Genomic DNA, 144,179 nt, shown 5'->3' with positions numbered 1-144,179 from the left:
TGATTTACAACCGTTGTTTTTAAATGAAGATCTTACTTGCTTACCAAACTCACATGCTAAACAATTTTATCTTTTGAAAAATCTATTTTCGGCGATCCAGTTACAAGATCATGGTTACTCAGATAAGCATTAGATTTAAAGTTAAGGTGGTTCAACCTCTTATGCCACAACTAGTTTTTAGAAGATTTGAAAGCTATAAAAAACTGATGCATAAGGTTGATCAGTCCAACTTTGTATGTGTTCCCACAACAATTTCCAGTTAGGATGACCTCATCAGTTGAGTCTTTAACTGAGCAAGTGTGTTTGTCGAACTGAACTGAGAATTTATTGTCACATGCTAATCAAGTTATATTTCAAATTCTCAACTAGTAAAACATCTTTGATAGTAAAATTACCATGGATAAGATTATCATTATCCAGAGTTTTACCTTTGGAGTTGTCAAAAAACTGATGTTTGGACCAGTGTATTTGATCAGTTGAGATAGCAAATTTGCATCCCCTATCATATGACGCGAGCATCCACTGTCCAGATACCAGGTTGATTCTTTTTTGTACCTGTCACCTGCAATCACACACAATATATAATCTTGGTACCCACATCTATTCTAAACTTATTAGTCCTTTAGGAATCCAGACTTGGACCAGTCTAACTGACTTTCAAGTTGTTGTGTTCCAAATAGTTTTTCTCGGGTTGTGTGTTCTTGATGTGTAGTGTGCAGATGAAGCAATATGAGCTTTAGCCTTGTTCAACTGGTTGTTCAGCCGATATCTTTTCTGAACTGGCTTACTGTTATAGTAATTGGAGAAGCCATTTGAATAGTTCAGGTATTTATTGTTTAACCTTTTTGGTGACTGACTTTGTGGGTCAATTGAAATTTTTGGGCTATAACTAATACCATACCTTCTAGCCTTGTTCTTATTTTCAATAGACTGTACAACTGGTTTACTTGGATCAGGTTGTTCTTGTACCACAACTGATTTTACAAAGTGAATATATTTCCCTTTGTCCATGTTTAGTTTTGGCTAAGTATCACTCGTGAAAGTTTCATCTTGGTTGCTAAACCCTAAACCAGTTTTATCAGTAACTGATTTTTGCTAATCTTGTATTTCAGCTAGTGCAACAGATGATTTATTCCATGCTTTAATAAGCTCAGTTTGCTATGAATTCTCAAGCATTAAGCTCATTTTGCTGCCCATTTGGACTTGCTTTCCTCTGCTAGAGCACCTCATTTTCTTTCTGTATGATTTCTTATCATCCTTATTTCTTCTCTTGTGCTCGTTAGATTTCTTTCCCTTTTCAGTGGAGCCTCGAGTGTCCTTTTTTGGCTTAGGACAGTCAGCAATAAAGTGACCAGCTTTGCCACTGTTGTAGCAAGCATTCGTTTCTTCCTTGGAGTTATTTCTCTGATATTATCTTTGAAAGTTTACTTGATTTCTTCTCATAAATCTTCAAAACTTTTTGAAAAATAATTGCATAGCGTCATTACTTAACTGATCAGCAGATTTGTCAACTGAACTAGTTGGTTCCATTTTGAAGCAGTTAGGGCAGTTGTAGCAGCTGGTGTAGAAGGTTACCCTTCTCTAGTTTGCAACTCAAACTCGCAGGCTTTTAAATTAGCAAATAAATCATGAAGTTCGACCTTGTTCAAGTCCTTTGATTCTCGCATTGCCATTGTCTTAACATCTCATTCCTTGGGAAGAACTCTGACTACTTTCAGTGCGACCTCTTTATTTGAAAACATCTTTCCGTTCGTTTACTATGCTACTAATTCTTTCATCATATTCGTGCATGGATTCTCCAATCTTCATCTTGTTATTTTTGAATTTTTGAACAGCAACATATAGTTTATTCTCCTTGGTTTGCTCATTGCCTTCGCAGGGCTGAATCACATTCTCCCATATTTCCTTAGCAGTTTTGCAGTTATTTTGCTGAAAGTGACTTTATCTAGCGTTTTTTACAAGGTTTCTTTAGTCACGTTGTCCAAGTTGGTTTTTCTCTTTTATTCAGCTGTCCATTCATCTCGGGGTTTTTCAATGTGATGTGGTGCCCCATCAGTTATGGCAACAGCAGGATTTGCCTTCAATATTTTCATGGGTCCGTCTGTAATAATGTAACACATGTCATCTTCTTGTGCAGCTAGATGAGCATGCATTCTGATTTTCCAATCATAAAAATCCTCTCTGGAGAACATTGGAATTTTGTTGAATGAAGACATGGTAATCAGTTTGTGTATTAGAATATTCATGAACAAGATTCAACTGCTCTGATAGCACTTAATAGGATCGGGTAAAGGTGAAAGAGTGTTAAGAAGGGGGTTGAATAAACACTAACAATTTTCACAACCTTTTCTCTGTTTATGAATCAGTTTAGTGATAAACTGATACTCGGGAATCTTGTAAGTCGATATCAATCAGTTAACAATAAAAGTGCTGAAAAAAACTGACTGATAGATAGAATAAAACAGAAATAAGAAGACACAAAATTTTAAGGATGTATGAGATTTCAAACACTCCTACGTCACCCCTTCTATCACAAATATAGGATATTCACTAAAAGACTTTGATCAATACAACGAGTTGTTCAGACCAACTTCAGTTTTGGACTTAACATTGGCAAACTAAAACTCTTAGTTACGAACCAGTTTAAAGTACTCAATTGGACTGAAATAATTTAGCACAACTGATCTCTTCAAGTTCAAGTATTATAATAATAACAGTTTGTGCTTGTAAGCTCGAAGTATAGCCTTGAATGCTATGAATTATACAATAAGCGTGAGCTTTGAAATTTGCAAAGATTTTAGCAGAGTAACAGCTCAATTGATAGAATAGTATATCGATCTGGTTGATTCAGATATTTTCTCAGCTGCTCTTCTATGCTATTTATAGGTTTTGCCTCCAACGGTAATATTGAATACGATTTGAAACTTTCTATCCGTTGTTTGCCACGTCAACATTCTTCTGACAGTCGTACACTGCATCTTTTCTGAAATGCGGCGATCCCACTACTTGTTGTAGTCATCTTTTGTATAGTTGTCAGTTGAACGTACTTTTCCTATCAGCTGATAGGATGTAGCTGATAAGCTCACAACTGATTGTAGTAACTGATTAGTTCCAACTGATCAGTCAGTTGTCTGCGTAGTTCAGTTTGCTAGTCTAGTTGCCTTAGAAATTCTGCGTACTAATCTTCAGTTATGGGCAATTGATAGTTTGGGTATTTTAGATCAGTTTCTGTAAGTCTTCTTGATCAGTTAATTCAATCTATTAAACGCTCAGTTTGTCAAACTTTCGAAATTCAGTTTCCAACATATTGCATGCTTGATTTAAAGGAAAAAATGATTTATATATGCATGAATTTTTATAAGTGATGAAAATATTAAATGTTGAAGGAGGTGAAGTGATTGTGAATAATACGATTATTATGATGATACGAAGATATGTAAGGCCAAGGCTCAGTTGACAGGTGAGAGTGTCGCTGATGTCCCCGCCGCCCAGTACTGTTGTTACACGTAGATGGATCCATCGAACTTCAGCTGAAACGAAATCAGAATTAAATAAAAGAAAATGTATACGTGTATAATGAAAGAAAATATGATATGACATGATGAATGGAAATACGATATGATGTTTAATTTTATGCTTGATCAAGAAAAGCTATTTTAAGTAAAAATATTGTCATTGTTACATGTGATTGTATATGTATTACTTGTTATCCTGATTAAGGTTTACTGAGTCAATAAACTCACTAGGTGTGATCGATATAGGTGAACATGATGTTAATGTAAATGGAGGGCTTGATTGTTGAACTACCTGGGATGAAGGAGCACACAACTCGAGGAATGTCGGGAGTTTTCCGCTAATAAACCTATGTTTATGATTTATGATTACTTAAAGATTTTTTTATGACTCATGATGTTTTTGAGATGATGTTAGAGTTAAGTTTATTTTGTAACAATATTAGGCTAGATTGGTCGATGTTTTATGATTTTATGATTTGAATGACTTTTTTTTAGATTTTCAAATAATAATTTGTTGGTTAATTTTTAAACGGTGCAAAATATTCATATTTTAAATGCTTAGAGTTTCGACCAAATGAATTAAGAAAAAAATTAGAACATATAAAGAAAAACGAGTAGTGAACGTTTCAGTAATTTCGGACAAATTACTTTTGTAGACCAGTCTTTTTCATTTCTAATGAATCAATTTTTCTTGCTAAAGATGCATGTTTAGCTTCAATATTTATATCATCTTTAAGATTATAGATACCACCCCGATTTGTTGAATTATTGATTTTAGTTGTTGGTGGTTCTATTGTACCTATATATCTCAATTTTGAGCATTTTCTGCTAATGAATCCTAAGATTCCATAGCTTCATTTGGGTTTTTATCTTCAAAAATTTCATTACACATGAAATATATCATTTGCTTATCTTTAGGTATTAGACCTTAATAAAAATGAAAAACTATTCTCCATGTTTCAAAACCATGATGTGGACATGTATTAAGTTATTCTTTATACCTATCCCAATATTGAGGAAATATTTCTCCTTGTTTTTGGGAAAAAAAGTTATAATTAATTTGTCTTTTAAAGTAGTTTGTTCTATGGGAAATGAATTTTTTTTTTTTGAGAAATCGTTGTTGCATTTCTTCCCATTATCCTATTGAACTTGATCTTAAATTTTGTAGTCATGTTTTAGCTTTATCTTTTAAATAAGAAGGGAAAAGCTTTAATGGAACTATATCCATGCTACAATTTTGATAATTTTAAGTGTTACAAACTTCATCAAATTCTCTTAAATGTAAATATGGATTTTCAGAATCTAAGCCATTAAAATTTTGTAAAAGTTAAATAATTTGAGGTTTAAAGTAGAAATTAGATGCATCACGAGTAAAAACTAAACAAGATGGGGCACTAGTTCTAGTAGGGTTCATATGGTGCCTAAGTGTTCTTAATTGATCATGTTCTTTATTATTATTATTATTATTATTATTATTATTATTATTTGAATTATCATCCATATTTAAATTACTTTTAGATACTCGAATAAGTCTACAACTTTTTTTTACGACTCCAATTACTCATACAAATAAAAACAACACAATACTTATAAATAAAACGTAAATAAAAAATATAAACTTAATTTATACATTCCTGGCAACGATGCCAAAAACTTGCTACTACTTAAATTATAATTCACCCAAGTGTAGGTTGTCTGCAAGTAATATAATTTGTAAGTACGAAATCGATCCACAGAGAGTTTATTTTAAGTTTAAAATTATTAATTTACAAATTACCAAATGCAAGAATGAAGTTTACAAATTTTAAATTTTTTCAAGGTTTAAGGATTTATTATGTCATCCTTTTGATATTTGCACAATTTGATCATTTTAATGAATTTTTGAGGCATTCATGCCTTCTGAAAAGTTGTAGATACTTCCTCAAAGATTCCAAACATGTTTGAATCACCTCAATTTTAATTTCTTAGCTTAAGTTATCATTATTTTACCAACATGTAGAAACCTGAAAATAAAATATATTTAGTAAGACATTTAAATATAAACAACAAATAATAAAATAACATAATTTTATAATTTTAATGAAACTTAAATTTTAAATAAAGGTTTTAACATATAATAAATTATTAATTTTATGTTTCATCAACCCCCTCCCCCCCCCCCTCTCTCGGCCTCCCACCTCGAGAAAACACAGCAGCAGCTTTGTACATTTTTGCAAGGAAAAGTCAGTAGAAGCTTGTCCCGTCTCTTCGGTGCTCGTCCCTTGCTTCGTTGGTTGATTTCTTTAAGAGTTTTTATACTACAGCACGCCCGATTCCTTTAATTTCTCGTCTTTCATACCATAATACATGTTTTGGAGTTATTATGAATGATACATGTTGGATCGAATGATTCGGCTCGCTATTTACACGTTTTTCTTCATGTATATGATTTTTACATTCATGTGTATATCGTTTTTGACATGTCTTACAAGGGGCTGCCAGGATCGAGGGTTAGAGGACTCAAATCACGTTTGGTTGATGATGTTAAGCGCTAGGTTCAGAGGTGGATTGGGTTGGTATGAGGCCGATCGGAACTCCCGTTTTGTGGCTAGGTTTTGGAGAGTTTGGATGGTTCACGTGTATTTGTGTGCATAGGGCTGAGGGCCACTGATAGGGCAGTTCAGTATGGGACAGTGTTCGTCTAAGAAAGGCTGGTTCAAGCCTGGTCTGGGCCGGTTGTGCGTGGGGTAGAGTTTGGCCTCGAAGTTGATTTGGGGTTTTTGGTCGCAGAGGCTGGCACCGCGGCCCTGCTCACTTGGCGCCGCAGCTCTTGAGCTTCGACTCTTGTATGCATGGCGCCTAGGCGCTTACAAGCGCCGCAGTGCTACTCAGCCAGCGCCTAGGCGCCAGTCCTGCACTTGAGGGTAAATGATTTTGATGAGCATGGTTCGTTTTGGGTGTTATTATGTCAATGTGTCCGAAGTTATTAAGGGTTTAATTAGGTTACGAGGTTTGGTTAGGAGTCCTTGAACTATGTTTAATATTAAGGTTAAAACTGAGACTCCGGTTTAAGTTTTAATTAGATTATAGAAGTTAAAGTATGGGCTCTAGTTTACGTCTAATAATTGATTACAATTATGTTTTAAGGCTTTCGATAAGTGTGATTGGGAACTAGTCATTTTTGCAACCGAGTTATGTTAGCAGTCCTGGCAGTACCCTGACAACCATTTGTGCATATTTAAATTGTATATGTTTATTATTAACACGGATTTTTATGTTAATACTGGAAAACACGTTGTTTGCTTAGTTTTAAGAAAATGTATGTATATGCATGAAGTTACAAGAGATGAATATGATGACATGTTTTTTAAAGAGGTGAGTTGGTTGTGACTAATACGAACACGAACATGTAAGGCCAAGGCTCAATGAATGGGTAAAACTGTCGCTAATGTCCCCGCCATCGGGTACCGCGGTTATACGTAGATGGATCCATCGACTTAGAGCTGATACGAAAGTGACAACTAATGATCTGAATTCAATAAAGGAAAATGAACACATTTTGATGATATGATATGACACGATTTGATATGACTCGACATGTTTACATTCATGTTTACGATAATTAAGGATAACGAAATTTTTTTAATTAAATTACTTTTCATTGTTGCATGATATGTACTTGTTATTACAGTTCAGGTGTGTTGAGTTTTTAGACTCATTAGGTGTGATTGATGCAGGTGATCATGGGGATGTGGAGGCCGAAGGCGCTGAAGATTGAGTAGGCGAAGTTGAGGGCGCACTTGATAACCTGAGAACCTTTCATTTCTTCCGCATATTGTGATTATGAGCCATGGGTTTTAAATATTGGTTTCACATGGTCATCGTTTTTATGCTCTGGTGATTGTCAGAATTTTAGATATTCGATGTTGTTCATTTTTAAACAGTAACTCCTCAATGAAGTCACATTTTAAGATTTTGTGTAACTGAAGTTATTTATATTCATGTTTATGATTTTAAGGACAATGAAATTTAATTTAATTAAAGTACATTTCACTTTTGCATTATATATACTTGTTATTACAGTTCATGTGTGTTGAGTCTTTATACTCACTAGGTATGATTGATGCAGGTGATCATGAGGATGTGGAGACTGGAGACGCTGAAGACTGAGTAGGCGAAGTTGGGGGCGCACATAATAACCCGAGGACCTTGCATTTCTTCCTCATATATGATTATGAGTCAGGGGTTTTAAATAGTGGTTTCACATGTTCATGATTTTTTATGCTCTGGTGTTTGTCAGAATTTTGGATATTCGATGGTGTTCATTTTTAAACAGTAATTCCTCGATGAGGTCACATTTTAATATTTTGTGTAACTGAAGTTATTTTTATTCAGTGATTTGATGAATTTTAAAACGCATGATTAACTTATTTATATCTTTATGAGTGTGTGTATTTTAGGTCATAGCTTTTTAAAAAAATAAAAATATTTCAATAGTATTTTAAGAAGCAGAAGTTTCACTGGCAATCCTGATGCTCTAAAGAAAATTGGCCGAATGATGTCATTTAACAGCATTACAAAAGAACTACGACATATCAAGGGACATTAATAAACATACTCCTTTATTTTGTAGAGAAAATTATATGCCAACAATTATTAGAAGTACCACGAAGGTAGAAAAGAAAGATTTTTATATCTTATCCTTATCCCAGAAGTGGGAAAAATGCAAGTATTTGGAAACCAATTACAATATGGACCAGCCAAAAAAAATATCTTACCAATCTGGACAAAAAAGAGGGCCATCAAGATAAGGAGTTCATCTCAATCATCAAACTCATCTCAAAGTAAGAGACAAACACCAACAAGAAAAATTTTCACAATATCTCATACTAGAGCTAATCAATGTTTTAAATATTATAATTGTTGGACGTATGGACAAGATGTCTCATTTCGACCAATTGTAAAAAAAATTATAGAAAGAGAATAATGTGTTTCGAATGAACTCTGGATATTGAAGAAGCTGTTTATTACTAAGATCTAGTTAAAGTAAATCAGTTTGAGGATATTATTTCAAACGAGATCATGTATCAAGAAGAAGAAGTCTTAAGTCAAGAAGACTCTGATGGAATAGAGTCAAAATCTGATTGAAGATGAAGTGGTTTGACAAGATACATGTGAAGATTTGTCTTGTTTATTTACTCAGACAACCATATCTCATAACTTGCTCTAGAAGATCGTGAAATAAAAGCCTAGCCTACAGAGATATCAAAGATTTTCTTCAGAATAGGTAGAAAGTTTTTAGAAAATCTTAGCCTAAGAAACTTAAAGCATCATCTAATTTATAGTGTTTTCAGAAGGGAAGCGAAAATCCCTGTGCAACTTCATATAACCTATAAGGTTTTCATAAGGGAAACGAAAATCCCTGTGCAACTTCGAGGAAATAAGATAAAGACGCAATTAATTCCTTTTGAACGAATAAAAGAGGAATTATAGAAAGTAAAGCCATGAGTGCCATGAACCATGTCATGGATTCATATTGGAGCAATCTAGATCACGAAAAGAGATACTTTTATAGAACAAATAGATTCACCAGTTGATATTGCTATACACGATAAAACTAATGGGTAATATTCAAACTTCGATATAAGAAACCATCTCAGGAATCTCTATGCAAAACAAATTGTAGGAATAATTTAACCAATAGTTTCCTACAATCTGGAAGATCAATATTTTAGTTGAGCCATGATGTTTCATAAAAAAATCAAGGAAAAGATGCTGATAAAATAAAGTAATAGATAATTCCAGAAATATTCATAAAAGTTGTTCAGGCTGTTTATCAAGAAAAAATCGAGTTTCATTTAATATTGGAAATAAGTATCTAAATCTAAAACAAATCGATTCTACAAAGAAATCGAAATCTTAGATTGAAACCAAAATAACTATCTTTTCAAGGATATATGTTCAGTTGGGGAAAACACATGTCCAAAATATCCAACCGGTTACAAAAAACTTTTCAACAATAGGAAATCTTAGATGTCTGGAATGATAGAAGGAAATCGAAATATTATTTAATATATGTAGCTGAGCAACCTATTCCTGCAGTACCAATTCAATCAATTCCATCTGCAGCCAAACTGAAGAAAAACACTACAGCTAACTACCCCTCAACCATCATAACTGAATTTGGAGAGAAGTTGAAACTGATCGCGATTTTAGATCCTCTCACAACAGTCGTCCGCCCCACAATCCTACCGCCGGCAAGCCCAAAAGCAGTTATCATCAGAGAGGTGGTGGACACAACTGGTTTAGCTATGGATTTGCCTCATGCCCTAACTGATCCCAAGGGCAAGGCAAAGCTAAATGAAGAATCACGACCCAAAAATGACATTTAGACTCAAATTGACCTAATTATGTGATACGAATCCTTGTACGAATGAGAAGCAAACACGATTAATTAGAATCGCGCCCTCAATTCAATAACGAACAAGGATCGATTAGGTTGTCCCGATCTTTTGAAACAAGCAACGATTTGTGATATTCACCTCTAAGCGATTAACACTTAGCAACAAATATCAACGATAATAACAATCGAATTTCATACGAACCTTCAAAGAACTTGTTTTGACAATCCGTGCGAAAACAATTGACAAACGCCACAATGATGCAATCTTTGATAAGTTTGATTTGGTAATGAACAAAGCTTTAAAAGCCTTGAGAATTGAGAGAAAACCTCAAAATATTTCTTATCAATCTGAATTGCTTCGTTTTTGGTCTCATACAATCATTATATAATCAATAAAACATGAAAAAGTAGTGTAAAAAGTCATAAAGGAAGTTGTAAACAAATTCTACCGCGCGCGGCTGCGCAAGATCTCGCGCGGTGGCGCTGAGATTCTGCATTGTTTTATCGTGTATAGCAATATCAACTGGCGCGGGCGCGCATGCAGTTCTGCTGATCTGCGCTAGCGCGCTCTGCTGCTTCTGCACATCTGCGCTAGTGCATGCTGCTGCTTCTGCACATCTGCGCTAGCGCGCTCTGCTGCTTCTGCACATCTGCGCTAGTGCATGCTGCTGCTTCTGCACATCTGCGCTAGCGCGTGCTGCTGCACTGCTTCTCTCGGGCCATTTTTCACTCATATGCTTAGTTGTTCGGGATTCCTTCATTATATTATTTGTTGAACTCCACCACTTGCTTGGATATGCTTGATTCATCATTATTGAGCTTGAAGGTCCGAAACAACGACACTCTCTAAATCTCCTTCCAATCATTTTCTCGCCACGCTCGGTCAGATTCGTATCATACTCCCTTTCTTCAAAAAGATTTGTCCTCAAATCTTGTCAACCTACGCAAAAACGAAGCAAGTTAGTAATAACAAAATTTATAAGACCAACATGCTTACCTTCAGGTTCAAGTTTGTAGGTGCTATTGCCCACGTGCTCCTTCAATGCTTTAAGCCCTAACTCCATGGTTGCCTTCACTGTTAATATAACAACCTCAACATACACCAATTGACGAATGACACCAAATGATAAGATATCATTAACTATCACAAAGATCATATTTCTCCCCTTCTTAGACCTAGTTAACACACAAGTGAAATCCATACACGTGTACGACCATAGTCCACTAGGAATAAGATATAATTGATGCAACACATAAGAATCAAACTTAGATGCCCTTTCCCCATATCCAATGCACCCTTCACTACACCTCTTAACATACCTCTTCATATGCAACAAACACATATAATCATGCATTTTATCAAAGATAAAGACACCACTATATGCATCACCAGCGCGTAACTCATGCAATAAATTTAGAATAAACAATTTATCCTCCTTAAAATTGTATTCATTATGATCATAAAAATTCTTACGTGCAATGCATGTTTCACAATTCCACTCAATATACCTCCTCATATGCAACCATAATAAAAATTCATGCATCATATCTATGGCTCTAGTTACTTCATGGCTCTTAATTAAACACATGTCATGTGCCTCAATATCAAGCAACAACTCATGCAATGGGTGTAGGATGAAAAATTTATTCTCCTTAAACAGGTATTCATCATGAACAAAGAAACAATCATGTTCATCATTGCACCCCTCAAAACCATCATCAAACCAACATAAATCATGCAAATAGAACATATTAAATGTACTATCCATGTAATCTTTACAATCATCACTAATCAAATATAAATCATGGAAATAAGACACGTCACGTGTACTATCAATGCAATATCTTATCTCATCACAAAATTTAAGTCTAATTCATATAAACACTTGTAGCAAACAAAACCCACAAATTTAGTAACTTGTGAGAAATCAAAATTCATGATAGATACATGCAATTCATCCATGGTCTCAAATCCATAACAACCAAGGAATAAAGACAAACTGACACTCGGTCCCCTAACCACCAAACTTGCAACCCGTTCTATAAATTCTTGAAAACAAAGCAACACAACTTTAAATTAAGGAAGAAAGTCATACCTCATAGTTGTTGTGTTAGCAACTAAACTTACCTCATCGCGATGGTACTTGTATTCTCGAGGCTCGGACCCTTGGGTTCTCCCTTTAGTAAGACTCACTTGTCTCCTTGGCATGACAACCCCAAGAACCTGCAAATAAGAAATGGCAATGCTCGGGATTGAACCGGCTATATCATCACCATAACAATAAACCACTTTGTACAAAGGTACATGAAAGGGTTTATGCAAGAATAAACATCTCTCCATCTCACTCTTTTGGGCCATAAAGTTCTTTTTCTTTTTATTTTCTTTGGCCTCTTTTTCTTGTTCTTTTATCTCTTCTTTCTTTTCTATGGTCATCTCACTATTTTGTTCTCTCTTTCTTTCGGCCATTTTAATTTCTTTTTCGCTCAATTCAAGGAATTTCAATTGATTCTCAAGAACAACAATTGGATTTAATTGAACAAATGAAGTATTTCGTTGCTCAACGAATTTATGTATAATAACTTTTCCTTGCCTACTCTCCTCTCCCATAGTAGACAAAATAGAAACTTCTTCACCACTCAATGATTTACTGTCTCGTGTCAAGAACCAGCGTATTATTATCATCCTCAATCTCCCCAACCTCAACTTCATATTCAGGTTCAACAACATCATCAGATTCAGGCTCAACAGATGATTCTACTATGGCCACCTTATCATGTGGACATTGACTGATATCATGACCAATTTCTAAACACCAACAACAAATAATATCACAAGTACTAGAATTTGAGTTTTTACTTGTACCTTGATAATCATATTTGCTAGCTTCAACTCTCGACTCATTCTTTGGCCTAGCAATGAGTTTCTCTTCCAAGCTTGTCCGCCAATTAGGTGTCAATGACTCCCTACCCACATCACATTCACTTCTTCTGCCCACTATTCTATTCTCCTCACATCTCCTATCATCACCATGATCCACGTGCAAGGCTCTATCCCCACCAAATCTACTACCTCGTCTATTCCCATCATCTTTCCTATCATACCTCTCCTCTCCTTCACTCCGCCTATACCTCTCATGTAGAGGCTTAAACTCTTTCTCCCATATTCTATCCAACCCTCTCAACATTGTTTGAAATTGACGATCGTCAACCATTATACCTGCAAGAAAAGGTTAGTAGAAAATAATAAAGAATAAATTTTCTCACCACGAATCCTCACTGGTCACTCCAATGAAAATTCACTCGACTCTCCTTTTTTTTTTCCTGACTACAAAATACTCACTGGTCACTCCAAAGAAATAACGCTCGCACTCAAGTGTTTTCACTCGAATTTGATAGTTCTCTCTAAGATGTGCTCAAGCTTTGTACTTGTATATCAAACTAACAAGATTCAACTCGTGGACACTCGCAACTGTCTCACTTGGACTGCGCAAAACAAAGAACTCTAGAATAAAGCAGATCTTACAACAATACAAAGGATAACACAGATCTGAAAACAGAGTCGAAATTTTAGAAAGATCTTGAATAAAAACGAAAAGATAACACAGATTTGAGAACATAATGAAATTTTAAACAGATTTGAAAATAGCAACGAAAGAATAATACAGATCTGATAACAGAACAGATTTTTTTTTAATTTTTTTATTTGTAGATAGATCTGAAAATAGCAACGAAAGGATAACACAGATCTGAGAATAGAACGAAATTTTAAACAGATCTGAAAATAGCAATGATAACTTACTTGAATCAAAGAGAACCAAAAGCTCTGATACCAAATGATACGAATCCTCATATGAATGAGAAGCAAACACGATTAATTAGAATCGCGCCCTCAATTCAATAACGAACAAGGATCGATTAGGTTGTCCCGATCTTTTGAAACAAGCAACGATTTGTGATATTCACCTCTAAGCGATTAACACTTAGCAACAAATATCAACGATAATAACAATCGAATTTCATACGAACCTTCAAAGAACTTGTTTTGACAATCCGTGCGAAAACAATTGACAAACGCCACAATGATGCAATCTTTGATAAGTTTGATTTGGTAATGAACAAAGCTTTAAAAGCCTTGAGAATTGAGAGAAAACCTCAAAATACTTCTTATCAATCTGAATTGCTTCGTTTTTGGTCTCATACAATCATTATATAATCAATAAAACATGAAAAAGTAGTGTAAAATGTCATAAAAAAAGTTGTAAACAAATTCTACACAGAAGGTTGCGCGGCTGCGCAAGATCTCGCGCGGTGGTGCGCGAGATTCTGCATTGTTCCAGCCCCGGGCGCGCGGATGTGCATGTTTACGTGCGGTGGCGCACGCGGGCGCGGCAGTTCAGGCGCACATCACGCGCGCGGCTGCGCCGCTTTTGGCGCGGGCACGCGCGCAGTTCTGCTGATCTGCGCTAGCGCGCTCTGCTGCTTCTGCACATCTGCGCTAGTGCATGCTGCTGCTTCTGCACATCTGCGCTAGCGCGTGCTGCTGCACTGCTTCTCTCGGGCCATTTTTCACTCATATGCTTAGTTGTTTGGGATTCCTTCATTATATTATTTGTTGAACTCCACCACTTGCTTGGATATGCTTGATTCATCATTATTGATCTTGAAGGTCCGAAACAACGACACTCTCTAAATCTCCTTCCAATCATTTGCTCGCCACGCTCGGTCAGATTCATATCATTATGGAAGGCATTAATGAGCATACAGAGCTGAAGATAGAGCATTATGATGAGTGGATGGAATTTAGAACTGTCACTCTTGCTAAGAAACTGAAGAATAAAGAATTTCTGAAGCAATTTATCTCACTAGAATCAGCTATTTTGAAAGTTGTCAAAGCCACCACAATCGCCCAAGTCATGAAAAAAAGTCATACTTCTTTGATCTTATGAGAATCAAGAGGCTAGCTGAGGTGACAGCTGAATTAAGTAGGAATTATGATCCAGCTGGTCCTACTGCATATGAAGATAGAATAGTTTTTCAACAACTGGACTCTAATCTCATCTCTCTCCAGATGAAAGTTAAGAATTGTAAGATGGGATAACAACTACATGTTACACTACAGCCCAGCAGTTCTAAACCAGCAAAGGAGTTCGTTCCAACTGAAACAGCAGAGGAGCAGTTGACAGCTCCAATTCAATCAAAGTCAGTTTTCTTCCAACCAGTTGAACTGGTTCTAGAGGTCTCTCCTCCACTCTCGATCGATGATCATGCCTCCTCATCCGCAGCTTTGATTATCCTACCAGTTTCTGAATCAACAGTACAGCCGTCTGCATACACTGAAGAAGATCTGAAATTAGCAAATGTAGATGAAATACTGCAGTCAGTCGCTGAGGATATTCAAATGAAATATAAAGATGATTCAACTGCTGATGACGTTGTTAAACTATTGAAGATCAAGAAATGATATCAAACAACAGAAGCGGAAGTTCAAGCTGAAGTAGTTCTGTTACCAACTGAACAAATTGTCACTCCTTCAGTCTAAGAAACATCAGCTGCACCATAATTTCCATCATCAAACCTGATAATTCCTGAGACTTTCTTTCTGTCTGAAGCTGCTAAAAAACTGATTACCAAGAAGACTGCTGAGGCATCTAGCTCTGCAATTAATAATCACGATCAGCCTCTCAGTAAGTTAGTTAAAGAAGCAAATATAGATGAACTAGCAGTAGATATAGACCAAGATGTTTCCCCAGATTAGCTTGTTGTAGTAGAATTTTCTCAGAAGGGAAAGGGGAAGGAAAAAGCTCCTACTGAAGAATTCTCCCCTGAACTGTCACTAGCAGCAGATGTAATGCTGAACAGTATTATATATAACTGACCAATCTTGGTTATAATATCTCTCAAATCAAATCTACTCAGCTTTTGCATTCTTTAAGTCTGGACACATTGAAAGATCACACATTGAAAGACTTTAAGAAACTAACAAAGGATGGAGCAGCCCTCTTCGAAAAAGTCAACAAAATGAAATGAAAATCAGTTACAATTCCTACACTGCTCTCCTCCTAGGAACTACTCAGCAACCGAATTGATTTTGTTCATACAAGTCTATCTGAGAAGATTGACATAGTCTAGAGCCAGCTGTCTTAGGTATCTGCATAGGTCAATTCAGCATTCCTTCGGTTGGAAACTGAATTTTGGATGTTTGACAAACTGAGCATATGACTAGTTAAAAAGATGATAGAAACTGATCTAATATATGCAAATATCTGAAGGCAACTGAACCGGCAATTGAACTGAACCAAGCAGAAAAACTGACTGATTAGTAAAAGCTGATCAGTTACTACAAAAAGTTGTGAGTTTACGTCTACAATCAATCAGCTGATCCCTCAACTGTACATGTAATGTCCGAGATTTTGATTATTGTAATCTAAAATGATATGTTGATAAATTGATATGATTATAGACGGAACGGATCGAACCGGGGAAGACCGGAGAAAGAATGTTATGTGCGAGGACTGAGCACCTCGCGCATATGCGCGACCCAGCCGGGCACATATACGCGAGGGAGGCAGAGAACCTCGCGCATATGCGCGACATGGACCCGCGCATATGCGCGAGTATGGCAGAGAGTTGCAAAGAACCTCGCGCATATGTGCCGGGTGAGGGCGCGCATATGCGCGAGTTGCTGTGAAGATACGTGCCGAGACATAGTGTCTCACGCATATGCGCCGAAGGAGGTCGCGCATATGTGCGAGACGTGCAGTGTGGGGACCCAGGCTCTAACTCAATTCTTTCGAGATTAATCAGATTTTTATTCAAAATGTGGGTCAAAATTTTGCTTTTTAATTCAAATGTATATAAACAGCACAAGATAGTTCTTCATTTTATTTCAATAAACATAATTACCTTTCTTGTTCTAATACATTCATATAAACCAGTGTTTAATACAAACTACAACCACAAGTAGTACAAGTCTAGTAAGAAACAACTAGTAATCTTCTGCGCCCGAAGTCACCACGCTATCTCGAACTCATCTCTGTTGTGACCCAGATCCTGCCCCACCTGTTGTTATGCACACATACAGACATAACAATAGCCGAAAACTCCGGTGAGAACAAATCCCAGTATAAAACATGTATGCATGCTAATACATAATCATAAATCATGCATGAAAGCAATAAAAATGGGTTCCATAGTCTATGAAACCAATCTATATGAGCATGCAATTCAAATCAAATCATGTCTTGACTCGACTCGACTCTACTCTAGGGATCCCGGTGTGAATAAGACGTCATCATATCAAGGGATTAGAATATAAGTCCATAAACAAATCAAAATCATATCAAAAGATAGACAACAATTCTAGTATGTGATTTGGTTGAGAAACTCAAATTGAATCTCATTTGAGTTGTGTCTTCCCCAAACAAAACATGAATTATACTTTTCGTCGAACAATCTGTCGTAGTCGATGTCTCGCTATCAAAGTTGCCAATAGAATCTGAAATGGCATGATCAAAGTGCATTCTATCAATACATATAGGACTCAATCTTTAATCTGAATACAATTCGACGGCATAACGGCGGATTCTCGATATACCGATCAACTCATAAATCAACACAATATAATCAATATCAACCATTCATCATTCTCTTCATAATACACATTAACTCTGAAATCTGAACATGTTAAATCATACATATGCTGGAATTCATAACAATTACATACGGTACCATTTCTTCGATCCGGTTGCGAATAACCGTTGCTTATAATCATAAGAACATATATCTACAAGCATATCCAAGTTTCCCCAACATCAATATCTCAAATCATGCAGGAAATGAATGAAACTTACATCCTCTTGTAGCCTTTGAAGTGAGGAACAAGAATTTAAGCTTGGATTAACTTTTGGATAAGTAAATCTTACACAATCAAATAGTAAAGATGGAAGAAAGCTTGGAACCCTTTTCTCCTTCGTTTCTCAGCTGATGGAAGTGTTAAAAATGAAGACTCAGCACAATTCTATATATATATATTTATATGCCATGTGTCATCATAAGAAACGAAGGTGGCTTTCTCGCATGCTGCACCGCGGGTGCGCTCCATCTAGACCGCAGGTGCGCTCAAGCTTCGGCAGTCTATTCATTTTCCGAAATCAACGACCGCGGGTGCGCTACATATAAGACCGCTGGTGCGGTCATTTCTGTAAATAATTTCCAACTCTCTATCCATCAACCGCGGGTGCACTCTTTCTTGGACCGCGGGTGCGGTCTGCCCTTCATTCAAAATTCTAATTTTTCATGTCTCTCCTTCCCCCATCTCATTTATTGCTTTTCATTACATGTCATGCATTCTCATATCTTTGAATATCGCATCAATGAAGACTAATAAATCTCAGGCCTTACATGCAGCTTAAAGGGAGAGGCCACCTAGCCTTAGACATGCAAGATATAAGTTAATTTCCTTCATTTCCTCAGCAAGAAAACGAGAGGATCTTCAGAGAAGCTTCAAACTTTTAAAAGCTTAGGTTGTGAATTGCGCAAAATCCAGCCGTCCAAATTTCAATTCGACTTCAGTACTTTTATCCTCGTGTTAGCGGCTTCACTTGGACATAAGTTTTATTATGTTCTGATATGAGTTTAAAATATGATATGGAAGAAATCGGATATGATTCATATATGGTGTTCTTGACATAGTAAACATCGTAAAATCGAAATCGGATTGAGGAACAGATACTGTACGAAATTGTTATGATTTTCAGAATGGATTTGATTGAGATTTGATATCAGATTTGTATTGTTATTGATTATGAGTTGTGAAAATTGATATTTGTTGATTTGTATTGCTGGGTATATTGAGATTATGCAGTTATACCGTTGAAACAAAATTAGATTGAGTTCTGATTATATCCAGTATTGATTTGAGTGGTGTATTAATATTGTACTCCTCAATATTGTCATTGCCAGATTGAGTATTGACAGGCTTCGAATTCGAGACATCGACTTCGTCAGATCAATAGGAAGAAAGGTATAAATCAATGTTAACCGGGAGATCGACTCGAGTCAGATTGGACTTGAGTTTCCCAAAAACCATATACTTTATTTATTGCATTGATTTTTGCAATTCTTGATATTGATATGCTTAGTCTATTGAGTTATGGCAAAGCGTGTATTGAGTCGTGGGCGGAGATGCCTAGTTATTGGCGGATATGCCAAGTCTTTGGCGGATATGCCAAGACACTGGATGTTTAATTTATATCGATGTTGCAAAGGAGCAGATCGGCTTCTATTGCGGAGATTCGCTATATTGTAATATCCAGGAACCGGGATCCCTAGATTAGAGTTGAGTAGAGTCTGAGATGACGAGTCCAGAGTTTATTTAAAGCTTTATATCAATTCATGTCTTTCAGATTGTGATACATGTTATTGATATCTGTTTCATGCTTTTATATCTGTTATATGATTGCATGTACACATTGTTTATACTGGGAATGTATTTCTCACCGGAGTTATCTGGCTGTTGTTGTATTTGTATGTGTGCATGACAACAGGTGGAACACGATCAGGGTCAAGAAGAGGATGAGAGATTACAGTTAGCGTGGAGATCCGGCCCAGAAGTAGATTAGGATTCAGCACTTGATAAATAGTCGTTGAACCCTAGTTTGACATGAATGTATTTAGTACAAGACATGTACTTTTACTCTTGATATATATATCAGATTGATTTCATTATGTTTCCGCACTTGTATCTTAAAAAAAAAATTTAGACCCTGTTTATCTTAATTGATTCAATTATTACCAAAGATGATTAAGAAATGAATTAGCGTCCGGGTCCCCACAGCAGGTTGTATCAGAGCAGTATGATCTGTAGACTGAGATAGAAGCTAGTGAGCAGGGTAGAATGAGTTTTCTTCCTTGCTTTTGATTGCTATCATGTTTTACTGCTTTGAATTGCATGTTTACCTGATTATCTGATTTGATTGGAAACATGTGCTATTGAGAATAAATCAGAACCGATTCTTGATCAGCAGTAAGATGATCAGAGGAGGACTGAAACAGGTTTGTTGTATTTGGTTTCTAACCCTTTTGGTAATCAGATATGCCTACTCGAAGAGTACCAGAACAGGGTATTACTTCTGCAAATCCGATGGATGTGACAGCTACACCGATGGAAATGTTACTGAAGAGGTTTCAGTCGTTCAAACTGCCAACCCTGAAAGGAACAGAGACTTCTGTTGATTGTGAGGGTTGGTTAGATGATATTGAGATGCTGTTTGATTCCTTGGATTACACAGATGAGTGCCTGAGTCCGATTGATTGGGCACCAGTTACATGACGTTGCAAAGAACTAGTGGATCACGACAAGGAGAGCATTGGAGCATAGAGGTACAGTGATTACTTGGAATGTCTTTAAAACTGAGTTCTATCAAAGATTTTTCCCAGTGTCGTACAGAAAGGACAAGGGCGCAGAGTTCACAAATTTGAGACAGGGTCAGTTAAATATTGAAGAATATGTGGCCAAGTTCTCTACCTTGTTGCGTTTTGCTCCACATGTGGCCGAGAATGACGAAGCTGTTGCTGATCAGTTCATTAATAGGCTGAATCCTGAGATTTTTACATTGGTGAACACTGGGCGACCGAAAAATTTGTCTGATGCCCTGAATAGAGCCAAAGGAGCTGAAGCTGGTCTGATGAGACAGAAAAGAGCTTCTCAACGAGACCACAGCAACCCTCTCCCAGATTTGAGAGTGGCAGTAGCAATGGTGGAAAGAAAGATTATCTGAAAGCTAGAATAAAACAGTTTAAGAAGTCTGGCAGTAGTTTTTCTAGCTCCAGTGGTTCCCGACAGAGCCAGAGTTATACCGGGGCTTATTGCAGAACTTGCGGAGGGAGACATCCGACCGAGCAATGCCAGGGAGTGATTGGTAGTTGCCGTATTTGCAGACAACATGGACATTTTGCTAGAGTATGTCAACAGAGAGGTTCCCAGGGAGCAGAATCAGCTGGATCAGTGCCTAAGACTGATAGATGATCATCAGCTGTTCATTCTTTCCAGCCACCACCGATTTTTAGTCCGTCACAGCAGAGGCCAGGAAGAAACCAGACAGTTAGCCAGCCTCCTAGACAGCAGGCCAGAGTATTTGCTTTGACAGAGGAACAGGCCCAGGAAGCACCAGTTGATGTTGTTGCAGGTAACTGTTCTTTATGTGGTTACCCTGATTATGTATTGATAGATACGGGTGCTTCTCATACATTTATATCTGAACAATTTGCATTGATTCATGCATTGCTTGTGGAGTCTTTATCTGCTGTAGTGTCTGTCTCTTCTCCTTTGGGGACATGTTTGATATCAGTGAATTCTGTGAAACTATTGTGTGCTACAGTATGATGGTCATAAGATTGAGTTAGACTGCATTGTACTTGGGTTGTCTGATTTTGACTGTATTATCGGTATTGATATGCTGACGAAGTACAGAGCTATCGTTGATTGTTTCCATAATATTGTGAGATTCAGACCTGAGATGGCTGATGAGTGGAAATTTTATGCTAAGGGTTCTAGATCTAGAATTCCTTTGATATCTACTATGTCTATGACTCGATTATTACAGAAAGGAGCAGAGGGATTCCTTCTGTATTCATTTGATTTACTGAAATCGAGCCCATCATTGGCTGATTTGCCAGTGGTCTGTGAGTTTGCTGATGTCTTCCCAGATGTGATTCCGGGTTTGCATCCGATTCGAGAGATAGACTTCAGCATTGAATTGGTACCAGGTATAGTTCCGATTTCTAGAGCTCCGTACAGAATGGCACCGATTAAGTTGAAAGAGTTGAAAGAGCTGTTAGAGGATTTAATGGCCAAGGGTTACATCAGACCGAGTGTTTCTCCTTGGGGTGCTCCAGTGTTGTTGGTGAGGAAGAAAGACGGTTCAATGAGACTTTGCATTGACTACCGGCAACTGAACAAGGCTACGGTAAAGAATAAATACCCCTTGCCTCGTATTGATGATTTGTTTGATCAGTTGCAGGGTTCTTCTGTTTATTCCAAGATCGATCAGAGATCTGGATATCATCAGCTGAGAGTCAGAGATTCTGATATACCGAAGATAGCTTTCAGAACCAGGTATGGCCATTATGAGTTTATCGTCATGCCGTTTGGTTTAATGAATGCTCCAGCTGTATTCATGGGTCTGATGAACCGTGTGTTTCATAGGTACCTTGATGAGTTTGTGATTATTTTTATTGATGATATTTTGATATATTCGAAGAATATGATTGATCATGCTGAGCATCTGAGAACTGTGTTGAGAATTCTGAGGGTTGAGAAATTATATGCCAAACTGTCGAAATGTTAATTCTGGTTGAGACAGGTGATATTTCTGGGTCATATTATATCCGGAGATGGTATTTCTGTTGATCCTAGCAAAGTTGAAGCTATGATCAGTTGGCCGAGACCGACATCTGTGCCAGAGATACGCAGTTTTATGGGTTTAGCAGGCTATTACCGTCGATTCATTAAAGATTTTTCGAGTATTGCTAAGCCTATTACTCAGTTGACTCAAAAGAATGCTCCGTTTGTATGGTCTGAAGAGTGTGAATCCAGCTTCCTTGAGTTGAAGAAGAGACTGACCAGTGCTCCAGGTGTTGACTATCCCGTCGGGTACTGGTGATTTTATTGTTTATTGTGATGCTTCTCACAGAGGATTGGGTTGTGTTTTGACGCAGTGAGGACATGTTATTGCCTATGCCTCGAGACAATTGAAGCCACATGAGACTCGCTACCCAATTCATGATCTTGAATTGGCGGCCATTGTATTTGCATTGAAAATATGGCGACATTACCTATATGGTGAGAAGTTCGAGATTTATTCTGATCATAAAAATTTCAAATATCTATTTTCACAGTCAGAGCTGAATATGAGGCGGCGAAGATGGTTTGATTTGCTTAAAGATTTTGATTGTGAGATCAAGTACTATCCGGGAAAGTCCAATGCAGTAGCTGATGCACTGAGTCAAAAGGTATGTTCCTTATCCTTATCGACGATTGGTGTTTCGAATTTGATAGAAGATTGCGGTTTGTCTGGATTAGGATTTGAGACAGATTGTAAATCGTTGAGATTATATGCTGTCCTAGTCGAACCAGAGCCAATTTTGAGAATTAAAGCGGCTCATAAATTTGATCAGAATGTGCAGAATTCGATATCGATGGTCGGAGCAGGGCATCGATCAGAATACCAGGTACGTGATCAGGTACTGTATGTGAATAATCGTCTTGTTGTGCCAGATGTTTCAGAGTTGAAACGACAGATATTGTCAGAAGCACACAGTAGTCGATTCAGTATTCATCCTGGTGGCAGGAAGATGTATAATGATTTGAAAAGACAGTTTTGGTGGAAACTAGATGAAAGCTGATATTGCTGAATTTGTATCCAAATGTGTGAATTGCCAACAGGTGAAAGCCGAAAGAAAGAAACCAGAAGGACTAATACAGAGCTTATCTATTCCTGAATGGAAATGAGATCACATTTCCATGGATTTTGTAACAAAGCTACCGAGATCCTCCCGAGATTGTGATGCGATTTGGACCAAATCCGCATGTTTTATTCTGTACAAGATGACGTACAGACATGACCAGATGGCAGAGATTTATGTCAGAGAAGTGGTCAGATTGCATGGAGTGCCGAAGTCGATTGTTTCAGACCGTGATCCTCGGTATACTTCGCATTTTTGGCAGAGTTTACAGCAGGCTCTAGGTATGAAGTTACATCTGAGTACCGCATATCACCCACAGACCGACGAACAGTCAGAGCGGACTATCCAGACACTGGAAGATATGCTGAGAGCAGTAGTGCTTGATTTTAGCACTAGTTGGCAAGAATCTTTGCCAGTTTGTGAGTTTTTGTACAACAACAGCTATCAGACGAGTATTGAGATGGCACCTGTTTGAAACGTTGTATGGTAAGAAGTGTAGATCCCCTCTGTATTGGGATGATATCTCTGTGGTACCTGTGATTGGACCTGATATGATCAGAGATATGACTGAAAAAGTGAAGCTGATTCAGAAGAGAATGAAGGCAGCGCAAGACAGACAGGACAAATTTGCCAATATTAGACCTAGACCATTGGTATTTGAGGCAGGAGACCGAGTATTCTTGAAGATTACACCTTTCAGAGGAGTTGTCAGATTTGGCAAGAAAGGGAAATTGTCTCCACGTTATATGGGGCCGTACTAGATTCTCGAGAAGATAGGAGATCGTGCCTATCGACTCACCCTCCCGCCTTCTCTATCTGGAATACATGATGTCTTTCATGTATCGTTATTGAGGAAATATCTGCCCGATGCTTCACATGTCATTCAGCCAGACGAGGCAGAACTCGACGAGACACTGAGTTACTTCGAGAAACCGATCCAAATTCTCGATCGTAAATAAAAGCAACTCAGAACGAAGACTATTCCGCTTGTGAAAGTTCAGTGGAAAACTCATGGCATCGAAGAAGCTACGTGGGAAACTGAATCAGATATGAGGCAGGAGATTCCCAGAGTTATTTCACTGATGAGAGTCTTCTTATTTAGCTTCTGTTATACATTTCTTTCTGATATGATTTGATTGCCTGTGATTCGGGGACGAAATCGTATCTTAGGGGAGGAGAAATGTAATGCCCAAGATTTTGATTATTGTAATCTGAAATGATTTGTTGATAAATTGATATGATTACAGATGGAACGGATCGGACCGGGGAAGATCGGAGAAAGATTGTTATGTGCGTGGACTGAGCACCTAGCGCATATGCGCGACCCAGCCGGGCGCAAATGATCGAGGTAGGCAGAGAATCTCGCGCATATGCGCGAGTATGGCAGAGAGTTGCAAAGAATCTCGCGCATATGCGCCGGGTGAGGGCGCGCATATGCGCGAGTTGCTGTTAAAATACGTGCCGAGACATAGTGTCTTGCGCATATGCGCCGAAGGAGGTCGCGCATATGCGCGAGACGTGCAGCTTAAAGGGAGAGCCACCTAGCCTTAGACATGCAAGATATAAGTTAATTTCCTTCATTTCCTCAGCAAGAAAACGAGAGGACTCTTCAGAAAAGCTTCAAAGTTTTAAAAGCTTAGGTTGTGAATTGCGCAAAATCCAGCCGTCCGAATTTCAATCCGACTTCAGTACTTTTATCCTCGTGTTAGCGGCTTCACACGGACGTAAGTTTTATTATGTTCTTATATGAGTTGAAAATATGATATTGAAGGAATCAGATATGATTCATATATGGTGTTCTTGACATAGTAAACATCGTATAATCGAAATCGGATTGAGGAACAGATACTGTACGATATTGTTATGATTTTCAGAATGGATTTGATTTAGATTTGATATCAGATTTGTATTGTTATTGATTATGAGTTGTGGGAATTGATATTTGTTGATTTATATTGCTGGGTATATTGAGATTATGCAGTTATACCGTTGAAACAAAATTAGATTGAGTTCTGATTATATCCAGTATTGATTTGAGTGGTGTATTGATATTGTACTCCTCAATATTGTCATTGCTAAATTGAGTATTGACAGGCTTCGAAGAAAGGTACAAATCAATGTTAACCGGGAGATCGACTCGAGTCAGATTGGACTTGAGTTTCCCAAAAACTACATACTTTATTTATTGCACTGATGTTTGCAATTCCTAATATTGATATGCTTAGTCTATTGAGTTATAGCAAAGCGTGTATTGAGTCGTGGGCGGAGATGCCTAGTTATTGGCGGATATGCCAAGTCTTTGGCGGATATGCCAAGACACTGGATGTTTGATTTATATCGATGTTGCGTAGGAGCAGATCGGCTTCTATTGCGGAGATTCGGTATATTGTCAATATCCAGTAACCGGGATCCCTAGATTAGAGATGAGTAGAGTCTGAGATCACGAGTCCATAGTTTATTTACAGCTTTATATCGATTCATGTCTTTCAGATTGTGATACCTGTTATTGATATCTGTTTCATGCTTTTATATCTGTTATATGATTGCATGTACACATTGTTTATAATGGGAATGTATTTCTCACCGGAGTTATCCGGCTGTTGTTGTGTTTGTATGTGTGCATGACAACAGGTAGGACAGGATCAGGGTCAAGAAGAGGATGAGAGATTGCAGTTAGCGTGGAGATCCGGCCCAGAAGTAGATTAGGATTCAGCACTTGATATATAGTCGTTGAACCCTAGTTTGACAGGAATGTATTTAGTACAAGACATGTACTTTTACTCTTGATATGTATATCAGATTGATTTCATTATATTTTCGCACTTGTATCTTAAAAAAATTTAGACCCTGTTTATCTTAATTGATTCAATTATTCCAAAGATGATTAATAAATGAATTAGCGTCCGGGTCCCTACAGTACATGTCATCAGTTAAGACATTCAATCAACAAAAGCTGACTCCAACAAGTAGTGGGCATCGCAGCATCTCAGAAAAGCTATAGTGTACGACTCTCAAAAGGATGTTGTCGTGGCAAGCAACGGATAGAAAGGTTCAAATTGTATTTAATATTACACTTGGATGGAAGCCTATAAATAGAAGAGAAGAAAAACTAAAGAAGAGCTTGAAACTCTTGAACTTTTGAATACTTGATTAACTATCGATTTACAAGTTAGTTACTCTGCTAAAATCCTTACAGACACCAAAGCTCACACTTACTGCATACATTCATATCTTTCAGGCTATACCTCGAGCTTTCAAGCACAAGCTGTAGTACTCAATCTTGAAGAGATCAGTTGTGTTTGATTATTTTAGTTCTTTTGTGTACTTTAAACAAGTTTCTCACTAAGAGTTTCAGTTTGGCATTGTTAAGTCCAAAACTGAAGTGGGTCTGTGTAAGGACCGTGTATCGTGTTATCGTAAATCCTATGTTGATTATCGATAATTTATGAAATTGTCATGTGATTATGTATATGAGATATATCATGACAATGGAAAATGAGAAAATAAGTGTTAATAATGAAATATCGTACTAGATATTGATTAATTAACAGAACTGTAGTTGTAAGAACTCGAGTGGAGAAGCTGGACGCCAATATAATACAAAACCCAATAATTTGGACAGAATGTGTGGCGCCCGAGCGGTAGAAAATGACCGCCCGAGCGCCAATATAGAATAAAAACGTGCTCGGACAGAACATTCCGCGCCCGAGCGGTAGTTTGTGACCGCCCGAGCGCGGTGTAAGTAAACTCGGGGACAGAATGTCTCGCGCTCGGGCGCGAGAATTCTACCGCCCAAGCGCGAGAGCAGTGGAGATAAGATTAAGTCTTTTGTTCATTTCTTTCTTCATTACCTTCAGCAACTTCGAGAGGAAAGTTAGAGAATTCGATTTCTTTCGTCCGAATCGACTTCGAAACGTTGTCCAAACTTGGAACAAATTATATATTCGGAATCCTCGCGCCGAGAGCTTCCTTTTGAGGTAAATTTATTCTAGTTTCAGTAACTCTAAATATGAAAGTGCTGGAATAGCATGTATTTGAAGTCGAGATTCCTATATGTGGTAGAATAATCGACAAGAAACTCGTATTCGAAGTCGGAATTGAATTATGTTATGATTTTGATTTGATATGAATTTTCAAAGTTTCAAAAGATATTTGGAACTCATATTATTGATTTTGGATCATGTTATTGATTGAAATGAATATGTTATTGATGTAGATAGATTATTATACTGATATCTTCAAGCTACATCAACTGGACGAAGAATTGAGGTATGTTGCGACCGGGTAACATTCGACAGGTATCTGTATTATATGATATATGTTGGATTGGTTTGATTGATTGGAATGAGAATACATGTCTATATGCCTTATTTGTTGAGTTTATGTGGCATACATGACATTGTGATTTGAATATCGATGTATAAAATAAATGTTTTGTTAACACACATCGTTTGATGCATACATCGATACATGACATGCACGTTGAGCTATGATCCTTGGATACCCTGATATGATTTGATTGGATTCTGGTGTTTGTGAACACAATGCTATGTTTGGTATTACATGACCCTTAAAACATAGACATTTGTGGCCCCGACGATTGATTGATATTTGGGATTTGATGGCGCTTTGTCGACGCTATCATACGAGTATCCCTAATTGAGGTCGGTATGCCAGCTCGAGCATTGATTTGATAGCGATTCGTTTGATTCTGACATGTGCTCAGTGGATGGGCATTTGACCTGATACCTCCACGACATACATGCATTGCATACCATATATCATTGTTTAGATACTTGTGGTATATATGATGGTTGTTCCATAAGGAGCTTTGCTCACCCCCAAGGGGGGCTGTTGTTGTCTTTGTGTATGGACAATGGCAGGTACTCCAGGATATCAGGAGGCCAGAGAGGGTACTTCTGGAGGGAGTCACAATTTGGGCTGAGGTTTTATGTTTTGTTCCCAGTATATATATATGTATCTATATACCGTGGCATGTCCCGAGGATATGAGTTATTTGTATATGATTGGATTTGATTATGTGTGGGCGAGTTTTATGATATGAGATAAAATACTATTTTAGTATTCAAATTATAGAAGAAATATTTTGTGCTCATTGTAAAGAAAATTTAAACTCGTTTTCCACTGTAATTAATTAACCCTAATCAGATTGTGTTGTAGTAACGATTAGGAGCTAAGGGCCCCACAGTCTGTACAACTGATTGTATCGATCAAAGTCTTTTAGTGTATATCATATCCTTGAGATAGAAAGGGTCACGTAGGAGTATTTAAATCTCTGAACATCCATAAAATCTTGTGTCCTCTTATTTCGGTATATATTCTATCTATCAGTCAGTTTGTTTCTGCACGTTATTTGTTAACTGATTGATATTGACTTACAAGATTTCCGAGTATCAGTTTATCACTAAATTGACTCATCAATCGCAAAAGGTTTTGAAAATCAAAAGTTTTTATTCAACCCCTCCTTCTAAAAACTTTTCCTCCTTTAACCGATCCTATCAAGTGCTATCAGAGCAGCTTGAATCTTGTTCCTGAACATTTCTATATACAAACTGATCAATATGTCTTCATTCAACAAAATCCCAATGTTCTCCAGAGAAGATTTTGATGATTGAAAAATCAGAATGCAGGCTCATCTAGCTGCACAAGACGATGACATGTGGTACGTTATCACAGACGGACCCATGAAGATATTGAAGGCAAACACAGCTATTGCCATAACTGACGGGGCACCACATCGTATTGAAAAACCCCGAGATGAGTGGACAACTGAAGACAAGAGAAAAGCCAACTTAGACTACGTGGCTGAAGACATCCTATACAAAATGCTGGATAAAATCACTTTCACCAAGATAAAAATACGTAAAACTGCCAAGAAAATTTGGGAGAAGCTAATTCAGCTCTGTGAAGGCAATGATCGAACCAAAAAAAACAAGCTATCTGTTGATGTTAAAAAGTTTGACAATATCAAGATGAATAGTGGAAAATCCATGCATGAGTATGACGAAAGAATCAGCAGCATAGTAAACGAATTGAATGCACTCGGGAAAAGTGTACTCAAACAAAGAGGTGGCATGGAAAGTTGTCAGAGGTCTTCCCAAGTAATGGGACGTCAAGACCATGGCAATGCGAGAATCGAAGGACCTGAACAAGGTCGAACTTCATGATTTATTTGCTAACTTAAAAGCCTACGAGTTTGAGTTGCAAACCAGAGAAGGGGAACCTTCTACATCAACTGCTATAACTGCATTAACTGCTGTCAAACTAGAACAAACTGGTTCAGTTGAAAAATCTGCTGATCTGTTAAGTAATGAAGCTATGTCATTATTCGTCAAAAAGTTTGGGAGATTTATGAGAAGAAATCAAGGAAATTTCCAAAGACAATATTAGAAAAATCACTCCAAAGAAGAAACTAATGCTTGCTACAACTGTTGCAAAACTGATCATTTCATTGTTGACTGTCCCAAACCTAAGAAGGACAGTCGAGGCTCAACTGAGAAAGGAAATAAATCATATGAGCACAAGAGAAGATCGAAAGATTACAAGAAATATTACATAAAGAAGCATGAGGTGCTTCTAGCTGAGGAAAGCAAGTCAAAATGGGCAAGATCTAACAGTGATGATTCAGAATCTGAAAGCTTGAGCTGCTCCAGTGACGATGATGAAGAAGTCAAGTGTCTAATGGCTGATGACACAGAATTGGAGTCAACTAGTAAACAGGTATTTGACTTTAGCTCAACTGATTTCACACGAGATGAGCTCATTTCTATACTTCACGACATTGTGAATGAATATCACATGCTTGCCGTATCTTTTGAGAAATCCAGAGCAAAGCAAACTATCCTAAAGACAATAAAACTGAAACTGATGAATCAGTTGATCTGTTGAGTCTTAAAAGAGAGATTGTTGAGCTCAATGCTGAAAAAAGCAAGAATTAGTCAATGATTCAACAGTTGATGCTTGAAAATTCAAAGCAAACTGAGCTTATTAAAGCATGGAATAAATCATCTTAGCAGAAATACAAGATAAACAAAAAATCAGTTACTGATAAAACTGGTTTAGGGTTCAGCAACCAAGATGAAACTTTCCCCAGTGACATTCAGCCAAAACTGAACATGAACAAAGGAAAATACATTCACTTTGTAAAATCAGTTATGGTACAAGAACAACCAGAGCCAAGTAAAACAGTTATACAGCCTATTGAAAATAAAGACAAGGCCAGAAAGTATGGTATTGGTTATAGACCAAAAATTTCAACTGACCCACAATGTCAGTCATCAAAAAGGTTCAGTAATAAATACTTGAACTATTCAAATGGCTACTCCAATTACTATAATAGCAAGTCAGTTCAGAAAAGATATCGGCTGAATAACCAGTTGAAGAAGGCTAAAATCATATTGCTTCATTAGCACACTACACATCAAGCACATACAAGCCGAGAAAAACTATCTGGAACACAGCAACTTGAAAGTCAGTTAGACTAATCGAAATTGTGGGTACCAAGTTTAATATTGTGTGTGATTGCAGGTGACAGGTGAAAACAAAGAATCAACCTTGTATCTGTACAGTGGATGCTCGCATCATATGACAAGGGATGCAAGTTTGCTATCCCAACTGATCAAATACACTGGTCCAAACATCAGTTTGGAGACAACTCCAAAGGTAAAATTGTGGGTAAGGGTAAGCTTATCAATGGTAACTTTACTATTAAAGATGTTTTACTAGTTGAGAATTTGAAGTATAACTTGATTAGCATCAGTCAGTTATGCGACAATAAATTCTCAGTTCAATTTGACAGACACACTTGTTCAGTTAGAGACTTAACTGATGAGGTCATCCTAACTGGCAATCATTGTGCGAATACCTATAAAGTCAGTTGGACTAAACAACCTTATAAACCAGTTTGTCTTAAAGCTTACAAATCTTCTAAAATTGGTTGTGGCATAAAAGATTGAACCATCTAAACTTTAAATATATTGCCTATCTGAATAACCATGATCTTGTAACTGATTTGCCCAAAATAAATTTTTCAAAAGACAATTTTTTCAGCATGTCAGTTTAGGTAAGGAAGTAAGATCTTCATTTAAAAACAAGGGCTGTAAATTATCTTCGCGATGCTTAGAACTGCTACATTTGGATCTTTTTGGTCCTACACCAATCATGATCTTAGGGAGAGAATGAAATACACTCTAGTAGTCGTGGATGACTTTTCAAGATTTACTTGGGTTATTTTTCTCAATCCAAAGACCAAACTGCTGCACAACTGATTAAGCTTTTCAAAATACTATTAAATGAAAAATCAGTTGGGATTAATCGAATAAGGTTTGATCGAGGGACTGAATTCATCAATCAAAATATTTCAAAATTTTTAAAAATACTGGAATCAAGCATGAGCTCTCGGCATCAACAACTCCTCAGCAAAATGGTGTAGCTGAGAGAAGAAATCTGCCCCTTAAAGAAGCTGCTAGAACAATGCTTGCTGATTCTTGTATTTCTGAAAGGTTTTGGGCAGAAGCAGTAAACACTGCATGTTACACTCAGAACAAATCAATGATTAATAAGAATCATGTGAAGACACCATATGAGATCAGACATGGATGCAAAAGTGTGGTTTCTTTTTTCAAAATATTCGGATGCGGATGTTTTATTCTTGATAATGGGAAAAATCTTTTAAAAGCTTTTGATGCTAAATCTGTAGATGTAATATTTCTAGAATATTCTTCAGTTAGTAAAACTTACAGAGTTTTTAACAAAAACACTTTGAATGTAGAAGAATCTCTTCATGTTGTTTTTGATGAATCTATGCTAACTGATAAGTCAACTGATCTGGTTGAGCTAGTTGATCGCTTTACAGATATCAGTTTGGATAACGATGATGAAGAAGAGAATCATATTAATCGAAATATCCTTCAAACACCAGAACCAGAAGTGTTGGATCAATCAGTTGAACAAGAAATTGTTACTAATAATCAGTTGGTGGAGCAAAACGATAACAATCAGTTACCAACTGATACAACAACAACTGAAACTGAAGAAAATCTTCAATCGCCAACTGAAGCAGTTACTGAGATGGATGCGACAAATACTGAATACAGATGGAAGAAATAACATCCACCAGAATTGGTGATAAGTAATCCATCTTGTAACGTACCGTAATTTTGAACTACTTGAAATTTGCAGAAAAATAAAATATTTTTAAATAAGAGATAAATCTTCAAATTTCGATTAAAATAAACTGTTCATCCAAAATAATTGCAACAAAAAGATCCCAACTAAACTTTGCTAAAAACACTTGTTTAAAATCTCATAAACAATAACGTGAAATCAGAGTATTTGAAACAACATGTATAAAAATATTCTTAAAAACATGGGCAGGTCCCCGGGTTTAGCCTCCTGCACAGACCGATCCGGCTCACTGCTCCCCATCCCTCGTCTACTCATACTCGTTCTCACCTGTATCGATCAAGTCTAGTGAATATAAAGACTCAAAATGTATAAACTGGAGATAACTAAGTAATACGTAATAAAACCACATGCATCTTTAAAGTAGAGCGTACACACTTGAAAATTGAACGTAATAACATAAACATAAATGTATCATCATCATAAAACTTTTCATAAACATATTTGTATCATACATGCTGTAACATGCTTAACTTCATCATTTTGCGTAGAGATATGTTTCAAAGCAAGTGACCCATACATAAATGTGTCTGATCAGACTAAACCACAGTACTGGGCTGACATGGAAAATCCACTGCATATACATGAGATCCTCGGTCATGCTTTACCGGGTGGATTGGTCCCTGGTCATGCTTTACCGCTTTCCAATCCTGATCTAATCTCGGTCATGCTTTACCGGGGTGGAGAGGTCCTCGGCCACGTTCACCGACTTCCAAACCCGTTCATAATTGGAGAGGTCTCCGGACACGTTCCCCGGCTTCCAAACACGTTCATAATTGGCCACAAGACATTTAACATACCTCAAAAACATAAAATATTTTCTTTTGCACGTCGAGCATACTTAAAAACGTCAAGGGCTTCGTTGGAACATTCTGGACATGCTACCCTCACAACAGCAGCAAGGATTCAGGAGATCCCAACGAAGTCTGCTACCAAAACTTCAAGAACACATTAAAAACGCATTTTCAGAGAAGTTCAGTTTGAGCAGTCCCACAAAAACGATCATAACCCACTCATTTCTTATCCAAAAATTATGAATTTACTGTCAAATCGAAGGTATCAAAAAGTACTACGTTTTATATGTTGAAAATTTTTCCAGAAAATCGACTAAAGAGTTTCATTTTTTAAAATGACAACGAATCCGTGTTTTGAGATCCAAAAATTGTTTCAAAAGAGATCCACCCATTTTTGCTCAAAATTTTTCATAACATGCACATGTTTCCATACACTACACATCAAAATAATTACTATGACAAGATCGATGCGAAAAGGGAGAGAATATACATGCCTTTAGTCTTTAAAGTTACCGAAACTACGACACCGAAGCGGGAAGGATGCGAGGGTTGATCCGGAATGATTTGTGGCTCGATTTCTTGAAGAAAATGAACGAAAACTTGCTGGAAAATTACAGAGGAGGGGCGCTGAACTCTAAAAAAACCCTAGCCTCTTACTCAAAGAAATGAAGTGGAAGTGAAAATGAAGCGCGTGTGTGTGCATAGACGTGTATGTGTGTAAGTTTTGGTATAAAAATGGTAACGTATGTGTGAGTGTTAAATAGGGGTAATTAAGGCTAATTATGTTAATTAAATAAATAATAACCAATTACATGCTAATTACAATGCTAATAATATGCTAACCCATTAATACTTTACTAACAATCTCATATTTAAAAATTAAAATATGCAATTGATAAACCTTAAAAATTTTAAAATATTAAAATCACTAAATAAATAAATAAGTTTTTAAAATTCTTAAAACTAAATAAATTATTTAAAATGCTTCAATCCTAACTTAAAATTAAAATACTACATTTTAAAAATTGCAAAAATCGTCACCGGTCTCTCTTCCTCGATCCTGCATCGAATAATCACCTGAAACATGAAACTCAAGAAAATATTTTAATGTGTATCAAATAAACATGTAAATTTAAAATAATGCAAATCATAAATCTTGCAATGATAAAATCATTTTAAAATTAAATAAATAATTTAACAATTTAATAATTGCATGGGTTTTACGTGTACAGAATTTGGGCTCTACAGTTCCTGCCCCACTTATATAGAATTTCGTCCTCGAAATTAAATATTACGAAACAACTCTGGATAGCGACTTCTCATATCTGCTTCGGCCTCCCAAGTGGCCTCCTCCATTGATTGATTAAGTCACTGGATTTTGACCAACTTGGCCACTTTGTTCCGAAGTCTCCGCTCCTGTCTGTCTAGGATTTGGACAGGTTTTTCTTTATACAATAGATCCGGAGAAAGTTGTAACAGCTCATAACTCAAAACATGCGAAATAGTTGCTATGAATTTCCTCTGCATTGAGACGTGGAACACATTGTGTACACCGTCCAGATTCGACGGAGGGCTACACGATAAGCTAGTGTCCCAACTCTGTCAAGAATCTCGAACGGCCCTATAAATCTCGGGCTCAACTTGCCTCTCTTCCCAAACCTAATACTCTTCATAGGTGTTATCTTCACGAAAATGTGATCACCTATGGCAAACTTAAGATCTCTGCTCCTTTTGTCAGCATAACTGTTTTGACGACTCTGTGCGGTCTTCATCTTGTCTCGGAACCACCACGTATGCGGTCTGCTAAACAATCTCTGGGCCTATTTTTGATCTCTCACCGACTTCATCCCAATGAATCGGTGATCTGCACTTCCTCCGATACAGTGCTTCGTAGGGAGCCATACCTATCGATGATTGAAAACTGTTGTTGTAGGTAAATTCTACTAGAGGTATCTTCGATTCCCAATTTCCATGGAAATCTATCACACAGGCTCGCAACAAATCTTCCAATATCTGAATCACTCACTCAGACTGACCATCTGTCTGAGGGTGGAATGCCGTATTGAATAGCAATTTCGTCCCCATGGCTGCACTGTAAACTCTTCCAAAAAGACGATGTGAATCTCGGGTCCCTGTAGGACACAATAGAAACTGGGATCCCATGCAACCGAACTATCTCCCTGATATAGAGTTCCGCATACTGTGTCATGGATAAAGTCGTCTTCACTGGCAAGAAGTGTTCCGAATTAGTAAGTCGATTCACTATAACCCAAATGGTATTGGGTCCTCTGACTAACCTCAGCAAACCAACCACGAAATCCATGGTAATATTCTCCCATTTCTACTCGGGGATAGGGAGCGGCTTAAGCATTCCTGCTGGTCACTGATGCTCTGCTTTTACTTGCTGACAAGTGAGGCATTCAGAAACAAATCTACGGATGTCTCGCTTCATACTTGGCCACCAATACAACATCTGCAAATCCTAGTACATCTTGGTACCTCCTGGATGGATAGAATACGGAGATGCATGTGCCTCTGTCCGAATATCCTCTCTGATCGAATCAACACTAGGCACCCACATTCTACCTCTGTATCTCATAATACCATCAGACATTATGTAGAGTACACTGCCTTTGGCTTCATCCTTCAGTCTCCATTTCTGTAACTGCTCATCTGAAGACTGTCTTCTACGGATTCGGTCTAGCAAAGAAGACTGGACTCTCAGATTAGACATCTTGGGAGCTCTGCCCTCACGATAAACTTCTAAGCCAAACCTCTAAATCTCAGACTGAAGAGGTCTCTGCACTGACAATTGTGCTACGACTTCAACTTTTCTGCTCAAGGCGTCTACGACAACATTAGCTTTCCCCGGATGGTAGCTAATCTCACAATCATAGTTTTTTACCAACTCCAACCACCGTCTTTGTCTCATACTCAACTCTTTATGCGTGAAGAAATAATTGAGACTCTTGTGATCGGTAAATATCTAGTATTTTTCCCCGTACAAGTAGTGTGTCCAAATCTTTAAAGCAAAGACAACGGCGGCTAACTCTAGATCATGAGTCGGATATTTCTTCTCATACACCTTCAACTGTCTGGAAGCATAAGCTATAACCCGACCACGCGGCATCAACACTGCGCCTAATCCCAGTTTATATGCATCGGTGTACAACACAAAATTACCTTGTCCTGATGGCATGGCTAACACTAGCGCTGAAATGAGAGCTTGCTTCAAAGTATCGAAGCTCTTTTGACACTATTCACTCCATACAAATTTAGCATTCATTTTGGTCAATGAAGTGAGCGGCACTGCTATCGAAGAAATTCCATGAATAAACTTTCGGTAGTAGCCTGCCAAGTCTAGAAACTGCGGATCTCTGATGCATTGTTCGGCTCAACCCATCCCTTAACTGCTGCCACCTTTGCTGGATCTACCTCAATACCACTGATAGATACTATATGACCCAAAAAAATGATGCTTTCTCCAACCAGAATTCACACTTACTGAATTTTGCGTACAATTGTGGCTCTACAAGATCTGCAAAACTGTCCTCAAATGCTGACTGTGCTTCTCATGGCTCTTCGAGTAGACAAGGATGTCGTCAATGAACACTATGACGAACTGATCTAGGTAGGGCTGAAATAATCGATTCATGAGGTCCATAAAAATTTTTGGAGCATTCGTCAGTCCAAACGGCATCACCAAGAACTCGTAATGCCCATATCTGGTCTTGAAGGCTGTCTTATGAACATCTGCATCTTTTACCTTCAGTTGATGATGCCCTGATCGAAGATCTATCTTGGAGAACACTGTAGCTCCCTGAAACTGATCGAACAAGTCCTCGATCCTTGGAAGTGGGTATTTATTCTCGATCGTTACCTTGCTCAATTCTCGGTAATCGATACACAGCCTCATGCTCTTGTCCTTCTTCTTTACAAAACGCACTGGTGCGCCCCATGGTGAGAAACTAGGGCGAATAAATTCTTTATCAAGAAGCTCCTGAATCTGCTGTTTGAGCTCTAACATCTAAGTTGGAGTTAGACGGTACGGTGCCTTAGAGATTGGCACAGTGCCTGGCAAAGGATCAATAGCGAACTCCACCTCTCTCTCTGGTGGAAGACCTGTGACGTCATCTGGAAAAACGTCAGGAAAATATCTGACTACAGGTACATCAGTTATTGACGGAGTGGGCGCGTCAAATGCTGAAATGATGCTGGCCAAGAAAGCCTGACACCCCCTGTGAATAAGTCTCTGTGCCTGCATGCAAGAAATCATGCGAGGGAAACTCTTCCATCTATCTGGGTCAAAGAGAAACTGCTTCATGCCTAATGGTCTAACCAACACTGACATTTTTTGGAAGTCTATAAGAACTCTGTTCTTCGTCAGCCAATCCATTCCCAAAATAATATCAAATTCTGGCATCGGCAGCACAACTAGATCGGCATACACTAGGTGGCCCTGCAGTTTAAGATCAATGTCTCTGATCACACTAATAGCTGATAGCTCTTCCCCTGATGGGGCTGTCACTGAGTAGTTAACGTCAAGCCCAATGGACTTGACATCTAAATGATTAGCGAATGTCTCTGAGATGAAAGAGTGAGTGGCCCCATAATCTAATAAGGCCTTCGTGGCTACTCTCTTTATAAAGATATTTCCTAAGACACGTTAGCACAACCCACAAAACTTACATCCAAAAATACTAATCTTAACCACAAGCATAGTTGAAAATCTCTACACAAAGTCACCAAAAATACTAACTAGCATACTAATAATCTTAATCAAATTCGAAACATGCATGGAAAAATTAATACTGAACGGTATTAAAGAATTTACCAGTCAAAAGAGTCGTGTCTGGGTTCGCCTCCTCAGCTTGCATGGCGAACACGCTTCCCTGGGTTGGCTGCCTCCACTGCGGGCAGTCCCTCAACATGTGATAACTGGCTCCACACTTGAAACATTTTCCAGAACCCCATAAACACTGGCCCACATGCTGGCGGTTGCATTTAGGACACACGGGTACTCACCAGGCTTCTGAGGAGCCTTCTTTTGTGGCACAGGACTCTTGCCTCTCAGCGGTCTCTGAAATGGCCTCTTCCCTTGCTGTCCCTGGAAAGGCCTCTTAAACTGAGGCTATTGCTGCTGCTAGGGTGCCTGATAGGGCATTGCCCTGCTTGTCCAACTCAATGTCTCTCTGGTCCTGTTCCGCCGCCAAAGCTCTCGACACGGCCACAGTATAGGTAAGAGGACCAACAACTTTCACATCACGGCGCAAGATCGGCCGTAACCCATCAATGAAATGCCTCAGCTTCTCCCCGGCATCATTAGCAATTAGGGGCGTAATGTAACACACCCTCTCGAACTTCCTGAAAAACTCTGCAACACTGTTGTCTCCCAGTCGCAGTGTCATGAACTCCCTAGTTAGGCGGGAGCGTACTTCCTCAGTGAAGTACTTAGAGTAGAAAACCTCTTTGAAACCATCCCAAGTCAACATTCGCAGATTTACTGACACCGGTGCTCTCCCACCACAATCTGGCGTCCCCTGTCAGTAGGAATGTGGCACACCTGACCTTTGTCTGCATCCCGCAGCTCCATAAATGCAAAGATCACCTCGATGGACTTAATCCATCATTCACCTAACATCGGGTCCGTAGTCCCCAAAAACTCCTTTGGGTCCATCATTATGAACCGTTCATACACCATCTTTGGTCTGGGCCTCGCTCCTGTATTCACTACAGCATTTTTCCCTGCAAACTGTGCGAAGAACTAGGTCATGCCTGCAAGCATCTGAGCCTGCATATCTGCGGTGGACGAGGAGGAGTGGTCCTCACCCCTCCTGAGACTCTCTACCCTCATCGCCTGCTCCACGCACAATCCTACGTCAAGGAAGCATAGTGTTCCAATGTTTACCCAACAGGTAAACTCAACAGGCATGTACATATATCAATATCTTAAGATGCACGTAAATCGAACATAAAACATGCACATGCTGAAATCATAACTTGATGCTTACTACATAAAAGAATTTTAAAACTTTAAAACTTACAGACTCGAGGTGTGACTTCGTTAGCTTCTCGCAACCGGCAGTAGGCATAAACCATTACAAGAACATCGCTATGATACCAACTGTAACGTATCGTAATTTTGAACTACTTGAAATTTGTGGAAAAATAAAAATTTTCTTAAGTAAGAGATAAATCTTCAAATTTCAATAAAAATAAATTGTTCATCCAAAATAGTTGCAACAAAAATATCCCAACTAAATTTTGCCAAAAATACTTGTTTAAAATCTCATAAACAATAATGTGAAATCAGAGTATTTGAAACAACATGTATAAAAATATTCTTAAAAACATGGGCGATCCTCGGGTTTAGCCTCCTGCACAGACCGATCAGGCTCACTAGTCCCCACCCCTCATCTCCTCATACTCGTTCTCACCTGCATCGATCAAGTCTAGTGAGTCTAAAGACTCAACATGTATAAACTGAAGATAACAAGTAATACGTAACAAAACCACATGCATCTTTAAAGTAGAGCGTACACACTTGAAACTTGAGCGTAATAACATAAACATATACGTGCCATCATCATAAAACTTTTCTTAAACATACTTGTATCATATATACTAGAACATGCATAACTTCATCATTTTGTGTAGAGATATGTTTCAAAGCAAGTGACCCATACATAAATGTGCCTGATCTGACTATACCACAGTACTGGACTGACAGGTAAAATCCACTGCCATATACATGAGATCCTCGGTCATGCTTTATCGGGTGGATTGGTCCCTGGTCATGCTTTACCGCTTTCCAATCCTGATCTAATCCCGGTCATGCTTTACCGGGGTGGGGAGGTCCTCGGCCACATTCACCGACTTCCAAACCCGTTCATAATTGAAGAGGTCTCCGGACACGTTCCCCGGCTTCGAAACACGTTCATAATTGGCCACAAGACATTTAGCTTACCTCAAAAACATAAAATATTTTCTTTTGCACATCGAACATACTTAAAAACGTCGAGGGCTTCGTTGGAACATTCTGGACATGCTGCCCTAACAACAGCAGCAAGGATTTAGGAGATCCCAACGAAGCCTGTAACCAAAACTTCAGGAACACATTAAAAACACATTTTCAGAAAAGTACAGTTTGAGCAGTCCCACAAAAACGATCATAACTCACTCATTTTTAATCCAATAATTACAAATTTTCTGTCAAATCGAAGCTATCAAAAAGTACTACGTTTATATGTTGAAAGTTTTTCCAGTAAATCGACCGAAAAGTTTCAGTTTTTAAAATGACAACAAATTGTGTTTTGAGATCCAAAAATCGTTTCAAAAGCGATTCACCCATTTTTGCTCAAACGTTTTCATAGCATACACATGTTTTCCATACACTACACATCAAAATAATTACTATGATAGGATCGATGAGAAAAAGGAGAGAAAATACATGCCTTTGATCTTTAAAGTTACCGAAACGACGACACCGAAGCGGGAAGGATGCGAGGGTTGATCCGGAACGATTTGTGGCTCGATTTCTTAAAGAAAATGAACGAAAACTTGCTGGAAAATTACAGAGGAGGGGGGGTTGTTGAACTCTCCAAGAACCCTAGCCTCTTACTCAAAGAAATGAAGTAGAAGTGAAATGAAGCGTGTGTGTGCATAGGCGTGTATGTGTGTGTGAGTTTTAGCATAAAAATGGTAACGTGTGTGTGAGTGTTAAATAGGGGTAATTAAGGCTAATTATGTTTATTAAATAAATAATAACCAATTACATGCTAATTAGAATGCTAATAATATGCTAACCCATTAATCACTTTATTAACAATCTCATATTTAAAAATTAAAATATGAAATTGATAAACCTTAAAAATTTTAAAATCTTAAAATCACTAAATAAATAAATAAGTTTTTAAAATGCTTAAAACTAAATAAATCATTTAAAATGGTTCAATCCTAACTTAAAATTAAAATACCACATTTTAAAAATCGCTAAAATCATCGCCGGTCTTTTTCTCTCGATCCCAGCAGTCGAATAATCGCCTGAAACATGAAACTCAAGAAAATATTTTAATGTGCATCAAATAAACATGTAATAATTTAAAATAATACAAATCATAAATCATGCATCGACAAAATCATTTTAGAATTAAATAAATAATTTAACAATTTAATAATTGCTTGGGTTTTACGTGTACTGAATTTGGGCTCTACACATCTGATCCGATAAGAACTCGAGATCAAATGTTTAATTTATTTGTCCATTCTGCTTTCGTTTCCCAACTGGAACCTAAGAAAACTGATGAAGCTCTTGCTGATCCTAACTGGATAAATGCAATGCAAAAAGAGCTAAATCAGTTTACCCATAAAAATGTCTGAAACTTAGTTCCAAGACCAGTTTCTAAAATTATTAAAGGTACAAAGTAGGAAAACAAAAACAAACAGAACAAAGATGGTTCAGTTGTGCGCAACAAAATGAGACTTGTAACACAATGACATAGGCAAGAAAAAGGAATAGATTACAATGAAACTTATGCACCAGTTGCAAGACTGGAAGCAATCAGAATGTTCCTTGCCTATGCATCTTTCAAGAACTTTAAAGTCTACCAGTTGGACATAAAGAGTGCATTTTTGAATGGTCAGTTGCAGGAAGACGTATATGTTGAACAACCACCAGGTTTTGTCAATCACTTTCTTCTTGATTCATGTCTATCATTGAACAAAGTCTTATATGGTCTTAAACAAGCTCCAAGAGCTTAGTATAAAACTCTTAAAAATTCCTAACTGATCATGATTTTACTGTTGGATCAGTTGATAAGACTCTGTTCAAATTATCGAAGAATGATCATATTTTACTTGTGAAAATATATGTTGATGATATTATTTTTGGGTCAACTAACCCAAAATCATGTGAGAAATTTGCCAAGCTAATGCAGGAAAAATTCGAGATGAGTATGATGGGTGAACTGACATTTTTCCTCGGTCTGCAAGTGAAGCAACTGGATACTGATATTTTTATCACTCAGACCAAATATACAAAGGAATTGCTTAAGAAATTTGGCATAGAGACATGCTTAACTGCAATTACTCCCATGATCTCATCAATCAAAGTAGACAATGATCAAGGGTGAATATCAATTGAGACGACACTTTACAGAGATTTAATAGGTTCATTATTGTACATAACTGCTAGTGGTCCTGATATTGTATTTAATGTTTGCATGTGTGCTAGATTTCAGGCAGATCCTAAGCAATCACACTTTTCAGCTGCCAAACGTATTTTAAAATATCTTAAAGGCACACAAAATGTGGACTTATGGTATGCTAAGGATTCTTCGTTCACTTTAGTTGGATATTCAGATGCAGATTAAGCAGGATGTAAGCTAGATCAAAAAAGCACATGTGGATCAAGTCAGTTTCTAGGAGACAGACTGATCTCATAGTTTAGTAAGAAGCAAACATCCATAGCAACTTCCACAACTGAAGCAGAATATCTTGCTACTGGAAGCTGCTGTGCACAACTGATTTGGATTCAGCAATAACTGAAGGACTACGGAATCATTGCACAAGAATCACCAATATTTTGTTATAATACACGCACGATTGCATTCACATACAATCAAGTTCTTCACTCTAGGACCAAGCATATTGATGTCATGCATCACTTCATCAGAGATCATGCTCTGAAGAAAGCAATAAGGCTGGAATATATATCAACTGATCAACAAGCAGCTGACATCTTCACCAAACCATTACCAGAGACTAAGTTTTCTCATTTTCGCAATATTCTTGGTTTAATTGATCTGACTTAATTATATGATGATTGTCAACTGTTATTAATTCTTGTTCGGTTAAGTCAAAATTGATTTATCTTATTTTTTGAAAATGATATGATGGTTGTTATTCTTATTCAGTTAGTCAAATATAAGTTAATAATTGTTCAGTTAGTCAGTGTCAGTTAGTTAATTATTTGTCAACTGATATCAGTTCATATGCAGATAAGGAAAGAACATTGAATCGAAACAACAAGTTCATTTATAAAATCTAAACCAAGTTACACGATTCATCTCATGTTCAACGGCATCTTGCCAAAGGGACAACCAATTAGTCAAATCATGACTGTTAATTCTCCTGAAGCCTTCTGAAGAAAAATACTCTCCAGCACATTCCACTCCTTCATAAGCATCAGATGAATAAGAACATCATCAGTGACAAGCTCTTAAGTATGATTGACTTCAGAACGCCTCTTATACTTTATTGCAGTTTCTCTCTGCTTGGCAATAGCAACTAATCCATCACGTTGAATCGTTTGGAGCTCATGAACCTTGGTCCAAGTGGAAATCACCTCAGGAAAGACGAACTTTTCAAGAGCTTTCTTTAGTTTATCCAAACGGCGAGGAGTCAATGCAGGATGAGGGACGTTGGAACTACATGAACTATCAATCGGTGTTTAAATGTTATTATCAAATGACAATGGTTTTATTTATAGACAACTCTTAAAGAGACAGGAGGAAGATGAAGAGACATCAGTTACCAGAATGGACTTAACTGATTGAGACTAAGTTTCTATTACGTTTTCTTTTATTTATATGCATTTCTTGAGGGGGAATATCGAAGATAAACGGTTAACTGCGAAGACAATAGTCAGTTGTTCTTTAACTGAAATGATTCCTGCTTGGTAGAACGATCGAACCGTGATGCTTGTGCTGCTGTGCGCTTTAAAAGATTTGAGTTGCACCATTTCTACTAGCTATAGCTTTTAGTAAATCGGTAAGCGCTCGGTCCTACAATTGGTATCAGAGTCAAGGTCACGGGTTCGATTTCCATTTATTGCAAGGAGTACAATTATTGGGAGGGAGATTGTTAGATACAATAATTGTCCCTTCTTGGTAGAACGATCGAACCGTGGTGCTTGTGCTGCTGTGTGATTTAAAAGATTTGAGTTACACCATTACTCCTAGCTATAGATTTTGGTAAAGCGGTAAGCGCTCGGTCCTACATTCATCTTATAACTGATCACTCAGTTGCCGACTTAACTGATCTTCTCCAATAAGTTAACTGATAAATCGATAAATATTCCATAATAATTGATGTGACTGATAATTACGCATTTAATGCACGTCTTTCAATGAATAGTGTTTTAAAACGTGGCCCCACGTAGTCCATATAAAATTCTACACACGTTTTTATCACACGAACACACAGTTTTATTCAATTTATCTTGGACTGACACGTGTCTAAAGATTTGAACATTCACATACAAACGTACTTATCCCCACCTCATTTCAGTTTTTCTTACTTTACGCGAATTTCAATCTCCATGGCAAATCAAACACTGAGCTTCCATTCTCGCAGAAAATCAACTCTTCAGCAATGGCAAACCAAGTTCCCATACACTTGTTGAACGATATGGCTATTGATTTTGACTCAATCCTGACTGTTCAGGACGAAGCTATTAAGAGTTTGTTTATCAAAATAAAAGTTGCTGGACTGAAGACATTCTTGGGACTTTTTTCCCAAGAAATCTATCTTAAAGAGATTCAAGATCTCTACGCCAACGGTTTTGTTTCTGCTGACGGCAATATCACTTCCACTGTCAACAACCAATTGCTGATGATCGAAGAAGACTATTTCAGCAGCCTCTTTCAGCTGCCAACTGATGGGCTAGCAAATATATCTAAGGTCAAATCTTCTGACGTTGTGGAGACGCAAACTCTCATGTCCGCTGATGGTCGGAAGATCAAAGTTCCGATCAAAAGAAGGAACTGAAGCCGGAAATCCAACTGCATGCTGATATTGTGACCAAAGGACTTCTAGTCAAAGTCGCATCTTTTGCTGCTCTTACGTTGTAAAACTTTCAAGTCATGACTGCTATCATGACTGGAAAAAGACTGAACTGGAAAGGGATCATATTCAACCTCCTGAAGAAAATGTTTCAGTCTTCAAAACAATCAAAGGGATTTGCGGTGCAGCTCATCTATCTGCTGAAAAACAAGGGCTTAGTGGGTGACTCATGTGAAAGATCATCCAAATTCAAGATCTTCAATGCCAAGAGTGTTCAGCCACCAAAGCTCAAGCTGAACTTCTCTACTAAGAAATTTGTCAAAGTGAAAAAGAAGATTGGGACACAAGGGGCTCCCAAACAGTTAAGAAAGCCAAAATAGAAATTCAGAAAAAGGCAATCAAACATAAACTGATTGTCAGTGAAACTGACTCTGAAAGGACCTCGTCTCCCAAGATCTCCAAGAAGACCAGAACTCAGAAGACAAAACAATCGGTAACTGTGAGCACTATCACGACTGAGAGGTTAATACAATCTGGAGCTGAACAGTCGATCAAGGCTACTCCACTGAGAGCAATACCAGTTGGATCTTCAACTGATGATCAGTTACCTCTTTCTACTACTCTGCTCAAAAAGCTTATCACCGAATCTGGTGATAAGAAGAAATCTGTTGGAGTTAAAGCACCACTCATCACTATACCATCTGCCAGACCTAAAGGGATAGTGATCAGAGAACAAGTTGATGTAACTAGGTCAAGACTGAGCATTTCTAATGTCCTAACTGACTCAAAGGGTAAAGAAAAGATGATAGAAGAGCCCAGACCAACAAATACCATTCAAACCCACATTGACCTTATCTGGAAAGAGGTCAACGAATTTTCTGAGGCTAAGCTCAAAACTTTTTATGAATGGCCAAAGTTTAGAACTAACGTGTTTGTCAGGAAACTGCAAAAGAAATCAGTTTTGAAGAAGTTTATTGCCTTGGAAACCACTGTTCTAAAATTGGTCAAAGCAGCTTCAGTGGCTTAGGCGTTGCAGAGGAAGAAATATTTCTTTCATCAATTACGGGCGAAGAGGCTAAAACAGATGGTTGTTTAGTTCGCCAAAACTATGAGCCCACCAATTCAACTACATTTAATGACAAATCAATTCATGACCAGCTGGACATGAATCTTTTATCTCTACAAATGGCGATTAAGAATTGAGAACTAGATCAAGAACTGATCATTCTAGAAGATTCCCAAGGTTTGTCATCAGATGAGCAAGCTGAACAATCAGTTGAACCAGAAAATCCATCCCATGAACCAGTTGCTGAATCTGCTGAGCAAGTAACTGCTCCTTCTTCACAGGATACGAAACCGTCAACTGCAGCTCCTCATTCCTCAACTGCAGGATCTGAACTCTACATTGATCCTGAATTGTCATTGGCAAACATTGATGAAGTCATTAAGTCAGTTGCCTCTCATATTCAACAAGATAATACAGGACCAGTTGAAGAATTTTTCGCAACTGAAGAGCCAGTTTAGTTGACTGCCACAATTGAACATGCAGTTTCTACAAGAACTGAAGAAGCAGTTCAGTCATTTTCCACAACTGAACAAACATTAGAGGTGCCAGCTATACAACCTACCATAGTTTCAGTTGTTCAACCAACTGAAGAATCAGTTGAGCAGCCAGCTCAAGAAACATCTTTTATTTCAGCTGATCAACCACCTGAAGAACCTTCCGATTCTACTGCTGTTCCGACTTCTTCTTCTCCACAGCCTCAACAGGAAGCTATACCAGAGGATATCTCAGAAATGTTCGGTCCTATAACTGAAACAACTGACGGGGCCCTCGTGATCTTCAATCAAGAAAACAGGAACCAGGAACCAGAAACTTCTGGGGCCATTTCTCCTCGCATCTCAATAGAAACTGAAACTTTTTTTGAAGAAATTCAGACTATTCAGACCAACCTTGTCGGAGTAATGACTTCCATTTTGGATATCAAGTCAACCCAATTTTCGCACACTATGAGGTTTGATTCTATAAGGAAAAATACCATGGGAAGGCTGCGGCAAATCCAAAAGGACGTAACTTCATTATTTTTCCAAATGGAAGAACTTCGAAAAGACAGAGTGTCAGCTGAAGCTCATTTCCAAACTCAAGCCTTGGTTACAAGACGTCTTGATTTTTTGGAAACTATTGTCTCAAAGAGAATGGATTTACTGCAAGATATCCTGATAAATGCAGTTTCTAACCTCTCCTCAGATGTGCGGATCTTATCCAAAAAGGTTGATGAGTTTGACAAAAAGGGGGAAGAACAAGAAGAATGAAAACATCAGCTAGAGAAATCTTTAAAGTTGATCAAGAAGAAATAGAAGACTATTTTTTTTTTTTTTGGCATATTTGTTGAAGATTATTTTAGAGGATTCTTTATTCTTTTATTCTTTGTACGAATCTGTATATTGAAAGAGTTATTGTATATTGAAAGAGTTATTTTATCTACAATGAGTTCAGTTGATCAGTTTCAGTTCTTACTCCCTAAGTTTTGTCAAACACCTAAAAGGAAGAAATTGTTGGAAACTGAAATTCGGATGTTTGACAAATTGAGCATATAACTAATTTAAAATGATGATAGAAACTGATATAATATATGAAAATATTGGAAGGAAACTGAACCAGCAACTGAACTGAACTACGCAGGCAACTGAATGATCAGTTAGAACTGATCAGTTACTACAAAAAGTTGTGAGTTTATCGTCTACAATCAATCAGCTGATCCCTCAGCTGTACACGTCTTCAATTAATACACTCAACCAACAAAAGCTGACTGCAACAAGTAGTGGGATCGCAGCATCTCGGAAAAGATAAACTGTACGACTGTCAGAAGGATGTTGACGTGGCAAGCAACAGATAGAATTGTTCAAATTGTATTTAACATTACCGTTGGAGGGAAGCCTATAAATAGCAGAGAAGACAACTAAAGAAGAGCTTGAAACTCTTGAACTTTTGAATCCTTGATCAACTATCGATTTACAAGTCAGTTACTCTGCTAAAATCCTTACAGACACCAAAGCTCATGCTTACTGCATACATTCATAGCTTTCAGGCTATACCTCGAGCTTTCAAACGCAAGCTATAGCACTCGATCTTGAAGAGATCAGTTGTGTTAGATTATTTCAGTTATTTTGTGTAGTGTAAACAAGTTTCTCCCTAAGAGTTTCAGTTTGGCATTGTCTAAGTCCAAAACTAAAGTGGGTATGTACAACTGATTGTATCGAACAAAGTCTTTTACTGTATATCTGTGATGCCCATTTACTCTAATGACAATTAATGATCAAACAATAATGGTTTGACTTAAAACTGCAGCGGAAAAAGGTTTAAAATACTTTAAAACGGACCTCAGGGCCTAGAAAAATTTCGGCATAACCTCCCCGTAAATAGGACATCCTGAATAACTCAAGCAGCAATTTATATCAAAATATACAACAACCTATAGCCGCACTGGCCAGGACTAAACAGAAATTAAAACTTACCAAATACTCACCAGATCATAAATATCACAGAGTCGACTCAGAACATCACGAAGCAATCAAATACTACTACAGATACACGGGGCATTTCCCCGGCAAATAAAGTACAAAACAAGTCTTAAACAAACTCAAGACATACATATAGACTATCAGGGAGACTCCACTGAACAGAACCAAGCAATCCAACCTCAATCCCGAGCCCCACTGGCAGAACCTCGGCCTGATGCTGCAAAACGACTCGGGAGATCTACCATGGTGCCCAAAAAGCAACCACAGCAGCCCCCATAGTAAACAACTGAGGTTATGATTCTGGTATGAAACAGTTCAACAATAACAACAATAACATAAATCATGCATAATCATATAATGAAATGTAATATGCAATGCATGAAAGGCTCAACGAATAATCGGGATAACAGGAGCCAACAAACGGTACGATAACAAGTGGAATAATGCTCGAGCAACAACACAGGGGAGATACATCGTCATGCAGCTAAACCGCCCTGCCAAGTATGCGAGGTATGCCAAGCTGTGCTGAATAACACCCCTAACTCGGCCTCCATACAGCTGATACGATATAACAGGATGGCACAACAAAACGAACTAGATGACACAATCCCAGCACTCACCTCAAAAGGCTGCACTAACCACGGGATTGTTCAATCACATCAACGGTCTCATGTGTATAGGCCTATCAGCCACACAATGATCTCGAGATAAACAACAGTGCCAGATAACAACGGATATCAACAATGGGCTAACAAGAACGATAGGGCTCAACATGAATGTCATAACAGTATGCCCGATGCTATGCCAATAATATGTCACAATAATAAACATAGATCACAACGAATGCATTTAACAATTTCCAACAGCCAACAAGTCATACACCCGATCAATGTAACACAGAATGGAAATTAAACATAATTTATGTTTTACCGTCGTATGTTACCGAGCTGTAACATACCTATACCAACTTGAAAATCCAATAAAAACTTCAATTCAAGACCCTTGGCCTAAACAAAGCAACAATAAACCGATCATGAACTACATTCCATACCAATGCCCAATTTGGCACAAAAGAGCATAAAATTCGTATCTCGCTCAATATTAACTCAAATCAATATCCGCCAATTGGAAATGAAAGATACTCGAATATCTAACTTTTTCTAGAAGAAACATCTTCCAAATCTCAGTAGATTAATCCCAGAATTTTTAAGAACACACTGCCACTCAACAGATTTTCGGACAGAATTCTCCTACTGAGCAGTTTCGGAAAATTAAGCATAACTTGCTCAATTCTTAATGGAATTTAACGAATCTTATATCATTATGAAGATAACACATAGCTCTACAACTTTCTTTTGAATCACAAGTCCAGTATCCGAGCGCTTAATTGACAAAAACTCGAATTATAGTAGGTGTCCTGCACAGCACCATTTCAGAATTCGATTTGACATATTTTGGTAGAAAATCATATCAATTCCGTTTCTTATCCAAATTCGATGATTCTAGCGGCTATAGAAAGCTAACAAACAGAGCTACAAGTTCTTTTTAAGTCATTTCTACAAATTCAAATTGTAAATATCGCAGCAACACCAAAACTCTCATACCAAAACCGGAAGAATTCGCGAAGAAACAGAGCACCGGAAGAGCAGCTTTGATCTACCCGAATCCTTGCTCAAACTTCGCGATTTCTGAATTGAAGCGAAACCTAGGATGTTAGGAAGACACCCCTTTAGACCAATTGAGATTTGGACACTGGACGGAGGAGATATCGCAACTTTCCCGCAGCTGCTACATGTGTTGCGAAAATTGGGTTGGGGGAAATGGGTTTTCTTCTTCTCTCTTTCCTTTTTCCTTCTTTTAAAGGTAAGTTGTGTGTATGTATATGTATATATATATATATATTGTATATTTGGTTACTCAAATAGTAACTCAAGCCCATTTATCCCGGTCTGAATTTATTTTGCTCTCGTGTGTTATTTAAACTCTATATGTATTTTTTTTTATCGTTTTAACTCTGATATTCTAAAATACATTTTTTTAATACACTTATAGAATTTATTTTGCATAAATAATTATTTTAATTTACAACTCAATAATTATTCTAATTATGCCAAATTACCGGATAATTAATTACAGGGCCTTACATTTCTCCACCCCTTAAAACAAATTTCGTCCTCGAAATTTCTGTTTATACACATACATCTTACACACGATACGAAACCAACAATACATTACTAAGAATCAAACAGATATGGATAAGATGCTCTCATCTTCTGTTCTGTTTCCCATGTTGAATCTTCTACCCCATGTCTCGACCACTGAACACGTACAAGTGGTATAACTTTATTGCGTAAAACTTTATCTTTATGATCCAAGATACAAACAGGATACTCAGTATACGATAAAGACGGATCAAGTTCAACCTCATCAGGCTGAATCACATGAGACGGATCGGGCTCATACTTACGCAACATAGAAACATGGAAAACATCGTGGATGCCAGACAAAGATTGAGGCAAATCCAAACGATAAGCGCAAGTCCCAATACGCTCAACAATCTCGTAGGGGCCAACGAAACGAGGTGACAACTTACCTCTCATGCCAAAACGAACAACACCTCTAAACGGAGAGATTCTCAGAAACACAAAATCTCCAACTTGAAATTCTAGAGGTTGACGACGTCTGTTAGCATAACTAGCTTGCCGATCTTGGGCATCTTTCATTCTCTGACGAATCAAATGGACTTTATCATGCATTTCCTGAACAATGTCAGGCCCTGTCAACTGCTTCTCACCAAATTCATCCCAACAAAGAGGTGATCTAATCGTCTGCCGTACAAAGCTTCAAAAGGAGTCATACCAATAGTCACCTGGAAACTGTTGTTATATGAAAATTCTACTTGTGGTAAAGCTTCCTGCCAACTGTCTTTAAAATCCATGACTACAGCTCGAAGCAGATCCTCGAGTGTCTGGATTGTACGCTCTGTCTGACCATCTGTCTGAGGATGGTACGCAGTACTCATCGCAAGTCGTGTACCCATTTCTTTTTGGAAACTAGTCCAAAACTTTGATGTAAATCTAGGGTCACGATCTGAGACTATTGCAACTGGAACTCCATGAAGTCTCACAACATTTTCAATATACAGACGAGCCATTTTCTTGTACGAATACGTCCTCTCATACGGAATAAAGTGTGCCGATTTAGATAACCAATCGACAATCACCCAAATGGCATCGAAATGACGAGAAGTACGTGGCAAATGCGTGAAAAAATCCATAGCCACGTGCTCCCAGTTCCACTGAGGAACCTCAAGACTATGCAGTAATCCTCCAGGTCTCATTCGTTCTGCTTTGACTTGCTGACAGATCATACAACGAGACACAAACTCAGCCACATCCTTTTTCATATTCTTCCACTAAAACTGAGGCCGTAGAATATGATACATTTTTCTTCCTCCTGGGTGGATACTATATCGAGTACAATGAGCTTCTTTAAGGATGGCTGTACGCAATTCAGGAATATCTGGGATAACCAATCTACCATTCAATCGAAGAGAATCATATGAGTGAATTGAGAAACCAGATTGGTGTCCTTGAGATACTAACTCATAAGATTTCAGAACTTGATCATCAGTTTTCTGAGCTGACTTTACAATCTGAATCAACTCTGGCTCAACAGAAATCTTAGATACACAAACAGCATTACCTTGGATTTGAAAATCCAACCCAGAAGTACAAATATACTCTCGTAACTTAGAAACATGAATCGAGGATAAACTAATATCAACAACCTTACGACTCAAAGCATCGGCAATGACATTAACTTTTCCCGGTTGATACTGGATCTCACAATCATAATCTTTCAAAAGATCCATCCAACGTCTCTGTCTCATATTCAGATCTGACAGAGAGAACAGATACCTCAAGCTTTTGTTATCATAATAGATTACAAATTTCTCCCCAAACAAATAATGTCTCCAAATCTTGAGAGCAAAAACTGATAGCAGCTAACTCCAAGTCATGAAAAGGATACTTAGACTCATGCGGTTTCAACTGACGAGAACCATAGGCCACAACTCTGCCATGCTGCATCAGAACACAACCTAGACCCCGATTAGATGCATCGGTACAAACAACGAATCCTCCAGAACCACTTGGGATGGTAATAACGGGTGCAGAAGTCAATCTCTTCTTCAACTCGACAAAACTTGACTCACATTCATTAGACCAAATGAATCTCTGATTTTTCTGAGTCAGTTGAGTGATAGGTCTAGCAATCTTTGAGAAATTTTCGATAAATCTCCGGTAATAATCAGCTAAACCCATGAAACTACGAATCTCTGGCACGTTGGTCGGTCGTGCCCAGTTCAGAACTGCTTCCACTTTACTTGGATCGACAGAAATACCATGTTGAGATATGACATGGCCGAGAAACACAACTATATCTAACTAAAATTCACACTTGCATAGCTTGGCGTACAACTGCTTCTTTTGAAGAATTCCAAGAACTAATCTCAAATGTTTGGCATGCTCTTCCTCGGACTTAGAATAAACAAGAATACCATCGATGAATACAATCACAAAACGATCTAGATATTTACGAAATACTCGATTCATCAAGTCCAATAAACACAGCAGGAGCATTGGTCAAACCAAAAGGAATAACCAAAAATTCAAAGTGTCCGTATCTACGTGCGTAATGCTGTTTTCGACACATCTTCTTGTCTAACTCGCACTTGATGGTATCCAGAACGGAGATCAATCTTAGAATACACCGAAGTACCTTGCAACTGATCAAATAAGTCATCAATCCTAGGGAGTGGATATTTAATCTTGACAGTAAACTTATTCAGTTGCCGATAATCAATACACATCCGCATCGTTTCATCTTTCTTCTTGACAAATAGAACTCGGACGAATATAACATTTACTCAACAAATCCTGTAATTGTTCTTTCAGTTCTTTTAGCTCAACAGGGGCTAAACGATATGGTGCTCGAGATATGGGTTCAGTTCCTGGCATTAATTCGATATTGAACTCAACTTCTCATTCTGGTGGAAAGCCAGGAATCTCTTCTGGAAACACATCAGGAAACTCACGGACTACAGGAATATCAGAAATCCATCGCTCATCTTGCGATAGATCCACAGCATAAACCAGAAAACCTTCATGACCAGAATCTAACAATCGATTCATTTCAATGGCAGAAACTAGAGGAATCTTGGCTTGAGAACCACGACCATAGAAATTCCATTTAGAAGCAAAGCTATATCTGAAACGAACTATTCCTCAATAACAGTCAACAGTGGCACGATTTGCAGTCAAAACATCCATACCAACGATGCAATCAAAGTCATGCATAAGTAGAACTATGAGATTCAGATATAAAATATTTTCATCGTGAAACAAAACCGCATTGAACACCAAATTATCAGTGATAATCATTTTGCCCATCGGAGTAACAATAGATAGATTGGAATTCATACTAGTGGTGCGAAGATCATGCGAAACAACGAATGCATGAGAAACAAAGGAATGAGATGCTCCAGTATGAAATAACACTTGTGCTATAAAAGCACATAGAGTACAATTACCAGTAATTACAGTACCTGGAGCTGCCTGAGCCTCATCCTCAGTCAAGACAAATACATGAGCAGATGACTGATTCTGTTGACCACCTTGCCCTCTGCTCTGATGCGAAGGGCGACTAGGCTGATGGGAAGACTGGGACGCAGCTGGAATTATATTACCTTGAGCTCCACTATGTAAGGCTCGAGATTTATTAGTCTTCATTGATGTGATATTCGGAAGATATGAGTATGCATGACATGTAATGAGAAGCACTAAATGAGATTATGAAGTGTTGCATAAAGTCTAGACCGCACCCGCGCTACGAACAAGATCGCACCCGCGGTTGATGGACAGAGAGTTGGAGATTAATTACGGAAGTGACACCGCACCCGCGGTGCTAGACAGACCGCACCCGCGGTGTTGTACCAGTAGGGTCAGCGCACCCGCGTTAAAAGACAGAGCGCACCCGCGGTCCAAGCTTCGGGGAAAGTTGATGCATATCAATACATGGAGCGCACCCGCGGTGCAAAAGTGAGCGCACCCGCGGTGCGACGTGCAGTGTGAAGGTTTAGACATTTGTTTGACATGCAATTGAGATATATATATATATATGTATTGATTCTCACGATTTCAGCATAAGAAATCGTGGGTTTTCCTTCAACAAATTTCTTAAAGCCTTTCATATCTTCAAATAGTGATTTTGAGATATCCGTGTATCAGAAGTCGAATCCGAACATAGTATCGTACTCCTCTCGCTACGAGCTATACAAGGACGTAAGTTTCGTTACGTTTAGACATTATTTGAATTTATGATATTGTCAGAATTGAATATGAATCAGATATGATGTTTATGCTACAGTAGACATTGTATAACTGAAGTCAGATTAAAGAATAGACTGTTTATGAAATTGTTATGAATTTCAGAGTTGATTTAGTTGAGATTCTATATCATAGTTGTGTTATTATTCGGATTTTGAGTTGTACTGATACTGGTTATGAATTCTGGTTTTATATCTGTGATGTTGAGATAGACGGGGTTATCGTGACTGTATTATTATGCCGTCGAAACATCAGTAGATTGATATTAATCAGATTCAGTAATGATTTCGATTGTACCGTGATATCATTGATATGAATTAGATTGTACCTTGTTCAGATATGGATCAGATTATATACTGATGTGAGTATTGATCAGAACAGGTCTTGAATTGAGTTATATACTGATATGGTATTTATATGATCGTCATTATCAGATTTGGATATGGACAGATTGGAATACAAGATTTCGTCTTCATCAGACCGAGAAGAGAAAGGTATAAATGGATGTTCATTGGGAGATCGACTTGAGTTAGATTTAACTCGAGTTTCCCTAAATCACATACTTGTATGGTATTGTTTTTATACCTTTGTGTTTTAATGAGTATGTTCTATTCTATTGAATTAGAAGTAGAAAGCATAGAGCTATTAAGTAAGAGTCACTGACAGAGAGGTTAGATTTTGACAGACTTGTCACTGACCCATTGCACATTGTCAGAATAGGCTTAGTCTTGGTAGATACGCCAAGGCACTGGCGTTATGCTTCAGATACAGATAGCATTCTATTCGATATAGATTATACCAAAGTCCAGAAATAAGAACGTACCGCCACTGCGACTGGTAGTAGTAGGTGGGAGACTTGTTACGTTCTTATTCACCGGGATCCCTAGATTAGAATGAGAGATGAGTCGAGTTTTAGATATTGAGAATAGAATTTGATTTACAGATCCGTATTGATTTATGTTTCGTAGATTACGATTCATGTTTTATTTACAGACTGGTATGGATACATGTTGTTTGATTATGCTACATGTGATAAGATATAATTCATGCTTTTATGTTAATTCAGTTAACTGCATGTATACATTATTTATACTGGGATTTATTCTCACCGGAGTATCCGGCTGTTGTCTTGTTTGTATGTGTGCATGAAAACAGGTGGGGCAGGATCAGGGTCAAGAGGATGATGAGAGATCGAGATTAGAGTGGTGATTCCAGACTTGGATGTAGACTTGGTTTAATACTGAAAATTAGTAGTTGAACCTTAGACTAGTTTGAATAATTGTTGTACATTATTGTACTTTTATACTGAGATATATATTAGTTAAATTCCATTACGTTCCGCACTTATATTTTAAAAAGAAAAATTTTTAGACCCTGTTTATCTTAATTGATAATTAAATCCCAAAGATGATTAAGAAGATGATTAGCGTCCGGGTCCCCACAACAGGTGGTATCAGAGCGATAGATACTTTAGACTGAGATAGAAGTGAATGAGCGGGGTAGATTGAGTTTTCTTTCTTTCATGTGATTGCTAGCATGAGATTTATTTTAATGTTGACTTACATTGTGTGTGCTAACATGACATTATGCTTTACTGCTTTAAAATACATGTTATCTAATTATCTGATTTGAATTGGTAATATGTATTATTGAGTATGAGTCATATCTGATTCATGATCAGCAGTAAGATGATCAGAGAAAGATTGGAACAGATTTGTAGTATTTGAGTACTAATGTTTTGATAAAGATATACCTCCACGGAGAATTCCAGAAAGGGGTAGTACTTCGACTGAACAGATAGATGTATCAGAAACTCAGATGGAAACACAGATGAAGAGGTTTCAGTCGTTTCAACCGCCGATTTTAAAGGGTACTGAGACGCCAGTAGATTGTGAAAATTGGCTTGAAAACATAGAAATGCTATTTGAATTTCTTGGTTTCACAGATGATTGTAGAGTCACACTGATTGGGAACCAGCTAAAAGAGACTGCAAGAAGTTGGTGGCTAATAACCAAAGAAGCTTTGGAACAACGTAGTTCACTAATTACGTGGAAAATTTTTAAGGTTGAATTCTATCAAAGATTTTTCCCCGTATCATACAGACAAGACAAAAGTGCAGAGTTTTCAAAATTGAGACAGTGTCACTTGAGTATTGATGAGTATTTGGGCCAGTTCCTTACCTTGCTACGTTTTGTCCCTCATGTTGCTAGAAATGATGAAGCTATATCTGATCAGTTCATTCAGGGATTGAATTCGGAGATACGTACATTGGTAAATGTGAAACGATCGATTAATTTTGCTGATACCTTGAACAGAGCCAAAAGAGCAGAAACAGTTCTGAGAGGACAAAAGAGAGCATCGTATGTTCTTCCAATATCGAGTTCACAGCAACTGCCCCACAAAGTTGAGATGGGCGGTAGCAGTAGTGGGACGAAAGAACAGTTACAAGCTCGAAAGAAGCAGTTCAAGAAGTTAGGGAGCGGGTCATCTAGCTCCAGTGGTTCTAGCTCGGATTACATTGTAGGGTATTGCAGAACTTGTGGAGGAAGACATCCTACCGAGCAATGCCAGGGAGTGATTGGTATATGCAATATCTGCAAACAACGGGGACACTTTGCTAAAGTTTGTCCACAGAGAGATTCCCGAAGATTTCAGGGATCAGGACCATCTGGTGGTAGTGACCGAGGAACAGACCCAAGAGGCACTTGATGATATAGTGACAGGTACTGTTCTTTTATGATTATATTGCATAGGTATTGATATATACTAATGCATTCCCTACGATTACCTTTGAATGAGTTGCATTGAGATATGTTGTATCTGTTGAGTCTGATTGTACTGTAGTATTGATTCTCTTACTTTTTGGAAAAGAAAAGTTGATATCAGAGATTTCTGTGATATATTGTATACTACAGTAAGATGAGAATGAGGTCGAGTTAGATTATGATGTACTTGTATTTCTGAGTTGACCGCATTATTGATATTAATATGCTGAACAAGTACAAAACTATTATAGATTCCTTTCAGGAGAGTATAAAAAAAAATTCAGACCAGATATGGCTGATGAGTAAAGATTTCCTCGGTAAGGATTCTAGATTTAGAATTCCTTTGATATCTGTATTGATTATGACTCGATTGATACATTAAGGAGTAGATGGTATCCTTATGTATTCAGTAGATGCACTGAAATCGAGCCTAGCATTGGCAGATTGCCAGTGATGTACGAGTTGGCTGATAATTGCCCGATAAGATTTCAGATTTGCTTTATATCAGAAAGATAGATTTCAGAATTGAATTGATAGCCAGGTACAGGTTGTGTTTTAGAGTTCAGTACAGAATGATATTGAATGTGCAGAATGTCACTGAATGGAGTGAAAGAATTGAAAGATCGGTAGAAGAATACCGACCAGGAGTTACATTTGATTTAGTGTTTCTCGGTGGCATATTTCAGTATGTTCAGAGATATTATGATGATTTTATGCTCGTTGTATCTATGATGTTTTGATATATTTGTAGCATCTGATTGATTGAATCGAATATCTGAAGATTGTATTGAATACTCTGAGAACTGTGATTATTGTATACAAAAATTTTCAGATATGAATCCTGTTTGAAACAGATTGTATTCAGAGTATGTTATATCTGAAGTTAGTATATCGATTGATTTTGACACAGTTGAGATTGTGATCAGTGACTGAGAACGATACCGATGTCAAAAAGATCAGAAAATTCAGAATGTCAGAAATTTATTTTGGTCTTAGTTGGCAGATTATCTTATACGATTGTTGTTTTGTATCTGCTTGAGTATTGTTATTGTTCTAACACAATATTTGAGACAGCTTATATTGTTTGAGGGCATATTATATTTGCAGATGATATATAGCAGTTGATCAGAACGACATGAAGACGTGATTGATTAGTCAGAATTGACAATATTGCCAGGAATTGCCGTTTTATGAGTTTACTAAACTCACTAGATCAGTATAGATTATTGATATTATGAATCTGATTTGATAGTACTGTTATTCTGAGTCAGTGTTTGATATAGATTATTCAAACCGAATCAGAGTTGAATTCGAGAATTTCAGTAGATCAGAAATATAATCAGAATGTTCAGAGCTTAATTTCAATAATCAGAACAGAGCATCGATCAGAGTGACAGATATGTGATTTTACGGTATGAGAATGATTATCTTGTGATGTCAAATGTTTCAGAATTGTATAACAGAATTTGTTATCGACACTCAGAACCGAATACCAGGTAGGTATTTTTCTTTAATTTATATTATTAACTGATTGTTTATACCAAATAGTTCGAATTGGAAATGACAGATAGGGTCAGAAGCGCACAGAAAGAGATTCAGTAGTCATTCCGGTAACAGAAAGTATATGATAATTCGAACAGATAGTTTTGATATAGACCGATTAAATCAGTTATGGCAGAATTTATGCTGAAATGTTGGCAGAATTTGTACTGAAATGTCTAAATCGCCAATAAATGAAGATAGAAAGATAGAAATCAGAAGAGTTATTATAGAATTTGTATATTCTTGACTAGACATGGGGAGTATATTTCGATGAATTTCGTAATAAGACCACTGCAATACTTTCCAGATTATGATATGATATGATTGTGATTGACAGATTGTTCAATCTATATCTGTTAGTTTGTACAAGATGACGTACAAACATGACCAGATTACAAAGATCGATGTCAAAGAAATGGTCAGATTGAGCAGAATGTAGAACTAGACTATATCATATTGTGATTTTGATTGAGTTTGTAATTGTGGCAGAACGTACCATGAACTCATTCATATATTATCCACCGACTGACAGATAGCCAGAATGTACTATCCGGATATTGAGAGATATCCAGGGAGTGGCAGTGCTGGATGCTAGCACCAGTTGATATGACATATTGTCGCTGTGTGAATTATTGTACGATCATAGTTATCAGATGACCGGATGGATAATAAAACAGTTACAGACGATACATTGTACAGTGAGTACTGCAGATTTCTTTGGTATAAGAATAATATCTCGGAGATACCTGAGATAAGATTTGATACAGTCAGAGATGTGACAAAGAAAATGTAGCTAATTCAGAAGAAAATAAAGATAGCTCAGACCAGACAGACTTAATACGCCAATGTCGGATGATGACGATTGGTATTTGGGGCCGAAGACTTAATATATCCTTGACTGGGATAAACAGATTTGATATTAGCTAATGATATTGATTTGGTATGAGCCGTTGATTGGTATATACGGATGTTGTATAGCCAGTATTTTGCGATTGATTCGATTAAAATGATTTCGAGTGGTATTATGATTTTATGCTTCTTGAATGACTACTCCGGTCTGGAATCAGAGATCCGTGAAAAGAAGAAAATTTAGAACGAAGAATACTCTACTGTTGCATATACAGTAAAGTCGACGGAGCATTAGAAATATTCCTTGAAAGACAGAATCTGATATGAGATTAATATTTCAGAATGGATTCATTGACATGAGTTTTGATTTAAACTCTATATACATTCCTTCTGATATGTCTGAATTAATTACTTGTGATTTCGAGGACGAAATCATTTCTTAGAGGGGGAGAAATGTAAGGCTCGAGATTTATTAGTCTTCATTGATGTGATATTCGGAAGATATGAGTATGCATGACATGTAATGAGAAGCACTAAATGAGATTATGAAGTGTTGCATAAAGTCTAGACCGCACCCGCGCTACGAACAAGACCGCACCCGCGGTTGATGGACAGAGAGTTGGAGATTAATTACGGAAGTGACACCGCACCCGCGGTGTTGTACTAGTAGGGTCAGCGTACCCGCGTTAAAAGACAGAGCGCACCCGCGGTCCAAACTTCGGGGAAAGTTGATGCATATCAATACATGGAGCGCACCCGCGGTGCAAAAGTGAGCACACCCGCGGTGCGACGTGCAGTGTGAAGGTTTAGCCATTTGTTTGACATGCAATTGAGATATATATATATGTATTGATTCTCACGATTTCAGCATAAGAAATCGTGGGTTTTCCTTCAACAAATTTCTTAAAGCCTTTCATATCTTCAAATAGTGATTTTGAGATATCCGTGTATCAGAAGTCGAATCCGAACATAGTATCGTGCTCCTCTCGCTACGAGCTATACAAGGACATAAGTTTCGTTACGTTTAGACATTATTTGAATTTATGATATTGTCAGAATTGAATATGAATCAGATATGATGTTTATACTACAGTAGACATTGTATAACTGAAGTCAGATTAAAGAATAGACTGTTTATGAAATTTTTATGAATTTCAGAGTTGATTTAGTTGAGATTCTATATCAGAGTTGTGTTATTATTCAGATTTTGAGTTGTACTGATACTGGTTATGAATTCTGGTATTATATCTGTGATGTCGAGATAGACGGTGTTATCGTGACTGTATTATTGTGCCGTCGAAACATCAGTAGATTGATATTAATCAGATTCAGTAATGATTTCGATTGTACCTTGATCTCATTGATATGAATTAGATTGTACCTTGTTCAGATATGGATCAGATTATATACTGATGTGAGAATTGATCAGAACAGGTCTTGAATTGAGTTATATACTGATATGGTATTTATATGATCGTCATTATCAGATTTGGATATGGACAGATTGGAATACAAGACTTCGTTTTCATCAGACCGAGAAGAGAAAGGTATAAATGGATGTTCATTGGGAGATCGACTTGAGTTAGATTTAACTCGAGTTTCCCTAAATCACATACTTGTATGGTATTGTTTTTATACCTTTGTGTTTTAATGAGTATGTTTATTCTATTGAATTAGAAGTAGAAAGCAGAGAGCTATTAAATAAGAGTCACTGACAGAGGGGTTAGATTTTGACAGACTTGTCACTGACCCATTGCACATTGTCAGAATAGGCTTAGTCTTGGTAGATACGCCAAGGCACTGGACGTTTGGTATATCGTTATGCTTCAGATACAGATAGCATTCTATTCGATATATATTAGACCAAAGTCCAGAAATAAGAACGTACCGCCACTGCGACTGGTAGTAGTAGGTGGGAGACTTGTTACGTTCTTATTCACCGGGATCCCTAGATTAGAATGAGAGATGAGTCGAGTTTTAGATATTGAGACTAGAATATTGATTTACAGATCCGTATTGATTTATGTTTCGTAGATTACGATTCATGTTTTATTTACAGAATTGTATGGATACATGTTGTTTGATTATGCTACATGTGATAAGATATAATTCATGCTTTTATGTTAATTCAGTTAACTGCATGTATATATTATTTATACTGAGATTTATTCTCACCGGAGTATCCGGCTGTTGTCTTGTTTGTATGTGTGCATGACAACAGGTGGGGCAGGATCAGGGTCAAGAGGATGATGAGAGATCGAGATTAGAGTGGTGATTCCGGACTTGGATATAGACTTGGTTTAATACTGAAAATTAGTAGTTGAATCTTAGACTAGTTTGAATAATTGTTGTACATTATTGTACTTTTATACTGAGATGTATATTAGTTAAATTCCATTACGTTCCGCACTTATATTTTAAAAAGAAAAATTTTTAGACCCTGTTTATCTTAATTGATAATTAAATCCCAAAGATGATTAAGAAGATGATTAGCATCCGGGTCCCCAGACACTACCTGCCTGGGCTGATTTCCCCGTCTTACTAGGACAAACTCTAGAAAAATGACCCGGTCGACCACAATTATTACAAACCCCTTGAACTCCAACACACTGATTACTGGAATGCTTGCCCCTACAGTGATCACAATAAGGTCCACTGTAACTATATCCACCACGGTTACCTGCACTCGAAGAACTAAAACCAGGCTTCTTAAATTGTTTTCCACGCGGACGAAGAGATGCAGAACCAGATGAACTGAATTGTTGCCTCCCCGACTGATGATGTTGGGTAGGAACTCGATTGCCACTCCTCTTAAGACTAGCTTCAGCCCTTTTTGCTATTTCCACTGCTTCAAGATAATTCAGTGGCTTGCCAGTAGAAACAAAAGGGTGCAGATGATCGTTCAATCCTTCAATGAAACTTTCAACAACCGCAACCTGAATTGCAGCCACATGAGGAGCATATCTCAGCATAGCATAAAAAGTATCTTAATAATCCGCCACTGACATATCGCCTTGTTTCAGGTGATGAAACTCTGAAGCCTAAGAACTGTAGAATGATGGAGGACAGTAACACTCCTTAAACTTCAACTTGAATATATCCCACGATGGAATGATCCTCTGAGCATCTAAGGTCATCAATATAGTAGACCACCACATTTTAGCACGATCTTTCAACTGATGCACAGCTAATCTCAATCGACACTCTGGAGGATACTCAATCAAATCAAACAATTCCTCAATCTCAAAAATCCATAACTCAGCTTTCTCAGCTCTCTCTGAACCACTGAATCGAGGAGGATGCATAGAATGGAAACGCGCAACTAACTCATCCATCCTAAGCTGCTCTAGATGATCAGCAGCTTGCTCAACAAAAGTATCATCAACAACACGGACACGAGGTCTACCATGTCCACGACCTCGACCTCGAGCTAAAGGAATCTCATCAACAGGAATTTCTCCACCTCCCTCCATTATATACGATAAAACATCAAAACCATTAGAATGGAAGCAAACAAATCATATATTTACATAAACATGCTGTCAAGTAGCATACACATGCGCAACAACCCTTTTTATTGCCAAGACTCGAGTGTCCTAGACTCTAGTTCGAGCGTATCCCAGTTTACGCTCTGATACCAAGATGTGAGGCCCATTTACTCTAATGAAAATTAATGATCAAACAATAATGGTTTGACTTAAAACTGCAGCGGAAAAAGGTTTAAAATACTTTAAAACGGACCTCAGGGCCTAAAAAAATTTCGGCATAACCTCCCCGTAAATAGGACATCCCGAAAAACTCAAGCACCAATTTATATCAAAATATACAACAACCTATAGCCACACTGGCCAGGACTAAACAGAAATTAAAACTTACCAAATACTCACCAGATCATAAATATCACAGAGTCGACTCAGAACATCACAAAGCAATCAAATACTACTACAGATACACGGGGCATCTCCGGGCAAATAAAGTACAATACAAGTCTGAAACAAACTAAAGACATACATATAGACTATCTGGGAGACTCCACTGAACAGAACCAAGCAATCCAACCTCAATCCCGAGCTCCACTGGCGGAACCTCGGCCTGATGCTGCAAAACGACTCGGGAGATCTACCATGGTGCCCAAAAAGCAACCACAGCAGCCCCCCCAGTAAACAACTGAGGTTAGGATTCTGGTATGAAACAGTTCAACAATAACAACAATAACATAAATCATGCATAATCATATAATGAAATGTAATATGCAATGCATGAAAGGCTCAACGAATAATCGGGATACAGGAGCCAACAAACGGTACGATAACAAGTGGAATAATGCTCGAGCAACAACACAGGGGAGCTACATCGTCATGCAGCTAAACCGCCCTGCCAAGTATGCGAGGTATGCCAAGCTGTGCTGAATAACACCCCTAACTCGGCCTCCATACAGCTGATACGATATAACAGGATGGCACAACAAAATGAACTAGATGACACAATCCAAGCGCTCACCTCAAAAGGCTGCACTAACCACGGGATTGTTCAATCACATCTACGGTCTCATGTGTATAGGCCTATCAGCCACACAATGATCTCGAGATAAACAACAGTGCCAGATAACAACGGATATCAACAATGGGCTAACAAGAACGATAGGGCTCAACATGAATGTCATAATGGTATGCCCGATGCTAAATGCCAATAATATGTCACAATAATAAACATAGATTACAACGAAGGCATTTAACAATTTCCAACAACCAACAAGTCATACACCCGATCAATGTAACACAGAATGGCAACTAAACATAATTTATGTTTTACCGTCGTATGTTACCGAGCTATAACATACCTATACCAACTTGAAAGTCCAATAACAACTTCACTTCAAGACCCATGGCCTAAACAAACCAACAATAAACCGATCATGAACTACATTCCATACCAATGTCCAATTTGGCACAAAAGAGCATAAAATTCGTATCTCGCTCAATATTAACTCAAATCAATATCCACTAATTGGAAATGAAAGATAACTCGAATATCTAACTTTTTCTAGAAGAGACCATCTTCCAAATCTCAGTAGATTAATCCCAGAAGTTTCAAGAACACACTGCCACTCAACAGATTTTCGGACAGAATTCTCCTACTGAGCAGTTTCGGAAAAATGAGCATAACTTGCTCAATTCTTAATGGAATTTAACGAATCTTATATCATTACGAAGATAACACATAGCTCTACAACTTTCTTTTGAATCACAAGTCCCGAATCCGAGCGTTTAATTGACAAAACTCGAATTACACTAGGTGTCCTGCACAGCACCATTTCAGAATTCGATTTGACACATTTTGGTAGAAAAATCATATCAATTCCGTTTCTTATCCAAATTCGATGATTCTAGCGGCTATAGAAAGATAACAAACAGAGGTACAAGTTCTTTTCAAGTCATTTCCACAAATTCAAATTGTAAAATTCGCAGCAACACCAAAACTCTCACCCCAAAACCGGAAGAATTTGCGCAGAAACAGAGCACCAGAAGAGCAGCTTTGATCTACCCGAATCCTTGCTCAAACTTCGCGATTTCTGACTTGAATCGAAGCCTAGGATGTTAGGAAGACACCCCTTTAGACCAATTGAGATTTTGACACTGGACGGAGGAGATATCGCAACTTTCCCGCAGCTGCTACATGTGTTGCGAAAATTGGGTTGAGGGAAATGGGTTTTCTTCTTCTCTCTTTCCTTTTTCCTTCTTTTATAGGTAAGTTGTGTGTATGTATATGTATATATATATATTGTATATTTGGTTACTCAAATAGTAACTCAAGCCCATTTATCCCGATCTGAATATATTTTGCTCTCGTGTGTTATTTAAACTCTATATGTATTTTTTTTATCGTTTTAACTCCGATATTCTAAAATACATTTTTTTAATACACTTCTAGAATTTATTTTGCATAAATAATTATTTTAATTTACAACTCAATAATTATTCTAATTATGCCAAATTACCGGATAATTAATTACAGGGCCTTACAATATCCGATCCTTGAGATAGAAGGGGTGACGTAGGAGTATTTAAATCTCTGAACATCCATAAAATCTTGTGTCCTCATATTTCAATTTATATTTTATCATCAGTCAGTTTGTTTTTGCACGTTATTTATTAACTGATTGATATTGACTTATAAGATTCTCGAGTATTAGTTTATCACTAAACTGACTCATCAATCGTAAAAAGTTTGAAAATCGAAAGTGTTTATTCAACCCCTCATTCTAAACACTTTTCCTCCTTTAACCGATCTTATCACCTTCTCTTTTCTAGAGCGACGGGTGTTGACAAAAAGGGGGAAGAATAGCCAACAGAAGCAGCAGGGACAAGCAGCAAGAAAATAAGTGAACCAAACAAACTAACTGATAAAGGACCAGCTGAGGAAAAGTCTAAAAATAATCTAGTGTCCTAAGTGAGTTGTTAGTCTAGAGATTTTCTATTATTTTTTAAATGTTTGTACAAATCTATACTTCCCTCTTTAAAAATCAATAAAATTATTACTCCGGATTATGTATGAATCTGTACATTATTTTATCAACAATAAGTTTTGTTATCAATCATCAGTTCAAGAAATATAAGTTTTGTCAAACACCGAAAATGGATAAATTGTTGGAATATTATAAGTTTCAGAGTTTGAAAAGATAATTCATAGGAGAACTGAAGAACCAAACTAATCGGACAAATCGTGTAATCGTAACCGAAGACTTCGTTTAAACTGAACTGGAAAAACCTTTATCAACTGAAGTATTCATAACTGATAGGACATCAGTTGGAACTGATAATATCCAGCTGAACTGATCGGCTGATCAGTTCACTCCTAATCAGTTGGCCACGTCATCAGTTGAAGTATCAGCAGACAGAATCACAGATCATACCAATGCAGAACATATGAATTAGAGCCAAACAGTGAATACCTCGTACTACTGTCAGATAAATTAACTAGACGACGATTCAACGAATATTAGTCATTTAATGCATTCAATATGGCCGTTGGGATCGAAAAATATTTATAGCTGATCGAATAAATTGAAGAAGGTTGGTGAAACACACAAAACGAACAATCTACATTCTTCAATCAGTTGCGATACATTTCTTGATTATTTTCTCAATTTAAAAATTGTACACATAGCTCTAAATTCATTGTATTTATTCATAGTGTTCAGGCTACCATCTAGAGCGATTCAGTTAATTATTGTAAAAGTGATTATAGACTAAGAGTTTCAGTTTGGTAGTGTGTAAGACCAACTGAAATGAATTATTAAAATCTGTTGTAATATATCAAAGTTTTTTAGTAAAAACATATCCTTGTGATAGAAAGGATAACGTAGGAACATTTGAATTCTCTGAACATCCGTAAAACATTTGTGTGTTCATTTCAATTATTCTTTCAATTTTACATTATATCATTCCTCGGTATTCAATCTAAATTTCAATCTATTTTCGTACTATTATTAGTTTATTGATTTATATCGACAAACAAGATTTCAGGATCAGTTCCTTAAAGAACTGATTCATATTTGAAAAAAAATTAAAATTCAGAGTGTTTATTCAACCTCCTTCTCAATACTCAAACTACCTTAACCAATCCTATCATGGGTTGAATAAATACTAGACACAATTTACTTATTTAAAATTAATTTATTTGGGTTGGAAACTGAATTATATTTTATAGATTGTCGATGTCAGTTGATTAACAAATATATACGGAAAGAAGACAAACTGACAGATTAGCAAAAATCAAATAATGGTTTGGCTATGTAAACTGAAAGTGGAGAGAGTATGCATGTTTGTTTTTGGATGTTAGAAGAGCTCAATCTCCTACATTACCATTTTTTTTCTTTTGGAAGGTTTACACTAGAAGGCTTTGGATAGTACAAGTAATTTGCAAAATCATGTTCAGTCTGGACTTAAACATTGTCAAACTGAAACTATTAGTACACGTCAACTGAATGAATAAAGTATACATACTGCTATCAAATACGATGAATTATAATACTACTATATCTTAGTATTTAATGATCCTCAATGATCAAATACAAATCTTTGTATAGTGTTCTTGACTGATTGAGTTTAGTTCAGATACTTGAAAGTTTGAATGCTTAAATCTCTGTAAAAAAAAGTAGAGCTTTAGTAAACTGAATTTCTTCTGTTTTTATAGACTTTGAATCCAACATTCTCGAGTTTCAAAAACGAGTCCTTCCAAAAGAAAGTGTCTGTTGGCTTGTCTTTTGTCCATGTCAACATTTTCTAACAATCGTACATTGTTGTGATCATTTTTTTCATAAAATTTATCCAACGTCAGTTTAGTCCTTTGGTGTAAACTGATGACCCTGAAAGAGAATGATGAAAACTGATAGTGATAAGTTTTGTTCAATCAGACAGTGATAAGTCCTAACTGAAATGGTTTGTACAAGGTTAAATAAATTGAAGAATTTTTGTAAATTTCTTTCAAAGTGAAGAAAAAAAGTAAAATAGAACTAATTTCGAGCTTCTATAATGACCCATGAATTATGACGAGAAGATCAAAGACCCATGACTTTTGATTTTACATGAGGGATCATGATTTATGTGTAAATGAAATTTTTCATAAATAGAAATAATATTTATGAATTTAATCAGACAGTGATAAGTCCTAACTGAAATGGTTTGTACAAAGTTAAATAAATTGAAGAATTTTTGTAAATTTCTTTCAAAGTGAAGAAAAAAAATGTAAAATAGAACTAATTTCGAGCTTCTATAATGACCCATGAATTATGATGAGAAGATCAAAGATCCATGACTTTTGATTTTACATGAGGGATCATGATTTATGTGTAAATGAAATTTTTCATAAATAGAAATAATATTTATGAATTTAATAATTAGATGACTAATCATGTCCAACTACTAATTGTGTCCCTTAATCCGATTTACATAATTATATTTTATTATATAGTTCGAGAACACCAAGTAATCATTGATTCAGTTAAATTAGTCATTTTACATTTTAAAAGCTAAACTCATGTTTTCCATTTTAAGATATAAATCACATCCATACAAAAATTACCTTCAACAAACTACAGAAGAATGTGACCTGATTTTTTTTTAAAAAAAATAAACGTTAAAAATATAAAACAAAAAATAATAAAAAGTATTAAAGAATAAAAATTATTAATCATTGAAATTAAACGAAAAAAAAAATCTTATTTATATGAAAAAAAATAATGCAGATGAACGGTAGACGTGTTTAAGTGTTCATTTGTGCGTTTACAAGGAATAAAAATACCTGAATTGTACGAATCAATTTCTATTTGATTACACCTTCAAAATATTATCCATTTAAAAAAAAAAAGTAAAATATTTTCTAAATGACACGTTCAAGAAGTGCAACGTCTCTAGTTTTTATTTGATTACACGTTTCTATTATTATATTAATTAGAATGGCATGTATTTTTCAACGTCATGGAGTTAGAAAATGGCGCAAATTTAACTTCTAAACGTAAGTCGTGAGTTTTGATTCGGACTTCAGTCATAACTTATTAGGATTTGGATACAAATAAACTGAAATTTGACTAATATAACTAAATAACAAAAAAAAAATTTGGAATGGCATTATTACAAGATTATATCAGTAAAAATTAAAAACAACATTTTTAAATATTGAAATATGAAAGTTGAAATAACTAAAAAAAATGCAAGAAAATAGAACTATAAATATTGAGTTTTAACTAAAAATTAGAAATTTGTAGATTGAAATTGAAAAGTGAAATTACATATTAGATAACTTATTGAGAATTGTTCTATTTTCTGAATTCTTTATGGTTCTTCTTGTTGAGATCTCGTTTTTTCTCGTGTCCAAAACGCAACGGAAGTTTTAAAATTTTATTTTGACAATCAAAATATTTGGATACTCGTATGGTTTAAATTAAATGAACATTCATAGGAAGCTAGAAAATTTTACATTTAGTGAACAATTTTCACTTGACTCCAACTACTCTGGTATAAGCGGACATAGTTCTTGTTGTATATCCCTACGAACTTTCTTCGATTTATTAATCCGGTCTACGACTGGAATATTTATTCCTCTTCTAAATTCCACTAGAAAAATAGAAGATATTTTTGCGTAGAGATAAAACACTAAAAACCGGCCTGACCCTCAAACTTGGAGTGGCTGAATTTTTCCTTGAAAAGAAAAGAGGTTTTTGAGAGCACACTGAAAACATTGGAAGAGCCAAAAATTTTCTTGCAAAATTCCAAGAAGAATTTTCGAATGATTCTTGTGCCTTGAGAATAATAAAATCCTTTTGGATGCATGTTACGTAAATTAGGAATCAAAATCCCTCATTATTATTTCTGATCCTTTCTTAACTTAATTAATCTAATTAATTAAGTTAATTAAATATTCTAAATATGCATGTTAACCTTTTGCCAATCTCGATTTTACTTTTAATACATATATTTGTGAGAATATCATGTTTAATATTTTCTTTGTGTGCAAAGTTTTAAATTATGGTATCATGAATATCTCGTATATTTAACTAAATCAAAATATAACTAATTATTAAAGTCAATTTGAACTTTAATAAATTTGCATGATGAGCTTTTACTTTTACAAACTCATGATCCATACTCACATTACATTAATTTCATCATAATCCTGATAGACGATTCAATATCATCGATGTGACAATTTCAACTTGTTTGTTATTATGATGCACACTTTAATTTCGAGATCACAAATGTCTAAATAAGGCATGTGTACTCATTTGACTGTCTTATCAGTCATTTTCTCAAAATTTCTATAAGTTTTTATAAATTTTATATATAAGCTTATCGATTGATCATATCAAACTTATTTCTTATAAATTCAACTCATTGAATTTATTATCTCAACAGGAACAAGTAAACTGAATTGAATTTATTATCTCAACAGGAACAAGTAAACCCATCGAATCATTGTAAGAGCGTCTAGTAGCATCTCCCCATGATTCCCTAGGTATCACTGATAGTGCCTGCAAGAACTAGTCGATTATGATTAACGCGCAGTACGGTCCCTTCATCTCATATATCCCGATCGAATCTGCAACCATTGGTTCATCGAGGGTTGCATAATAATTCGATAACTATGTGACACATCTTTGAGAATAAATAGTGGCATCGCATGTACAATTGGAGAACTTCTTCTCTAACGTACATTTCATACTCTGGCCAAAGATTTCATGTACTATTATTTCATCAGACCACATAGGATATATACACCCGTAGGTGAGCGGTGAATTCCCGGCTACAATGTACTAGCTCTTACATGTGTCGCAACTGTACCCAATCTCACCACCTGATAAACCTCCTGGAGTCGGTAAACGAGTCAAAGCACAATCCTAGCATATAGAGCCTCAATGTTGTCTCGGGTCGTAAGGACTAATTGTGTACAATCATAACCACAGACTTATCATCTCGATGAATGATAACCACTTGGAAAGTCCGAGTGAGGGTAGTTCGGTTAGTTCGGTATAATCATCATATGACTACCTATCTGCATGTTTGGACATCTCTATGTCCTTATCATGAAACGCGGTACACAACATCACAGATGCTAGTATCGAGCTCAAGCGACCTATATCCATGTTTTAGGCGGCTGAATCGACTAGGAAAGAATTTAGATTATACAGTGTTTACAAATGAGTTTCAACATCAAATTACGATTCATTTGTATTAAAGTATAATCAAGGACTTTATCTATGTTGATTGCATGAGTATACAGATAAAGTAAAACAAAACCATAAATAGTTAAATTATATTAAAATATAGATTGTTTATTACACTTGAGTCAATAAATCCCTAGCCAACTGTTGACTTACGGGACATCTACTCTAACAATCTCCCACTTGTCCTAGAGCCAACTACCCATAAACTTTAATCACATTGCTTCGCGATGCTTCTCAAACTATGGTCATGGCAAGGGCTTTGTAAGTGAATCAGCAATATTATCTGTAGAGGGGACTCTTTTGAGTAATATATCTCTTTTTCCCACAATCTCCCGTATGATGTGGAACTTCCTTAGTGCATATTTGGATCGCTGATGAGACTTTGGTTCCTTTGCTTGCGCAACGGCACCAATGTTGTCACAGTACACCGGGACTGGATCAAATCTATTAGGAATAATGCCCAACTCTTGGACAAAATTCATCATCCAAACTGTGCCTCTATGGCTACAGCAGATGCATCAATGTATTTAGCTTCAGTGGTGGAATCCGCAACGGTGTCTTGCTTGGAACTTTTCCAAGAGGCAGCCGTACCATTTAGCATGAATACAAAAAAAGAGGTCGATTTCGATTCATCTACGTCACATTGGAAGCTAGAATCATTGTAGCCTTCCAATTTCAATTCTCCAACCCCACAGACCATGAACAAGTTCTTAGTCCTTCTTAAGTACTTAAGAATATTTTTCACGGCCTTCCAATGCATTGGACCAGGGTTCGCCTGATATCTGCTTGTAATACACAGATCGTAAGCAACATCAGGGCGTGTTAATATCATACCATATATGATACTACCAATGGCTGACGCATATGGAATACGTGTCATCATCTCTATCTCTCTATCATTCTTGGGGCACATTGCATTAGATAGATTAACATCATGACACATTGGTCAGTATCCTCTCTTGGACTCTTCCATAGAGAATCTATTTAGAATGGTATCGATATAAATCGCTTGGGTGAGCTCCAGCATCTTCTTTGATCTATCTCTATATATTTGTATTCTCAATACATAGGATGATTTACCCATGTCTTTCATGGAGAATTTACTTGCTAACCAAACTTTAGTTGATTGCAGTAATCCTACATCATTCTCAATGAGTAGGATGTCATCAATATAAAGTACTAAGAATGTCACTACACTCCCACTAGCTTTCTTCTACATGCATGGTTTCTCAGGATTTTTAGCTAAACCAAATTCCTTGATAGTGCTTTCAAATCTGATGTTCCAATTCCTTGACGCATGCTTGAGACCATATATTGATCTCTGAAGTTTGCATACCTTATGCTCGCTTCCTACTGATGTGTATCCTTCAGGTTTGAGACATATAAATTTCCTCTTTGATGTCTCCATTGAGGAATGCAGTCTTTACATCCATTTGTCATATCTCATAGTCATACCATGCTGCTATGGTAGGTAGTATTCTAATGAACTTAAACATAGCAACTGGTGAAAAAGTTTCCTCATAGTCAATTCCTTGCCTTTGAGTATAGCCTTTTGCAACCAGTCTTACTTTGAAGGTCAATACCTTCCCATTCGCCCCAAGCTTTCTTTGGTTGTCAAAGTTGGAGTCTTCCACTTAATCTATTTATAGAATGAAAGTCATAGGTCATTGATTATTGCTTGAATGTTTATTTTATTTGTTTCAGTCACAGTAAACCATGCATGTGAGAACCAATGCACAACATGAATCCAAAAACTCTGATATATTCACGTCTTCTGATCACACAAACCTTACCAGAATAAAGTCATCAAAAAAGAGAGAAACTATCCATTTATGAATGAAGAATCCAAGGCATCCAAAAGTTACTCTTCTAGTTATCACAGGGGTTGTCATTTCCATTTTTTGTTCCTTCTGATTTTACTCTTCGAGTAAAAATAGAATGATCTAAAAGGAATATGATTAAGATAACCACTTGAATTAAAAAAAGATAAAAATAATTTTTATCAAAAAAATTACAAGCACTCTTTGAAAAGATGGTTTCAAAGTAAGAAAAACATAAAAACATATATTTTTAAAACATATTGCATATATCTGAAGTAATAAAATTTAATGTGTCAATCCACATATGCAACTATATATTTCATATTAGCATTGAAACAAAATAAATCGAAAATTGACCTGATATTAATTAATTTGGATAGTTCTTTTTTTACCAAAACATCATCTTCAACGTGCAACGCGTGTCTTTTACTGGTATATTTAAAAGTGTCAGTATAGCATTTGATTACTATATAATCCCATCAAGATTATAATAATAATGGACTCGGTCCTTACTAAGTTCTTAGTTTACTTTTCGTCAAGGAATCGATTCCATTCAACCTATACTAACGAACAAGATCGACAAAAATTTAACAAGATGGCGACATAAACATACAATTTATTATAGAGCTAGAGACATCAAAATTCAAATTCTGAATAATAATTTAACATATGGCGACAAAAAGGATACAATAAAACTACGGAAAAGCATAATATTTGAATAAAAATTTAACACGATGGAGACAAAAAAAACATTTAATATGATTATAAAAACATAAAAAAATTCAAATTTTGAATAATCCAAAACATTTTGTTTATATGGGCATATAACATCGGTATTAAACTGTATCCTTCCGAATGGATACAGTGACCAACGACATATATATATTGTAAATATCAGGCAATTGATTAGAAGTGGGTTGCATAAATAATCTCACAAAATTTTCAAATTAATTCGATTGGATTAACAACACTGAATTGTGATTATTGTCGGCTGATTTTCAACAAACCAACAATTAAATACTATGCCAAAATAGGCTCATTGAATTGGTTTAATTTGAACAATATAAATGATTGGAAATACAAATTAGGCTACTAAAACTGAAAGTAAATGTAAATGCACAAATAATTATTTATGGATGTTTAGAGATTTGAACAACTTTTACATTTCCCCTTCTTTTACATAGGAATGGTTTCACTAGAAGACTTGTCGATTAAACAACTTGCAATAACCCCACTTCAATAGGGCTTGATCACTGGCCTACTGAAAATCTTAGCTATATCATAACCCTATCAATCTGACCAGTAAGACTCTTACTATTATTTACAAGTATTTCAGAACAAAATACACTTGGTACAAATAATCCTCGATAATCTAATATGAGAAATTAAGTGTATGGTGACATAAACTTTTGATCAGTTGGGGTCTGAAAAATTTATTCGATAAATAATGCTTAATTGTATATAGTGGATAGTCGCGCCTGAATATCCACCGACTCATCTAAGGACAAGACTGAATCCTTCACTTGTTCTTTATTTTTTGTAGGCCGGGTTCCTCTATTGTTTGGGCTGTAAGGTATTGGGCTCCATAAGAGGAAGTCCAATGTGCATAAAGAAGAAGCTGGGCTTTTCTTAACTGATGAGTACAAGAAGCCCATTTCCGGATACCAGAAAAAAAACGGTTAATGGGGTGAATAAGAAGGGAAGAGGGTTAAGCATAAACGGCACGTAAAAAATTGAAAAAGGAAAAACTTGACTTCAAGAAACGGGACTTTCAGGAGAAGGAGAACAGAGAAGAACCTGGTGATTCGATCAAGAAATCAGGACAAGGAAGCTGCACTGAGGAAATCAGAAAGGGAAGAACACAACGAGTAGATCAGGGAATTAGGCTTGACAGTTCGTGTTATTGTTCTTGATTTGTTCACTGATTTGTAAACTCTGTGTAAGGATATTGTTTCTGGAAATGGAAAGGTTGGTGATGTTTCTCCGTGGATGTAGGTCTTAACAAGGCCGAACCACGTAATTGTGTTGTGCTCTATCGTGTGTGTGTGTGTGTGTGATACATTGTTCATGCATGTGTGTAAATATTTCGGGTGATAAACTTTGAAGAGTGTGTGTCGTGGTCATCGGTGAAGCTATAAAGAAAGCTAATAAAACGTAACAAGTGGCGCCGTCTGTGGGAACCACAAGAACAATGGGAACGATGAAGTACGATATTGAAAAGTTTACGGGAAAGAATGACTTCTCGCTATGGAGAATAAAAATGAGAGCCATACTTATTCAACAGGGCCTGGTAGAAGCACTAAAGGAAAGGGGGAAATGTCAAGTTCAACAAAAGAAAAGGAAGATGTCATGGAGAAGGCACACAGTGCTATCATTCTATGCCTTGGCGATAAGCCATTAAGGGAAGTGGCAAGAGAAACGAATGCAGCCGCTGTGTGGAGTAAATTGGAATCATTATACATGACCAAGTCATTGGCAAATAGGCTGTATTTAAAACAGAGACTGTACTCCTTCAAAATCAGGGAAGAACATAGCCTTGAAGACCAAATTGAAGAGTTCATCAAGATTCTGGATGATTTAGAAAATATTGAAATCAAGCTGGAAGATGAAGATAAGGCGCTCATACTCTTAAATGGATTGCCAAGAACTTATGAACACTTCAAGGATGCGATCTTATATGGCAGAGAACAGATGATTACCCTTGAAGAAGTTATGTCAGCAATAAGATCTAAACAACTACACAAAAAGATCACATCAAGCACAGAACCCTCAGGTGAAGTACTAGTGACAAGGGGAAGGCCAAAGATGAAAACACCAAGATTCAAAGGAAACAGGTCTAGGTCCAAAAGCCAAGTAAGACTCAAGTGTTTCATTTGTCACAGGGAGGGTCACTTCGAGAGAAATTGTCCCGAGAGAAATAAGTGGAAACAAAATAAGTCAGCAGATCATGGTGAAGCATCTGTGGTGTCAGATGGTTATGAGTCAGCTGATGCCCTTGTAATAACCACTGAAAACTCAGATAATGAGTGGATACTAGACTCTGGATGCTCGTTCCATATGTGTCCAAATAGATCCTGGTTTGAAGATTTGACAGAGGCTGAGGGAGGTATGTTCCTATTAGGAAACAATAATGAATGCAGGGTCAAAGGTGCAGGCACCATCAGGATCAGAATGCATGGTGGAGTTGACAGGCTGTTATTGAATGTGAGGTTTGTACCCGAGTTGAAAAGGAACTTAATATCATTAGGTACACTAGATTCAGGAGGCTATACATTCAAATCTGAAAAGGGAATCATGAGAGTAATGAAAGGTTCACTGGTTGTTATGAAAGCCATGATGAAAAACTCTCTGTATCTGTTGATCGGCAATACAGTGATAGATGGAGCCTCAGTAGCTCAAAGATCAGAACACCAAACAAGACTATGGCATGAAAGGCTAGGGCATCTAAGTGAAAAAGGACTCCAAGAGTTATCCAAACAGAAGCTGTTAGGTGATGAGAAAATTCATCCCATAGAGCTATGTGAATATTGTGTCCTGGGAAAGGCAAAACAAGTCAGCTTTTCTGAGGCTAAACACACCACCACTAGACCATTGGAGTACATACACTCTGATATATGGGGTCCTTCAAAGACATCCACACATGGGGAAGGAAGATATTTCATTACCATCATAGATGATTTCTCAAAAAGGGTCTTGGTTTACATTCTGAAAACAAAAGACCAAGCGGCTGGTAAGTTCAAGGAATGGTTATTGCTGATTGAAAATAAAACAGACCTGAGAGTCAAACACATCAGAACCGATAATGGACTAGAGTATCTATCTGAACAATTTGACAGCATGTGCAAAGGAAGAGGCATTACCAGACATAGGACAGTGGCAGGCACTCCACAACAGAATGGGATTGCAGAAAGGATGAATAGAACTTTACTAGAAAGGGTAAGGTGTATGATATTAAGCGCAAGGTTGCCAAAGATATTTTGGGGTGAGGCTCTCTCTACTGCCTGCTATCTCATTAATAGGAGTCCAGCAAGATCCATAGGTTTTAAAACACCTATGGAGGTCTGGAGTGGTAGTCCAGCCGATTACAAAGGTTTAAAAATATTTGGATATCTTGCCTACGCACATGTAAAACAAGATAAATTAGATGCTCGAGCTCTAAGATGTATTTTCATAGGCTATCCGGAAGGAATAAAAGGCTACAAGGTGTGGAACCTAGAGCCAACTGGGCCAAGGTGCTTCAATACAAGGAATGTTGTGTTTGATGAAACTAAAATGGGATATGATTTAAAGGAACAAAGCACTGAAAGAGAGACAGTGGAACCTGAGGAATCACAAGTTGAGGTGGAGCCCGAAAAGGAAACTCAAATGAAGGATCAAGAAGCCTAGAATGAATCTGAAGTTGAAATAATAAAACTACCAGAAGGGGTTACAAATGAACAAACCAAAACATACTCCTTGGCTAGGGATAGACAAAGAAGACAAATTAATCCCCCCGAGAAGTATGGTCAACTTGATCTGACTTGGTATGCACTGTCAATAGCTGAACAAATGGAAACCATGGAACCTTCATCCTATAAAGAAGCTGTGAACTGCAACAACAGAAACAAATGGATAAAAGCTATGGACGAGGAGATGGATGCCTTGAAGAAGAACGAGACCTAGGAACTGGTTAACAAACCCAAGGATCAAAGGTTGTTAGGATGCAAATGGGTTTATAAACTCAAGGAATCAAATCCATGAACTGAAAATCCGAAATACAAGGCAAGATTGGTTGCAAAGGGCTACTCTCAACGTGAAGGATCAAGAAGCCCAGAATGAATCTGAAGTTGAAATAATAAAACTACCAGAAGGGGTTACAAATGAACAAACCAAAACATACTCCTTGGCTAGGGATAGACAAAGAAGACAAATTAATTCCCCCCAGAAGTATGGTCAACTTGATCTGACTTGGTATGCACTGTCAATAGCTGAACAAGTGGAAACCATGGAACCTTCATCCTATAAAGAAGCTGTGAACTGCAACAACAGAAACAAATGGATAAAAGCTATGGACGAGGAGATGGATGCCTTGAAGAAGAACGAGACCTGGGAACTGGTTAACAAACCCAAGGATCAAAGGTTGTTAGGATGCAAATGGGTTTATAAACTCAAGGAATCAAATCCAGGAACTGAAAATCCGAAATACAAGGCAAGATTGGTTGCAAAGGGCTACTCTCAACGTGAAGGAATAGATTTCAATGAAATATATTCGCCGGTCGTTAAACATAGTTCTATAAGGCTAATCCTTGCCTTGGTCACACAGCTGGATTTAGAGTTGCATCAATTAGATGTAAAAACCGCATTTTTGCATGGAGAACTTGAGGAAACAATCTTCATGGAACAACCAAAAGGGTATGTGAAAAATGAAAGTCAGGGAAAGGTCTGCCTATTAAAGAAGTCTCTCTATGGCTTGAAACAAAGTCCAAGACAGTGGAATAAGAAATTTGATGACTACATGAGAGAGATTGGAATGTATACAAGTGACTATGATAGCTACGTATACTTAAAGAAAGACAAGGAAAAGATTGTTCTGTATCTCCTCACATACGTAGATGACATTCTTATTGCTAGTAATAGCATGGAAGAAATCAGGATGTTGAAACAACAACTGAATGTCAAATTTGAAATGAAAGACTTGGGAGAAGCAAAGAAGATTCTGGGCATGGATATAAAGAGATGTAGAAGAGACAAGAGTTTGTTCCTAAGTCAAGGAAGCTACTTAAGAAAGGTGTTACTGAGGTATAACATGCACAAGGCAAAAACAGTAAATCCCCACTTGGACAACAGTTTAAACTCTCAAAAGAACAAGCCCCACATGACAAGGAAGAGATTGAGAGGATGAAACACATTCCATATGCAAGTGGTGTGGGGAGCCTAATGTATGGAATGGTATGTAGCAGACCTGATCTATCATTTGCTATAAGTGTTGTATCCAGGTTCATGGCTGATCCTCGACCACCTCACTGGGAAGGGCTAAAATGGCTACTAAGATATGTGAAGGGAGCTGCAGACGTGGGGTTGAAATTCAAACAAAGGAGTGTAGAAGAAGGGCCAGTGGTGGGATATGTAGATTCAGATTTCGCAGGAAAATAGTGACACTAGAAAATCCACAACTGGATATATCTTCACTTTATTTGGAACGGCCATTACTTGGAGAGCTACACTCCAGTCAGTTGTGGCACTATCAACCACGGAAGCAGAATTTATAGCAACCACCGAAGCTGTCAAAGAAGCTCTATGGCTGAAAGGATTCATAAGTGAACTGGGAATAAAGCAAGCTAAGGTGGTTGTATATTGTGACAACCAAAGTGCAATACACTTGTCTAAACATCAAGTTTACCATGAACGATCAAAACATATTGATGTTAAGATGCACTTTGTGAGGGATGTCTTGAATAAAGGTGAAGTGTGTCTGGAAAAGGTTCCGTCTGAAGATAATCCCGCTGATATGCTAACCAAAACACTACCCTATGCTAAGTTCAGACACTGCTTGAACTTAGTAAATGTAGTGGAGTTCAAGTAAAGACAATAAGACAGAGAAGCAGCCAACCATTAGAGAAAAGGTGGAGATTGTAGACCGGGTTCCTCTATTGTTTGGGCTGTAAGGTATTGGGCTCCATAAGAGGAAGTCCAATGAGCATAAAGAAGAAGCTGGGCTTTTCTTAACTGATGAGTACAAGAAGCCCATTTCCGGATACCAGAAAAAAAACGGTTAATGGGGTGAATAAGAAGGGAAGAGGGTTAAGCATAAACGGCACGTAAAAAATTGAAAAAGGAAAAACTTGACTTCAAGAAACGGGACTTTCAGGAGAAGGAGAACAGAGAAGAACCTGGTGATTCGATCAAGAAATCAGGACAAGGAAGCTGCACTGAGGAAATCAAAAAGGGAAGAACACAACGAGTAGATCAGGGAATTAGGCTTGATCAGTTCGTGTTATTGTTCTTGATTTGTTCACTGATTTGTAAACTCTGTGTAAGGATATTGTTTCTGGAAATGGAAAGGTTGGTGATGTTTCTCCGTGGATGTAGGTCTTAACAAGGCCGAACCACGTGATTGTGTTGTGCTCTATCGTGTGTGTGTGTGAGATACATTGTTCATGCATGTGTGATGCTCTGTGTGTGCTAGAAATAAAATGTTGTCTTGCCTTTCTTACTTAACTGGTCAGCTTGTATTTTTTCTGAACAAGCTTATTGTTGTGGTATCGGTAAGGTTTACCCTTCATAGAGTTTTGCCTTACTGAATTGAATCTATGGCTAGACCAATTGGGTTTTGCAAGGGAGCTCTCTGGTGTATTACCTATACCGAATTTCCAACACTTGTTCATCTGTTCAACGGGCTCCTCAACATGAGAGGTAAACTCTTGATGTTCATATGTTGTTCTAGATCTAACAAATCTAATTAATTTAGTTTTTCCTTTCTCTAGACACACTTGAGCAACAGTGTCAGCAAGGTTGTTATCATTGCTACTGAAATCGAGATTTGTCCTATATCTTGATGGTTTCTACAGATCCTGTATTTTCTCGAGACGGACTGAAGACTTGTTCTAAAGTTTTATCAGCTCAGCTAATTTCTTGTTCTCAGAAATCTATTGTTTATGCCCATTTTGTACTCTTTCATTCTCAGTTTTTAACTTTGCAACTTCTGCCTTAAGACTTGACACTTCTCCTGGTTGTTCCCAATTAGGTTCTGTATCCTTATCAGACAGAATTTAATACTTAGCCTTGACTTCCTTGAATGATTGAGAAAGTCTTTTATACTCATTGATCATGTCATGAAGTGTTGTGACAAGATCATCTCGTGTAAAATCAGTTGAGTTGAAATCGAATACCTCTTCACTAGTTGATTCTAGCTCGGCATCAGCCATGAGACATTGAATCTCTTCTTTCTCACTCCCACTTCGACCCACTTACTCTTATACTCTTCTGCTACTAACTTCTTCTGATAAGTCTTCTTCCTAGATGACTTATTGTCATCTACGAATCTCTCATGGGATCTTCAGACCTTATTAGTTAACCTCTTGTCATCTTTCTTAGGTTTATGGTATTTAGCTATGAACTAGTTAGTTCTTCCGTAGTTAAAACATGCATTTTCCTCATCAGTGAACTTTGTTTTGTGATAATTTCTTTTGTTGTAAGTCTGAATGTTTCCCTAATTATTCATCATGAACTTTCCAAATTCTTCACATACAATAACATTACATCATTACTCAACTGTTTTACAAACTTTTTGGAAAATGATGGCTCGATTTTTGTAGCATCCAATGCTTTAGTCACTTTCAAAGTGGACTCAACATCAGTCCTCGAGTCCGTTTCAAATTCATAAGCCTTAATTTATGCAAAAAGATCATGCAATTCAAGCTTGTTCAGGTCCTTTTATTCTCGCATTGCTGTGATTTTGACATCTCACTCTCTTGGGATTGCCCTCATCACTTTCAAATTTGTTTCTCTTTTTCCATATTCTTTACTGACAACAATCAATTTGATTATTATGTTGTTGGCTCTTCATCAAAATCAGACATGTATTCACTGGGCTTCATCTTGATACTGTCACTTCTGTATTCCAATAGAGAGTTTGTTCTCCTTTTCTTGGTCATTTTCCTCGCATAACTAAATCAGCTTTTCCCAGATATCCTTGGCAGTAGAGAACATTTGATCTTGCTAAATATGTTCTTAACTAGCATCTTATATAGAATTTCCTTATCTTATTCTACTACTTTTGATTTTATTGATGCAGATGAGGAAACTTTCGACATACTGCGATGTTGGTCCCAAAAAACAAAAGTATATCTTATTTTGTCTATAATGGAAAAAGAAATTTTAGCTTATCCCATTTCAACAGTTGCGGTGAGGAAAACTTTTAGTTTTGGGTGAAATACATTGGATGATAGACGTTCTAGCTTAAGGCAAAAAAAATTGAAAGCTCAATGTTTGCTCAATGATTTCTCAAAAGTCGTAAGTCGAACACAACATATTAAAAGTGATGAAGAAGACCAAGATGAAACTGAGGGAACATCCGGAACAACGACCGGAGAAAATGCGAGTGATTGAGAAACACCACTTCTAAAGGTACGCATGTAAAAGTAAGCGAGCTGGTAGGACTTTGATTCCTCTACATCAACAGAGATACGTAGGCATTTTATATAGTTATAACTATAAATGCAAGCCCTTTTATTATATTTTATGTAATTTATTTGTTTATTTAAAAATAAAAAAAATTTAAAAAATAAAACCGGACTCGGACTGTAACCGGCCACGAGTGGGCCGGTTAATTTTGGTGTAAGGTTTTTTAGTACCCAAATCACATCTTAATTTTTATATATATTTTACGTTCAAAACGTTCTTTGTGCGTTGTATGATTTAAATATTTATATGATGCTTAGATTTGATTTACCTTTATGTATATAATGTTTACTTCAATTATTGTGGGTTTTAAGCAGATATACTCCTTGTAAAATCTCTACAAACAAATCTCCCTCATGCTCCAATCATCTAATCCGGTTCACAATAGAAACTGGATTCCTTGTATAGATCGCACTAGAGAAATTTCGTTGAGATTAAATTGCCGGAATTTAATAAATCCCAAGACGGTGGTGCGGCATCGAGGCGACTACGTGGTGGTGGAAGGGTGTTCGTACATATTTCCTCCAAATATAGGTGTGGCCGAAATTGTGAGGGAGAAAATTTTCGTGCAACAGTTGTGTGTCTTATTCATCTATTGAATACACATATATTAAAATTCTCTTTCTAATCTAATGAGGAATCTCAATTTTTCAAGATATTGTTTTTCATAATTCAAAAGCTCTCATATATGTCTTTTCTACTCTTAAAAATATCATGTATAATTAAATTATTATCAATTTTGATAATACAATAAATATATATACACATAAATACGCAAATAAATATAATATAATATAATATATATGCTTTAAATTATATAAATTTTATTTAATCACTCAATTAATTGATTAATCTATTCTAGAATTTCTAGAACGCTTCACGAGAATTTTGCACTTAGTAGTCACTATTACTAATTAATAAATATATTATAAATTTACTAAATAAATAATTATGAATTCATTATAACCTCGATCGATGATCAGACAATGTCGATGTGTGGAAAGTACAAATATCGTCCATATAATGAAAATGAAACAATTGATTTTTTACAGCTGTCAGTTTTGTGAATTCTTTCACTAAAATAGACAGTTCGTGAAACGACCCTAACTTCTAAATTCATTTAATTTACACTAGTTTTTTTTCCTAAATTCCTAAACCATGCATAATTAATTCATCATAAATAAACTAGTATAAATAGTCAAATAAATTAATTTCATAATATCCATTATCATTCATGCAAAATAAGTAAACAAGGCGAAAAAAGTCTAAAATTTAAGCTCAATAAATTCTAGCATCCTATCAGCCTTTAAATAAAAACAATAATCCATAAAATCATTAAAATCTTTAACATATGCGAAATTTCAAGGTCCTCGGGTATGCACTGCGCCTCTCGGATGGCTCGATAGTCCACACCTCACAACTCAACATCATCATCACCTACAACCATTCAAACCTAGTAAGTCTAATGACTCAGTATTCTCAACCCTGATATAGCAAGTACATAAGTGTATACAATCACATGCGTAAAAATTACGTTTACTAAAAATAGATTTTGTCATGCATACATGAAACCTTCAAAAATATACAACTCTTTAAATCACGCATAAATATGAACATTTGTATTAAAAAAAATTTACGTTTTTAAGTGAAGTCTGATACTCGATAGTGACAACATTCAGTAGATTGATCGATCTATAAACTATAGTACTAGGCCTTCGGGTTCAACGTCCACTTCTTCGACGATCTCTCCGACTATCAAAAAATAACTTCATCGTTCACTATAACGGATCCATTATTGTTGAGATTCTCGCCCCCGTTTTCTACGGTTTACTCTCTTTTCATTGCAAGGTCACCCTTTACGTTTTCAACGGATCTCACTATCAATTCGCATTTCTCAAAAATATTTTCCTTCACTTTATCATTTCATAAAAATATGCATAAATTTCCATATTCTTTAAAACGACAGATAAAATAACATAAACATGCGGATATGTTAAAACTTCTAAAAATAACATATCTCATGCATATACTTTAAAACTTCTAAAAATAGCATTTAACATGATATGGAAACATTTTAGGAAGTTGCAAACCGCCCTCGACTTTCCTCGAACCGAACACGCATGATTCAACTCTATACTTACCCGGACGACCCCGGACTTTGACTTAATGGTAACGAATCGATTCCATGATTTTAAAAATACCAAAAGTGTCCAGATCCTTGCTGGAAATTTTATCTTAGGACCTACGTTCAAAAACGACTCGATTTGCTTACAGAACGACTCTTTTACCCCCGTTTCCACGTTTTCGAGCAAACAAATGACCAAACTACCCTTACGACTTGAACCAACCCGAGACCAGACCCTTGTTAAAATCCCAACACTCAATTTAAGCTACTGGAAGTTCAACGCCCCCAGCCAAAACCAAAACCGCAATAAAAAAATTTAACCTAGGCCCATTTTGTCTCTTTTTTGACACGTTCGAGCAAATTACGACCCCGAACAGACCATGGCTCGAAACGACCTCGAACCAGGCCCTATAACTCTAATTGAGACCCTAACTAAGACCAAGTTTAGGCCCTTTCAGACTTAGACCAGTCGCCCTAGGCCCTAGGCTTAACGCAACAGCAGAGCATTGGACGCACCCTTGCGTGCAGCAGGGCTCCTCGTGCTTCCACGGTTTCTGCAGCCCTCGACTCACCTCGTGGCTCATACCAGCCCCTCACCAGGACCCTAAGACACGTCCCTAGCTCCTGGTCTAGTCCTTTCCACCATCCCCTAGCCCATAGAACCGAGACACACAAAAACAGCCCAACAAATGGAGATTTTGGAGTTAAGGTTCCAGCTCTATACCAGCATGTCCAAGCCCCAAACTAACCCTTCGTAGATCTCCTAGGACCATAATCCTTCCCTTGAGATCTTGGCTAGGTCCCCATGCAGCACCCTTGGCCGTAGGAACCCTAACCCGATCCCCCTTCCTCTTGGCATGCACGCACATTACATGTAGGATTGAGCAGCCCTTGCGGCTTCCATTTTTGGTCTTTGTCCCTTCAAAACCTACTATTGAACGTTAGACAGAAACTTAAATCCTTTAGTTTGAATCCCTCCCTCAACAATTTCCAAACACGTCAAGAATTCTTTATGAAACCATGAGATGCACATGAAAAAAACTTTAAAATCATCATCCTCATGAAATTTCACAAAAAAATCAAACACATGCAATAATATGGGTTGAATGGTGCACAAAGGAAGGATTAAAAACATGCCTTGATTGTTTATGCTTACAGATAATGGGCGACAGCACGACGGGAGACGAACGGGGCTCTCAAAAATCACCCTATCTTGGCTATAAAACCTTCGGCCACCTAGGTTTAGGAGTGAGTGAGTTGTTGTGCTGAAAGTGATGAAGGAGGGGTGTATGAGGTGTGTGTGGTAGGCTATGGTTTTAATTAATTTGTTAGATGGGATTTTTAATTAACCACCACTAATCTAGGGTCATTAAAGAGTTAATTTAATCACTAATTAATCCACCAAAAGTCCAAAACAATAACTAAAAATATTTGGTGTCACGAGGTTCCGGTGCAGTAAAACCGAAACTTCTCATTTTCTAGCAAAAGTTCATTACCGATTAAGTTCGGCCCTCACTAAAAATAAATTTGCCACTTTCTTATTTTGGATAACTAAATCTCGAGTTTCAAATTCTTAAACTTCTAAAAATAGACATTTTATCAAAATCATCACCGATTCTCTCGCCTTGGCCGTGCATCACGTATTCGACTGTAGACAGTTCAAATTCATAACATTCGGTTAAATTCTCATTATATTCATACAAATAATTAAACATACCTTTAAACCATTTATTTAAATAAATTCTAATTATATTTTCATGCATGCATATGGTTAGTGTGTTCGGGTTTTCGAGCATTACAATTCCACTCTCCTTACTTAATTAGCAGTTAAGCTAAATTTCACAACTTTCATTACAAGAAATCAATCTATAGAATCCTTCATAAGTAGTCTGTTTGATCTCCATCAAATTACAACCGCCAAATTCAACTTTTTGGAAATTGTATGTCTCAACGGAACACATAATCCAATACTTGTGCGACTCTCAATAGTTCAGGGATACAACTAATCGTGGGTTCACAACTTCATGTGATTCATAACAACATTTGTTAATATTTGTGCTTACCTAATTAGCCACATTCTTTTCATCAAGCCCTTGATCATGAACTTCAGAACTCAAGACTGGTAGAACTCATCCGATCATGGTAACAGTGTCTAGTAGTATCGTTACATTATCTCTTAGGTATCAATGATAGTGCCTACAAGAATTTTAAGTTATTGTTAATGTAACGCCCGAAAATCCGAATACACTAACCACATGCATGCATGAAAATTTATTTGAAATTATTTAAATGAGTTGTCTAAAATATGTTTAAGTATCTGCATGATTTAATGATTATTTAACCGAATGTTATGAATGTAAACTTTACGCAGTTTAATACGCGATGCACAGCAGAAAGCGAGAGAACCGGGGACGATTTTTATAAAGTTTCTATTTTTAGAAAGTTATAAATAGAAACTTGGGACTCAATAATCCAAATTAGGAAAGCGACAAATCTATTTATATTAAAGGACGAACTTAATCTCTAGCGAACTTTTGCTAAGAAAATGAGTACTTTCGGGTATGCGATACTAGAAATGAGTAGCTCTAAATATTTTTGACACTTTTTAGTGGATTAATTATGAGTTTAATTAATTCTTTAATGGGCCTAGATTAGTAAGGATTTACTTAAAAAAATTAGGACCCTTAACTAACCTAAAGCCCACTTAACCACTTAATGATTTAATTAAATACAACCTACCCACCCTACACCCCTCATTCACGTCACTTTCAACATCAGCACACACAACTCACACACACTAGGACTCTAGGGGGGCTGAACTCTAGAGAAAGGAAAAGAAGGGAGAAAGCTTTGCGTCTCGTTCATCTCTCGTCGCGTCATCTCTTGTATATCATAAGAATAAAGGAAAAAAGGCATGTTTTCAACCTTTCTTTATGCACCATTCAATCCATAATATTGCATGAAACTGATTTTATGTGAAAAACTTGTAATGATTATGGTTTTTAGTTTCCTACATGTGTATCTCATGTTTTCATAATGGATTCTTAATTTTTTTGGGATTGTTGAAAGAGAAATGCAAACCAAGAGATTTTAGAGTCAAACTAAATGCCTAAGAGTAAGTTTTGAAGGGACTATGGTCATAGGGGTCGCCTCCATGGCAGCGCCACCTACACGTGAATACCATGAGGGCGGAGAGGCGGGAAGTCGGGTGGCCTTGGGTCCCTACAGCCAAGTGGCTGCATGGGGCCCTATTTATTGTTTGGAGGTTTGGGTTAAAGCCTTAGGAAGGGCAAGGAGGGGTTCGGTAAGTGCATGGACTAGTGGGCAAAGCGCTGCAACCGAATTTCCAGAAACTGCCCTTGTTGGCTTGTTTGGGTGTGTGCGGTTATGTGGGCTAAAAGGTTAGTTTAAGGACTGTTCCAGTGGCTAGGGACTTGCCTTAGGATCCTAGTGAGAGTCAAGTGTGAGCCAAAAGTCAAGTCAAGGCCAGCCACAGCCACTGGTGCATTTGCTCCTCGATTGCACGCGAAGAGCCATTCGGCGGGCTGCTGTTGTGAGGAATTTGGAGCCTTGAACGTCTGGTCTATAAGCAAGTCAGCCCAAAGATTTCCGGTTGAAGGTACGAGAAGGGAATTCCATGCTTTGTTGAAGCTTTCATCTAAGCCCTGGAATTCAATTCCCAAAAGGGCCAGATCATTGTCTTGTTTAGGGTCTAAGAAAGGGGTCTATGGCATGGTTTGGGGTCGTTTTGAGCCGTGGTCCGTTCGGAGTCGTAAATTGTCCGAACGTGTCAAAAAAGGGCGAAATGAGCCTAGATTAAAATTTTAAATCCATGTTTCTGTTTTGTCTTGGTCTTGGGGCTTCCAGCAGCTTATATTGAGTCTTGGGATGTTAATAAAGGTCTGGTCTCGTGTTGGTTTGAGTCGTAGGGGTAGTTAAGTCATTTGTTTAACCAAAAACGCAAAACGATAGTAAACGAGTCATACGGGGAGCGAATTGAGTCGTTTTTTAAACGTAGGTCTTAAGATTGAATTTCCAGCAAGCCACTAGATATTTTTGGGTGTTTTTAAAGTTTTTAAATAGAGTCGTTCTTCTGAAGTCAAAGTCTAGGGTCATCCGAGTATGTATAGCATTGAAACGTGTGCGGTCAGTTCGAGGAAAGTCGAGGGTGGTCTGCAACTTCCTAAACCAATTTCATATCATGTTAAATGTTATTTTTTGATGTTTTAAAGTATATACATGATATATGCTATTTTTAAAAGTTTTATCGTATTTGCACGTATATGTAATTTTTAGCAATCTCGACGTATACGAATGATATGAGTCATTTTTGAAAATTTAAATAATATAGAAATTTATGAACGTTTTATGAAATATTAAAGTAAAGCAAAATATTTTTGAGGAAAGTGAATTGATCGTGATGTAAAATTAGTAAGGGGTCAGCTGAAAACGGGAGTGGTGAACTTGCAATGACAAATGGAGTGAACCGTCGAAAATGGGGGTGAGAATCTCAATGATAATGGATCCGTTGAAAAAGTGAACGGTGAAGTTATTTTTTTGATATTCGAAGGGATCGTCGAAGAAGTGGAAGTTGAACCCGGTGGCCTAGTACTATGGTTTATAGATTGATCAATCGAATGAATATTGTCACTTTCGAGGATCAGACTTCACCTAAAAATGATAATTTTAAACGGAAAATGTTCATATTTAAGCACGGTTTAAAAATTTGCATATTTTGAAGGTTTCACGATTGCATGGAAAAATCTATTTTTAGTAAAAGTAATTTTTATGCATGTGAGTGTATATTTATGTACTTGCCATATTAGGTTTGAACATGTTGAGTCATTAGCCTCACTAGGTTTGAATTGTTGCAGGTAATTATGATGTTGAGTCGTGAGGTGCGCTATTGAGTCATCTGAGAGACGCAGTGCATACCTGATGACCTAGAAATTACGCATAGGTTAAAGGCTTTTGATGATTTTATGGATTACCGCTTTTATTTACAGACTGTTAAGATGTTAAAGTTTATTGAGTTAAATTTTATACTTTTATCGCTTATTTTACTTATTATGCATGAATGATTATGGATGATATGGATTTTGTTTATTTGACTATTTATGCTAGTTTATTTATGATGAATTAAATATGCATGGTGTAAAAAAAATAGTGCTAAATAAATGAATTTAGAAGTAGGGTCGCCCGAGGAGCTCGAGAAGTCACGCCTCAATGTCTGTGAGATTTATTGCTTTATATTTTTTTTATCTTATTACTTATTTAATTGTTTAGATGTACTTTCTTTTATGACTGTCAAAGTTAAATGTTAGATGACTTTTATTTTAAAATGCATGTTGGTTTCGTGGTTTGGACGGTGTGTACAATTATGCTTCAGAGACGTGAGGAGAATTTAGTTTTTCTGTATCTCTAATTTTGCACTACCTAAGATAAAGCCGAGGCAAATTGAACTTGGTGATTTAGGACTGCTTGTTTCGAATTCTACATTGCGTAGGAAGATAATTTCGAAGTGATGTTGTGTGTTTAATTTTAGGAATCATGAATTTAGGTACTGAATTATAATAATTTGAGAGACTTAATTGCAAGTTTTCAGAAATATTGAGAGTGATTTTGCTATAATTTGAAAATATAGGGGCTTTGTTGTATGAATCTGAAAACATGGAGGGCTAAAATACGAAAACTTTGGGGCTAAATTGGAGAATTCGAGAATTTTTGGGTCTTGATTGCAAATTTTAGGAAAATTATGGGGTCATTTTAGCAATTTTTGAAATCTATGGGAGCCATTTTGCATTAAATTTGATAGTCTAAGGAGCTAGGAATGCGATAAGTTAGGCATGATCGAATAATCTAATAGATGTGGGAGTTAGGTTGCAACTTACTGAAATATAAAACGGTCTATTTGAATGTAGTCAGCAAGAAAATCACTAACTAAGGGTTACAAAAGGAATTGTGATTGAGGAAATTAGACATATATGTAAGTATGAAGATGTCTTTGGATGAACGAGAAATATTGTTATTAGCGATTTTTGATGAGAAAGTGAGATTTGTCAAATTATTAATTTTGGGTATCATAATGGATTATAGAAAATTACAATTGTATTACAGGCGTTATAAGTGCATGTCGGGAAACACAAAGAATATAAGTATTAAAAAAAATCTAATCAACAATGGCTATTGTTTGGGAAGTTTGTATTTAGGTTTCAGAATTCTAGTAAGCTATTTAAGGGGTCAAATGACTAAAGAAGAAAATAAGTAAATTGAATTCGTTTATATTTGCGTATTATGCATAAAACTGTGGAAGTAATGTTATGAAGGAGTCAAGAATATAAACTAAGAATATCAAAGTTCGTATAATTCTCGTAAGCTTTAGCTTATAGGATTTGAGAAAAATATTAGTGGAAACTATACGAAATAATTGCGAAATGTAGGAAGTAAGTTAAAAGAAAAAATTTCATTTTGGGTTGACACTGCAATTGTTATGATTTCTAAGGTCCGGAAACCTCTATCTTGAACTTTGTTGCTAAACCTTACAAGGATGGATTCATTTGTGGAAATGTTTAAGTTATTAAGAAACAATTCGTAGTGTCATAAAATAGTTATTTTTTTGGGATTATAAAATTGGGAATCTAAGTTCTAATTAGTGATTAAAAGTATAATTATTACTAGGAGACACTTATTGTTGGAACATTTCATGTTCGCAATCTTGATTTTGATGTTAACAAAACTTGTTATTTTGTTTCTAATAAATTTATCTAAGTGCGTAGAAAGAGCTACCGAGCCTAAACTGAAGCTATTGAGATTGAAAATTGAAAGCACTAATTGATTGCCCAAATTGAACCAGTTCAACTGATTGTCCAGCTGATAGGTATTTCAACAGAAGACCTTCAGAAGCCGACCAGCTGACGAAGAGCTCAACTGATGAAGAGCTCAGCTGAACAGTTCAGCTGACGAGCCAAGTGATTTCACCACACCAGTTCAAGACCAGTTCAGAACATCAGTTAGGAGCCGATCAGTTTGCAGAACACGACAAGCTTATCTAAGTGAAATCTAGCTGAGTGCATTTAAGTAAAGCAATTCTCCAGTCAAAGAACAATAATGGACGTTGCAGCAGAGCTTAAAGTCAAGACGTTCCAGAATGACTGACAGAAAGGACAAATCACAAATATCGAGGAACAGATTCAACTGCAACGAACATATTTGATGAATCTTGATGTACGGTCACGAAAAACCTCTATAAATACAAGGTCAAGACCAACAACAAACAAGTGTGTAAATCATAAGAAGAATAGAAAAGCATGCTCATTGTATACCATCTTACAAGAAGCAATCAACCCAGATTTGAAGTAACACTTCAACGTGTTATCAGCTTAGATTAGAAGCATAGCTCTCTCAGTCTGTGAAAAAAATTTCATGTTGTATACATAGATCAGTTCTCACACACTCACAATCACTCACATATACAAAGAGTAGAGCTTATTGATAAGTTGAGTGATTATTGCACAAAGACGTTAAACTTGTGTATGTAGTATTTAACACATAGACGTTAAACAACTGTTGGTTGGCTGGTGCTTCCTTCAGTCCAGGATAGGAGTTCAATTAGGCAGTAATGTAAGTCCTAAGCTAAGTGGATTTGTACAAATCGTTGTGTAAATCAAATTTTTCTAGTGGATCCTACTCGAGGTGGTAGAAGGAGTGACGTAGGAGCAGTTGAAATCTTCGAACATCCATAAACATATCTTGTGTACTTAACTGTTTAACTATTGTTTTCAAACTAATTTGATCATTTCGAGCTGTTATCAGTTTAGTTCTCACCATAACTTAACTAATACATGCAAGAATTGATCCCTCTTATTTCAGTTATTCATCTTACACAAATTAAAAGGCTTTCAAATTAGTCAGCTTTCTTAACGAATAATTATTTCGAGTATTTTCCGCTTGGTTTAAAAAAAAACTCGATCTAATTCATCGGTGTTTACATTCTTAGAACACAAACTATTGAAGCTCATGTAGAATATTGTGTTTGAAGCACCTTCGCAGGTGTTAGAATCGATCCTTCACTTATTTTGGGAAATTAAATTATATGATCAGGGTTACCTAAGATAAAGTCAATCAATTAAAGTAATATCTGGGAAGATAAAATAACTTAACGTGGTTTAGGATTTATAATTGATAGAAGATGTAGAGTTAGATAAAACTTTGATTTCCTTGAGATCAAGAAATTTTGTATGAATGTATAAAAATAGAAGATGACATATCTGAATACGCCGCGAAAGCTTGATATAGTGCAAAATTTAAGCCGAACGGATTAAGCATGAAGTGAATGAGGGAGCCTAAAATTTTCAATAATCAAGACTAGACAAATTTCGATGACGAAATTCTATTTAAGGGGGAAGAATTGTAACTTTTGAAAACCCGAACACAATAACCACATGTATGTATGAAAATTTATTTGAAATTATTTAAATGAGTTGTCTAGAAGCATGTTTAAATATATGCATGATTTATTGGCTATTTAACCGAATGTTATGAATGTAAACTTTACGCAGTCAAATACGCGATGAACCGGGGATGATTTTGATAAAGTTTCTATTTTTAGAAAGTTATAAATAGAAACTTGGGACTCAGTAATCCAAATTAGGAAAGCGGCAAATCTATTTATATTAAAGGACGAACTTAATGTCTAGCGAACGTTTGCTAAGAAAATAAGTATTTTCGGGTATGCGATACTAGAAATGAGTAGCTCTAAATATTTTTAAATATTTTTGACACTTTTTAGTGGATTAATTATGGGTTTAATTTGTAATGACCTGATTTAATTATATGTTATTTGGCGATAATTAAGATTAATTATTTTAAATTGAGGAATTTAAAATAATTAAGCCAAATAATTAAATAGTGTGTTTAAAATATGTATTAGAAAATATCGGTTTATAATCGATATTAAAATGCATATTTAAATTTTATAGCACAGGAGAGTTGAAATAAAATAGATCGGGTCAAATTGTTATATATATATAGTTGAAATTGGATTTTTAGTAAATTTAAATGGTTCTGGAATTTTTATATGATAATAAGACCATTTAAATTAATATTCAGGTGATTTGTCTGAGTTGGCATTTCCAGGACTTTCTTGAGGATTTAAGTTACTGGTAAATTAGTTGAGGTACGTAGAGATCAGTTATTTTCACGATGTCTGGCAGAGGCATCTGATGATCCTGTGTATGATTTATTTGCTATTTGCTGATTTATGTGATATTATATGCTGACTTGCATATTATCAGTTGGTAATTGATGTGAAAAATAAAATAAAATATTTCTTTTGTTCACACACATTTTATTTTAGTTAGACACATCAATACCACTGAACATATCATATTGAGCCTATCTGTTATTGAGATCCAATTATATTTCGGTTGAGATCCGTTATATATATGATATGATATGGTCTCCTGGAGATGTTTGGCTACCTTGATTCGGTCCGGCTTAGGTAGTTGCTGGCTTCGAGGCTGGGCCATATCCCAGGCACGGTCCGCTAAGTCGTGGACCAGCTCGAGCATATATGTATGATTGTTGATATTGATCATTTGACTCCTGATATCCTGATATCTTGCACCTATTCATGCATTGCATTCATGCATGGCATCATTATATTTCTATGTCATATATCGTGGTTTCTTGATGTCTCGTACTGGGGTTATTGACCCCCGAGAGGGGGCTGTCGTGTCTTTTGTGTGTGGACATGACAGGTGGTTCGACCTCAGGCGCTCGAGAGGAAGCCTCAGGAAGTACCAAAGCTCCTTGAGAGTAGGCTCAGTTGTATTTAGGTACTGCATGATGTTGCTGTCTCCCAGATACTATATGTATATATTTGGAGGATTGTATTATGGTATTATCGAGCCTTGTCGGCTCTATGATATTTTGGTTTGTATATGTCATGATCGTGTCTGGCTGGCACGTGTGTATGCTGTTGTGTTTATTGAGGGCATATGTTGTTTATTTTGAGTATTTGATTTTCTGATATGTCCTATTTACGGGAAGGTCATGCCGAAATTTTTATAGGCCCAAACGCAAATTTTTAACTCACTTTTCCGCTGTTTACTGATTAATCATGATTGCATGCTAATAAATCGTTATTAGGATAACGGGCCCTCACAGTTGGCATCAGAGCGTAGACTGGGATACGCTCGTATTAGAGTTAGTACACTCGAGTTTAGGCACAAGATATTTGTGTGCATGGGTTTGATTATTTGAAATTACTTGCTCTTGTCTGGCATGAATTACATGTTAGTATCTTAGGGATATGACATGTAGACTATACATTCTAGTTGTATTTCAGTGCTTTGGATTATATTGAGGTTATGAATATTTTGGGAATTTAACCTTAAATCCTGTAGAATGGCAACTAGAGGAAATAAAGGTAAAGGAAAAGAAGTGGCTCAGGAGTCTAGGGCACAGAATATTGGAGGAAATGATAGAGTTCCTCGAGGTAGGCGCGGGCGTCCTGCTGCAGAGATAGCCGCTAAAGCTGATGCAGATGTAGAACAGTTAGTGCACCGAGTTGATGAAATGGAATTGGCTGTAGCTCGATTTCAGAATATGCATCCTGCGAAATTCTTTGGAAATGAAGGCAGTGATCGAGCAGAAGGATGGCTGAAACACATGGAATTCCTGTTCAACACGGTACATTATGATTCTGATAGAAGGTTAACTATGGCAGTTCTCCAACTACGGGATCGTGCACAGCGTTGGTGGGAGGCTACTACAAATGTACTGCAACAAACAGGTAGTCAGATCTCTTGGGAGGTGTTTCGTGCTAAATTCCTCCAAGAATATGCTCCACCATCTTACTACTCAGCCAGAGAATCGGAATTTCATCGACTAGTTCAGGGCAATATGTCTGTCGAAGAATATGCTCGACAACTTTCTGCTCTTCTAACTTATGTACCACATGTGGCTGTCAGCGGAAGAGGTAAAATTTCAAAATTTTTGGAAGGACTGGACTATCAAATACATGCTATGGTTATGGCTGGGTCGCCTACAACTTATGCTGAAGCTGTGGATAAGGCGATTGGAATTGAAGCTGGATTGAAAAGGGGTAGACAACCACAGGCTCCACAAATGCCTACTGGTGGTTCATATTTTTCAGCAGGTACACCATCTTTTCCATCTCAATAGTCATACCAACAGAAACAAAAACAATTCAAACCAAAAGGAAAACAGTTTAAAAAGAAATATCAGTCCAGTTCATCTAATTCGAGCAGTTCACAAAGTGTGACAGGTGGACAGTACCCCGTGATTTACTGTGATCGATGTGGAGGAAGACATCCTACTGCACAGTGTAGTGGAGTACAGGGTTCATGTCATACTTGTGGTCATTCAGGGCATTTTGCCAGAGTTTGTCCGAGCCGTGCACAGGGACAGATGCAGCCACAGCAGTTGCCTTATGCCAGAGGTAGTTTTCTAGGTGGCTCATCTCAGCGACCATTTTCTCCTGCACCATCCTACCAGCAGTCTAGTTACCCACAGGTCAGGGGTAATGTGCCACAGTCTTTCCAAGGTCCTCAACAAGCCCGAGTATATGCTTTGACCGAGGATCAGGCTAGAGAGGCTCCAGGCGGGGTGATCGCAGGTACTTGCCTTATTTACGATCATATTGCACGAGTTTTATTTGATACTGGAGCATCTCATTCATTCATTGAATCCGATTATGTTGATGAATATGAACTTTGGACCACACCATTTCATGAAACTGTATCTGTGTCTACGCCAGCTGGTCGATTTATTCCATCTGAGCAAATCGTGTTAGATTGTTGCATTTCGATGATAGCATTATGATCACAAACTTGATTGTATTACCGATGCATGATTTTGATTGTATCATTGGTATGGACACACTGTCTAGTTATCGAGCCACTGTAGATTGTTTTCATGGTGTAGTACGATTTAGGCCACACTATGGTAGCAAATGGAATTTTTATGGTCGAGGATCACAGGCTAAGATACCGTTAGTCTCAACGATGGAAATGTTTAGATTATTATCTTTAGTAAATGAGGGATATATGGTTTATGCTGTGGATGCTACCAAGAAAGAACCGAAATTATCTGATATCCCAGTAGCGAAAGAATTTCCCGATGTCTTTCCTGAAGAAATACCAGGCTTTCCACCGCAGAGAGAAATTGATTTTAGCATCGACTTGATGCCGGGTACTGCGCCGATCTCTAGAGCGCCGTACATAATGGCTCCTTCAGAACTGAAAGAATTGAAAGAACAGTTACAGGATTTACTTGAAAAAGGTTATATACGCCCTAGTATGTCACCCTGGGGAGCACCTGTACTGTTCGTAAAGAAGAAAGATGGTTCCATGAGAATGTGCATTGATTATAGGCAGCTCAATCGAGTTACTGTTAAAAATAAATACCCTCTGCCTAGAATTGATGATTTGTTTGATCAGCTTCAAGGAAATTCTGTTTATTCGAAGATTAATCTTCGATCCCGATACCATCAACTTCGGGTTAGAGAGGAAGATGTTCCTAAAACAGCTTTTAGAACTAGATATGGGCATTATGAATTTTTAGTAATGCCATTTGGTTTAACAAATGCACCAGCAGTGTTTATGGATATGATGAATAGAGTATTCAGAAATTTTCTGGATAAATTTGTTATTGTCTTTATTGATGATATACTGGTGTATTCGAGATCAAAATGAGAACATAAAGAGCATTTACGATTGGTTCTTCAAACACTTCGATTTTCTCAATTGTATGCTAAGTTGTCGAAGTGTGAATTTTGGATGGATAGCGTGATATTTTTGGGTCACGTGATATCAGCCCAAGGTATATCTGTAGATCCGAGTAAAGTTGAAGCAGTCCTGAATTGGGCTAGACCAACCAATATACCGGAGATTCGAAGTTTTATGGGATTGGCTGGGTATTATAGACGATTCATTGAAGGATTTTCGCAGATTGCCCGACCTATTACCCAACTGACTAAGAAAGATGCAAGATTTATTTGGTCAGATGAATGTGAGAATAGTTTTCTTACATTGAAAGAGAAGCTGACAACAGCACCAGTGTTGGCATTGCCATCTGGATCAGGTGGATTTGTGGTTTGTACTGATGCATCATCAAGAGGTTTGGGATGTGTTTTAATGCAACATGGAAAAGTTATTGCATATGCTTCAAGGCAATTGAAAACACATGAATCCCGATATCCAGTTCATGATCTTGAACTAGCAGCCATTGTTTTTGCTTTAAAAGTTTGGCGAAATTATCTATACGGTGAGCAGTTTATTATCTACTCAGATCATAAGAGTTTGAAATATCTGTTTACTCAATCAGAACTGAATATGAGGCAGAGACGATGGTTAGATTTATTGAAGGATTTTGACTGTGAAATACAGTATCGGCCAGGAAAAATGAATCAAGTTGCAGATGCATTAAGCCGGAAATATCAGGATGTTATGATAGCATCTATCCATGTCTGGCAGAATTATGATGATTTATGTACTTCTGGTTGGACTTTTCAGCCAAAAGACAATCATTTTATTGTTTCTGCTTTACAATTTGAGCCGAAGATTATTTCGAAGATCAAGAAAGCTCAAAAGAATGATTCACAGGTTCAGAAATCGAAAGATCTGGTTTTGTCTGGTAACCCAAATAAATACAATATCTCATCAGATGGTTGTTTACGAATGAATAACAGATTAGTGGTACCAAATGTCACAGGATTGAAAGAAGCATTGCTTCAAGAGGCGCATTGCAGCTGTCATAGTGTTCATCCTGGTACTCATAGAATGTACCACATACTGAAGCCATATTTCTGGTGGGATGCGACGAAGAGAGATATTTCTGAATTTGTAGCGAAATGTTTGACATGCCAGCAGGTTAAAGCCGAGAGAATGAAACCTAGAGGTATGTTACAGAGTTTAGAAATACCACAATGGAACTGGGAACATATTGGAATGGACTTCGTGACTCACTTGCCCAGATCAAACAGAGGTTGTGATGCAATCTGGGTGATAGTCGATAGATTGTCCAAATCAGCACACTTTATTCCATATTATCGTACTTATGCTTATAATAAAATGGCACGATTATATGTGGATAATATTATTCGATTGCATGGAGTTCCAGTATCTATTGTATCTGACCGAGATCCTAGATTTGCTTCCAAGTTTTGGAGTAGTCTTCAAAATGCTTTGGGTACTAAATTGGCAATGAGTACAGCTTATCATCCCAAAACAGATGGTCAGACAGAGAGGACTATACAAACTTTGGAAGATATGTTACGATCTGTGGTCATGGATTTTGGTGGAAACTGGCAAGAATCTTTACCATTGGTCGAATTCTCCTACAATAATAGTTTTCAAACAACTATTGGGATGGCACCATTCGAAGCTTTGTATGGTAGATGGTGTCGATCTCCTGTATGTTGGAATGAAGTTGGAGAAAAACCATTGGCACAACCTGAGTTCATTGAAGAAATGAATGAAAAGATAAATTTGATTAGAAAAAGGATGAAAGCATCTCAGGATCGTCAAGCTAGCTACGCAAATAAAAGACGTAGGCCCTTGGAATTTCAGGTTGGCGATCAAGTTTTCTTGAAAGTGTCACCATTCCGTGGCACGATGAGATTTGGACGAAAAGGGAAGTTAGCTCCATGTTATATTGGACCGTATACTATTGTTGAGAGGATCGGCATATTGGCTTATAGATTGGACTTGCCGCAGAGTTTGTCTGCTATACATGATGTGTTTCATATATCTATGCTGCGAAAGTATGAGTCGGATCCATCTCATGTTCTGCGACCCGAGGATGTGGAGTTGGACAGTTCTCTTAGCTATGTTGAGTATCCTATACAGATTCTTAATCGAAAGGATAATCAACTTCGAAACAAGACGATTCCACTGGTTATGGTACAGTGGAGTAGACATGGGACTGAAGATGCTACATGGGAATTGGAGGCTAAAATGCGTCAAGAATGGCCGCACTTGTTTGAAATTGTCACAAATTATTCCATGTACTCTAACTTTCCTATGTACTATCAGTGGTAGATGTGTGACTAGGTTGTATATAAGGTTTGTTGTGTGTTTCGATTTCGAGGACGAAATCTTTTGTTAGAGGGGGAGAAATGTAATGACCTGATTTAATTATATGTTATTTGGCGATAATTAAGATTAATTATTTTAAATTGAGGAATTTAAAATAATTAAGCCAAATAATTAAATAGTGTGTTTAAAATATGTATTAGAAAATATCGGTTTATAGACGATATTAAAATGCATATTTAAATTTTATAGCACACGGGAGTTGAAATAATATAGAACGGGTCAAATTGTTATATATATATATATATATATATATTATATAAAATAAGATAATCACCATCATCACCCTGAATTCTTCCTCGGAAATCGCGCAATTCTCCCTCATTCACCCGTAGCTTCTGTTCTTACATTTCTTCACAATTTTCATCTGATTTTATTGACCGTATCTCAGTCATCGGTCGCCGAAAAATTAAAGTAAATATATGGTTGGAAAGCTCTCGACGAGAGCTACGTTTTGATACCACTCTTGCTAGGTAAAATCGTGATTCTTGAAAACCCGTCGGAAAACGCCGCCGGCTTTATCGCTTAATCGCCGTGTTCCGCACCTCAAAAGTAAAAATTGATTGAGGGGTTTTGTTCCTTATGTCATAAGCTTTCTTTTGGTACTACTTTTGTAAATTTTCGAGAACGACCCGTCGGCTCCGTTTTTCTGCGTGATTTCGGTCTTCTTCTCCGGCGAGTTTGCCGCCTGTTGCCGGTTAGCTTCGGGTTAGGCTCAATTTCTAGTCACTGTTGTTGGGATTACTAGCTGTCTCGGTGTGAATTGTTGCCTATGTGAATTTCATTCAATTTCCACTCAAATAATGTAGCATTATTGATTAATTATTGGGTTATTGTTGTAGGTTCCGGAATTGTGCGAGTTGGAGGTATAATCTGGTGAACCTAGAATTTATCGCAGTCGCTTAAATATTAGTTTGGCGTAATTTAAAGCTAAAAAGAATATTTTGCGACGGTAAAATAGAAATAATTGATTTTAGGCATTTTAGTCGAATATTGGAATTTTAGGAATTTAAAATGCCTAAATTGTTGAAATTGGATTTTTAGTAAATTTAAATGGTTCTGGAATTTTTATATGATAATAAGATCCATTTAAAATTAATATTCAGGTGATTTGTCTGAGTTGGCATTTCCAGGACTTTCTTGAGGATTTAAGTTACTGGTAAATTAGTTGAGGTACGTAGAGATCAGTTATTTTCACAATGTCTGGCAGAGTCATTTGATGATCATGTGTATGATTTATTTGCTATTTGCTGATTTATGTGATATTATATGCTGACTTGCATATTATCAGTTGGTACTTGATGTGCAAAATAAAATAAAATATTTCTTTTGTTCACACACATTTTATTTTAGTTAGACACATCAATACCACTGAACATATCATATTGAGCCTATCTGTTATTGAGATCCAGTTATATTTCGGTTGAGATCTGTTATATATATGATATGATATGGTGTCCTGGAGATGTTTGGCTACCTTGATTCGGTCCGGCTTAGGTAGTTGCTGGCTTCGAGGCTGGGCCATATCCCAGGCATGGTCCGCTGAGTCGTGGACCAGCTCGAGCATATATGTATGATTGTTGATATCGATCATTTGACTCCTGATATCATGATATCTTGCACCTATTCATGCATTGCATTCATGCATGGCATCATTATATTTCTATGTCATATATCGTGGTTTCTTGATGTCTCGTACTGGGTTACTGACCCCCGAGAGGGGGCTGTCGTGTCTTTTGTGTGTGGACATGACAGGTGGTACAGGTGGTTCGACCTCAGGCGCTCGAGAGGAAGCCTCAGGAAGTACTAGAGCTCCTTGAGAGTAGGCTCAGTTGTATTTAGGTACTGCGTGGTGTTGCTGTCTCCAAGATACTATATGTATATATTTGGAGGATTGTATTATGGTATTATCGAGCCTTGTCGGCTCTATGATATTTTGGTTTGTATATGTCATGATCGTGTCTGGCTGGTACGTGTGTATGCTGTTGTGTTTATTGAGGGCATAAGTTGTTTATTTTGAGTATTTGATTTTCTGGTATGTCCTATTTACGGGAAGGTCATGCCGAAATTTTTATAGGCCCAAACGCAAATTTTTAACTCATTTTTCCGCTGTTTACTGATTAATCATGATTGCATGCTAATAAATCGTTATTAGGATAACGGGCCCTCACATAATTAATTCCTTAATGGGTCTAGATTAGTAAGGATTTAATTAAAATAATTAGGGCCCTTAACTAACCTAAAGCCGACTTAACCACTTAATGATTTAATTAAATACAACCTACCCACCCTACACCCCTCAACTCACACAAACTAGGACTCTAGAGGGGCTGAACTGTAGAGGAAGGAATGGAAGGGAGAAAGCTTTGTGTCCCGTTCGTCTCTCGTCACGTCATCTCTTGTATATCGTAAGAATAAAGGAACAAGGCATGTTTTCAACCTTTCTTTATGCACCATTCAATCCATAATATTGTATGAAACTGATTTTGTGTGAAAAACTTGTAATGATTATGGTTTCCTATAAGTGTATCTCATGTTTTCATAAAGGATTATTAATGTTTTGGGGATTTTGAAGGAATGATGCAAACCAAGAGATTTTAGAGTCGAACTAAATGTCTAAGAGTAAGTTTTGAAGGGACTATGACCATAGGGGTCGCCTTCATTGCAGCGCCACCTACACGTGAATACCATGAGGGACAAGAGGTGGGAATTCAGGTGGCCTTGGGTCCCTACGGCCAAGGGGGTTACATGGGGCCCTAGTCACGGTCTCCAGGCTTGGTTTAGGCCTTAGGAAGGGCTAGGAGAGGTTCGTTCAGTGCCTGGACCAGTGGGAAAAGCGCCACAACCGAATTTCCAGAAACTGCTCTTGTTGGCTAGTTTGGGGTGTGTGCAGTTATGTGGGCTAAGGGGTTGGTTTAAGTGCTGGTCCAGGGTCTAGGGATGTTCCTTATGGTCTTGGTTAGAGTCTAGTGTGAGCCAAAAGTTGATTCAAGGGAAGCCACAGCCGCTGGTGTGTTTGTTCCTCGGCTGCACGCGAAGAGCCATTCGGCGGGCTGTTGTTGTTAGGAGTTTGGAGCCTTGAGCGTTTGGTCTATGTCCGAAAGGGCCTGATTATGGTATTTTTTAGGGTCTAGGGACTAGTTCGGGATCGTTTCGAACCCTGGTCCGTTCGGGGTTGTAAATTGCCCGAACGTGTCAAAAAGGGGCGAATTGAGCCTATGTTAAAATTTTAAATCCATGTATCGGTTTTGGATTGGCCTTGGGGACTTCCAACAGCTTATATTGAGTCTTTGGATGTTAATAAAGGTCTGGTCTCGTATTGATTCGAGTCGGAGGGGTAGTTTGGTCATTTGTTTAACCAAAAACGTGTAAACGATAGTAAACTAGTCATCCGGGGAGCGAATTGAGTCATTTTTTAAACGTAGGTCCTAAGATTGAATTTTTAGAAAGCTACTGGATATTTTTAGGTGTTTTTAAATTTTTGAAATCGAGTCGTTCTTCTTGAGTCAAAGTGTAGGGTCGTCTAGGTATGTATAGCATTGAAATGTGTGCAGTCGGTTCGAGGAAAGTCGAAGGCGGTGTGCAACTTCCTAAAACAATTTCATATCATGTTAAATTTTATTTTTAGATGTTTTAAAATATATGTGTTTTTTAGAAGTTTTAACGTATTTTCACGTATATGCTATTTTTAGCATTCTCGACGTATACGAATGATATGAGCCATTTTTGGAAATTTTAAATAATATAGAAAGTTATAAATGTTTTATGAAATATTAAAGTAAAAGAAAATATTTTTGAGGAAAGTGAATTGATCGTGATGTAAAGTAGTAATGAGTCAGTTGAAAACTGGAACGGTGAACTTGCAACGACAAAAAGAGTGAACCGTCGAAAATGGGGGCGAGAATCTCAATGATAATGGATTCGTCGAAAAAGTGAACGATCAAGTTATTTTTTTGATAGTCAGAGGGATTGTCGAAAAAGTGGACGTTGAACCCGGCGGCCTAGTACTATGGTTTGTAGATTGATCAATCGAATGAATGTTGTCCCTTTTGACGATCGGAGCTCACCTAAAATTTATAATTTTAAATGAAAAAATTCATATTTAAGCACAATTTAAAAAGTTGCATATTTTGAAGGTTTCACGATTGCATGGAAAAATCTATTTTTAGTAAAAAGTAATTTTTATGCATGTGAGTGTATATTTACGTACTTGCTATAATAGGTTTGAACATGTTGAGTCATTAGACTCACTAGGTTTGAATGGTTGCAGGTAATGATGATGTTGAGTAGTGAGGTGCGGACTATCGAGTCATCCGAGAGGCGCAGTACATACCCGAGGATCTAGAAATTCCGCATAGGTTAAAGAATTTTGATGATTTTATGGATTATAGTTTTTATTTATAGAATGATAGGATACTAGAATTTATTGAGTTAAATTTTAGACTTTGATCGTTTATTTTACTTATTCTGCATGGATAATTATGGATTATAGGGAGTTTTGTTTATTTGACTATTTATGCTAGTTTATTTATGGTGAATTAATTATGCATAATGTAAAAAAAAATTAGTGCAAAATAAATGAATTTAGAAGTAGGGTCATTTCAGTTAGCTTACAGTATAGTCTCTTCAACTCATATATATCGATCGAATCTATAACTATTAGTATATCGGGAGTTGTAAATGATTTCGATAACGATGTGATGTATCTTTGAGTAATGATAGTGACATGATATGTACAACTGAGGAAACTCATTTCCAAATTATCACATAGGATAACTTCACACATGGGTGAGCGGTGAATCCACGGCTACAATGCATTGACTCCTATGTAATTCTAACTACAAAAAATCTCGTCACATGATGACCCTCAATGGAGTTGGTAAACGGATCAATGCATTGTAGTCGTGGATTCACCGGTCACCCATCTCGCCACCAGATGACCCTCAATGGAGTCGGTAAACGGATCAAATTGTATGCTAGTACGTAAAGCCTCTACGTTGTCTTGGGTCAAAGGACTAATTGTGTACAACCATAACCGCAGATTATTTCACTCGATAAGTGATAACCACTTGAAAAGTTCGAGAGAAGTTTGTTCAGTGTATCATCAAATGATCACTCATTTGTATGAATGGACGTCTTTATATTCTTACCAGTGAAATATGACGTTTACATAACATATGCTAGTCTGAAGCTCGAGCGACATTTATCCTTATTTTAGGCTGCTGAATCAACGAAGAATCAACGAAGAACCAGTTTAGAATATATAATACACTGCCTAATAAGTTTCATGATATTACGTTGAGAGGAAGACCTCATGATATCTATTGTATATTCAAAGACTTTATATATGAGTTTGAATGAGTATACATATAAAGTCAATGTTATAATTGAATAAAACCGTAAAATATTCTTAAAAATAAATATTAATTTTACATAAGAGTCAATTAAGGTCAAACCGCAAGTCGACTCGCTGGCCATATATTCTAAGAGCTAAGTAACAAGATTTTCCCCGCGGAACCAAACCTAACCCGAATTCGGCCCATAGCCGGGTGGGTCTACCTTAAACCCGGGTGACATTTAAAATATATCATAAGGAAAAATATATTAAAATATTGGTTTTCAAAAGATTTAGAAGATTCAGAACATTTAACTACCCATAAAATCCAAGCAAATTAGTCAAAGCAATTTTGTGGACTCTCAACTTCGGAATGGGTTTGATTCAGTCAAAAGAAATTTCTAATTTCATCTTGTCAAACTCACGCGTTTAAAAAGTCAAAACTCTTAATTTCATTCCTAATTCCAAATCCACCCTTCTCTTCTTCAACTTTTCCAAAAAACTCTCCTATATATAAACATCGGCATCCATAGCAACTTTCTCATACTCCATCCGTAGCAACTTCCCACTTAGCTCACTGAATTTTCAGTATACTCTTGGGATTTAAAAATTAATTGTTGAAAAAATATTTTTTCGGATTTACAAGACACTATTATTTTTATTTTTGGAAAATTAATTTTGACAAGCTAATTCAGTGTGGGCTAGTTTGGTAATTTGGGGTGGAGGCGGAGAATGGCCGGAGCCGATGGAGGAAGGACATTGGAGCAAACACCGACGTGGGCTGTTGCGGTTGTGTGTTTTGTCTTGGTGGCTATTTCTATAGTCATCGAGTTCATTATCCACTTAATAGGAAAGGTAAATAAATATATATATATATATATGTGAATAAATGTTATTTGTTTTTAAACGAAACTAATACATTTTTGGTAAATGATTGACAGTGGTTGAAGTCGAAGCATAAAAGGGCTCTATACGAATCATTGGAGAAGGTTAAAGCTGGTAAGATGACTAAAATGAATTTAAAATTATCAATATTTATTTAATCATTTAACATTCAAGAAAGGATAAATTTTAAAGGCAAAATTCATATATTTTTGTGTCATAAACTTAGATTTTTGGAGACTATTTTCGATCTTCATGCAACGATTCAAAATATTAATCGCTCATATTTTTTTTTACAAGGGAACATACAAGGCCGGGGGACTAATTTTTTGACAAATATCGAAGAACAAATAAGCTCACTGAGAAATCAATCTATTAACGTTAATAATTTCGACTAATTTCTCATCACCATCTTAATTGAATTTCTCCTTACATATATTCTAATAATTTAATTTTTCCAATTGGTTTAAGAGTTGATGCTGCTGGGATTTATCTCCTTGCTGCTGACGGTCGGACAAAATCTGATCTCCGAGATATGCATATCAGAGGAAGTGGCTGCCACGTGGCATCCATGCAGCAAGAGGCGAGAAGCAGAAAAATACCCCGACGCTCTGGCAGACGAGAACCGCCGGAAACTTCTCACCGCTGTCGGCGTAGACGACGGCGCGCATCGGAGATTCTTGGCCTCCGCCAAAACTGACAAATGTGGAGCCAAGGTCTCATAAATATACAGCTTAATTAATTTCATGGATTTGAAGAGAAACTGACGGATATATATAAATATATATATATATATAAATTAAATCGCAGGGAAAAGTGACATTTGTTTCTGCATATGGGATCCATCAGCTGCATATTTTCATCTTTGTTCTCGCTGTTTTCCATGTCCTCTACTGTATTCTTACTTTAGCTCTGGGAAGATTAAAGGTACGTACGAATATCTGATTTAATTATTATAATGTATTTTGTTTTTTAATTTCGATCAAATATAATTGAAAATGTTATTTTTTAAATAAATAATTAATCAATATTATTTTACAAATTTTCTTAATTATTATCTAAATGTTTTAATTTTATTGAAATTTGTTACTTTAATTTTTAGTACAATAAAAGAGTATTAATATATAGTTTTAATTTTCACACTCTTGTTGTATTATTTATTGATTTCAGATGTATTTCTTTCTGTAATTTTAGATGAGAAAATGGAAAGCATGGGAAAAAGAAACAAGAACGGCTGAATACCAATTTTCACATGGTAATTAATAAATAAAATAAAGTATGTTTTAGTGTTTTATAGAAATTACTGAAATAAGATTGTATATATATTTTGCATTCAGATCCGGAGAGATTTAGGTTCGCTAGAGAAACATCGTTTGGAAGGAGACACATGAGCTTCTGGAGCAAAACTCCCCTTTCTCTTTGGATTGTAAGTTTTTATATTTCCAAATGAAATTTTATTAAATTTGGTCATATATATATGTATGCATGTATATATATATATATATAGAATATACACAAGATTTGATTTTAAAACTTCTATAGCTAGTGTTTGCAATATAATGCATAGAATGGATATTACCCCTTTTTATAATCTACATATTCTGTACTCAAAATTAAAATTTGAAAAGGAAAGAAAACTAAAAAATTTATTTTAACTAAGGAAGAAAACTAATAATTTTTTTAATTTGCGATAATTTTAAAAATATTTAATTAACATAACGGATTTTGAACATTGTTTCTTGATTAGTGGTTATAAAATAGTCAAAAAAAATATATAAAAACTAAATGGTTAAATTAATTATCTTTTGAAATACTCAAAAGAGTATGCTTAGAGAAGTACAAGACCTATGACTAAATACATGTCCCGTAAGTCTCTTAACGTCTGACTTTGCCAAATATAATTTTCATACAATTATACCAAATCCTCACATTTGACTTTCATTTATTTTATCCCTCCTAATTGATGGTAGCCTTTCATGAGTGTGTTTAGGAATTTTATAAAAATCAAATTACATATATACTATATTGGGTTTTGATTATTTGATCTTACTTCAATAATGTATTTTTCCTACCAATATAGTCTAATTTTCGACTGAGTGCTGACACAACACTGCACACGTTATTGAAAATTGTTGTGAGCGAAAATCAGGCCAAAATTTTCAAAAGAACTAATTCATAGCAGTACTAAAACTTAGTTTTGATCAAATAGATGATATATATATATATATATATATATATATATATATATAACTTAGAGAATCGACTAATTTAATATTATGGAGATTTATGGGGAAGTTAAATTTGGTGCTCCTATTGAAGATAAGTTGATATTCTTTATTATACATAAGCACACATACATATACATATATATCTATAATATACAAGATTATATATGAAGAATATGACCCTTATTGAACTGACTTTATGACATCAATTAGTTTTTACGAAAATACTATGTCTATTCAGATAAATAATTCTTTCATATAATTTACTAATAACTACAATATCTAATACATTTTAAAAATTCACTTATTATCTCTACAAATTACATATTTAATATAATTACATTATCGTTATCAAAATAATAATTAAAAAATAAAACAAAATATATAAATAAACTCGATCTTTTAATAATCATGATCATTATTCGTTTGATAGTCTTGTGTGTATATATATATGTATGTATATAACTAAGTCAATATTTACGTCTCTATCGGACAAAGAACTTATTTTCAAAAAATAAAAAAACAAAAGAAGACAAGAACGTGTGTGCCCTTTCGGTTAATTTACCTGATGCTTCCCTTTCATATTTAGTCTGACTTCTTCGAGAGATAACTATGTAAACCGTTGACCTTGTTTCTTGATTGGGGTGATTTCCAAGTTTTTAATTTCAGCGGACATCTCGAAACCTTCACAGAATTTCCACTCACTTTATTTAATTTATTGGAATTTCGTATGTTATTATGAAAACTGTAGTATATTGCTTGTTCTATACTAAAATCATAATTTGTTTTTATTTTTTTTCTTGTACTAAATAAAATCATAATTTAATAACTTAGTTTCGTCAATTTTTGTTTAAATTTTACAGGTTTGTTTCTTCAGACAATTCGTGAGATCTGTTCCCAAAGTTGATTATTTGACTCTCCGACATGGATTTATCATGGTAAGTTTAATGAAATAAATCAATCTTGAATATCGTATTTTATGTGTAAGATTTTTTCCTGGAACAAATTAAATTTATAAATGATCGAAAAGTGATGAAAAATCAGAAGTTTATTCTATTTGTTGCTAGAATCATTTTTGTAGAAGTATAATCAACATTTCACTAATTTTTGAAATATTTCATTTAAATTAAATATAAGTTAACGTTGAATTTAGATTTTAAAATCACACAAATCTGAATTTTTTAAACAAAAACCAAACGTCACTTTTTTTAGTGATTTCAAAGGCTCTTTAAATATCCTCGGAATTACGATCAAAAAATCGTAACCAAATCTGAAAGAACGTGAATTATATTCGGAATCGTACATTAATATATATTTTAAGGTCTCGAGCGTAATTTATATAATTTAAATTATTTGAATATATATATATATATATATATATATATATATATATTATGAGACTTTTTTTAAAATTTATTTGTAAAATGATTTTTATTTTGTATGTATTTCAGGCGCACTTGGCTCCACATAGCCAAACTAAATTTGATTTTCAAAAGTATATCAAGAGATCATTAGAAGAAGACTTCAAAGTGGTGGTTGGGATAAGGTTGGTATTTCATTTTCTTTTTAATATTTTTTTTAATAATTTCCTTAAATGATTGCATTAATATTCATTGAAAACCTTTTTTCTTCACAAATAATTAATCATTGGGTTTCTTACACGGTTTTCAAATACAATTTATTCGAATTTGAATAATATTTAAAAAAATTTATATTTTTATATATTATCCAACTTACTACGTGTCTTTTTTCAATTTTTTTAATTAAATGTTATTTAATTTAATAAGATTTTTAATCTTTAATTTTCAGTCCACCAATATGGTTTTTTGCCGTGCTGTTCTTACTCTTCAACACTCACGGTAAGTGATGGTCCTCCTTATTTTGGTAATTTTCATATTCAATTTATGAAATTTTTTACGTGATTATCATCAATCAATTCATCATTGAAAATTAACGAAGCCAATTTTTGGGAACGTGAGCCTTTTCCATTAATTTTTGTACAGGATGGTACTCGTATTTTTGGCTACCATTCATCCCGTTGATTGTAAGTATATACCATTCAAAGTTTCCTTAAATATCAATTAATTTGACTTAAAAGTTTGTCATTAAATTTATTCTACACTGACTTTGGAAATCAAATTATACAGATTATATTGCTGGTGGGAACAAAGCTACAAGTGATAATAACAAAAATGGGGCTGAGGATTCAAGAGCGCGGCGAAGTAGTTAAGGGAGTGCCCGTGGTTCAGCCCGGAGACGATCTTTTTTGGTTCAAACGCCCTCGACTCATTCTTTTCCTGATCAATTTTGTGCTCTTTCAGGTAATTCTTTCTTTAAAAAAATATTCATTTTAATGGAAATGGAAATATTAAAGTCTTGGTTAACGTTGGTTCTATTTTTTACATACCATTTCAGAATGCATTTCAACTGGCGTTCTTCGTCTGGACAACGGTAAGTCACGCAACAAGTTAATAATTTTGTAACATCTCGATCATGGATCGTTCGGGACAGTCGTCTCTCGCCTTAAATGAAAAACTAATTTTTTTTTTTTACACTTTTCTCCAAAAATACATTAAATCATGCATGTCATAAAAATGATTGAAAATATTTTTCAAGTTCTAGATCGTATTACTTAAATATGTTGGTAATTCACTTAATTTGGAAAATTGGGGGAGGAAATTATTTTTTTTGTTGAAAGGGATATAAATAAGATATGAGAATATCTTGTTTTTTAAAGTTTTTTTGTACCCATTCATCAATCTTGACATATATTTTATTCCTTGGACAGTATGAATTTGGGCTAAGATCTTGTTTCCATGAGCATGTGGAGGACATCATAATCAGAATTTCAATGGGGTCAGTCTCATTTAAATTATTTCGTAGTCCTTATATTTGACTTTACAATTTTTTTTTTTTTATATATAAAAAAGCATTTTAATTACTAAACAAGTTGTATGTCATTTTTATCGACAGGGTTCTGATCCAGATTTTGTGTAGCTATGTCACACTTCCTTTATATGCCCTTGTGACTCAGGTATGTGTATACTTTTACTTACTCATTACATATAATAGAAAGTGTTTTTAAAATTAATTACATATATTATAAAGATTTTATCAATTTGAGAATAAATAAATAAAGCATCTAATATTTCCACACACAAAAAGAAGAAAAAAACTATTAAATAAAACCTTTGGTTGAATCATTGGGATATATATAATTTCTTGACATTTCAATGCAAAAATAATTTCCTTGAAGTATTTTTGTGACAATGATGAGTAATGGTGTTAACTATTTCTTCCAATATATAGATGGGATCATCCATGAGACCAACTATATTCAACGAACGAGTCGCGACCGCCCTAAAAAACTGGCACCACTCAGCCAAGAAACAAATCAAACACAACAAGCATTCTACATCGGTCACACCAATGTCTAGCATGCCCCCCACACCTTCCCACGGCTTGTCACCCGTTCATCTATTGCGCAATCACAAGAGTGATATGGACAGTCTCCAGACATCCCCTCACAAATCAAGCTACTATTTGGAACATTGGGACGCCGAGGGATCGCCATCTCCCACTCAATTTCATAAGGGCGATGGATCTTCGGCTTTCCAACACCATGTTGAGTTAGGACATTATATGAAACAAGAGGCGGAGATCAACCTTGATCATGGTTCGTCCCAAGTTGCAATGTTGCCACAACCATTGAATGAGCACGTAGAGGTAAATATTGATGGGAAGAAAGACTTCTCATTCGAGAAGAGAACCAAGGCATGATGATATTAGCAATGTTGGACTTGAAATAGAATTTTGGAACACAAGGGATCATGACTACACTTGGAAATCGAGTTATATGACTACAGTTAAAGGAAATGAAGTTATAGCGAAAGTAAAATTTTAGTTCTTCTTTCTTTAAATTTTTCTTTTCAATTTTAAGTACCATATAATATTACGCATCCTGTTGTTGTAAATTGAAATAAACTACTACTTATCTGATATTAAAGAAGATGTTGAAGTTTATCAACTCAATCATTTTTATTGGTCATGTGGAGCAGTGAATATGAAATTGTCTAAGCGATAAATAAGGAACTTATTGCTATTAAGTGGATTTATCCATGTAAAAGCGTAAAAATAATAAAGATTGTGCTGGAACAAAAGTTTTAAAAAATTTAGTTTTGATGTTCAAAATGTTCATTGACGTCGTATGATTTAAATCATTCATTACAACTAAAAATGACTTTTCGCAGCGCAGTATTAACAGCGCATATTAAAAGCACGCCGTTAATATTATTATTAACAACGTGCATGTTTATGTGCGATGTTAATAGTATAAAATTTTTAAAAAAAAATCACGGCTAGACGTTAGCAACGCACATTACTACAATATTAATTGCACGCCGTGGATACTATTTTTAACAGCATGCACTTACTGTGCGCCCTTAATAATATTTTATCTGCTAAAAATAACAGCATGCACTTATTGTGCGCCCTCAAGTTTCTCTCTCGCCGTTAACCCCAAATTCCCCAAACCAAAGCCTACTATTCGAATTTGTACTCGAACCCACCATTTTCACCGACTAATCGTCGTCACTCACCGAAGAAAGCAACAAATCGGTCATAGATTTGAGTAGCTCTCGAAATAATCTTAATTTTGGTACCCATTTCGCAAGGAAAAATCGCGATCCCGAGGGAACAAATCGGTCCTCCCTTCGCGCACGGCGTTCCTTCCTCTGTCACCGTTGGTTCACCTTGTCGGAAAATACAAAATAAAGTCGTGGGAAGCTTGATTCGAACTTGAAAAGCGCTAGTGGAGGCACTTTGAACCCTGCTAAACATCTTGGGGGGGGGGGGGGGGGGGGGTATGCTGTTGCGGCCATGGTTTCAAGGTCAGAAGCTGTAATCTGTCTTAGCATGAGTGCTGTTGTGAGGTAGTGAATTTTGTGTGTGAATGTGATGGGAGAATAGATACCATGTGTACTGCCCAATAAATTTTTGAATTGAAGAATATCTTATGTTGACTTCGGTGTTGTGAGGTATATCTCAGTACTGAATGAGCATCCTCAGATTACTTGTTGTGAGGTATATCTTATGTTTACTTCGGTGTAACTCAGTTATCTTTTTATTGTTAAACAGACCTTCGTGTCCTGAATGAGCATCCTCAGATTCAATCCTTTTCTGCATTCAATAGCATTTTCAACCATACTGGATTATTTGGAATTCAATGCTCCATGGTATTTTGTTGACTGTTTTCTGCAGTCCTTCAAGGGAATGAAGTGATTGTTTATAAAATTTCATTTTTCTGTCTAAGTTATTATGATACATCGACTTGAGTTAAATTGTGAACGAGTCAGCCCAGACTCTTGACATTCACCTGCCCCTCTGAAACTGAGGGCCCGAACAGATATTCATCAGTACTAGTTTCAATGTTTTAAATTTGTTGGTGGTGAATTGTTCAACGATCTGAATAGCTAGTAAAAAAATTAAGCCTACAACAGCTTGCTTCTTTTTTAACTTTCACAAATCATCCAAGTGACCAAGTGTTTGAGCGGTTAAGCACTGCCGACTGCGGGCAGATAATGGAAAGATGAGCATTTTTTGCTTGTATGATGGTACATTTTCAGTTCTTTCTATTAACTCTATTGTGTTGGTGGAGCTTCCAGCCTCATATAGTCATAAAGAATTCCACAAATGCATCTCCATCCCTCGCTTGGTTAAGAGATATGCAGCTGTCACCTTCAATTAAAAGAGGCGCGGACATATCAGCACTGTAAATATAGTAGTCCCTTTCAACATGAATTAACAAAACTGCTATTTTTAATCTTTCAGTGCATGGAATAGATTGTTGACTAGTGAGAAATGAGATTTTTTTGATTTTGTTTTCTTTTTCAGAGATTCTAGATTGAAGGTATAGGGTTATTGTGGAGCCCAAACAGATCCAACAACAGGTATGTCTGATTATTTCCTCAACTGGAGATATTAAATAAAATCAAACGATTTGATCCTTTTCCTTTGTGTTCTTCTATTCTAATTTATAATTGAAACATGGGGAGGCACACGATATCTATAATAATATATTATTCAAATTTATTATTTATCCATCAAATATCACATATCCCACCGCAAGTTATTTCGTTTCTATCAAATTAATATAATCTATAATTTACCATATATTATTACTAAATATTAAATTTTGTGATAATTATTAAAACAATACTTTATATATTGAATTATATACGCGCAATGCAAAAGTTAATTAACTTAGTTTTCATTAAGAGTATGCAGTCCTCCAATAAATAAATAAATATATATTTGTGTGTGTGTGTGTGTAAAAATGTTTTTTATTTGTTTAAAATATAATGATGTATGAATAAGTTTTTTGTATTTAAGTTTTTTTAATTTATTATGTGGTGTTCTGTTATAAAAATGTTGGGAAAATTTTGGGAAAGAAAAGTTGGGATAACATCTGACACCTAAGTAATTATATCATATAAATTAAATTATCATCGTGTATATATGTGTGTGTGTGTATTGATAAAATCTCATAATTATTTCTTACAATTGAAAAAGGTTTGTTTACGAGATGGATAAGGAATGGATGCATCTGTCTTCTAGGCTTGTACCCGAGTATGAAGAAGGGGTTAAAAAATTTATAGCACAAGCTAGGAACTATGCAAAAACACGTGAAGTAATCTTATGTCCTTGCAAGCGTTGTAAAAATAAGAAGTATATGAAATTTGACCAAGTTTACGACCACTTAATTATTAAGGGGTTCGATCCTTCTTACACTATTTGGGTCTTCCATGATGAAACTTATAATTCACAATCTCAAGCTGAAGGTAGTTCATGAGGATTTCAAAAAGAGGATGAAAGTAGAGAGGCATATCACTTATATAAGGATGTTTTTTTGCCGGAAGAAGAGGTTGGACACACTATATCTGAGGCAAAGGATTATGAGTTTGATGATTTATTAAAAGATGCGGAAACTCCTCTCTTCCTTGGTTGTACATCTTACACAAAGTTGTCGGCAGTCGTCACACTATTCAATTACAAGTCTACTAATGGTCACACAGACAATAGTTTCAATGAGCTCCTTAAGATTTTAGGTGACATGCTTCCAGAAAACAACACACTTTCAGAAACTGTTTACACGATGAGAAAGTTGTTGAAACCATTTGATTTAGGATATGAGAAGATTCATGTTTGCCCAAATGATTGTTGTCTATTTAGAAAAGAGCTTCAAGATCTGGACTCGTGTCCAAAGTGTGGATCCTCAAGATGGAAGATGTAACGCCTCGAAAATTCAAAGGTCCACGCGAACCACATGCATGCAATTATTAAATTCATTGTGTATTTTAATTAATTGTTTTAATTGCATAAATTAATTATGTGGTGCATTTTGACATGTTTAAAATATATTTTTCTACATTGTTGCATTAAAATGTATTTTTAAAAGGTTATTCGAGTTGCGATCGAGGAACGGAGACCGATGACTGAAAAATAGAAAACGTTTTTATTAAACAATTGTTTTTAATTATTTAAAATAAGGTGATGCTTTTTATTATTTTTGAAAATATGAGGTTTTGAGGTGATTTTATACGTCGGGACGTAAATTTTTATCGGTGTTGGTTTTTCAACAAAAATACGAACTTTTTGGTAACTCATTTATTAAATTCACAAACTTATTTTAACCAAAACTATTTTAATATTTTAATTAAATCTTAATTAAGACTAATGGGCCTAAATTGTTGGCTTAATAGGCCTAAAGCCTTATTAATGTTTAATTAGTATATATTATACTTAAAACCCTCCCCAAACCCCACACATCTTCACGCCTACTTTCTGACTTCTCTCAACACAATACACGACACACACACAAGGATTTCAAGGAAGAAAGTTTTCAAATATTGCAAGGAAAATCAAGCCAAGGTCGTTCGTCGCCGTTCTTCGCTATCGTCAACGAATAATCGTGCATAAAATACGCAAAGGTACGCCATATTTCTTTCTTTAAAACATCTATCACATCATAATATTTATTTGATCAGGATTTGAAAGAAAACATTACACACAATTGAAATTTCGTAACTATGTGCATATAGGTTTCAAACTTGTGTTATTTGATTCCAAAATCATGTTTTATTGTTGTGGAAAGGGCTGCCATGAATTAGGATGTTAAGGGGCAAGTTTTACACAAGTTTAGAGGCCTTAAAACACACTAAAAACGCTGCAAACATAAGAAAAATAAAGCTGTAGCCGTAGGATAGGAAAACCAAAGAACAACCGTGAGTTTGTGTTTGTTTTTCAGGTCAAGAAACTCGGTTCGGTGCATGGAACTTGGGGGTTGGGACCAAGGCATGGCTAGGGTCTGTTATGGGTCGAGGGAAGAGTCCTAGCCACGCTAGGACTCGAGACCAAGGGTAGGGGAGGAGTCCTAGTAAGCTAGGACTCCACCCGAGAATGGTGATCAAGGTGTGCGCAGGTTGGCAGCTGGTGCAGTGCAGAAAAGGCTCGGCCTGGGGGTCTGGGCAGGGGCTACGGAAGGTTCTAAGGGTCCTAAGAGAATGCCTGAGGAGCTGGTTCAGGGGTTGGCTCGTTGGGTAGGTGGCTGGCTAACAGAAACGTGAGGGTTGCATCATAAGAGTCACGCACAGCTTGCTGCCTTCTTCAGGTGGCTCGTGCGCGGGGTCCAGGGGCTGGGTCGGTCTGGGCATGGTCTGGGCGTGGTCCAGGGAAGGTTAGGGTCGTGTGGACTCGGTGGTGGCTCGTCTGGGAGAGTCCTAGTTGGGTTAGGAGTCCTAGACATACAAGGAAGCACACACACAACACATGCAGGTTTTTGGGCCAAGTTTTAGAAGTGTTTTGGGCTGGCCAAGGCTGGTTTTCCAGGCTGGGCTTGCACAGTAGGGTCCCTAGATAGGTTGGCTAAGTTTTGGCTCAGGGTAGCTCGGGCGTGGCTCGGGTAAATTAGGAGATGGCTCGGTGTGTTCAATAAGGTGTCAAAAACGAAAATAATAAAGCTAAAATTGAATCCAAGGGTCCACGGGTGTGGCTCATGACTTGGAAGGGTAGAATAAATCATAAAAAAGTTATGTTAAAAATTTGGGATCAAAATAACGAGTTTTGGATTTATTCGGGATTTAATCGCCGCACAAAACTTTAATTAACGAATTAATTGAAAGCGTAGTTTTAAGCTTTATAAAATTATGAAAAATTAGGTTTAAGCTTAAATAATTATTATAAGTCTAATTTTTCAATTTGGGAATTTTATATTAAGGTTTGGTTTAATTCGGGATTAAAACGCATTAATACGTCACATTTAAAGATTTATTTAAAAGTCATCGAATTAAGCTAAATAAAAATATGAGAAAATCATGTAGGCTTAAATAATTATTTGGGACATGTTAGAGTCAATGAAATTAAGAAAATGTCAAAAAACGAGAAATTTTACGTCCAGGGGTAAAACGGTCTTTTTACACCTAAAAATTAGTAAATGTCATGGCAGTTTCCTGAATACTGTTTTGTGTGCTAATATGATTATATTCAATGATTACGAATGTTTATATGTTAATATGTCAATTTTAAATGTTTATGGATTTTTAAGATAATATGTTTAATATTTTATGATTTAATATGTTAAAAAGTTTATTTTAAATGTTTATGATTTAAATATTTATTTTAAACGTTTATGATGTTAAAATGTTTATTTTAAAATATTTATGGATTTTTATGATTTAATCTTGACATTTAAAAGATATGTTGCATGCTTGGTTTCGAAATAAAAATGATATTATGCATGTTTTTATTTAGTGATGAAAACATGTTGAAGGACGTGAAGAGATTGTGTGTAAGGCCCGAGAATTTGGATTACCGTAATCTGAAATGATTGGGGATAATCGATGTGATTATAGACGGAATGGATTAGACCGAAAAGACGGAGGAAAACACGGAATATGTGCGAGGACAGAACACCTCGCGCATATGCGCGACAAGGAGCCGCGCATATGTGCGTGGATGGCAGAAGACCTCGCGCATATGCGCGAGCTGTGCACAAGGTGAAATTCGGGTTCCGAAGGCTGGGCGCACATGCGCGACCTAAAGACGCGCACATGCGCGAAATGTCCAGAGAAGTTGGCGCCTATGCGCCGATTGGGGCGCGCATATGCGCGAGTGCTGAATGCGGAGATAGTAGGTCTCGCGCATATGCGCGGAGGTGAGGCGCGCATATGCGCGAGCTGCCGAGACACAAGCGCCGAGACTCGAAGGTCTCGCGCATATGCGCCGACGGTGGTCGCGCATATGCGCGAGACGTGTTGCGTGAAGAAGTGGCCATTTGTCCCTTGAACATGCAGGATATATATATATATACACATATGAACATTTCATTTCTTCAGAATGAAAAAGGAAGAGAAACGAGCTGCCGAGGAAAGCTCAAGTTCTAATTTACGATCTGGTCATCTGATTTGAAATCTGACTTCAGTACCGAGTTCCTATCGACGCAGGCTACAACTGGACGTAAGTTTTGTTACGTTTAGATGTGATTTGAAATTATGATATTGTCAGAATTGAATATGAATCATATATGGTGTTTCTGATATAGTAGACATTGTATAATTGAAGTCAGATTGAAGAACAGACTGTGTATGTAATTGTTGTGATTTTCGGAGTTAATTTGATTGAGATTCGATATCAGAGTTGTATTGTTATTCAGATTATGAGTTATACTGATACTGATGATGAGTTCTCGTATTATATCTGTGATGTTGAGATTGACGGGGATATCGAGACTGTATTGTTATACCGTCGAAACATCAGTAAATCGATATTGATCAGATTCAATAGTGATTTCGATTATATCATGATATCGTCGATATGGATTAGATTGTATCTTGATTCGATATTGATCAGATTATGTTTGATTTGAGTATTGATCAGAATAGATTTTGAATTGAGTTGTATATTGAGATTGTGCCTATGCGATATTGTATTTCAGATTGATATGGACAGATTTGACTTCGAGACTTCGACTTCGTCAGACCGCGAAGACAAATGTATAAATTTATGTTAATGTGGGATTGCACAACTCGAGTCCGATTGACTTGAGTTTTCCAAAATCACATACTTTACTTTATTGCATCGATATTTGCAATTGTATGAGGTTGATACCTTTGATTTATTGATTTATGTACTGAGTCATTAAGCAGATACGCCTAATTGTGAATGAGTAATCTTGTGACAGTAGTGCCGGATAGTGATGGAATCGTCACCGGCACATTGCACATTGTCACAGGATAGGATATTGGTGAAAATGCCAAAGTCTGTGACGGTTAGGTCAAGACACCGGACGTTTGGCTATATCGGAGTGGATAGAATTGGAGTTTCTTCTATTACTGGTGTTCGATATGGAAAGAGCCAAAGTCCGTGAATAAAAACATACCACCACCCCGATCGGGAGTGTAGGTGGGTGTATGTTCTTATTCCGATCGGGATCCCTAGATTAGGACTGAGTCGAGTCTGAGTCTGAGAATCACGGAGAGTGATTCATTGCTTGTTTTGGAATTATGTTCCTGATGATGGTATATGTTTAGAATATAATTTATTCTTGATATTGATTCATGTTTAGGATTATAATACATGTTATGAATATTTGATTCATGTTCGGATTTTGATACATGTTATGAATGTTTATTTCATGCTTTTATATTGTTTATATGAAAGGCATGTATACATGATTTATACTGAGAATGTAATTCTCACCGGAGTTATCCGGCTGTTGTCTTGTTTGTATGTGTGCATGACAACAGGTGGGACAGGATCAGGGTCAAGAAGAGAACGAGGTTGGACTAGATAGCGTGGAGATCCGGGCTCAGAAATAAATTAGGAGTCATCACTGATATGTAGTTGAACCTAGTTGGATTATTTTAGACAATATAGGACTTGTATTTTTATATTTAATATGTAATTCAGATTGATTTACATAACGTTTCCGCTTTGTATTTTAAAAAAAAAATTTAGATCCTGTTTATTATAATTGAGTAATTAGTCCCAAAGATGATTAAGAACTTGATAAGCGTCCGGGTCTCCACATTGTGACTACTACATGTTGGAAATATCGTGAGGGTTATGGTCCCAGTGGGAGCCCGACGATCGTGTTTTCTTGGATACGGATACGAATACGAATACGTTATACGAGTACGAATATGTTAATACGTTGGCCAAGGCCCAATTGACGAGTGAGAGTGTCGCTGGTGTCCCCATCGCCTTACATGTAGATGGATCCATCGCCCAATACGATCAAGAATACGAGTCACAATCACGATCTGAATTCAACAAACACGAACATGGACACGAATATGAATATGAATATGGACACGAATATGAATATGGATATGAATATGTTTATATGATATGTTTATGTTTGTATGAAAATGTTTATGTTTAAAGTTCATGCATCATTATGAAAATATTTTATTTAAAATTTATGCATCATGAAAATGTTTACGAAAATGTGATGTTTTAAGTATATGCATCTTCATAAGTACAAGTATTTTTCACTGTTATATGTTAACTGTATTACGTATTACTTGTTATCAAGGATATGACGTGTTGAGTCTTTAGACTCATTAGGTGTGATTGATACATGTGATTTTGATGTTAATGTTTTTGGAGGTCTTGATGGTTGATCTGACTGGACTGAAGGTGCACATAACCCGAGGATCGACGCTAGTTTTCCGCACTAGTTATGATTCATTATTTTAAGTTATGTTAAAGATATTTTTACGACGTTTTATTTATGAGTGGTTTTTGAGAGGTTATAGTATGAGCTATACTTTTCAAATAATGTTTTTTGGTTGATAAAATAATTGGTTGTTTTACTTTTAAAATGGTTTCAAAATATTTTATGATTCGGCCGAATGCTATGTGAGGTTTGAAAAAAAAAAATATTTCGAGTACTTTTTAAGTAAACGAATAAGCAGACGTTTCAGTTGGTATCAGAGCAAAGGTCCTGTAAAGGGTTGTACCACCATCAGCGCCAGAAAGATCAGTCGTCAAGCCTCAATTTGTAAGTTTTACATGCTTTATATGATTTTATATTGTTACCTGCATAAGTACATGGCTTATATGTTCACGTCACATGTTTAATAGCATTATGATGATAAATGTTTTATATGCTCTAGAATTTTTATACGTGATACGACATGAATAAGAAATTATTTGATTTCAATGCATGTTGGCTTCGTGGTGGAATTGGACTATGTTGATTTTTGGGTTTTAATATTGACGTTCTACTTTTTGAGCTATAGGTTAATCATGAATATTATGAATGCTTTATGGGACACGTAGATTTTCTAAGAAAGTATTTATGATTCATAGTTACTAGTTGAATTAATTTTTGGGAATTACTTATAAGAGATAATGATTTGAGGATTTGCAACGACTTTGAGAATAAGAAAATGTATAAATTGAGATTTTAAGTTTTGATGAAAGGTAAAAATGGGATTATAGGAATTGATTTTGGGATAAATAAGTTTATATTATCAAAATTTATGTTATGAGAAACCCGTAGAGGAGAATTAAGAATGTCAAGAACTTATGGGTTAATCGTAGGATTTTGAAATTAAGGACCAATTAGGATAATTTTTGAGGAAATTAAGAATTTATTTTGCAAATATTAAGGAATTTGAGGAATAGTTTAGCAATAAGCGAAAATTGAATGGGTTAAATGATAAGAATTTTCAATGATTTAGACTTGTAAGAATATTCAGAACCTTGCGATATCTTGGTTTTAGTATTATAAGAAATTTTAATCAAGGATTTTTAAGGATGAATCGATACTAAGCTTGAAAATCTAAGCGTTAGCGGATGCTTTTGGGATTTTAATATTGAAATTTGATAAGTTGATGAATATTTTGGGCATAAAATAAGAAAGTAATAGACGATAAGTATGGTCATCCATCTTTTGATATTGTGAATTATAAGAAAAATTGAAATTTCGAGAGTATAATAGTAATAACACTAAGTCATTATGGGTCTTTTTTAGTTGCAATTCGAAAATAAGGATTTAGAAGGTAAAACCAATTGGGATCAAGGAGACGTAAGGACCTTCTAGAATGTAAGTTTGATCAGAGTAGCGCAGCAGAAGCGTGGATTTTGGGATACTAGTACTAAATCTAAACTTTGAGTTATTTAGGATAAGTGAATTTCGAGGACGAAATTCAATTTAAGGGGAGAAGATTGTAACGTCTCGAAAATTCAAAGGTCCACGCGAACCACATACATGCAATTATTAAATTCCTTGTGTATTTTAATTAATTGTTTAATTGCAAAAATTAATTATGTGGTGCATTTTGACATGTTTAAATTATATTTTTCTACATTGTTACATTAAAATGTATTTTTAAAAGGTTATTCGAGTTGCGATCGAGGAACGGAGACCGAGGGCTGAAAAATAGAAAACGTTTTTATTAAACAATTGTTTTTAATTATTTAAAATAAGGGTGATGCTTTTTATTATTTTTGAAAATATGGGGTTTTGAGGTGATTTTATACGCCGGGACGTAAATTTTATTGGTGTTGGTTTTTCAACAAAAATACGAACTTTTTGGTAACCCATTTATTAAATTCACAAACTTATTTTAACCAAAATTATTTTAATATTTTAATTAAATCTTAATTAAGAATAATGAGCCTAAATTGTTGGCTTAATAGGCCTAAAGCCTTGTTAGTGATTTATTAGTATATATTATACTTAAAGCCCTCCCAAAACCCCACACATCTTCACGCCTACTTTCTGAATTCTCTCAACACAATACACGACACACACACAAGGATTTCAAGGAAGAAAGTTTTCAAATATTGCAAGGAAAATCAAGCCAAGGTCGTTCGTCACCGTTCTTCGCTGTCGTCAACGAATAATCGTGAGTAAAATACGCAAAGGCACGCCATATTTCTTTCTTTCAAACATCAATCACATCATAATATTTATTTGATCTAGATTTGAAAGAAAACATGACACACAATTGAAATTTCGTAACTATGTGCATATAGGTTTCAAACTTGTGTTATTTGATTCCAAGATCATGTTTTATTGTTGTGGAAAGGGCTGCCATGAATTAGGATGTTAAGGGGCAAGTTTTACACAAGTTTAGAGGCCTTAAAACACACTAAAAACGCTGCAAACATAAGAAGAATAAAGCTGGAGCCGTAGGATAGGAAAACCAAAGAACAACCGCGAGTTTGTGTTTGTTTTTCAAGTCAAGAAACTCGGTTCGGTGCATGGAACTTGGGGGTTGGGACCAGGGCATGGCTAGGGTCTGTTATGGGTCGAGGGAAGAGTCCTAACCACGCTAGGACTCGAGACCAAGGGTAGGGGAGGAGTCCTAGCAAGCTAGGACTCCACCCGAGAATGGTGATCAAGGTGTGCGCAGGTTGGCAGCTGGTGCAGTGCAGAAGAGGCTCGGCCTGGGGGTCTGGGCAAGGGCTAGGTTAGGTCCTAAGGGTCCTAAGAGGGTGCCTGAGGAGCTGGTTCAGGGGTTGGCTCGTTGGGTAGGTGGCTAACAACAGAAACGTGACGCACAGGTTGCTACCTTCTTCAAGTGGCTCGTGCGCGGGATCCAGGGGTTGGGTCGGTCTGGGCGTGGTCCAGGGAAGGTTAGGGTCGTGTGGGCTCGGTGGTGGCTCGGCTGGGAGAGTTCTAGTTGGGTTAGGAGTCCTAGACATACAAGGAAGCACACACACAACACATGCAGGTTTTTGGGCGATGTTTCTGAAGTGTTTTGGGCGGGCCAAGGCTGATTTTTCTGGCTGGGCTTGCACAGTAAGGTCCCTAGATGCGTTGGCTAAGTTTTGGCTCAAGGTGGCTCGGGCGTGGCTCGTGTAAATTAGAAGATGGCTCGGTGTGTTCAATAAGATGTCAAAAACTAAAATAATAAAGCTAAAATTGAATCCAAGGGTCCACGGGTGTGGCTCATGACTTGGAAGGGTAGAATAAATCATAAAAAGGTTATGTTAAATATTTGGGATCAAAATAACGAGTTTTGGATTTATTCGGAATTTAATCGCCGCACGAAACGTTAATTAACGAATTAATTGAAAGCGTAGTTTTAAGCTTTATAAAATTATGAAAAATTAGGTTTAAGCTTAAATAATTATTATAAGTGTAAGTTTTCAATTTGAGAATTTTATATTAAGGTTTGGTTTAATTCGGGATTAAAACGCATTAATACGTAACATTTAAAGATTTATTTAAAAGTCATCGAATTAAGCTAAACAAAAATATGAAAAAATTCATGTAGGCTTAAATAATTATTTGGAACATGTTAGAGTCAATGAAATTAAGAAAATGCAAAAAAAGAGGAATTTTATGTCCATGGGTAAAACGATCTTTTTATACCTAAAAATTAGTAAATGTCATGGCAGTTTTTCTGTATGCTGTTTTATGTGCTAATATGATTATTTTCAATGATTATGAATGTTTATATGTTAATATGTAAATTTTAAATGCTTATGGATTTTTAAGATAATATGTTTAATATTTTATGATTTAATATGTTAAAAAGTTTATTTTAAATGTTTATGATTTAAATATTTATTTTAAACGTTTATGATGTTAAAATGTTTATTTTAAAATGTTTATGGATTTTTATGATTTAATCTTGATATTTAAAAGATATGTTGCATGCTTGGTTTCAAAATAAAAATGATATTATGCATGTTTTTATTAAGTGATGATAACATGTTGAAGGACGTGAAGAGATTGTGACTACTACATGTTGGAAATATCGTGAGGGTTATGGTCCCAGTGGGAGCCCGACGATCGTATTTCCTTGGATACGGATACGAATACGAATACGTGATACGAATACGAATATGTTAATACGTTGGCCAAGACCCAGTTGATGGGTGAGAGTGTCGTTGGTGTCCCCGCCGCTCAGTACTGTGGTTATATGTAGATGGATCCATCGCCCAATACGATCAAGAATACGAGTCAAAATGACGATCTGAATTCAACAAACACGAACATGAACATGAATATGAATATGAATATGGACTACGAATATGGATATGGATATGAATATGTTTATGTGATATGTTTATGTTTGTATGAAAATGTTTATGTTTAAAGTTCATGCATCATTATGAAAATGTTTTATTTAAAGTTTATGCATCATGAAAATGTTTACGAAAATGTTATGTTTTAATTTTATGCATCTTCATGAAAATGATATTTTAAGTACAAGTATTTTTCACTGTTATATGTTAACTGTATTACGTATTACTTGTTATCAAGGATATGACGTGTTGAGTCTTTAGATTCACTAGGTGTGATTGATGCAGGTGATTTTGATGTTAATGTTTTTGGAGGTCTTGATGGTTGATCTGACTGGACTGAAGGTGCACATAACCCGAGGACCGACGCTAGTTTTCCGCACTAGTTATGATTCATGATTTTAAGTTATGTTAAAGATATTTTTACGACGTTTTATTTATGAGTGGTTTTTGAGAGGTTATAGTATGAGCTATATTTTTCAAATAATATTTTTGGGTTGATAAAATAATTGGTTGTTTTACTTTTAAAATGGTTTCAAAATATTTTATGATTCGGCCGAATGCTTTGTAAGGTTTGCAAAAAAAAAAAAAAATATTTCTAGTACTTTTTAAGTAAACGAATAACCAGACGTTTCAGAAGATAGACAAAGTCACCACTAAAGTTTGTAAAGGAGTTCCTGAAAAGGTCCTACGGTATTTCCAGTGATACCAAGACTCAAAAGGATGTTTAAATCAAAAGAAAAGGCTGAAGAGTTGATTTAGCACTCCAAACACAAAGTTGATTCAGTAGCTTGGGATACAATAGATCATAAGTGGCCTGATTTTGCATTAGAACCTACAAATCTCCGCCTTGGTCTTAACAGATGGATTCAATCCTTTTGGTGACCTTAGTTCCAGATATAGTTGCTGGCCAGTTATATTGGTCAATTATAACCTTCCTCCATTGTTGTGCATGACAGAGGAAAATCTTATGCTGACATTACTGATTCTAGGTCCGAAGCAATCGGGAAATGATATAGATTTATACTTGGAACCCCTTGTGGAGGATTTGAAGGAGTTGTGGGACACCAGTGTGGAGGCGTATGATGCATTTAGCAAGTCAATGTTCAATCTGAAGGCTATTTTGATGTGGACAATCAATGATTTTCCAGCTTATGGAAACCTAGATGGATGTGCCTCAAAAGGGAAATTCGGTTGCCCAATATGTGGTGAAGACATATGTTCTATGTGGCTTAAGTATAGTAGAAAGTTTGCATACTTAGGCCACAAGAGATTTCTTGCTACTAATCATCCATTTCGTCAGAAAAAGAAGTGGTTTAATGGGAAAAAAGAGAGTGAAGGGAAACCTAGACTTTTGAATGGGTTAGAACTTACCGATGCATTGAAAGATATTGAAAATGACTGGGGTAAAAAGCAAAAGGGTGAGACTGTCAACACTTTGAGGAAAAAGAGGAAGAAACATGATAATTCAAAAGAGGTACAAAAACCAGTTCAAAGGTGGAAGAAAAAGTCAATTTTTTTTCGATTTGCCATATTGGAGTGTAAGTTATTTTGCACTCTATTCATTAACTTTTGCAAATTTTTTTATATTTTTTTCATTTTACAGGAAAATATATCTAATAGGTTATCGAGAATGGAGTCTAACAATTCAGCTAATTCATCACATGATTTGCATGGTAAAGAACCAATGGATGATGAGAAAACAAATAAGAAAAAAAGACGGGGTGCATCAAATTTGAAAATGGTTAGTGGCCAAGACAAGTGTAAAGAGCTGGAGCGTAATGAGTTTGGACAGCCGGTTGGAGATAATTCAGTGAAGTACGCTTCTTTCCTAGGGTGCATGTTAAAAGAATTTGTGCCTTATACATTAGATGGATGGAATGACATAAGCGAAGAAGTGAAGGATACGATGTGGAGCTGTCTTCAGGTAATATATTTAGTTACTTAATTTTTCATTTCCATTTTCATAACAAAATGTAGACATATTTTCTTTTTATTTAATGTACAGCTGACTTACGAAGTTGTGAAAAGAAATCAATTTTTCGAAAGTTGGCTAAATTGTGGCGCGATAGGAAATCCAAATTCAAGATACTTGTACGACAAGCTAATACAAGTCGACTGACTTCATGAGATCTCAATCTTTTGAAGCCTGAATTTATGGACCAAAATCAGTGGGACTTGTTTGTACAGAGGACATTATCACCTAACTTTCAAGTAAGAATGTTTCTGGACTCTTTTATGGTCACATAGTACATTTGCTTTACCTTTCAATTTGTTGGTGTTATTATGGTCACTTAGCTCAAGTCTTTACAATTTCGATGGGTTTTAGTTTATGATTAAGCATTTTTTTTCTCGAAATTAAAGTTTAAGATATTGGTTGGATCTGTTAATTTTTTTTGTTCGAGTGTAATTCTGCCCTTTTTGGTTCGAAGGGTTCGCGATTGAGTTGGTCTTTCTGAGATGAAGGATACATATTTTTTTGGTTGAAAAAATTAATTCAGATTAATGATTTTGGCTCCCTGAATTTGATTGCTCAATTTAAGTTATTCATTTATGTTCTACAAGCATGATTGTCCTCGTGAGTGTATTAAGTATCTGCGGGACAAAACAGAGAAGGCAGCTGTGGCCAACTCACAGGCGTCACAAGGTCGAAAACTTCAAAACATCAACAACTTCTATTAATGGAGCTTCATATAGAAGTGCACAAATAGAAATGATTCGTTGATCGATGATTTAGTAGACCATTAAGATGCTAAATGTTTTCTGCAAAGTTGACCCACTTCAAGTGTTAAGAATTGGATTAGGAGGGTTCAATGCTGCTGTCTTGAACATTAAAGTTCTGATCTGAAGGCATCGTATTATTTGATCATGTATATCAGTGATTCGGCCATCTCAAGCCATAGCAAATGTACATTAGAGTTCTTGAATATTGAGGCTAGTCAAATATTGAAATTTAGAGGCAGCTTGTTGCCTTGTTCAACAGAAACCATTAAGGCATGCCCTGTATAAAAGCCACAACACCAATCACCCATATACTTAGCTGGAAATTTAGAATCGGTTTTATTGGATGCTACCCAACAATTACTTGCAACGAATCACGTATAATTTTTCAGCCACTCTTCTTGATTTCTTATTTTTATAAATTTTTGTTCTCTGTCATTCCCCAAGTGCACAGTGAGTTATGACTTACATTTAGCAAATAATGTAGGCATTTGGTTCATTAATTTTTGGTTGCACAAGCCCATTTATTGTTGGTTTTCTGGTTCTCCTCAACTATATTGTTGATTATGCGATTTTAACTAATCTCAGGAAAAGAGTGAAAGATTTAGAACGATGAGAAAAAAACAAGATCACATTCACACAATGAGCCGGAGCGGTTATGCTCGTTTGACTTACATTATGATAAGTTTTTTTTATGGTTTTTTATAATTTATGTAATTAGTAATGATATATAAATCTTGAATTATGTTCTAACGATTTTGTATATATTTCTATATTAAAGGTGAAGAGAAGCCCGGCAGATACAAAAATTACGAGATCGCAAGTTTGGATTGAAGGTCACAAGAAAAAAAAGGGGAGCCTAGTACTCAAGATGTTGGAGAAAAAATGGTAATAAAATAAATATTTTATTTTTAAAATATTAAACACAATTTTTTCCTTCTCGATTTTATCGCGTTTGCTCATATTTTTTTTTTTTTTTGCAGAAAGAAATACAAGAATGTTCACCTGAATCTCAAAACACAACTAACATTGTGTTTGGCAAGGAAGCTCGGGGTAGAGTGTGCGGAATGGGCTTCGGAGTTACACCATCGAAAGTTGGAGCTTCTGTGAAGCAAAATGGAACTGTTCAACAACTTCAAACTATGGTACAAAGCCTTCAACAACAAATGCAACAAAATCAGCTAGAAATTCAAGAAATGAGGTCCATGTTTTTGCAAAGTATGAATCAACAAAATCAGCAAGAACAAGTTAGTAAGTTAAACAACATATAAAAAATATGTTTGGTATATATATAACTCTTAAATGCTTTTGAATTATCATGACTACATCGCTTGACACGATTTGATTGTAAAATTAGGTTGCTAGTGGTGGCATTGGTAGCGGTATTGGGAATGAAGTTAGTAGTAATGGTGATATCGATGTTGGTGCCAAAAAAAATTGTAATTTTGATCATGTTTCTCAGGTAATTATCTTTAAATTATGTATTTTAAAACCGCAAAATTGTTACAAAAATAGACATGGTTGAATCAATAACTTTTCATTGTTTATTTATAGTCAAATTTGAGTTATGTGAGTCATGGAGATATCCGTGCTAATACTAAATGTAAGCTGCTTCATTGGTGTGCTGATGAATTAGCTGTTGCAGAAGGTCGAAGTGCATCCACAGATCCAAACACAAAAGTGCATCACGTTGTTCTTGGTAGATCGTGTTGGAAAGTTTGGGTTGATAAGGTTTTTGTAGAGAAGGTGAACCTAATTCGACCAAATGATGAAATGCAGTTTCTCGAGGACGCGATAGGAAGCACGGTAGCATGGTTATCTAAATTTTTAGTATTGTGTGATTGATAAATATTCTACTGATTTGCTTGTATTGAGAGTTTAATCATTGTTATATATGTACCGGCTAGTTGTTATAGATTCCGTATCTTGCTTTGGATTTTCAGACTTTCTGTTTTGATATACTGAAAAACAATGACTTTTATGGATTACTAAACTTAAAGTTGCACTAAATTTTTTGTAAAATTTTGGTTTATCGTTTTTGTCCATTCGATTTATTTTTTTAACAAATTTGATTTTCTCGGCTTGCAAAAGAACGATGTAGAATTTGTTTGCATGTTGTGGATATGAATATTAACGGCGTACATTGCACGCTGAAGATAATATTATTCGCAACGTGCGTGCTATCGATAATAGTATCTGCGACGTATAGTATTAACGGCGTGCGAATGCACGCCGCGGATAGTATTTACGGCGTGCGTGTGTACGCCGTGGATAAGCGTTTCCACAGCGCGCTTACGCACGCTGCGGATAAGAGTATCCGCAGCGTGCATACGCACGCCGCGGAAAAAAGTATCCGGTAACAGTATTCGCGACGCTCACCCACACGCCGCGGATAACAGTATTCGCGGCTCGCACCCGCACGCCGTGGATAATCTTGAACTTTCAAAAGCTTGCAACTTTGCAGCGTGCAATGTGCGCCGCGGAAAGCAAATTTGCGCGCTGCGAAAAGCCATTTCTGTTGTACTGATTTATAAGGTGTTTAGATCTGATTTACCTTTGCATATAATGTCGGCTTCAAATATTCCGAGTTTTAAACGAATATATCCCTTCTTGCAAATCCTTACGAATGGATCTTCCTCCTTCTTCGATCATTAAATCAAGTTCACAAACATAAACTTTGGTCCTCGTATAGATCGCATTAGAGATTTAAACGAAGTTTACGATGAGATTGGATTGCCTCAACATAATTTCAGGAATCCAGTGATGTTGCTGCGATGCTGTGGAAGGAAGTGAAAAATTTCTCCTCCAAAAATAGGAGTGGCCGAAATTTGCTCAGTCAGGGGAGAGAGAGAAATTTTGTGGACCAAATTTGTGTGTCAAAAGTTATGTTATTTCATATAAACATAATGAAATATTAATCAATTTTAATTCTTGATCAAATCAAGAATCCTACTGTATACTGTAATTCCATTATTTAAAATTCTGATATATATATATATATATCCATTATTTAACTTCTTACTTAACTATTAATTAATTAATCAATTCTAGACTTCTATAGAATATTCCAAGAGAATTCTGTACATAATAGTCACCACTACTAATAATATTATTATTTAATTAATAGATTCTAAATTTACTAAATAAATAATTGAGAACTCATTATAACTCCAATCAATGATCAGACAGCGCCGATGTATCAAGAATACAAATTTCATTCATATAATGAAAAAGGACACAATTTTCAACTAATCCATTTTTTCAGTTATCAGTTTTGTAAACTCCTTCACTAAAATAGACAGTTCCATTCTCCTTATTTAATTAGTTGTTAAACTAACTTCCACATCTTTCATTATATGTAATCAACTAATAAACTCTTTTATAAGCAATTTGTCTCATCTCCATCAAACTATAGTCGTCAGATTCAACTCTTTGAACTTGACTATCTCAACAGGAATACACAATCAGATACTTTGTCTTACCCTCAATAGTTTAGGGATACAACTAACTATGGATTCACAACTTCAAGTGATTCAGAATAACATTTATTCTTATTCGAGACTACCATAATTAGCCTCATAATTTCATCAACCCCTTGATCAAGAACGTTAGAACTCAAGACTGATTGCACCCATCAGATCATGATAAGAGCTTCTAGTAGCATCACTCCATGATTCCCTATGTATCAGTGATAGTGCCCACAAGAAATTTAATTTATAGTTAGCGTACAATATGGTCCTTTTAACTTATATATCTCGATTAATAATAGTGACATCGTATGTGCATACATGAAAACAAATTTTCCTAAAGCACATGTCTTGCTCTGGCCATAGTCTCCCTGCATTATTAACTCATCAGATCACATAAGATATCTTCACCTGTAGGCGAGCGGTAAATCCCCGACTTTGAAACTACGCCAAACCTCGCCATTGTTGGTCATCAATAGAATCGGTAAACGGATCAAAGTGCATGCTAGAACAAAGAGCTTCTGATACGAATCTGACCGGGTGTTACGTGCTAATGGTTGAAAGGAGATTTAAGATGCATTGTTGCCTCGGACTTTCAAGCTTGTTTGTGATTAAAGATGATGAATCAAGCATATTCAAGCAAGTGGTGGAGTTCAACAAAGAATATAACGAAGGACCTATAACGAGGGGACGTAGCAAGAAGTTTAAAGAAGCACTTCAAGGATTCATGTTGAGTTACCAAGGAGGGATTAAAAATAGGGTGTCTAAATTAGAGAAGCTTGGGGAACATGGACACAATAATGGAAGTGTTTGGAATATCATTCAAGTGATAAATAGCCATGAGGGCAGCAGCATGCGCGTATCCGCGCCTGAGTTCGCGCAACCGCGCGCAAGACAATGAAGACGGGCAGCAAAAGGCGGCCGCGCGCGTGTCGCGCCCCATGGCACCACATATGGCGCCACCGCGCGCCCGAGGGTGATCGAAGGCAGAATCTTGCGCGCCACCGTGCGAGATCACGCGCAGCCGCGCGACCTTCCGTGTAGAAATTGTCCACAACTTTCTTTATGACTTTTTACACTACTTTTCATGTATTAATTATTATATATTCAGTGTACATGAAGGACAAACGAACCAATTCAGATTGATAAGAAATATTTTGAGGTTTTCTCTCAATTCTCAAGGCTTTTAAAGCTTTGTTCATTACCAAATCAAACTTACCAAAGATTGCATCTTTGTGGCGTTTGTCCATTGTTTTCGCACGGATTTTCAAAAACAAGTTCTTTGAAGGTTCGTATGAAATTCGATTGTTATTATCGTTGATATTTGTTGCTAAGTGTTAATCGCTTAGAGGTGAATATCACAAATCGTTGCTTGTTTCAAAAGATCGGGACAACCTAATCGATCCTTGTTCGTTATTGAATTGATGACGCGATTCTAATTAATCGTGTTTGCTTCTCATTCGTACGAGGATTCGCATCAGCTTCTACATTGTCTTAGGTAAAAGAATTAATGATGTACAACCATAACCACATACTATTCCACTCGTCAAATGATAACCACTTGAAAAGTCTGAGTGAGGGGGTTGTTAAATGCATAATCAATCACCCATCTGTATGAATGAAATCTACATGCCCTTGTCAAGAAAACATGACGTTTACATCACATATGTTATTCCCAAGCTCAAGCGATCTTTATCCTTATTTTAGGCTGCTGAATCGACTAGGTACCTGTTTAAAATATAGGGTATGCTTCTTAAAGAGTTTCGTTATCTTAATCTGAGAGACATACCTCATGATACCTATAGTATATTCAAGGACTTTATCTATGTAGCTTGCACGAGTATAAAGACAAAGTAAATGTTATAATGGAATAAAATTGTAAAATATTATAAAAATACGGATTTTTTTTACATAAGTGTCAATAAAGCTCAAGCCACAAGTTGGTTCGCTGAGCTACTACTCTAACAATCTCCCACTTGCCCCTATAGCCAACTACCCAAAGATTTCAAACCCATTTTTTCACTATGTATGTCAAACAATGTTCTTGGTAAGGGTCTTCATCAGTAGATTAGCAAGGTTATCTGGAGAGGCGAATCTCTCTACTATTATGTCTTCTTTTCGCACAATGTCCTAAATCATGTGGAATTTCCTCAGTATATGTTTGGATTACTGATGAGACCTCGGTTTTTTTTGCTTGTGCAATCGCACTGATGTTGTCGTAGTAAACTAGGACTTGATCAACTGCTTGAAGAGTGGCACCCAACTCTTGAACGATATTCCTCGTCCAAGTAGCTTCCTTCGCTGCAGCTGATACAACTATATATTTGGCTTACTGTATTGTCTTGCTTGGAACTCTTCTAAGAGACAACACCTGTAATATCCCAACCCTTTATTCTTCTATTGTCAATGATGTTATTATTTGGTTTGGTGTTTTGGATATATGGTTATTGTTATGGTTCTTGTGTATAGTTGTTGGGAAAGTTGGTATTTCATATTATGACATCAATATGGTTATTGTATATTCATGGTTTATCATTTTATGGTATGGTAATGGATATTTCACATGGTAAAGGTGATTTATAGTGGTATTGTTAGTTGTATGGTTGTTTTTAAGGAGTTGTTATGGTTGTGAAGGTTAATGGTGGGATAATTATTGCTTGTTGGTTATGTTCATTGGAATGGTAAAATTATGATTAGTATTTTGGTGTTATGTTTCATAGTTGGTGATGGGTAATGGAGGGGGATGAGTTCTTGTTGTGATGGTTTATATAGATGATTTGAACATGTATTTGGATGGTTTGTTGCATTGGTATTGCATGGAATTGGAAAAAGAAAGTTTATGGTTCAAGTGTATCCTAGGTGAGCTTGTGATTGATGGTGTGGTGCAGGAGTAGCGCCGCAACGCCAAAGGAGTAGCGCGGTGCACTTGAGCTGTAGGAGGCAGCACTGCCAGGGCCGTGGCCCAAGCGCTGCAGCGCTGTCAGATAGCGTCACAGTGCTGTTGCTGCCGAGAATCGGGTGCCGTGGCGCCAAGGAGGAGGCGCTGCGGCGCTATGCAGTGCAGAAGTGCTACTCGGGAAACACGAGTTTGGGTGAAGGAAAGGCTTTTAAATACCATTTCTAGAGGCTTCTACTCGACTCTATATTTTTGAGTTTAGTGGGTTTGAGGAGTTAAAGGTATATGTTGGCTTGGTTGATTTCTGTGATCAATGGTGATGATTAAGGGTTTATTATATGTATTTTGTTGCAGGAATCCCTTCAAAGTCATCTTAGGAACCATTTGCTTCTTGGGTTGTAAGTAGAGATTTTCGTTCTTTGCTCACATGATATATATATGTACAAAAGCCTGGTTTATTGATGTCTAGCTCCTTCCATTGATATATTCTTGTTATATGTGTTGTTATATATTCATTGATCAAGGAATACCATTGAATTCATTGATAACGGAGCTAGTAAGCCATTGTTGCCTACCATATGTTTGTTAAATTGTCTCAATGAAGTTTCCATAATTAAAATAAAGAATTGATAGTAATTATATGCATGTTATTGGCCAATTTCATGATAAATGTGTATCTCTCACAGTTTTTATATTTATATCAAAGAGGTACATATTACATAGTCTCCGTTACAGATTTATTAAGGGTCTATGTCATGCCACAGGTCACAGAACTATCAATTTCTTTCTTTAATCTATGCCATGAAATACCATATATTATGCCTTGTTATCTATTGTTCATTGAAGATGGTATTATATAGCTTTCATTGCCATAGCCATGTTATTCAAGCCCAAGCCTATGTATATTTATTTGTTGTTCTTCGCTTTATACTTTCTCAGTTATAAACTCATTTAAGTTAATATCATGTGATGCAGATGATAAGAAAGAGTGAATGGATTGTTAGAGGTGGAAGAAGTCATATGGCAAGGGAAGGGAAAAACTTTTGGCATGTAATATTTATTTTGGTATGGTAAAACATTGGTAGTCATAGTTATCATGTATTTTGAAAGAATGGGTCACATGTATTTTTTGGTGACTTTTGAACATATTTTGTTGATAATTTTTGGGTATGGTTATGTTAAAGGTTTGGTAATGTTTTTTTTTTTATATATATATACGAGTTTTATTTTTCCTTTAAAATGAAATGCTTCCGCACATGTTATTTCTTTAAAATTAAATGTCATGGGAGAGGGGTGTTTCAACACCACAATTGAGCTTGAATACAAGTACAAAGATTGATTCCGAATCATCCCATCTGATTGGAAGCTAGAAACAATATAGCATTCCAATTTTAATTCTCCACTCCCATAAACAAATAACATATTCTTAGTTCTTCTCAAGTACTTAAGAATATCTTTCACATCTTTCCAATACAATGGACAGGGATTAAACTAATATTTGTTAGCAACACACAGTGCAAATGTAATATCAAGTCGATTAGATATCGTACTATACATTATACTTCCTATAGCAAACACATATGGGATGTGGCTCACGGTTTCTATCTCATCGTTAGTCTTAGGGCACACAGACTCAGATAGAGTCACGCCATGACACATTGGAATATAATCATCTCTTGGACTTCTCCATAGAGAATTTCCTTAGTATAGTATCAATATAAGTGGATTGGATGAGCCATAGCATCCTATTTTATCTATCCCTGTAGATTTGTATTCTTAATACATAACATGTTTTAACCATATCCTTAATGGAGAATTTACCAGCTAGCCATACTTTATTTGATAGCAACATCCCTACATTATTCCCAATAAGTAGTATGTCATTAACATAAAGTACTAGGAATATCATTACACTCTCACTATCCTTATTGTACATACATGGTTCATTAGGGTTTTTAACAAAATCAAACTCTTTGATAGTATTTTCAAATTTGAGATTACAGCTTCTTGATGTTTCTTTGGTCTATAGATAGATATCTGAAATTTGCATACTTATGCTCACTTTCTACTGATCTAAATCCTTCAGGTTGAGACATGTAAATCTCTTCCTTATTGTCACCATTAAGGAATATTATCTTCACATCCTTCTTCCATATTTCATAGTCATACCATGTTGGTATGGCAAACAATATCCCAACGGATTTGAGCATTGCGATTGAAGAAAATATTTCCTCATAGTTAATACATTGACTTTTAGTGTAGAGCCCAAAATCAGCACACGTAAAACCCATGCATTTATTTAAATTGTTAAATTATTTATTTAAATTTAAAATAATTTTAGTGATGCATGATTCATGAATTTACATTATTTTAAATTATTTATGTTTATGTGATGCACGTTAAAATGTTTCTTGAGTTTCATGTTTCAGGCGATTATTCGATGCAAGATCAAGGAAATGAGACCGGCGACAATTTGACAATTTTAAAATTGGTATTTTATTTTGAGTTAGGATTGGTGCATTTTAATTGATTTATTTAGTTCAAGCATTTTAAAAGCCTAATTTAATTATTAGGTGATTTTATGATTTGAACTTTTGAAGATGTGTCACTTGTGCATTTTAATTTTTAATTAGGGGATTTTATTAAGGTTAGTGTGGATTAACATTCTCATTAACATTTTTAATTATTAATTAAGCAATTTTCTCCTAATTAACCTCTAATTACATGCACACACCCACAATTACACACACACACTCTTCGGCTATTGCACACACACACATTTCATTGCATCTTCATTCATTTGTTTGAAAGGAAAAACTTACGATTCTAAGAGCTTATAGCAGCCGTCCCTTCCTTTGCAATCACTTTTCTTCAAGAAAATCATGCCACGTTCGTCCCGAATCAACTCTCGCAGCCTTCCCGCTTCCATATCGTTGTTTCGGTAGTTATAAATATCAAGGCATTTATATTCTTTCGTTTTGCATCAATCTCGTCATAGTATATATTTCAATATTTATTATTCGTGAAAATCTATGTATGTTGTGTAAAAGTTTTAGCAAAAACATTTGAAATGATTTTTTAGATCAAAAATTTTAGATCTCAAAACGTGTCTGCTGTAATTTCGATTGCAGTGAAAATTCGGTTGATTTTCTGGAAAAGAAACCTCATCATATAAAACAAAGTACGTATCGATACCTTCGATTTGACAGTAAATTCGAAATTTTTGTACAAGAAATGAGTGAGTTATGATCGTTTTCGTAGGACTGCTCAAACTGCAATTTTCCGAAAATGTGTTCTTGACGTGTTCTTGAAGTTTAATTGTTGCAGGCTTCGTTGGGAACCATTGGGTGATTGCTGCTGCGTTTAAGTACTATGAGTATGATGTTGGGATGATTTTTGGTGCTTCGTTTCATGTCGATAGGTACTTGGATACATTAGAAGTCGTAGGAAGTGTTTTGGTGTCAAAATGTCGTGTTTATGGGTTGTTATGCGTCGTTGTTATTCGTCGTTGTTTTGGGACATTTGTTTGAGTTTGAAACATTGTCATAACGTCCTATGTTGAGTCTCGTTACATCGGTTCAAGTTGATAGGGCGTTGCTTAGAGTTTGCATCAAAATTGTGCTTTTGGGGTCGAGTTGGCGCAGAACTAGCGCCGCAACGCTCTGTGGGGACCGCTGCAGCGCTCGGCATTCGCATGCCGAAGCGCCGCGGCGCTGCTTGGTGGCGCCGCAGCGCTATGCGCTAGGCAGCGCCGCAGCGCAGCAGGGCCCAACGCCTAGGCGCTTGTCCATGACTTTTTAGATCACTATTTAGGTCCCTGTCTTCCATGTTTGGGGAAGTGTTCACACTTCATATAGAGATTTGTTTCGGGGTTCGATGTCATGGTTTAGTACGAGGATTAAACAAGGTCAAGTCCCGAGTGAGTTAGAACGTCATAAGTAAATTGTTATTTCAGGTGGTGAGCACGACTATTACGTTTAAATTATGAAGATTAAGTTCATGTAATTGTGATAGTATGTGCAGCAGTGGCCCAAAGCGAAATCCAACGAATCACTCAACGCCATGTAAGTATTTCGACATGCAAAAGAAAATATTTTATGTTTTTGAGGTATGCTAAATGTCTTATGACCAATTATAAACGGGTTTGGAAGCCGGTGAACGTAGTCGGTGACCTCTCCACCCCGGTAAAGCATGACCGGGTTTATATCAGGCTTGGAAAGCGGTAAAGCATGACTAGGGACCAATCCATCCAGTAAAGCATGATGGAGGATCTCATGTATGTGGTAGTGGACATCCCTGCCAGCCCAGTACTGTGGTTTAGTCTGATCAGGCGTATTTATTTATGGGTCACTTGCTTTGAAATATATCTCTACGAAAAATGATGATGATTATGTATGTCCAAGTATGTATGATGCAAGCATGTTTATAAAAGTTTTACGATATATTGGCACGTCTTTGTTTATGCAAGCACGTTCAAGTTTTAGTATGTACGCTCTACTTTAAAATGCATGTGGTTTTACTATGTATTACTTGTTATTTCCAATTTTTAAATGTTTAGTCTTTATACTCAGTAGACTTTATCGATGCAGGTGATGACGAGTATGAGGAGACGAGGGGTGGGGACCAATGAGCCGGCTTGGTTTGCGCAGGAGGCTAAACCCGAGGACCGCCTACGTTTGTAAGAACTTATGCATATTGGTTCAAATACTCTGATTTTCATGAGTTTGTTTACAATGTTTAAACGATTACCTTTTTGCAAACTTTGTTTGTAATTGTTTTACTTTAAATATTTTTAGACGAGCAGTTTATCTTTATCGAAATTTGAAAGATTATTATTTATTTAAGAAAATTTTTATTTTTCCACAAATTTCAGTTAGTTCAAAATACGGTACGTTACAATTGGTATCAGGGCGGTGTTCTTGTAAAGGGTTATGCCTACGCCCAGTTGCGAGAAGCTCACGAAGTCACACCTCAAGTCTCTAAGTTTTAAATTATTTCATGTATTAAGCATCAAATCATGATTTCAGCATGTGAATGTCTAAGTTCAAATTATGTGCATCTTTGACATTAATATTACGTTCATGCATGTTGTATTTACGTGTTGGGTAAAACTTTGGAACAATATGCCTCCCAGACGTAGGATTGTGCGTGGAGCAGGCGATGAGGATAGAGAGCCTCGGGATGGGGAGATGGCCACTCCTCCCTGTCCACCGCCGGATATGCAAGCTCAGATGCTTGGAGGGATGACTCAGTTCTTCGCACAGTTTGCGGGGAACAATGCTGCAGTAGACATAGGGGCGAGGCCCAGACCAGAGGTGATTTATGAGAGGTTCAGAAGGATGGATCCAAAGGAGTTCTCGGGGACTACTAACCCGATGATAGCTGAGGGATGAATTAAGTCCATCGAGGTAATTTTTGCGTTTATGGAGCTGCAGGATGCAGACAAGGTCAGGTGTGCCACATTTATACTGACAGAAGACGTAGACTTTGGTGGGAGAGCGCATCAGTGTTAGTGAACTTGCAGACCCTTACTTGGGATGGTTTCAAGGAGGTGTTCTACTTCAAGTATTTTACTGAGGAAGTACGCTCCCACCTGACCAGGGAGTTCTTGACGTTGCGAAAGGGAGACAGCAGCGTGGCAGAGTTTGCTAGGAAATTTGAGAGGGGGTGTCACTTTGTGCCCCTGATTGCGAATGATGCCCAGGAGAAGCTGAGGATTTTATTGATGGTTTGCGGCTGATCTTGTGCCGTGATGTTAGAGTTGCTGGTCCTACCACTTATGCTGTTGCCGTGTCGAGAGCCTTGGTAGCAGAGCAGGACCAGAGGGATATTGAGAATGACAGGTAGGGCAAGAGGCCCTATCAGGCGCCACAACAGCAGAACTCACAGTAACATCAGTTCAAAAGGCCTTTCCAGGGACAGCAGGGAAAGAGGTCATTTCAGGGGCCGCCAAAAAGCAAAGGTCCTATTCCACAAAAGAAGGCTCCTCAGAAGCATGAGTACCCAGTGTGCCCGAAGTGCAACCTTCAGCACATGGGCCAATGTTTATGGGGTTCTGGAAAATGCTTCAAGTGCGGAGCCAGTGATCATCTGCTGAGGGACTGCCCGCAGTGGAGGCAGCCAACCCAGGGGAGAGTGTTCCCATGCATGCCGAGGAGGCAAAACTTGACACGACTCTACTGACTGGAAATATATTCATAAAGAGAGTAGCCACGAAGGCCTTGTTAGATTCCGAGGCCACTCACTCTTTTATCTCAGAGACGTTCGCTAATCATTTGGGTGTCAAGTCCATTGGACTCGACGTGAGCTACTACGTGACAATCCTATCAAGGGAGGAGTTATCAACTATTAGTGTGGCAAAGATATCGATCTTGAACTACATGGCCTGTAGTTTACGCCGATCTGATTGTGTTGCCAATGCCAAGTTTGATATCATCTTGGGGATGTACTGGCTTATGAAAAACAAATTTCTTATTGACTTTCAGAAAAGATCAGCGTTAGTAAGACATTTGGGCATGGAGCAATTTCTTTTTGAGCCAAACAGGTGGAGAAGTTTCCCTCACATTACCTCTTGCATGCAGGCACGGAGACTTACGCATAAGGGTTGTCAAAAATTCTTGGCCAGTATTATTTCAGCACTTGACATGCCCACCTCGTCGATATCTGATGTACCGGTTGTCAAAGATTTTTCGAAGGCCTTCCACCAGAGAGAGAGAGGTGGAGTTCGCCATTGACCTTATGCCAAGCATTGTGCCAATCTCTAAGGCACCGTACAATTTGGCTCTAGCAGAGATGTTAGAGCTCAAGCAGCAAATCCAGGAGCTCCTAGACAAAGAATTCATCCGCCCTAGTTTCTCACCATGGGGCGCACCGGTGCTCTTTGTAAAAAATAAAGATGGGAGCATGAGGCGTGTATTGATTACCGAGAACTGAAAAAGGTAACGATCAATAACAAATACCCACTACCAAGGATCAAGGACTTGTTCGATCAGTTTCAGGGAGCTACAATGTTCTCTAAGATAGATCTACAATCTGGGTATTATCAGTTGAAGGTAAAAGATGCATATATTCCTAATACAGCCTTCAGAACCAGATATGGGCATTACGAGTTCTTAGTGATGCCGTTTGGACTGACGAATGCTCCAGCAATTTTATGGACTTCATGAATTGAGTATTTCAGCCCTACTTAGATCAGTTCGTCATAGTGTTCATTGACGACATTCTTATCTACTCGAAGAGCCATGAGGAGCACAATCATCATTTGGGTATATTTTTGCAAGTCTTGCAGAGTCGCAAGTTTTTTGTAAAATTCAGTAGGTGTGAATTTTGGTTGGAGAAAATAATGTTTTTGAGTCATATAATATCTAGCAGTGGCATTGAGGTGGATCCAGCTAAGGTGGCAGCAGTTAAGGAGTGGGTTAAGCCGAAGAATGCTTCAGAGATCCGCAATTTCCTAGGCTTAGCAGGCTACTAAAGGAAATTTATTTAGGGGTTTTCCTCGATCGCAGTACCACTCACTTCATTGACTAAGAAGAATGTTAAATTCATGTGGAGTGAGGAGTGTAAGAAGGGCTTTATACTTTGAAGCAAGCTCTTATCTCAGCGTCAGTGTTAGCCATGCCAGCAGGGCAAGGAAATTTTGTGTTGTACACCGATGCTTCTAAGCTCGGGTTAGGCGCAATATTGATTCAGCATGGTCGGGTTATAACTTATGATTTCAGACAGTTGAAGGTACACAAGGAGAACTATCCGACTCACGATCTCGAATTAGCTGTCGTTGTCTTTGCGTTGTAGATATGGAGAAATTATTTGTACGGCGATAAATTCCAGATATTCACTGATCACAAGAGCCTCAAATATTTCTTCACGCAGAAAGAATTGAATATGAAACAAAGACAGTGGTTGGATTTGGTAAAAGACTACGATAGTAAAATTAGCTATCATCCAGGGAAAGCTAATGTTGTGGAAGATTCTTTGAGCAAAAAGGTCACAGTTGTAGCACAACTATCAGTGCAGAGATATCTTCAGTCAGAGATTCAGAAGTTTGATCTAGAATTTTATCCTAAGGGCAGAGCTCCTAAGCTGTCTAATCTTACAGTCCAGTCTTCCTTGCTAAACCGAATCCGTAGAGGTCACCCTTCGGATGAGCAATTACAGAAATGGAGACTGAAGGATGAAGCCAAAGGCAGTGTATTCTACACAGTGTCTGATGGTATTGTGAGATACAGAGGAAGGATGTGGGTGCCTAGTGTTGATTCGATCAGAGAGGATATTCTGACAGAGGCACATACATCTCCGTATTCCATCAATCCAGGAGGTACCAAGATGTACAAGGATTTGCAGGTGTTGTATTTGTGGCCAGGGATTAAGCGAGACATCCGCCAATGTGTATCTGAATGTCTCACTTGTCAGCAAGTGAAAGTAGAACATCGGAGGCCAGCAATAATGTTTAAGCCACTCCCTATTCCTGAGTGGAAATGGGAGAATATCACCATATATTTCGTTGTTGGTTTGCCTGAGGTCAGTCAGAGGATCCAATGCCATTTGGGTTATAGTGGATCGACTTACTAAGTCAGCCAATTTCTTACCGGTGAAGACGACTTTCTCCATGACTCAGTATGCAGAGCTCTATATCCGAGAGATAGTCCGATTGCACGGGAATCCCAGTTTCTATTGTGTCCGACAGGGACCCAAGGTTCACATCGTGCTTTTGGAAGAGCTAACATGCAGCCATGGGGACAAAGTTGCTATTCAGTAATGCATTCCACCCTCAGACAGATTGCCAGTCTGAGAGAGTAATTCAGATATTGGAAGATTTGCTGCGAGCTTGTGTGATCGATTTTCATGGGAATTGGGAATCAAAGCTACCTCTAGTGGAGTTTACCTACAACAACAGTTTCCAATCATCTATAGGTATGGCTCCCTACGAGCCATTGTGTGGAAGAAAGTGCAGATCACCGATTCATTGGGATGAAGTCGGTGAGAGATCAGAACTTGGTCCGGAGATTGTTCAGCAGACTGTAGATGTGGTGGTCAAGATTCGAGACAGGATGAAGACCGCCTAGAGTCGTTAAGAGAGTTATGCTGACAAGATGAGAAGGGATCTTGAGTTTGCCATAGGTGAGAACGTATTCGTGAAGATAGCACCTATGAAGGGTGTTATGAGGTTTGAGAAGAGAGGCAAGCTTAGTCCGAAATTTATTGGACCGTTTGAGATTCTTGACATAGTTGGGACACTAGCTTATCGTGTAGCCCCTATCACCGAATATGGCCGGTGTACATAATGTGTTCCATGTCTCCATGCTGAGGAAGTACCTAGCAAATCCTTCGCATGTTTTGAGTTTTGAGCCATTGCAGTTGGCTCCAGATCTGTCGTACGAAGAAAGACCTATCCAAATTCTAGACAGAAAGAAATGGAGACTTCGTAACAAAGTGACCAAGTTGGTCAAAGT

At 36.6% G+C, this 144,179-nt stretch overlaps 3 protein-coding genes and 2 long non-coding RNA genes across 27 annotated transcripts; 3 read left to right on the top strand and 2 right to left on the bottom strand.

Moving 5' to 3' along the window:
- Window positions 1-48,793: 48,793 nt before the first annotated feature.
- Window positions 48,794-65,959, bottom strand: LOC142541568 (uncharacterized). The gene is made up of 3 exons (XR_012819395.1): window positions 65,697-65,959; window positions 64,222-65,099; window positions 48,794-48,903 (listed from the first exon to the last, which is right to left on the bottom strand). It is a non-coding gene; the product is annotated as an uncharacterized LOC142541568 (long non-coding RNA).
- Window positions 65,960-94,065: 28,106 nt separating this feature from the next.
- LOC142543152 (uncharacterized) lies at window positions 94,066-102,087 on the top strand. Of its 10 annotated transcripts, none has more exons than XM_075650231.1 (4): window positions 94,066-94,211; window positions 95,443-96,677; window positions 101,262-101,328; window positions 101,911-102,087. In XM_075650231.1, exon 2 carries the CDS (start codon window positions 95,444-95,446, stop codon window positions 96,221-96,223), a length of 780 nt encoding a protein of 259 aa, XP_075506346.1. In that variant the 5' UTR covers window positions 94,066-94,211; window position 95,443; the 3' UTR covers window positions 96,224-96,677; window positions 101,262-101,328; window positions 101,911-102,087. The 10 variants fall into 10 exon arrangements, 4 of the variants coding, with proteins under 4 accessions (XP_075506346.1, XP_075506345.1, XP_075506343.1 ...); XM_075650230.1 differs by lacking the exon at window positions 94,066-94,211 and adding an exon at window positions 94,685-94,872 and having other exon boundaries at window positions 101,920-102,087; XM_075650228.1 differs by lacking the exon at window positions 94,066-94,211 and adding an exon at window positions 94,685-94,872.
- LOC142543153 (uncharacterized) lies at window positions 94,366-95,913 on the bottom strand. The gene is made up of 2 exons (XR_012819687.1): window positions 95,809-95,913; window positions 94,366-95,428 (listed from the first exon to the last, which is right to left on the bottom strand). It is a non-coding gene; the product is annotated as an uncharacterized LOC142543153 (long non-coding RNA).
- A 3,930-nt stretch (window positions 102,088-106,017) lies between the features above and the next one.
- LOC142543151 (MLO-like protein 6) lies at window positions 106,018-112,623 on the top strand. The gene is made up of 15 exons (XM_075650227.1): window positions 106,018-106,345; window positions 106,432-106,489; window positions 106,844-107,088; window positions 107,183-107,299; window positions 107,567-107,627; window positions 107,710-107,798; window positions 109,461-109,535; window positions 110,049-110,143; window positions 110,407-110,456; window positions 110,601-110,641; window positions 110,745-110,918; window positions 111,013-111,048; window positions 111,386-111,453; window positions 111,571-111,631; window positions 111,907-112,623. Exons 1-15 carry the CDS (start codon window positions 106,223-106,225, stop codon window positions 112,375-112,377), a joined length of 1,764 nt encoding a protein of 587 aa, XP_075506342.1. The 5' UTR covers window positions 106,018-106,222; the 3' UTR covers window positions 112,378-112,623.
- Window positions 112,624-113,066: 443 nt separating this feature from the next.
- LOC142543150 (uncharacterized) lies at window positions 113,067-130,399 on the top strand. Of its 14 annotated transcripts, none has more exons than XM_075650221.1 (8): window positions 113,067-113,633; window positions 113,734-113,831; window positions 114,261-114,367; window positions 114,490-114,545; window positions 128,953-129,252; window positions 129,348-129,611; window positions 129,722-129,826; window positions 130,010-130,399. In XM_075650221.1, the coding sequence occupies exons 5-8, from the start codon at window positions 129,250-129,252 to the stop codon at window positions 130,103-130,105; spliced, it is 468 nt and encodes a 155-aa protein (XP_075506336.1). In that variant the 5' UTR covers window positions 113,067-113,633; window positions 113,734-113,831; window positions 114,261-114,367; window positions 114,490-114,545; window positions 128,953-129,249; the 3' UTR covers window positions 130,106-130,399. The 14 variants fall into 14 exon arrangements, 8 of the variants coding, with proteins under 8 accessions (XP_075506336.1, XP_075506338.1, XP_075506337.1 ...); XM_075650224.1 differs by having other exon boundaries at window positions 113,470-113,486; XM_075650223.1 differs by lacking the exon at window positions 114,261-114,367.
- The last annotated feature ends 13,780 nt before the right edge of the window (window positions 130,400-144,179 follow it).

The sequence above is a fragment of the Primulina tabacum genome, chromosome 4 (genome assembly GCF_025594145.1).
Source record: "Primulina tabacum isolate GXHZ01 chromosome 4, ASM2559414v2, whole genome shotgun sequence".
Taxonomy (NCBI): Eukaryota; Viridiplantae; Streptophyta; class Magnoliopsida; order Lamiales; family Gesneriaceae; genus Primulina; species Primulina tabacum.
This window is presented reverse-complemented; position numbering and strand designations above follow the sequence as displayed.

Excerpts from the sequence above, each read along its gene's own strand:
- LOC142543152 (XM_075650229.1), top strand. The coding sequence starts at position 94,685 with ATGGCATCATTATATTTCTATGTCATATATCGTGGTTTCTTGATGTCT. Across the intron at positions 94,873-95,442 it reads GTAGGCTCAGTTGTATTTAG|AATGGCAACTAGAGGAAATA; the intron begins GTACTGCATGAT and ends TAAATCCTGTAG.
- LOC142543151 (XM_075650227.1), top strand. The coding sequence starts at position 106,223 with ATGGCCGGAGCCGATGGAGGAAGGACATTGGAGCAAACACCGACGTGG. Across the intron at positions 106,346-106,431 it reads TTATCCACTTAATAGGAAAG|TGGTTGAAGTCGAAGCATAA; the intron begins GTAAATAAATAT and ends AATGATTGACAG. Across the intron at positions 107,799-109,460 it reads CTCCCCTTTCTCTTTGGATT|GTTTGTTTCTTCAGACAATT; the intron begins GTAAGTTTTTAT and ends TAAATTTTACAG.
- LOC142543150 (XM_075650218.1), top strand. The coding sequence starts at position 126,614 with ATGCTGACATTACTGATTCTAGGTCCGAAGCAATCGGGAAATGATATA. Across the intron at positions 127,571-128,952 it reads CGATGTGGAGCTGTCTTCAG|GAAAAGAGTGAAAGATTTAG; the intron begins GTAATATATTTA and ends AACTAATCTCAG.